General features: G+C 31.8%; 1 protein-coding gene across 1 annotated transcript; it reads right to left on the reverse strand.

Annotated features, from left to right (window-relative positions):
- Window positions 1-3,322: 3,322 nt before the first annotated feature.
- LOC124373969 (kinesin-like protein Klp98A) lies at window positions 3,323-117,595 on the reverse strand. The gene is made up of 26 exons (XM_046832280.1): window positions 116,826-117,595; window positions 112,247-112,316; window positions 87,706-87,792; window positions 83,938-84,054; window positions 55,527-55,757; window positions 52,620-52,789; window positions 50,661-50,881; window positions 48,396-48,568; window positions 43,659-43,892; window positions 41,879-42,068; window positions 39,665-39,836; window positions 38,126-38,198; window positions 37,113-37,202; window positions 34,430-34,603; window positions 32,279-32,431; window positions 29,323-29,499; window positions 28,499-28,618; window positions 27,442-27,533; window positions 23,606-23,807; window positions 18,824-18,970; window positions 17,242-17,360; window positions 16,140-16,280; window positions 11,945-11,993; window positions 10,478-10,553; window positions 7,520-7,707; window positions 3,323-6,025 (listed from the first exon to the last, which is right to left on the reverse strand). Exons 1-26 carry the CDS (start codon window positions 116,870-116,872, stop codon window positions 5,798-5,800), a joined length of 3,741 nt encoding a protein of 1,246 aa, XP_046688236.1. The 5' UTR covers window positions 116,873-117,595; the 3' UTR covers window positions 3,323-5,797.
- Window positions 117,596-129,400: the final 11,805 nt, after the last annotated feature.

The following is a 129,400-nucleotide window of genomic DNA, read 5'->3' on the forward strand; positions in this document are numbered from 1 at the left end:
CCACGGCTTGCAGACGCGCAGTTGCACGCACTAGTCTCCCACAACTCTTGCGTTATTTTGGTGTATCTATTTGTTTACATTTTCCTGTGTTGTCCTCAGTTGAGCTAATAGGTTTAACCTGTAAACAGTTCGTTGATTATTTCCAGTGCGGTTAGTACAGTACAATTGTTTTGTTTCGTCAAGTGCTGTGTACTGTAGGTTGGTTTATCCGGCCGAATCGTTATCCGGCCAGGGGCTCGGTCCCGTGGTGGCCGGATATGAGGGGTTCTACTGTACTCAATGAGTCATACTTCCTGTCGCCAAATCGCCTCCAAATAGGCCTAAATGAGCGACCCTTCAAATACGCCTAGACTCACAAATCACCTGTCACTTTTGAATAATTAACTGTTGTTCTTTCAGTTTTATTTTCACAGATTGCATACATTTCTAAATAGGTTATGTAAATTTCCAAATAGGTTAAATAACGAATGTTCTTTTTAATACTGTAATTTATTTTGGTCCCCGATAAGGAAAACTTGTCCAAAAATAGTGGCCTCCTGATAATACCAATGTACCTAAACAACATATGTTTCACAGATCAAAAAGTAAGAAAATCAATGTAAAACTCCTCGTATTTATCAATAGTTTGGAATCTATTGAATACAGCTCTGATTATTTGGCCAAAATAACCCTGTGCTATATGAAATATTATCAAAATTCAAAACATCAAAATTAGTGACAACAGCTCTTTATGCACTTTTTGTACCGTCAAAATTAGCAACTCTGCCACACTCAAAGGGTTAAGTATCTAATATTATTATGTTACATAAATATTTTTTATCAATCAAAGGCTTTTTTTACACTACATAGTTAAAAAACTATAGAATTGAAATACCCTATAAGAGCTCTGCCACACGGGCTTTCAAAATTCCAATGCTAATCTTAATATTTGTACAAAAAATTTTAATATGCATCTTAGAGTAACAAAAGATTAATAATAATTATCAATGTAGCATATATATTTTTTTTATGTGTAGATTTTTATTAAACAGCTGATTACTAAAAAATACATGTGTTGCTCAGACAGTTACTCTAAATACACTAACCAACGTAGTAACAGTTTACTTATTTCATAAAAGAAACTGAAACATGAGAACTAACCTCTGTTGTCTTGATATGCTCCAAGTCCAAAATTAATGTTAAATGTTCAGAAGAATCAGCCAACCGGTGAGTGTGTGTGTGTTGTTTTTTTTTTTTTTTTTTTTTTTTTTTTTTTGTTTTGTGCTGTGGTGGCTTTGGTTATCATTTTGTATTTATTCTCATCTTTGTGGTTAATTGAAAGGTCATAAGCATGCACAACATATTTCCTACTGTAAGTTTTGCAATACTAAATGACAATATATTTTAGAGAAGTCTGAGAATTTAGTCTGAAACTGACAATGTTAACTAACGTGTTTTAACATTCAATGTTTTACTTTTTAAATTTGACATATTGAAACTTCGCTTTTAAGATTTTATGTAAAAGATTTTGAGTATTCATTCTTAAGGGATTATATTCAATTTTCTAAACTTGGCAAATATTCATAACAATTCTGTTATCATCTCAATCCATTTCATTCAAATAATAGTTTTTAAAACGTATAAACACTCAAGTCGATATTGAAAAGTATATTAAGTATATTACCAATATGTAATTGTATTTTAATTGGCATTGTAAATAATAAAATATGTATTAAAAATATAGTAAAAGGTTAATACCAAGTCTGTTTAGTTGTATCCAAGCACTGTTTGACTTTTACCTTCTAGGTACACTTCTCACAAATAAACAGGAAGTTAAGGAAATCAATATTATCAAACTTTTATATTGAAACAGAGTTATATTTTTATTAACAGGAAAGTTTTAATATAAAACAACATTTAAATAAAAAAAAAACTCATAAACATTATGTGTTTTTGAAAATAAATAAATAATACTTGCAGTACACTAAACCTAATTTACTACTTCTACAAGATTTACTTAAAATGTTACTGTAATTGTTTCCTTACATTTTATTTTATAATACTGTTGCCGAATCATAAATTTATTTAAAACCAGGTTTTGAAAAAAATTTATAAAAATTCATCTTAGGGTAACAAAAGATTAAATAATTATCAATGTGGCATGTATATTTTATGTGATATGTGAAGATTTTTATAAACTATTCAGATTCAATAAAATTGTACTAAACATTTTGTAAATAAAAATATATACTAATGAGATTCTAAAAATGTTTTAAGTGATAGTACATATGACTATACCAAACAGTTAAAAATATATAAAATTATTATTTTATTTTATTTTATAAATACATATAAATAGTGATGGGCAAAAACCAAAATTATTCAATTCTGATTCCAGTAGCAAAATTGTGGTCTCGATTCTGAATTCAACATTTATTATGCAGATAAAGTAAATCTGGCCAGTAACAGGGTCCATCGAGAAATTTCAAATCATCTTTAGCCATTTTAAAACATACATATACTCACATAGAGGTAATCGTATCAATATGACATATAAAAGTGCACAAATTACGAAATCAACCAAAATTAGCGAACGTCTGTTTGTTTACCACTGAGCAGTCAAAATCCATGCATACACACAGCAGATACCCTGTGATGCATAAATTTAGAAATTTGAACTGTACAATAACACGCTTTAGTGATCAGCTCTTTTCACCCAATCGCTTTACTAATATTTTCAAGTACAAAATTAAATATTTTGCAGTTGAAAATATTAGTAAAGCGATTGGGTGAAAAGAGCCGTGGTATTGAGTATTGGAATTAACCCTTCACTACTTTAAAATGTTGAGTCAATTTATTTTGAGTAACATTTCATAATATCCTTCTCAAATATAATTTAGCGATTTAAAACCAAACATAAAACAATATTTCAACAATTCACAGTTTTAACTAATTCTGTATATATATGCCACAACAAATGATTTTTATTTCATGTATATTTCTGATATGTTTAGGTTTTCATGAAAATATTTAATTTCAATAAAATACTAGCCCAAATTTGTTAAGCTCAATTTAAGTCCCTTGACACCTTAGCAAGATTGAGCTGGTTGTTTTCAAAGTCATTTTGTACAATATCATTCACAAAATAATATATTGCAGTTATTTTATTCAAATTTAAACTATTTATAAATCCAACTCAATGGCAATGATAATTATTTATAATCTTTAATGCTCTTCCAGTTAAATATATGAGAAAAGTTAAAAAATTTCATTACAGGAAAATTAAATAAATTATTTTAAAGTTAATATTGGAAGTAAAAAGTTAAATAAGTAAATTATTACGTCATTGAAAAGCTGTTATATTCAGATTATGTATTAGCTAGTGAAGATATATTTATATTGTCTGTTGAGAAAGTAGGTAACTAAAAATATCATAGTAATAACTAAAACTGAGATTACATTTAACCTTATGACCCTACTTAATAAATAAAAGTCTTGATACATGAAAAGCACTATTATTATATATATATTACTAAGTCTGACAAATAATGTCATTAGTGTATATTTCCTTGTTACATACTTGACAATGAACTTAACTTTTAAGTAACAGAAAAATAGTAAAAAAATACGCAAATTACTCAACTTAAAAATAAACTCATACAAATTGTTATATGCTTTGTTGAATGGATATAAACCAAAAATATACAACAAAACATGACAAACTAGTAAAAATTGAAGCAAATAAGGAACATGTTCAGAAGACGTCAAATGTATGTCTTGGTTAATAGTTAAGGTAAATGGCATAAACTAACAAAGTTAACTATACAAGTTTACAAGATATATCACAGTTATAATTTTTAGGTTGTGCACATTATGGGGTGTGTAAAATCATTTTATCCCTCAAACTCTGTCATGATTGTTGTTTTGAACACAGCCACTATCTTTCTAACTAATAAAACAAAATTTTAAACTGCAACATCTTGAAAATACAACTGATATTTAATATACTTAAATATAAACCCTTACACGGTATAACACAAATAAAAAATTGCACAAAAGACACAAACAAATTTAAAAAAAAAACTAAACTTTGGTAAACACTTATATAAAAATATGACAGAATTATTTATTTTAGTGCATAATTAGACAAGTCCAACAAACACACCCCTTGAAGACAAAATACATATCTAAACAGTAGAACTTTCCAGTTCTAGGCACAGGTAGGTAACATTAAGAGGATTAAAAGCACTATTAAGGCAAAAAATATAATTCCTTTATAATATTATTGTCACAAAAGTATCAACTTGTACACCATTCTAAAATTATGTTCAGACCTTTTCAAAGCACCGCATTCCATAGTTAGTCAGGCACCACCCTACATTGCAAGTTGTTTTCTTAAAAATACTCTAAGCTACTTTTAAACCCTCGAACTGGCAGTGTTCGTTCCTATACTGGTAATCTTATTTTTCACAATTCTTCCGCTTTATATTAAACTTATACATATTACTGAAGATTAAAAATTATATTACTCATTGTATATTGGCTTTAGAAAACTTCAAGCAATAGTTAAAGTTTAGCTAAGCCTATTTGAATTTAAATAAAAATGTCTAACTAAATTTGTTGAACAATTTTTTATAAGATTGTACTATCAAAATGTATAGGTGCATTATACCTGTATCTTAAGATGAAAGACTATATGAGATTTTCATTTCAAGAAACAACTTTTACCCAAATTAACATATGAGTCATATATAAAGATATATATCAATATTAAGCATTATTATTATCAATATTAATTATTGGAATAATTAAAGGTACAATGAATCATTTTATGATTATTTATATTTACTTGTACAGATTGAGGTTATTTGTAAACAATTCATTAAGAACTATATCTGATCCCTCAAAGATATTCATTACATCTGTAGAAAGTGGTAAAATCCTTAAAAACTAAAATATGTTTAGAAAATTATTCTTTGGTTAAATGACTGTTTTTAAACCAAAATGTCTAGAGTAAATTTGACTTGCCAAATTTTGATTGGTGCTAGTGCATAATAAACGGCTTTATTGTCATATTGTGCATTTGCCAGGTCGAGGGTTAATACACATAGTAGTCAAACCTATAATATACCTTTCCTTTACTCCTAGCACTTAGATGAAAAAACCAAGTTCCGGTTTTAACTCATACAGTATATTATCCATTTTAATACATTTCCTATAATTTTGTAAAGAATAAAGAACAAAATTGTATTTTACTCATCTGATTAAAGGTTTATCTGTAAGCAGAACCCCACAATACAACAATATGTGTTTAGAGCAACATATTTTAAAATATTACCTTTAAACATTTTTATTACTTCAAATCCCTTCAAAGTAGTTTATATTATATTTACATATACTAAAATTTTATAAAATATCACTTACATATAAAATTAAACTTTATTATTTACAGATATTTAACTCAATTTGGTTTTTCAATTTTCATTTGGTATAACAAGCATGTAATAATAACTAAATTACCCACATCTACTGTATCATGTGAATATCCTGTAAAAGGTAGCAAGAAAATATTATTTTAAATGAAAACAAAATTATAATACTTTTGACACACAACAAGCGTAAAAACTATTCTGAAGAATTAAACAAAAATGTGTTCTGTATAATATAAAAATCAATGTGAACACATTACACAAATCCCATAGAAAACCAAATAAATAAAAACACGCTTAAAGAAATTAAGAAACAAAATTTTCTTTCAACAGATTCTGAACATTTGTAATAAAATAGAGAGGAAAATGAGAGACAAAGATTTAGATAGTTAACTAGTGCCGTACTTGCTAGACTCAAACACTCCTCGACGGAAGAATGGAGACAGCTGCAGCAAGGCACTCTTCGATGTCTCGCGGTGGAGGGGGGAGCCGGGTATGTCAGCCACCACTTGCAGCAAGGACTGTACATAGCGTTCCAGCTGGGGTCTGCGTTCTTGTGCAAGCCACTCTGCTTGTCGAGCAAACAGCCGACGTGGTGGGAAAGTTAGAGCTGCTACCTGTTACAGATGATGCGTTATAATATGAGCACCCTCAGATTAAAAAAATATAAATATTTAGAAGGCTTTCTGATCCCTCTGAGTAGGCAAACTGGCCATTAGTTTTAACAGAATCACTGAAACCATGTGCTACCCACAGGCTGGAGGGCTGCCACTTCGCCACAAGTGGTATGTCACTCGGGCGGGTGGTGATTTACTTTGTACCGAACTATGCCACTGTGTTTTGAATCAGAACAAAGTTTCAAACTGTAAGTCCGATTAAACCTCAGTCTTGTAATCAACATGAAATTCACTTGCCTGAAATAATTTTACCACCTGACAGTGACCATAATTCAAATATAGTATACAAGTAATAACTACATAAACCTTTTTGATGATTTGACTTCTTGATTTGACAGAAATTAGTGTATCTGGAAATCATAAAATAGGTCTTGTTTACACAAGTAAATAATTAGTGTTTTGTTTAAAAACAACTTAGGCTATATGTAAGGAATTTCCCACAATTGAAGATTTACGTGTGAAATCTACTGTTTTGCTGCAATGTAAAAACTGTTATTTTGATGTTATTGAAAGAGGCTTATTGAAGTATCCTTCAGATTGCCTAATGTTTTTAATTACAATAAACTGCATTTTAAGTAGTATTGTAAGGATAGTACAAAACTAAGTTTTTGTCCAATCAAAGTTTATTTCACAAAAATAAACAAACAAACTGGCTTAGCAGCTAAATGCTATACTAGTTTCCATTGACCCTAGGATCACGAGTTTTGCCCAGATCCCCACAGTCATGATGTCATCATAGCAGATTTTCAGCATATAATACATATATGCATAGTAGCGCCTTGTATCCAGAATATGTAGTACACATCCATACTTTTTCAAATCATTAATTTCTTAATTTTTTAAAATATTCTTTTGATCACTAAACACAATAATGTAATTGGAATTTTAAATTTACCAATGTTTTAAATAAATAAAGCTTCAATTAATAGTGAAAACATCAGTAATATTCTGAGTACTTGTTAAGATAAAAGTGATAAATGGATTTAACATGTAACATGTTAATTTGTAGAAAATACACAGTGTGTCTATAAGTCATATCACATTTTAAAATAACTTTATTTACAAAAGTATATACAGCAAAAAAATGAGATTAATATACGATTAAAGATTACCTTGAACAGTTTACGTCAGTTTATCTGAGCTGAACATGAGCACCATGAAATGTTCTGCAACGTTTAACACGTTTGCTGCAGGCGGATGTGTTAAATGTAACATTTAAACCCTTGATGCATTATTAAACAAATGTTTTTAACTAAATTTTTAAAAGTGAGTTTTAAGATGAAGAATTAATTTGAAAACTCAAGTAATCCTGTGTAAAAATAAATATGGTGAGAGGTACAAGTATATACCTATTTATATATTAAACAACTTCTGGAGGTAAGAAGAGTTTCTAATATTCATATATGCTAAACATGTTGTATAACCAATTCTTACCTTCGAGCCGTATTTCTGTTTCATGTGAACGTACAGCTCACGGAAGCGGCTATAGCGACGCAGAACTGCCCAGCACTCTCCATTCACTGCCAGTCTCACCTCGTAGGCATAATGTGTGGAACTGCCAGCCCCTCGCAACACATAGGTGGGCACCTTCACTGTTAGTCCTGCCTCTGCCTCATCCCAGCCTTGAACATCACTCACCCCATGTACCATGTACTACAACCTTCTAAATTTATACATATATAATTTATTACAAATTTTAAAATTTATGAAAAATATTTGACAGAAGAGTTAGCCGCTAAAGCCAGTTTAAAAATAACATATGACCAAAAAGTCTTCATGCCCCGTTAACTTTATAATTTTGGCTCTGAGAATATTAGAAATATTGACTTTTGAGTTCTGTAGGAATGGAAGAAACAAAGAGGTTTAAAACACTTGCTTTCTCGGCTTAGTGAATCAAAGGCAATTGTAGGCACAACAAGTTTCATTAATTTTTACCATTTTCAGAAAATCAAATTATTTCAGTCAGGATGAATCCCTTGAATGTATAATGCTAGTGTACTAAGTAACTCCAACTGGTTTGAGATATATCAATTCTGCTTTAGTGACAGTAGCATATGAAAATTCTTGGATGCTAGGATGCAGCCTATTGAGACAAAATATAACAACATGTATAGAACAAACATTTTACACTCAAAAGGTGTATATGAAGAGATGTTTTATAGGTGCCAGGAAACCACTCTTGTAATTAATGTATAGGGTTCAAAAAGTGCAACTGTATTGTTCACCATAAGACAAAAAGAGTATTGCAATAAAAGCTTTTGAAAGATTAAAGATTAGCATTTGATTAAAACATTTTATGTATTATTAATATACATACAAATGTTTTCCTACACCATTTATAAGTATTAACCAAATGATGTAAAACATTGATTAGCAAAGGGAGATAATTTCACACCTATTGATTGCAGAACACAGTACCTTACTTAATGTACATAGCAATACAAAAACGGTGTGTACTCCAGGAACAAAATATTTTTTTTTAATAAGAACACATTTACATCCCATTCTGAAATTTTGCATTTGTGTAGTCAGTTATAGCGTAAATAACACATTGTTTTGAACCGTTTTCGGGAGGTTTCTACAAAACATAATTATGTGATATATTAAAGTAAAGCGCATTCAAGTGGAAATGCAATGCCACAAATTTGAGCTCATAAACTTAACAATTTTTTAGCTACATTGTGTAGAAAATACTGAGACAACCAAAAACTGTCTTTTTGTAGGTATTTAAAAGCCTGTCATTCAAAAACCAAAAGACAGAAAAGTGTAAAATTTTGTAATTTAACTAGTCTGAGGAGTTACGACTTCCATACAACAAATCATCAAAATCTAAGAGGTCAAGTTCCAAAATTATTGGTTAATTTGAAATGGAATGACCCTGCTGGTTTGGACAGTGTTCAGTATAGTTTTCAAAAGTTCTTTCTCAGGTGTTGCTGTAGTTATCACTCATCTAGTAAATGCTTCTAAAACTTCTTGCACATTTCCTGTATCAATAAATGTGCTAAAATTGACCCTGTTTTTTTAATTCAGGGAGAAAATGAAGTAGGAAAGTATATACCAACTTCAGTGTTGTTTTTTCAAAGTTTCTTAAAACAATATTGTGCAAAAAACTGTAATTTTTTCCAAACTAATCATCAATTAAGCCTACAACAACATAAGTTAATCAAAAGAATATCTACTTCCCTAGCAATATTTTGTTTAATCAGTTCCATTTTGAAATCTCTGGATAACAAATGTAACTCTATAGGCATTTTGATTTTCCATAATCCATAATCTTCCATCACTTTATTCAGTCAGCCTTGAAATATAGCTACATAAAATGGAGTATGAGGAAATTCATGGTATTCTATTACACCTCTTTTAGTATTAATTGACAGGCAGTACCCTACTAGTTCAATTTTCAGCAGGTGATATTAAGCTGAAAAAACAGTAAGTTTAAAGGAGTATGATGCGTGATTTTTTTCCTACATCTTTTAACAATCAATATTAAAATTCTTTCCTAATACAATTTTTACTCAATAAAAGGAAAGACCATAAACGTTATAATGCTTTGACTCTAAAGTACTCATCGTTGCATGTTCTGTATACACTACATTACTTAGCCTTTACATAGACAGTAACCTTAGCTGGGATTTTCATGTTGACTTGGTTGCAGGAGTTTAACGTCAGTATGTTAAGCACATAACTGCAACATAACGTACTTAGGAATGTGTACTTTTCTTAAACAGAATTTATTCTTAGGTACGGTATAATCTTGTAGGGATTATCTTCCAAAGCCAGTTTTCAGGATACAAAAGTGGTGTCTTCAAGCTATTATACAACTCAAAGGCCATGATTGATGCAAAGCTATTTTTAATTCTCTCAATATAATGAATGACTTTTGCCAAGTTAGTGGAGTGAGTGCTGTATATTTGTGAGGAAGAACTTTTCAACTTTCGCAACACATCTACTTTTTTTCATTATATAGTATTTACTCTTTCATGCCCTACAAGAAATAATCAGAATTTAATATTATTAGAGCAAGTCACTGCAACATCTGCAAGAGACCCTATAATCTCACTTAAAGTATATAATCATTGTCATCGTCCATTAAAAATGAAGTGGAGTTTAATTCCTTTAGAATCAGGCTGAAAAATTCATTTATCAATCAATGTCCTAATTCTACACGTTTTGTGCTATATTGCCTGACGTGTGTATGTACAGTGTACTTGTATTAAATGAATAACAATTATTTGATTTGATTTGTGTCAGTGACAACAATTATAGTTTAAACATCCCACTATGTACCTTGTAAAATTGTGTTTTAATATGATTACTGTTTGCGTGAGTACAAAATTCATACAATTAATGAATTTAAAATGTTTTATAACAATAAAATGCATTATTCCTTACCATAAGATGGGTTTAGTGAAGGCATTGACCTCGCCATAGAGAAGTTGTAAGGAGGTAAATGGTCCATATATTGGCTCTGAAAAATAGTTTTAGGTCAAGATTCAATAATACTATGCATTTACCAAGTGAAGTGAGGCAAATAAAGTGTAATCCTTAACTTATAGATAATATAGTGCATTCGTTGTTTAATTTAAATTTTAGATTTACAAGTTAACATCTGTGATACATATTATTACTGAGAGTGGCTAGCTCCAACAAAAACTTTCTTCACTACTATTCTAAAATAAATTATATAGCAAGTATACCAGAAGCCCCACACACCAACCTAACTTCTGAGCACATGCAAATGAAAATTATTCCTTGAAAGTAAAAATTTTAAAATTATTTACTTGAGTATAATCCTTTTAAGCATTCAAAGTTAAGAAGAGAACTATTAATATACTTTATATAACAAGCCACAGTCCAGATTCGTAATTATCATTACTTGGCTACACCACATTCTAATTTAAATTGTAATACTTTCCAAAAAAAAACATTTAAAAATCAGTTGATTTGATTAATTAATGGTAAGCAAAAATAACACAGGATAACCCAGTTAACATCGGGTATTGAAAAACTAAGGTGGTATAAGTATAATTTTAAAAATATAATAAGTAAAATAAAACTAACTTAGCGTTATATAGACACTATCCAGTCAATACTGACAACCACCTGAAGAAAATGAAGTGACCTTGAGTGTTATCCTATAAGATCCGTGCTAAAATTCATAAACCTGACTTTGTGTCAGTGCTAATTCAGTGTCAGTGTAAGTAAGCTGATGAGGTTGTTACATTGCTTGGATTGGTATATAAGTTACAGTTAAGACCTAATTTGCCATCCATGTAAATAATATCTAATTAATCTCTGTTATAACACCAAATTTTCTACAAGGTCTGAACTACGAACTTTCTTTCAAAAAGGTATATATATATATATATATATATATAAAACAGCAGTCTTAGTTTACATTTGTACATTTAATCATTCAGTCACTCAAGCGAGCACAACCACACTAGCACAAGCCGGGAGCGCCATACATGTCACAGTTGAGAGGTTATCAATTGTTTTTTGCTCCTGACTAAACTGGTTTTTATTATTTGACAGACACCATCTTGTTAATATTAAAGAAAATAACACAATCTATATATACATAAAAGGGTGTTTGTGACACCCTTTTATGAATGCCCTGTATAACAATATATGTGTATTATATAAAACATTTCTAATGGGAGTGGTTTTGTGGTCTGTGGGTCACGTTCGGTGAAGCTATGCAAACCTTTTTTAGTAAGTACCATGAGGGTAATTGCAATAGGCTGATTTTGTAAACAAAATCTACTTAGAATACATAACTTCAAACAAAGATATTTATTACTAACATATACAACAAATTTCTAGAAAATTCCCTTACAGAAACATCAAAATACTCACAGAAACAGAAAGATTCATGATGGGACTCAGTGGAGACTGCATTCTACTCCTACAAAAATACACAAAACTGTTAAGAAACAATGTTTAACTACAAAATATTCAGGAGGAGGATGTGAGAAGGTCAGCCAAATACATAATTTTACAAATAATTTTAATATTAAATTAAATTACAAAGTTTTTACATGTAAAGTTAAAGATAAAATCAATAAATTGGTTAGATCTATTTATCATTCTACCCTAAGTCAGAAACAAAAACTAAATTTGTTACAGCAATTTTACCATGGCCCGTGCCTTATATTGTGGTATTTTGAGCTATACAAGTTTCATTTCAAACTAGTACAACTACCAATATCTGGAAAAAAAGTTAAGGTATAAATCTACCACTGCCATCTTATTTAAATTGTATAAATCTTATTTAGGAATTGTTATTACAGCTGGAATTGATTTGAAAGTATATTTTCCCTTAAGAAAATCAATATCAAATATAAAATATAACTATTATTTTTAGATTACAGATAATCCTATATGTAACAATTTATTAGCACTGGGACATTAAAACCTTGTCTATACATTTCCGGTTTTTAGACAATTACCTACTCATAACATAGTTTTAAACTTTAGCCTCATATTATAAGAATTTTAGATGCATAGCTAGCGCTAATATGTGTGGCCTCTGAACGATAGAATGCCTAAAATGTGACATCTAAGAAGCAGTCAATAAAGTGTGTTCCTACACAGTATCAAAATACTTTGCAATTGCATTCTTTACATGAAAATAAGAAAATGTTTCTCTGAAAATATGCTCAACCTAAAGTGTTAAAGGCAGTTGCTAGCCAAGACATAAGGACGTGCCACTCCTGCTCGTTTTGACAGGAGAGGCTGATTCAGAGCTGGCCTGCCCTTCTTCTAAGGAGACATGACTGAGATTAGTTCCCAAAACCCTTCCTCATACATCTTGGCAGGAGGTGGTCCCTAACCCAAACCTTACCCATTCTGAATATACTGTTACTCCGGAAGTAGCATAATGGTCCTTTTAAAACCAAGTACATTCAGAGGTTTCTTTTAAGAGAACAAAAGTTCATGCACTGCTATGGATAAGCTGCATCTAAGCACGGTCGTTAGCTGCTGAGAGGTAACAAACAGACGACTACTGATTTGTTTAGTCATAATTCATGTAGTTGTATGTAAATATTCTGTATATAAAAAAGTATGTAACTTTATACCTTAATACGTTTTATGATGGTTAGAGATGATCTGGAATTGTTTTCAACAACTTTAAGCTTACAATACATATTAGCAATATATACATATATATATATATATATATATATATATATATATACAGGGTGAGTCAGAAATATGGTAAAATATTTTAAGACGTGATTCCAGAGCTAAAAATAAGAAAAAAATGTTATATAAAGGTAGGTCCGGAAACGCTCCATTACTGAGTAATGGCTGGCGAAAGATTTTGCTTTGTTTTCAGTTCACCTGGTGAAATTAAGTGATTCTGAAAGGTTCTGTTCTTACTTTTTAACTCAAATAAGATGGATTTATAAGGAAAAGCACCTGAAAAATCAAATAAAACTACTCTAGAGGTTGTAGTGTGAACAGTTTTTGAGAAAAAGTATGAAATTTGCCAAAAATCTAATAACAAAAATACCGTCTTAAATGTTTGATGTCCAATAACATTGTTAAATGACCCATAAACAAATTGTTTTTCCTAATACAGATTGTAGAGAATTTAATTCTGAAAACAACCATAATAAGCAAAGTTAGCTAAATGTGTAAAAAAGTTATGAAATTGACTCCTCACGTATTACACTACACAGCAAACTTTCGCTGTTTTATAATAAGGAATGAGTATCTGATTGGTAACAGCTGGTTCAAAATTTTATTTTTAAATACAATAAACATCTACAATCGGTTTAAGTCTCTGCGGAAGATTAAAATGATGCTCTAAATGACCTCCATTGTTCAAAATGCACGCGTTCAGGCGTCTTCTCATCAAGTTTCGGACCCGTTCAAAAACTCCAGGTGTCTGCTTAATGGTTTCTATTCCATTAGAAATGTTTAATCGGAGTTCTTCAATTGTATCTATTGGGGAGGAGTAGACTAATGTTTTTAAATGTCCCCAAAGGTAAAAGTCCAAAGGATTTAAGTCAGGTGATCTTGCTGGCCATGAAACTGGTCCACCTAGGCCTATCGATTGATTTGTAAAACTCTCATTTAGGTGTCCACGAACAGCCAGAGAGTAGTGCGCAGGTGCCCCGTCATGCATAAACCACATGTTTTGGCGAAAATGCAGAGGTACATCATCAAGCAGGTTAGGTAGCTCGTCTCTTAAAAGGTTCAAGTACACCACGCCATTAAGCCTGGGAGGAAGCACGAATACGACTAAATGATCTGCTTAGATTCCAGGCCAAACATTTACTGAAAACTGATGTTGTGGGCGATTAGGTTTGATAGCATGAGGATTTTTGTCTGCCCAAATGTGGTTGTTATGTAAGTTAATGATAGCTGTTCTTGTAAAGTGAGCCTCATTGGTAAACAAAATTGTATTTAAAAAGTTTGGATCAGCACATTTTAACAGAAGAACAACAACAACAAATCGACAAAAACAACATGGGGAGCGTAGTCTCGTGGCAAAAGAGTTTGGACATGCTGGAAGTGGTATGGGTTTAACTGGTACTCGTGTAGTATTCTCCGAATACTAGATTGGCTGAAATTGAACTGTAGTAACAATTCTCTAGTGCTCTTTTCAGGATAATCAGAAATTTCATTAAGAACCAACTCTTCTAATTCAACAGTCCTACATGATCGGGCGATGCCTGCATTACTATGCTTCGAAGACTTCAAAGAACCTGTTTCAGATAGGCGTTGATGAATAGTGGCAAAAATCTTGCGCTTGGACACCTGCGGTTAGGAAAGTTCTCTTGATACAGACGTCTTGCTGAAGTACTATTGCAGCGTCCCAAACCATACATTAAAATACATGTCTGCTAATTCAGAGTTTGAATACACATGAATATTACCGTCCATTTTTAATAAATGGAACACAAAACACAAAATCACTAATAAGATAGATGGAAATAACTGGTTAAAATACTTAACACAAGCACATAGTATCTTTACAGTTTGTTGTTTTGTTCAACAATGAGGTGACATATGTCATCTAATAATAAATGCCTAGCTGATTATTTATTATTTAAAAATGTTTAAACAGTTGTTGCTTAAATGATTAATTATTGCCAGCTGTTACCAATCAGATACTCATTCCTTATTATAAAACAGCAAAAAATTGCTGTGTAGTGTAATACGTGGGGAGTCAATTTCATAACTTTTTTACACATTTGGTTAACTTTGCTTATTATGGTTGTTTTCAGAATTAAATTCTCTACAATCTGTATTAGGAAAAACAATTTGTTTATGGGTCATTTAACAATGTTATTGGACATCAAACATTTAAGACGGTATTTTTGTTATTAGATTTTTGGCAAATTTCATACTTTTTCTCAAAAACTGTTCACACTAAAACCTCTAGAGTAGTTTTATTTGATTTTTCAGGTGCTTTTCCTTATAAATCCATCTTATTTGAGTTAAAAAGTAAGAACAGAACCTTTCAGAATCACTTAATTTCACCAGGTGAACTGAAAACAAAGCAAAATCTTTCGCCAGCCATTACTCAGTAATGGAGCGTTTCCGGACCTACCTTTATATAACATTTTTTTCTTATTTTTAGCTCTGGAATCACGTCTTAAAATATTTTACCATATTTCTGACTCACCCTGTATATATATATTCCATATATTCTGTTCAAATAAAATACATATATTCTATACGCTCATTTTATAATCTACAAAAGAAAGCAAAATTTAAAGGATATGACTTGTGATTATTTATAGAAATTCGCTACTTCCTAAATATTATTTTATTTGGCGGTATTAAAAGATTTAAGAATAGCAGAAATTGTTTTGGTGATAGTTTTACTAAAATACAACTTATGGTAAGTAAGTTATTAGGATTCAAAAATCAGATTTGAAAAACATTCAGGATTTGATAATTGTTATCATTATATGCCAGTCTTCAGTTTAGAGACTGAGAATCATAGAACTAAGTAGATACATATTTTTTGTATATTGTGCTTAAAACTCAATGGAACCAATTCATCACAAAATAAGTTTCCTGAGTCAGCTACCTGAGAAGACGATGGTGAGGGATGTCTTGTGAGGAGCGGCAGATTGGGCTGAAGTCCTGTGTGGAGAGACACATGATGGGGTTGTGACTGTGAGATATGTGCTTGGTGCTGTCGTACTTCACAGTTCCACACAGAGAGTTCCTGACAACAACAGGAGAAATATACATAACTATTCTTGTTATTTACTATATTACTTTAGTCATTTAATACTGGGTTGCCAACAAAGCTTTAATATATCTAAAACATTATAATTGCCAATTTAATAAAACAAATATTCAAACTTTAAACACTTGTAAGACATTTTAGAATGAATGTTCATCTACCATATGACCTTCAGACAATGTACATTAGTTACTGTTCTGCATTGCAAACAGCACATACTGTGACTAGCATTGAATGGCATTTCTAGTGAGTATTACAAGAAACAACATTCTGAGAACAGTATAATGCTGGTGCCAAGCCGTTTTAAGAAACTGGTAATGTAAATGTGACAAATCCATTCAGCTAGTCAGTAATATAAATATTTATTATACATCTGGGTTGTTTGAGAAGTCCAAAATAAAATCAATTGTTTGGCATAGTTCACAGTTAAGAGTTTAAACTAGATTCAACACTTCTTTGTTTACATTATGCATATTAAATCCAGATGAATTTAAATTTAGCCTATAAATATGCAAAAATAAATTAAAATTTTCAGTTGAAATCCGCACTCACTTTGATGCTGATGATAGTTATTTGAAACATTTGTCTTATTTTCTAAAACATATTTCATATGAATGGTAATGGACATAATTAGAGAATTTAAAGATTTCAGCAACAAAATGTAATTTTGTACTATAATTGAGATTTCCCAGAAATGATCAAACATGTGGTTCATGACCCTCCCCCCACCCATAGCCTTTTATAATATAATAGTCTATGGGGTAGTAAGTTGTAAATCACTAAAATTTATAGCTATTGAAACATTCAATTATTGTACAATTTAACAATAACAAAATGGGAATGATAAATATAATAACAAAAAGTATCCTATGTTAATGTAATGACCTTTACTTATGTCCAACTATTAATAAGTTAAATTAATACATTATTAAACCCTTACGATTCTTCAGCAGATGTAGACGCATCATCTGATTCTTCTGAACTTCTAATGTTCTCCTTCCCTCGTCCTTCAAACGTTTTTTCCAGCTTGACATATTCCCGTTTGAGGTCTTGCAGAACCTTTGACAAAATAACATTTTTACTGTTTACCTAAAAAATTATAACAACCATTACAAATTCACAAGTTAAACTACAATTATGTACAGTGGAACCTTGACATATTGAACCTCAATAAATAGAATTCCCAGATAAATCAATGTTTTGTCATTTCCCTTGAATATTATATACTTCAATGTTAATTCTACCACTATACATAAAATGTTTTACCTTTAATTTTGTTTACTGTAAACCTCTATATATCGAAGTTTTAGTTTATCAGTGCAACGAAGCAAAGTACAGTACAGTATTTTTAATGTCCTTGAAACCTCTCCCACCGACACTCCTTTGTTTTCTGTTATCGCCAGTGATTAATCACCACTCCACAATCAGTTTGATTTGGACATTATCGTGATTCGAGCGAATGTAAGTTAACTATATACCCATGGTAACTACAACTGTGTGTGTTAGATTTTCAACTATGACAATATGTTGTATAAAAGTGAGATGTTAAAATGAAAAACTTTATTTTATTAAGATAAACTTTCACTTACAGAGACTTTAAACACCGAGAATAAGAACAAAAATTACATTGCAGAGGAGTGTGGTATACTAGCGAATGCACTCTCTCTCCCTCTCCCTCTCCCTATCTCTCCCTCTCTCCATGAAAGCACGAGTGTCTATGACATTGTGTGTATAAAGTGGTTGGAAAAACTGCCCATGATCTCGTCTAGGGATACAAACCTGACAATATTTAAGAATAGTAAAAATTTACTCTGCAGCCTGGAACAAAAAAAAAACTGGTACCCTGTTGCTTAGACTATTGATAATAGGAAAATGGATAGGATGAGGAATGAGTTGAAGAAGTCTGTTTAGTTATTGAAATGGATAACAATGAAATTGCTAGTCCTGAATATATATGGAGAGAAGTGACTCAGACCCTTAGTTTGAAAGGACAGCCTTTACAAGACTTTTTGCACTCTTCGTAATTTTTTCGTAAGCCTAAATTACAATAGCATATTACACATTAAATATATGTAGTATGATACTTTGTAAGCTTATATACATTGTATTTATATAAATTGTTAAATGAATATTTCATTTATACTGTAATACTGTACATTTCGTTAAAATTAATACATTTAAATTTATGTACAATATTTCTTATAATTTCATACTAGATTTTCCTCATTAAGTACTCATAATTATTATAGTTGTTGTGGACTTCTATCTATTGAAGTCTGCCAACTTTACCTTGATACAATGAATAATAGATCAATACTTTTAAACCAATATACATCAATGCCAGTCCCAAACCATCTTGATATATTGAACCTCATTATATCCAAATTCTCAATATATCGAAGTTTTGTATTTCCCTTGAGGTTCAATACATCCAGGTCTCACTGAGTTGTCGATTATTATTTTTACGATAAAAACTATAAAAGTTTAAATATCAGTGATAAACAATAAATTTCCACACTTACACTTATTTCCTGGTTGGTATCAATGTTGTCAAGGTCAGATTCTAAGGAGCGTATGATGTGCAGCCTTTGCTTTGTGATTTTCTGCATTAAATGTTTCATGTTTTTCGAAATGTTTTCATCATCTGATTTTACCTCATTGTGATTTACCTGTGAAACATCATGTTGTATTAATAACATTTTATTCATAACAATATTGCTTACAATACAGATCCGTGAAGATAACTCAACAATTTCAATTGCAGAATATCAGTAGTTAAATTATTTTGTCTGTAAAAAGATATCACTGGAACTTTAGAAAGTGAGCATAGCCTAAAAACTACTGGTAAGAAAACTTTTTTTATTTGTTTCAAGACTGAGTCCAGAAACTGAATGTGTTGATTTGAAGAACTTTTTAAATGACAAAAAGAAAGCGGATTATGTAGTTGAAAAACTAACCCCGAAATACCCTGACCAGTATTCGTCATTCAAGGTAGGCCTACCCTTAACTATACTAAATGATGTCTTCTCACCTAGTTTTTGGCCTAATGAAGTCTTTGTTTCAAGATTTAGGCTTAGGCCTAATTATTGAAACAAGCAGCATTCATCTTCAAACACTAAAGCTTTAACTTAGTGGCTACTTTATCTGACAAGCCTAATAGTTATTTTTTGGAGCAAAACAAAGATCCCCCCCAGAAAGATTAGAGATGGGTTTTCACTTAGTGCCTAAAACTAATGCAGGATCAACTTACAATACAAATAAACAACTTGACTCAACTAAAAGTAGGCCTACGCCTAACTTAAGTGATGTTTCTTTATATCATTTGAACATTCAGTCTGTTAAAAATAAATTGCTTGAATTGGAGCTCTTTCTGCAGAATATTCAATGTGACATTCTTTGCCTAAACGAACATTGGTGCTCACAGGAAGAGTTAAATTTTTATGTTCCTTCAGGATACAAGTTAATTACAAGTTTTACCAGATCTTTCATAAAACATGGTGGAGTATCCATTTATGTGGCAACTAACTTTACTTTTGATTTTCTTTGCATTAATGTCAAGGAGTTATGTGAGGAGCAACAATTTGAAGCTGCGGCGGTGGCATTCCCAGACCTTAATCTGATTGTGGTTGCAGTGTACCGTGCCCCAAACTCTGACATAAATATTTTTACTGACAAACTTGAAAAATGTATTTTATTTATTAATAAGTCTTATAAGTACAAAAACAGCAAAGTTGTAATTGCTGGAGACATTAATATTGACCCTAGGAACAGTGATCTTAAGATTAGAGGTTTCTTAGATAGGCTAAGGTCTTGTGATTTTTTTGTTTAAATTTTGAGCCTACCAGACATAGCTCTTGTTTGGACAATATAATTACTAATTTTCACTATGAAGATGTAGACTGTAAGGTAAAACAGCCTCATCTATCAGATCATTTGGGATTAATATTAAGTATTGAGCCTAATACTAGGCATCAAGGTGGTACCGGTACTGACAGTGCAAAGGGAATGAATAGTAAGAATAAATCTTTTAGGCTACTGAATGATTCCACTGTAAATAGTTTTAAGGTCATTCTCAATAATATTAATTGGTTAGATTTGCTATTGCCTTACAATTTGGTTGAAGATGCATTTGATTGTTTCATGGAAACTTTAAAATACTGTTTTGATATTTGCTGTCCAATTAAAACTAAGCCTACGCAGCCTAATGATGTACCGTTAACTGGAGTAATGTCTCATTGTATAGATAAGAAATGGTATACTGTTGAGTTGAAAAATATTAGATCAATAATGTTAATCTATTAAAATAAGTCCCTTGTTAATCCTAACTACAAAATCAGTTACTTGAGGTTAAAGCAAATTTACAGGTCTCAAGTTAAGATAGCAAAAAAAACAGGCAAATGAAAACTATATTATGAATGCTACAAATAAATGTAAAGCAGCTTGGCATATCATTAACTCTGAGTGTGGAAGGCTGTCTAATTCAACAAATAAGTATGATAGGCCTATACCTATTTCTGTCAATGCTTTGAATACTCATTTTATGAATGTAGGAAGTAGGCCTAATGTTAACAGTACTACAAGTCATGATAATGTCTCTGATCCTATTGATATATTATTGTCAACATGGAATGCACCTCCTCCAAATGTTTTTAAATGGAAAGAAGTTACTGTAGACCATGTAAATAAAATTGTAAATAGTTTAAGTAATTCTAGAGCTGAGGATGTCTATGGTATGTCTAATTTTGTTCTAAAAAGATTGTTTCTAGCATAGTAGATCCTCTAACTTTCCTGATTAATTGGGTTCTACATGAAGGTACCTACCCTAAGTGTTTAAAAATAACAGTTACAGTACCAGTTTATAAGAAGGGTGATAGGCAGGATGCTAATAGCTATCGACCTATTTCACTCATTCCTGTAATATCTAAGATGATTGAAAGTGCAATAAAAAGTCAACTAGAGTGTTATTTTGAAGCCAACAAAATGTTATCCCCATCTCAATATGGGTTTAGGAAAATCTTTTCTACTATTAAGGCTGTGGAAGATGTTGTATCACATGTAATGAGTGGTTTTGAGGCCAAAAAAGAAACATCTGCTGTGCTATTAGACCTAAGTAAAGCTTTTGATGTTGTTCCTCATAATGTTCTTATTAAAAAACTACAATCTTATAACATTAAGGGAAAAGAATTATTGTTAATGGAGACATATCTGACTGATAGATATCAATTTGTAAACATTTCTGAAGAAAAATCTGATGTTTTAAGAGTTTTAAGTGGGGTACCTCAGGGCTCTGTCCTAGGCCCTTTTCTGTTTGTGATATTTGTCAATGATCTACCTGCTTTTATCCCTGATAAATGTATTTTATATGCAGATGACACGACACTGTTAACTTCAAGCGCTAATTCTGAAACTAACTGTATTGTTAAAAACTATATGGTTGAGAGATCTAACCTATGGTTCTGTGCCAATCAATTGTCTGTAAATAATAGTAAAACAGAGGAAATTGTATTTAGTTTATGTACCGTAACTTAGATGATAAGACTGTGAAATTGTTAGGAATTACATTAGACTGTAAATTGGGCTGGCATCATCACACAAGTACCTTGTGTACTCGCTTATCTAGAGTAGTTTTCCTACTAAGTAAGCTAAAACAGTACACAAATGACAGTTTAGTCATAAATGCATACTATGCCTTTTTCCACTCGCACATATTGTATGGCCTAATCCTGTGGGGAAACACCCCTGGTGCAAAGGAGGTTTTTAAATGGCAAAAGCGAGCAATCAGATGTGTTTCAGGTATTGGCTTTCTGGATAGCTGTAGATCACATTTTACAGAGCTAGGCATACTTACTGTTCCCTCAATGTATATTCTTCAATGTCTGATCTATGTTAAAGAACATTTGGATGAATATAACCGAAGAGGTAGTTGCCATGACCATAACACTAGAAATAAGGGCCTAATTGATTGTAAATATGTTAGACTAAGTAAAACACAACACAGTTATGGTTACATTGGGGTCAAACTGTTTAACCCTTTGAACGCCGATATAAATTTAGTAATTTTTTAGATTACGCTCATTTAAGGTGAAAAAATAAAAATGAAAATTCCTTAAAGCTAATTTTTTTATTCATTCCTAATGACTAATAGTCACACAAAAAAATAAATTTTACAATAATGTAGTACTTGCATTAAAATAATCACATTTTTTCATAATAATGGAATATTTAAATCAAAATCAAATTTAAGTTACAGAGTAATCAAATGCATGTGATGAAAAATATGAAAACTATGTACAAGGATAAGAAAACAAATAAAGTCTAATATGCTGATCTTGATTAGTTTCATAAGTTCTGATAATAATAGATTTAGGCAGTTGTACAGTAAACTTCAAAACAAAAATCGGGATGAAGCCATGGGGTCTCAGGACATGACTTGCAGCCATAATTACACAACAGAAAAGAAACAATAAAATCTTTATTATAACACCTAAAACATGGTAACAATAACTTTTTACAACTGTTTGTATAAGGAATGACAACGCAAGAACACTTCCCAAAGGCACAATGCGTGCTCCACTGACAGTCGGTAATGGTGGATAGTATCGTCATCGGCGTACAGACGGGAGTGGGAGAACAGCTGCCAGCAACAAAACAATTTACTGTTTACCTACTGCGGCCAGCTGACAGCTGCAACTGGATTATTTGGTCAAGCCAGTAGATTACTTTGTATTGTGGCTTATGTATTGAACTTATAAACTTCAAAAACAGTAATAAAATATATTTTTATCGATCGGCGGATTATTTCGTCTTTGGCGTTATGAGACCAAACAACATCGCGGATTATTCCGTCTACGGCGTGCTAAGGGTTAATAAGTTACCATTAGCTGCTAGGAATGTTACTGTACATAATTTTAAAAAAGTTTTACAAAATTGGTTAAAAATTAAAGCCTTTTATTGTGTTGAGGACTGGGAAACTGCTGACATGAGTGACCTTAAGTTTTAACAATACATAGCCTACCATTCTAGTCTAATATTTTATATGTTTTATGTAGGCCTTTATATTTATATTTTTAGCATAGAGTATATTTTATGTACCTATTTGACAATGTCTATTACAATGTTGTATGTTGTTTAATGACAATAAAGAATTGATTGATTGATGTAAAATTGGATTGATATGTTGGATTTAAAATCAGTTTGGACCATGTGAAGAACCCCATTTTTGTAAAGGCAGGTATTCAAAACTTCAGGTATTTATAACATCACCAAAGATTAGCTTCTACAGAGAGAACTGATCTGAAGTTTACCTTGCTGTAGAGGTGCCGCAGTCTGTAGCTCTGGTGTTTGCAGGAACTATCGTTGCTGGAAACGTCATCACTATCATCCCAGCGCTGGTTGAGACCCACTCCACTGTCAGACATGGCGGGTGGAGAGGGGGAGGGGGCAGTGTGAAATGTTTCTGGAGAACTGTGGTGGTCTGTCATTACTGGCACTAGGTCCAAACTCAACCTGCAATAAACTTGTATGCATTTACCTTGTTACAGAATTATAAAGTGTTAATAATTTTGTCTTGTAAGTAGGATATGATTATAAATGAAACAATTCTGATTTGAATATAAAGCTCAAAAATCAGTTAGGGTCAAGTACCTAAAGTTTTCCATCACAAAAACATAAATCCAACTAATGCCTACACTAATAATTTGTTTTAGAAAACAGTGTTATGTCTCCAAACTGAATTCAGTATTTTTTTTATCACATCATTACTTTTTAGTATATTTAAAATTTGGTCTTGAAAAATTGTGTACAATTAATTAGTATTTAATTACTTTTACTTTTTCAAATTAAGTGTTTTTACTTTTAAACTCCTCGATTTTATTAATAAAATGTTTACAAGTTTTTGTAGTTGAATTATTTGTATTGACTGACATCCCAATCCCCCCACCAATTACCAACTTAATTGTTATCACTCAGGACGCTAACATGAACAGCATATAGATTGTTGGCAAATTTTACTCCATTTCATTGCTCCTTGTCGTGTTACAAATGCGCCCTAGAGTAATCCTGGTAAAGATAAAAAATGTGTGCTTCTAGCGCAACTACGCTGAATCTATTTGATCACAATCTGCCATGGGTGATCCACATGTTTCTAATTCCAACAATTATATTCAAACAGAACTATTGCATATTATACATATTGTAAAGTTTATTAAATTCTATAGGAGTGGGATGTATTATAAATATTAATAATCTAAACCAGCACTGAGTAAATTTAAAAAAATTAAACTTAATTAAATCTTGTTTCTGCCATCTTCATAGTAGCATAAAAAACTAATGGTTCAACCATAAAAATATTGTCTTTGGTAAACATTAGTTACAGCGTTAGTTAAATGATTCGAATAATTCCTTGAACACAATTCAAGTCAAAAGGAACTGGAATAACAAAAGACTGCCACACTGTTAATGGAATGATGTTATTACATTTTTATACATAAATCCAGGGCAAATGGCAGTACAACATTTTTTAACCCTTCGACGGACCGCGACGTACGCCGTACGTCTAGCGTTTACCGCTGAACTCGGCCCGCGACGTACGCTGTACGCATCGCGCAGTCCGATCTTATAACGAATATATTTCGGTTATTTTCGGTGTAATACATTAGAGTTATACATCGTTGGAAAGAACATGAAATGAACTATCGGTTTATCGATACCTATGTATCGAAAGCCGTTCAACATGTAGTTTATAGTAGACGAAAAACATCGATCAAGGTGTCGCGACTTTGTCTGCTGGCATGACGATGTTATTGTTTGTCTTTAGCTGTTTATTTGTTTGGTTATATTTACATACTATTTCATAATGTTACTTTTGAGTGTAATTTTAGCAATTATGTTGTTTGAAAGTGATTTTCACTGTGGTTTCAGGACAAATCTAATTGTGAGTTTATACTCGTATGTGCATAAGTGAAGTGAAACAGTTTTAGATTTAGTTTTTAAAATTGGTTTGGATTATTGTTTAGGACAAGGCCTGTTTTATTACTTTATTTCATAAGTTATGATGGGTATACTTATATTTTGGCAATACAATCACTTTTACAAGTATAGGCTTAACAGAAAATCATTTAATGTATGTATAGGTAATGTTTTCACAAAACTGTGAAAAACAAGAAATTAAGTGGACCACTTAGGGGGTGTTCAGTTCAAATTAAATAGTGCGTTGAAGGGTTAAACAAGAACATTACTGTAAATAAATTATTTCATTATAAGTTCAAAATACCACTATATAATGGCAGCACAAAGAAGAGAGAAATAAAGTAAGATCATGGCATTGAATTTTACCACCTGACTCTTTGGAATGGCAATTTCATGCCAGTTGCCTGAGAGAATTAAAAGTTTTAGTAGAAATCTACTTTTAACTGTACATTTTAGCAAATATTAAGTATGCAGTGCTTGGTCAGTACTGTAATGCAGATATCAAAGACAAGTTACTACGAGTATATAACTTTTACTATAAATTTAAAGACTGTTATAAAACCCATCTTTTAACAGAAATAGGTTTTTCAGAATGTATGTACGAGGTCTGTCCAAAAAGTATCTGACCGCCGACCAGTAGGCAGCCACAGCGTAACCGACCGGCTCTAAGCGGTTATTGGAGGGGAGGGGCGAGCCTAATCCTTCCCATATTAGGCATTGAATACGATCTGGTCACTCAGTGAGTCACAGCGCTCTGTTCAGTACAGTACTGCTGTGTGTGTGCGTCGCATTTCAATATGCCTGAACGTGTTGAGCAGCGCATTTGCATTAAATTTTGCCAAAAACTTCGCCATTCAGCATCAGAGACGATTACTATGATATGATAGTTTATGGTGACGTGTCTATTGGCGATACACAAATAAAAGAGAGGTTTAGGCGGTTTAAAAATGGCCACATATCAGTGGAGAGTGATGACCGATCTGGCAGGCCTTCAACGGCCAGAAACGCTGAAAATGTTGAACATGTTCGTGCAGCAATTCATGAAAACCATCGATTGACTGTCCAAGAGCTGGAAGAAGATTTAGGAATACCAAAACCGTCAGTTTGTAACATTTTACACCAAGATTTAAAAATGAACCGTGTTTTGGTAAAATTTGTTCCTCGGCTGCTGACAGAAGACTAAAAGAACTGTTGACTTGAAATCGCAAAGGACAATCTGGATTTGATAAAAAGTGACCCAGGGCTATTTAAAAAAGTTATTACTGGTGATAAGTCATGGGTTTATGGCTACGAGCCTGAAACAAAGGCTTAATCTTCAAAGTGGAAAACTCGCGAAAAGCGACGGCCGAAAAAAGCAAGGCAAAGTCGAAGCAATGTCAAAACAATGCTGACAGTTTTATTTGACCAGGACGGCGTTGTTCATCACGAATATGCTCCAAGAGGCCAGACAGTGAATAAGGAGTATTATCTTGAGGTCTTAAGGGGACTATGAGATGCAGTGCGAAGGAAACGACCTGAACTGTGGACAAGCCATGACTGGATCCTGCACCACAACACCGCACCAGCTCATTCCTCAAATCTTATTCAGCATTTTTTGGTCAAACAAGACATCAACCAACTACGACAGCCTCCCTACAGTCCTGACAAAGCTCCTTGTGACTTCTGGCTATTTCCGAAATTAAAAATTCCTTTGAAAGGAAAAAGATTTTACGATATTGAACAAATAAAACAAAATGCGATGAAGGACCTGTTAGCCATTCCGCAAAATGAATTTAAGGAGTGTTTCCGGAAGTGGGAGGAGCGTTGAAATAAGGTAGTGGCTTGTGGAGGGGAGTACTTTGAAGGGGACCAGATTGCCGTTGCCGCTGAGTAACATCAGTTCATGCCAGACGTCAAGGTCAGATACTTTTTGGACACACCTCGTATATATAATTTCTTGATCGGGAAAAAAGGCAAAATCAACTATAGAGCAAAAATTACTAAGACCAGAGTAAATTTAAATGGCCATAAATATACACTTTTTAACATATTTTCTTGATCATAGCAACAAGGCAAACTCAACATTGGCGTTGGAAATATAATTCACTCGAACCAGCAGTGTTTATATACGTGCAAAGCCGCAGGTAACTGCTAATAATATAATAAAATTAATTAACCTCATATCATTACCCACATTTGTTTCCGCCGTGACAGGTCTTCCTTGTCCTCCTCACTAGGCTGCAAAACTGGCTCTTCTGAGTTTGGCACGTCTGTTTCTCTGCTCTCCTGAGAAACAGAGAAAAGCAAAACACAAACTAATATGAAAGTCCAATAAAGAATTATAAAAATAATCTTGCAAAGAATAATAAAAAAGACACATTAATCAATTCTAAAACTGCCAATGTGTTTCTCTATATTTGTAGGTCTATTTTTACTTCTTGAAACTGTTACAAATCATTATTGTGTAACTAAGATTATGCTTATGCATTTTTCTAGTTTGGAATGAGTAACTTGATTACACTAGAAAAACCTTAAATTTACTTTAAAAAATTTGACAAAACCAGCTGTAAAACTTTTCCTTGAAATTGTAATTTTTGAACTTCCTAGCTCATTCATAAGATTTGTTTATATAAATCAGAATAGTCAAAAAAATGCCAAATTTATTGATAAATAAGTGAAAATAAATTATAATAAAAATTGAAGATGTTAGCAATTGCTAATAAAAACATAATCTTTACAAGCCAGTAAAATGTAGAAATTTTTATCTAACCGCAAATTGTCTTCTTTAACAGTTACTACCAAAGTAGGTGTTACTGAATAAGTAAAATTGTATAATTTAAACAGTACTTAAATAAAAATTAACATATAAACTAATATTGTACAATTTATAATTCATGCTGTCATAGAAAGGAAAATAAATTTACAACAAATTAATGTTACTAAGCAGTCAAGATGTGATTTTTTAATTTACACACAAAATTCTCTTTGGTAAGATAGAAGATGGCATATTTCAGTGTATAACTTTATTCACTTATATGGCAGCTGATATAATTATGTAATATATTCATACTCAGTTTACAAAAAAAATGTTTTAATATGAGATATTGATAGTTAGGTTCATTAGAAAAACAAAAATACCATATTTACTGCATTATATTAAATTTAATAGAAACCAGACTGCACTTTTGCTAGCTATGAATCTTTTGACTTGACTTTTAATTCGAGAATAACTGACTCAGTTTAAAACTTACAGAATCTTGTTGGGAAGTCTCCTCGAGTTTAAGGTTTAGCTCTTTAACCTTTTTCTCCCTCTTAATAACTGTCTGGGCTCTAGAGTGGAGTTCAGCTTCAAGTTTGGAAATAGCTTCTTTCTGGAAAAACACAATAATAAAGAAGCATAATACAGTGTTGTTGAAGGACCTAACTTTATCAGGAATATCATTGAGTATGATTTTATTGTAAGCTTTACTAAAATAAATCTTTAAATTTTAGTCTCCAATAAATTAAACTTCCTTAATATAAACATGGTACTTTTTAAGAGTTATAAATTTTTACTAACATGAAATATAACTAAATCAATTCAAATTTAATGCTTCTTTTCGAGAATATTTACTTTGAATTGGAGTATATAAAATTGTTACTCTGATGTGGAATAATAAAATTGTGTTTATTAAGCAATTGTATAAACAATTCAAATTATAATTTTTGATTGGCACAATCATACTAATGCATTCTGTGCATATAAGTAGATAGGCTACTTAATTAATTGATCATAACAATTCACATAAATGAGTTAATATTAATTATTTGTTATATTAAGTGTTTTGTTCTTTTCGTTACTAATATAATAAGTGTATACAAGTATTTTGTACAGTTATACACAATTTTTAACAATGTTGTAAATTTGTTATAAATATTGTATTATAAAAATTTGTATAAATAGTTTATATGTTTAATGTAGTTTACCACATATACAATATTTCTTAACTCAAAATAATGAAATTCAAGTACTGATAATGAAACAATGAGAAGGAAAATATTTTAAACATTCAGAACATTTAGAAAATATACATACATGATGACTGACGATTTCTCCTACGATGCCTTCCTTGAGAGCAGAAGTGAGAGAGGCCCATGAGGGTGGAGAATCAGGGGTGAAGAGGGGTGGTGAGTTGGTGGATAGTCTCCGATCTGAGGGTACATTCAAGTCTATCCAACATAGACCTTCACAGAATTTCTCTGCTGCTAGTACCTTAAATAAAACGTTGGTTTTACAATAAACTTATTTAATATCACATTATTCTTTTAAAAATTTGTCATTATTATTTGCTGTATAAATTTTAATCTAAAGTGACATTTTTATGCTTATATTATTAACAGTAAAAATGTAGACAACATCAGTGAAAAAAATCACTCAACGTACTTAAATTTAATAAGGTATGAAAGGATTTTTAACATTTACTATTGTGAAACATGACTATCGAAGATTTGGTATTTGTTCTATTCTTCTGGTGTAAAAACCTAAAATAACAGATTAAGCACGCACAAAAATTTAGAATAAAAGACATAAAAATTGAAATGTTAAAACCAACTTAATAACAGAACAGTTATACATAAAAACATATCTGGGTTCCCATATCAAAGCCAAAAGAATCACAAATAAAACATCACTATACAAGTGCAATGTTTGTTAAGTGATGCACGTGCCACAATATACATGCAGTTTTACAGTAGGCCTACGTATGAGTAAACTGCACTCATAGCAGTTTTTTAATGTAAATATTTCTGCTCTCAAGTATGATTCAGGTGTTTAAAACCTTATTTTATTGTTATTTAAATTTTCATGTGTGTTTAATCTCATGTTTTAGGTTTTCACTCCTAAAGGAAAAGAGAGATATTTTGTGTTTGAATTTTTATACTATTTACTGATAGAAAATGTCTAAAATCCTGTGATACAGTGAGCAACAAAACATGTCCTCAAATTTATACATATTATTATTATTATTATTATTATTATTATCATTAATCATGTAATACATTAGTAAACTCTTCATTATCATGGGCATTTCACCTCCTTAAGTATTATCACTTGTGTCTGCATTGAAAAATTTTACATTAAAAGAAGTTTTAACGCTTAAAAATACTTTGGAAATATATGAGGTATGGCTATTAAATAACGGGACTGACGCTGCAGTGGAACGAGTGCGCATGCGCCAACCAACAATGACCAACAGCTGTGTAGTTTGAGACTTCCTCTTCAGAATGCAGTTAGTCTCGTTTCTGTAAACAACATCGTTGTGTCATAACGTTCATTTATGTAAGTGTTGTTATTTTGTTTTGCCGGAAAAATGGTTAGCGAAATAATAGAGCAACGAATTGTTATTAAATTTCACGTTAAACTTGGAAAAACCGCTACCGAAACCTATAATTTACTAAAAGAAGTGTATGTCAGTGAATGTTTATCGCGGACTCATGTTTTTGAATGGTTTAAGCGTTTTCAAGATGATTCGCGGCCAGGTCGTCCTTCAACATCAAAAACGGAAGACAATGTCGAAAAAGTTGCTAATTTGATTCGGTCTGACCGACGATTAAGCAATCGGGCAGTTGCTGAATCTGTAGGCATTGATAAAGAATGTGTACGGCAAATTTTACATGACAATTTGAACATGCGAAAAGTGTGTGCAAAAATGGTACCAAAAATTCTTACGATTGATCAACAAGCAGCTCGTAAAAATGTTTGTACTGACACTTTGAATGCCATTGAAAATGACCCAAATTTATTGGAAAGAATAATAACATGTGATGAATCGTGGTTTTTTACTTATGATCCGGAAACGAAGCGCCAATCCATGCATTGGAAGACCTCAACTTCACCGAGAGCCAAAAAAGCAAGAATGAGCAAGTCAAAATTTAAAGCAATGATGATCGTTTTTTTCGATATTCGTGGGATTGTGTACCTTCACTGGGTTCCTGAAGGTCAAACAATTAATCAACATTACTATCTTGAGGTACTTAATAAACTACGTGAAACAGTAAGAAAAAAACGACCCGAAATGTGGAAGGACAAATCATGGATTTTGCACCAAGACAATGCGCCAGCTCATTCCGCGTTATCTGTCAAGCGGTTCATGACCAAGTACAGAATCCCAGTGTTAGAACATCCACCTTACTCGCCAGACCTAGCACCATGCGACTTTTATCTTTTCCCTAAGGTGAAATCTGCATTGAAAGGTACGAGATTTGAATCCGTAGAAGCTGTTCAAGATAAAGCAGCAAGACTCCTGAAAGAGTTGACAGAAGATGACTTTCAGCATTGTTTCCAACAATGGAAAATTCACATGGAGCGTTGCAGGGATAGAGAAGGGGTGTATATTGAAGGTGATAATAAGTAATTATGTTTAAAATGAAAACAAATTTTTTTACAATATCAGTCTCGTTATTTAATAGCCATACCTCGTAAAAGCAACGTTATATTTCCTAAAAATGTAACTTGTATTTTTCTTAAATAATAAAGAATAAACTGTTGGCCAATATAAATAGCCACTATTTGCTATTTTTTCAGAGTATCAGTGAAATTCACTTATCTCTATATTCTAAAGGATCAATTATGCAAATAATAGAGAGTTTACTTTATTTATTTTATTTTGAGATATTTATATAATTTAGTAGCATATTTACTTATTAGTAGTAAGTATGTAAACAATAACATATGGAATGTAACAATGATAAGTAAATAATAAATGGAACAATATAATAAAAAGTTATTCAAAAAGACTAAAAGTAACATAAAATTTCATAAAAGTATATTACACTATTACTTAGACAGTTAATAGAAAAGATTTTCTGTCTTCTTCAATTAACATGTTACATGACAATGTGGTCACCTGGCAAACACTATAAACTTACATAAATTAAACAATAATGAACTCCGTGGCATCCATACCCTGCTGTAAGACCTAATAAGTTTACTAAGTATTATACATAATATTAACTAAACATAACATTGCCTATAGAAAATGCAGCATACTTACAGACAGAGGTTTGATTTTGTCTTGAGGTATAACAAAATTATTGTTTGTGAATAACACTTCCTGTATTTTTCTTCCCACAAATTCTTTCAATTCTGTCTGTTTCAACTCAATGCACTTCTGTACTTCTGCCAAGGCTTTACGCTCTATAGAGATCTACAGGAAAAATGAAAAGGTGATGATGTGACAACATAAAAAATGAACTTCAAACTAAACAATAAAATAATAATAAACAAAAATTGTAAAACAATATTTAAAACTTCAGAATAGAATGGATCAGTTCTTAATTATATCTATAGATGCACAAATAACTGAAAACCATTACTTTCGTAATTTTTAGAACATATTACTACAGTGTAAAATATTGTCATCTTGGCATAGAGCTTGAAAATTACTAATTGCTATGAAATTTAAGGGCCTCTCTTATACAAAATCCAAAACTTGAAATATATCATATGTCTTGAATAAATTTTGAAGACATAAGTATAATAAAATAATAAATGACATGCAACTAAGAAGTCTTTAGTGTAATTTATAATATACAAAGATTTGTAACTGACCCATATAAGTAAATTTGTACATACTTAAAAATAACATAAATATTTTGTCAAGTGTTTTAGTTTAGGTTTGCTATTTATTTATTCTAAGTTTGGTATACAAATTTCATAATTGAATAAAAATAAGTCAATTTTAGAAAATCTTAACATTTATTACAAATTTTCCAATCCTACACTTTTTCGTTAGTTACTAATTACTAGTTTCAAGCTGTGTAGTTATTTAATCTATTAAAAAAGACTATTACATACTTAATTCACATCTGTATTACTACTTAAAATCTCAAATTTTGCTATTCACAAATTCCTAAGCAAAATTAATTACTGAACATTTGAAACTGACCCATCCTTTTCCCAAAAATGTAGGATGAAAAATTAAAAAGTGCAAAATTAAACAAAATTTCAAAGGATCTTATAAATTAGTACTGGATAGCTTGAATAATAAATCAGTGTAAATATAGTTACAACTTCATACAGTAATTACATCAAAAACAATTTTGAGCAAGTCCACTTCAAGTTACTAAACTGTAGCTTATTTATTTGTAAATTTGTTTTGAAGACAATAATATTAATTTACTTACTGTGTTACTACCAAAAACTGTTGTTCTGAAGTAAACCCTTATTTTTTAGTTAATAAACACTATTACAAGATAGCCAAGATATCACAATGTACTATTCTTGGTGCAAAACAATTGTGAGCATACAAGCTAAGAACATTTGAACATGCAAGGTCTTTTGTACAGTCTCTGAATCATAGGGAAAAATCAAAACATATTTCATCATCTACATAATGTCTTCCCATAATCATAAATAAAAAATAATAAAACCTGTAATAAATTGAATGAATTTTCCTTACCACACATGGTCAAAATGTGACTTACAAACAAAACAATTAAACAGTATATACTTAAAAAACAATTTCACCTTTAATTATGTTTGTCAGAGTAAGTATTAATTCACTTAGATGGTGTGATGAAAATTCCATAATAATGACAATTTACTAATTTTCTGTGTGTTTTTATGACTTCCATCAATGACATTTTTGGTAATAATTTTGTAGGTTTCTTTTTAATATGTAATTTCAAAAAACTTCTTATCAAATGGCTCATCTCCACTCAACTGTCTTGATAAAAAAATGTTAATTTAAATGTCTCCAAGTATCAGTCCTAAAATTTTCTTTTTACTATTTGTTTACCCAGCAGGCAAGAATTTCTTACATCACACACATGCAACACAATCTTTCCTGCAGCTGAATGAATAAAGACATTACATTTATCAGAAAGGAAGGGATAATAAGAGACTATAATGGTTTTAAGTCTCCCCCTTTAAAATACTCTGTATCTATCTGCATTAAAAAACAATATTACGAACCACAAACCTGATAAAACAGCAACAACACTCAATCTGAGAGAGGCAAGTAGAGGAGTTAATCAGCTAACGAGTTTTTGAGCAAGGGCAGTGCATAATCATACTTTACTTTATACTCGTATAAGAGTGTCAAGTGTAGACACCACAATTCTACACCTGATCAGGCACTATGCGCTCTTAACCATCACTTTTTTTCTCATTTGTGTAGGTGACAATAAACAAACAAACTCACAGCAGCAATCTCCTCGTCTCTCTCATACTGAAGCAGTTGCCTGTTCTTGTCGAGCTCAGCTTCGCGGTGGCGCAGGGTAGCCATGTTGTGCGCCTGGTGTTGCTCCAGGCGCTGCCAATCTTCTGCCAGTCGCTTGCACTGTGCAACGTATGCCTCCTCCATCTGCTGCCTTTCCTGTTGTCAACACAATAATACAGAAATCAATATGAAAGAATATGCAACAACTAATGTTTCATTTATTATTACATTTTAAAATATTATAACAATTTTAACATATGAATAAACAGAATTAAATATGGAACAAGAATATACATACACAAGATCCAAATACATCCAGAAATTTTCATAGACCCAAAGGGCTATAGTGAATAAATACTAAATTTAAATAAAGCAAACACAAATAAATACTTAAGAAAAAAATTATTGGGAGGAAACAAGATTCAGGTTGAACACCATATTTTTAATTAGCATCACAATACTGACATGTTTATATAATGCCAGTCTTATTTAGCACATAAATGGCACAAACATGGGCTGTGTATTTGAATTGCATAATGTCAAACTGTGTCAAACAACTAGTGTCAAGTTCGGTCACATTCAGGATTTAAAGTTCGAAAAGTTCAGATAATTGGCTTTACGATTGACATAGAGGTGTTAACTGTACATTATTTCCCAGTGTGATCTGAAATTCCAGTATTCAGCACTTGCACTTTTATAATACACATCTCTATATTGCTACAGACAGCATCTATCGAAGTGGCAGAGTCTCTTGAGACCCTGATCGGTTGGAGATCCATTCTTATAAAACTGTGATCGCATAGAACTTTGTCAAAAAGTTGTTTCTCTATAGGGTGAACCAGATTGTCAATATTCACATCTCCAATCGTAATGGTGTTATTTTTCATTGTTGGTAGTGTGTTGAGCACTTTCCTTAATATGTCAAGCCCGGGATGAACAATCTCTAAATATTTATCAGGAGGATGATTAACTCCAAAGATATTAAGTGATCTTTTATTATTTAGCTTCAAGTTTACTGCAGTAATTTCACACTCCAATGGAATACTTACATTTTCAATATTCAGACTGTTAATTACATTTCCAATCTTAACATGCTTAAATATGGCAACTCCTTCTTTCTTAATGTTTTCTCTTCTAAATGCTGAGATTAAGGAACAATCAACCAGTCGGATATCCTTTATTTTGTCCCCATCTTGGCCATGTTCAGTTAAAATCAAAATATTGGATGAGATTGAGCTTAGTAAGTCATTTAATATGTCAATTTTATTCTGTATACAGTATTGCCTAAACACAAACTGGAATTTGAAAAAGACCACATACTTAGGAGTAATATTTTTAAAGCATTAATGACATACAAGATAAAAACAGATTTAGAAAATTTTTGAAGGACTATATTGTTCGTAAGGCTTTGTATTCCTTACAGGAACTTTACTATCAGTAATATTTTATTATTTTATCTGAATTTATTTTTATAGAATATTCCAATTTTTATAGTTAATTATATATTTCAATCAATTGACACTACTGAATGTACAGAATGTGCAAATATAAATAAAAATTGTTTTCTATTGTCTATTGTCTATCCTCATGGACAGTTTGCGGATATATCTGTATATGTATTTTAAATGAATTTATAATGAGTCTGAGCTGTCCACCTTCAAACTTAATTTAGAACAGTAACTTAATTACGAAAGTCATTTAGAACAAACATAGAGTAAGCAAATTAAAATATAACTCAACAAATTTGAAATTGATGTGTAGATTAGTTCTTCTTCTTTTCCCACACAACTTTAAATGAGTTCTGGAGAATTTTTACATTTTCACAAACCAATATGTTTGCGCCGAATATACAGTGCGGGTTCCTTTTGAGGGTTAAATATTTTAAGTTGATTTAACACAGTTTACAACAATACTACATCACACTGTATTTAACATACATTTAAAATAGATTGAAAACTAAAACAAACTTTCATTTTTAAGGAAAAGAAGAACAAAAGTACTCACAACAAAACAAGAACAAAGTAAATATAACTGACAGTGACATGTTGAAGATAGAGCTTGTATTGGCTACTCGTTAACTTATTTACATTCAAACATATAAACCAATATTTAAAACTTTTATTTTTGTGAGACCTTTCAATAGCGAGGCTATCTTTGTCAGAAACATCACAAAAGTTGAAGGCTTCACAAAAATAAAAGTCTTAAGTATTGGTTTATTCGTTTGAATGTAAATAAGTTGACAGTGACATGCTCATAGTTTTACATTGGTAGATGACACACCCACCATCCTTAACCTTTTTTCATTCCTTGGCAACAAATCAATAAACTGATTGAAACAGCTACAATATTATCTCAAATTGTTCAGATTGTTTTTTGTCTGAGGCACTATTCAGAGTCAGTGGAATTTACTATAGTAACCCCTTACGTGAATGAAATATAACAAGTTAAGTCTGCAGGGCAGTTAAATATTATCAAAAGAGTTAATTCAACGTAAACCTAAGATTAACCAGATCACTAATTTAAGTTTATAGCTTTAAATCTGATTTTTCAAACGTACCTATTTTATTCTACAGAATAAGTGTGTATTACATAAATATTAAATTTATTAGATTAAACTAGTAATAGAACATTACAGTAATCTTCAATTACAGTAACCTAAACCTACCTGCTCCAGCTGTTTCTGAGCCTGTTCAAGAGCTTCCCTTTTCATTTGTTGCTCTTTCTCCCAATCTTGTTCTTTTTCAGCCTGTTCCAACTGAAAATAAAAAAATAATACTAACTACAAGGAAAAGTTATTCAGATGACACATGTCAACCCTTTCACTACAACTAGAACACAATGTCCCAAAGAAAGAGAAAAAATATACATTAATAATAATTTTGGAGGGATATTGTTTAAATCTTAAAAAAGGAGGGTATCTTTGATTTATTATATTTTCAGTTGGTATTTAACATTTTTGTAGTTTATCTGTTCCAGTAACAGCTGGATCATTTCGATCATATTCTTGAAAAGATCTGTCATATTTTATTATGTAATATTTGTAATTGTTTTCAAAATAATGTGATAATGATTTTATTTGTTAGTTAATAATAGTCATAGTTATTATGCAAGCAAAGATCATCTTAAATGTTGGCTTTCATTTACCAGTTGAAGGAGAAGTATACATAAGTAGTATGCTGAGAAAAATCTTTGTCTTGTAATGTTCCCCTATGTAACAAATGCTTCATTAATTACCACTAATATGTAAGAATAATAAATATTGTATTTTGGTTTGAAAAGTTTGTTTTGTATTATTTTATAAATCCAGTTAAGAAAGAAAGTGTTGTCTTATTTTTCTTTACAAACCAATTCAGACACATGTGTCCACTAGGAAAAATTTATTCCTACCATAGCTCAACACATTTTGTAAATAAATCAGTGTCAATTGCTCAAAACTCTTATTTTAGCAGTTGAACACATTTTCTTAAAAATTATTTTATATATTTTAAACAATGGGCTCATATTAATTAGGGTATTCAAAAGAGCTTCAGTTAGCCTTAAAAGAGAATCAAATTTTGAAACTCTTTGAATACAATGTAAAACAATTTAAGATAAGACCTTCTTTTTAATTTCATACTTAATTCTTGAGTTATTATGAGGTTTAAGACTTATTCCTTAGTAAATTTTTAAATTGCTTACCTTGAATGCTTCTTTTTCCTTTAATAGCTCTGCTCTCTGGATTTCAAGTTTTCCTTTGTTTTCTGAATCCTCTCTAAAACAGTAAAGAAACAAGAATAATTGGATGCATGAATAAATTTAATGAAAATAAACATATATAAAGAATTGAAAATTACTATATAATAACTCATCTTCAGTGGCGTAAGTAGGAATTGGCTTTAAGGGTGAATATCATTCTAATTAAAGAGCATACCACCAATGGAATAAATTTAATTTTGAATAAATTGGATGAGCTTAGTTAAAATTAAAATATTTTACTACTGTATCTCAAATAAGAAATATTGATTTCTACTTTTAGGGATATTATGAGGGTTCACGGTTTTTACTGAAACACAAGAATTTTACTGTACAATCCTAAACCAAAACCTAATCTTTCTTCATTCTTCAATTATATTACATAAGGCTCATGTGAATATTAAAATAAAATCTCTGTATACTTACAAAAATAACAGTTCTATTAATCCATCTCATATGAAATAATATGACCATGATTTTATATAAATCTCACAAATTCTAATGTTCTTTCTACTTTACGTTATAGACTGTTATTTTTATATCAGATTAATTTTTGTTCTGAATTCTTTAATTTTGTTCTTTTGAAAATAAGTTGTTATTTTCAAAACATTTATTGTGAATAACAATAATTAAAATCTTTTTGATAAAATGATTAATATATAATGATTTAACTGCCCTGAGGGTAGTTTTGTTACTATTGAGACAATGCTAATCCTTAGAAAAGGTTAATAGTTCAAACACGAATATCAATTATGATTATATTTTAAGTGTAGTAGAGTTTCACATATTTTGTAACATGTTACTTATATAGTCAGATCCTGTAGGTATTTTACTAACTCTAATGAGTCTAAGTTTATTTTTTCCTAAATTTAATGTTTATAAAAAAAGACAAAGGATTTTATCTAGGTGTTATAATATATATAAGAAGTAATATTTATTTTGACAAACAATGTTTTCAGCATTTTTCATCAAATTAAATAAATTTATACTTTTTCATACTTATTATATTTAAAAATTTAATTTAGAATATTCTCTAAATTAATAACAGGGTACTAACCCAAGAATATTTGGATAATTTTAACACACAATACTATCGTTAGACTATCATAAGTCAAGTTCAGTATATATACAGAAAACATATACTGTATTACTTCATCAGGCATTTGCAGCAGTTACATGAGTGAGTACATATGTAAAAATGTTCTCCTTACAAAAACTCATTTGTTGGTCTGAAAGGGTTTTTATCATGAACAAGAAGGTAGAAGATCTTTAGATTGTCATAGAAATAAATTAAATAGGATTAGGAAACAATTTTGACCAATGACACATCCAGAACCAAGCCAAAGGACGAAACCGACATTATTAGTTTTAAGTAGATGAAAATTGTGAGTATACAAGTGGCATTCGGTACAAGTATAGGTTTTTTGTAGATTCTGTACTAAAATATTTAGCTTAACCAATACTGAACAGCAAATGAAGACTTACAGGGAAGTCTGTAGGTTTTCGGAGGACTGTGTGAGGTCATTGGTGGACCAACTGATAAGAGACAAGCGAGACAGGTTGAGTGACGAGTGACAGCCCTCTTTACGCATCTTTTCAGCCTCCACCGGGTCATTGTAGCGAAACATATTATTCCTCCCCAGCAGGATTTGGCAGCCTGAACACAAAAAGTTCATCGATAACAGACAAGCAAGACAGATTGAGTGTTTTTCTATAATTACTTTGGATACAGAATTGTTGGGTAGATTTTAAGTCAAACATTTTGAATACGATGATGATGAATGGTGAACAATCTTCTTGCTTTCCTATATTTGACATATAAATGTAAGACCGCATGCTTTTTTAGGCGTGCATGTGCGTAGAAAATTATGTTATATGAACACACATTCAGTGTTTGATTTGTAGAACTAGATGTGGTGGAACACACCTGGAAGAGTGTGGAATATCTACAAAAACCGGAAGTCATATGGTACTTCTCCAGAACATTTTGATAATTTGAGGTACCAAAACAAGTGTTTTTATGCATTTCTTAAAACTGATGCAGTGGGAAAATTTCCTGTGCATATAAAAAGTGCTTATGTTTTTCAGAGAGATGTACTGGAACTCAAATTAGGCACCGTGCATGTATATGTTTATAGATATATTTCATTAAGCTTTCAAAGTGGTTTCAAAACACAGTTTCAACCGATGAACTGGTTTCACTTCGACATCACATTTTGATACAGACTGTCATGTGATCTACTGAAGGCAGTTGGATATATTTTATGTAATTTATGGTCTTATTGGACAAGAATCATTTTATTCTATATTTCTGACTTTATAAAACTTTTTATTGCTTAACTAGGCACATGGGTGGTATAGAAACAACTATATCAGCAATATTTTTGTTTGTGGAGCAGAAAATTCAAGTCTTTCCTTGGGGGTGAATGTGGAGAGGGTGTTGTGGCCACATAAAAGTACTTCAACTCTTGTACTGATATAGCGTCTCAGAGAGAATTTCATGATTTAGTCTAAAAGTACGGGGATTGCTATTGGCGATAGTTTGGAGGCCTATGGAGTTTTTTAAATTAATTTATTTGAGCCAAACATGAAAGCCATTCAGTTCAACTACTTTGTGTTCAGAAGTTAGTGTTTCTTCTTTTGTTGTAATTATTTACTATTCTGTTATATACCCAAATACATTTTGTGTTGTGATATTGTTGATTCTGATTTTGTTCTGTAAGTATTAAAATCATCTGTATATAATGTAGCAATGTGATCTTTATGCCATTGAATGATCGCTTACACATAAAATACTTGGTGCAAATGGCTAATAAATAATAAATAAAAATAAAACTATTATTTTCTACACGCAACATGGCTATGGTGGGAAGAGTTGACTTAATGTGAATTTTGAGTTATAGCTTCATTTCATCTTCTACTTAGTGCAGCATCTAAAATGAAGCTTAACTCATCATTACCACTGAATCAACCCTTCCAACTATAGCTACATTACGTGTAGAATACTCAGTTTCTCCGTTGTGCTTTGGGATTGTGTCTAAAACATTGTAGTACACCTGATGAGACAATGAGAACATATCTTCATCTAGACTACACTTGATATTGTAGTCTAGGTGTCTCTGATGTTGAAACAATGCAGAGTTCATTTAGAGCTTCTTTGTTGTGCACGTTTTTGGATCTCTTCAAATGGACGTGTACTGCAGATTCCAGTAGTCAAGTCTGTGACAGTACCAAATTTCAGATTCTGCACTAAGTGGAAGGTGAAATGGAGCTAAACTCAACATTCACATTGAATCAACTCTTCCTACCATAGCTATGTTATGAGTTGAATCTTACTTTGTCTTATAATTTCAAATACTCACAAATTCCTATAAATGATTTTACAGCTATGGAAAACTGATTATAGCCTATTCTTAAAAAGCACATATATTAGAGTAATTGAAAACATATTTTTTTGTGAAATAGAAGGATACTTCCCAAAGGATAGGATTAAACTAAATGCCCTGTGTATTCATTGCTAATATCTAGAAAATTTAATAATTCGTAAACTTAAAGGTGTAAGAACAGCTTTTCCAAAGTTTGATCAAAAGTACTTTATAAAAGACTACAGGATATATTAGACATTCATAATTTTAAATGTAAAAACGCTTCCTGCTTACATGTTCAGGACTAAACCAGAAACTAAGAAACGTGTACTACCTTGTGAGAGCCGTGTGGGCCTGTCGACCAGGCTGCCGTTGACCCAGCACTGAGCATGCTGTTGAGGAATCAGAGTCGCCACGCCCCCATTCAGCACAATGCTGCAATGCTGATTCTCCACATCCACCCCACTCAGCATAATGTCAGGCTTCACTTCTGCCTCATCTGTACCTATCATTGTCTCACCATCCTGGAATGACAATCACAAAATGTCAGGCTTCCGGTATGGACAAGGAAGAGAGAGTACTATTTATTGACTAAAAATACTAAATTACTAATGGCAAAAATTTTCAGTTCAGATTAAAATAACAATTATCAAGTTTGATTCATCCAATTTTTTAAATTAAAATTGAACCTAGCATATACCTCCTACTTTAATCTGGTACATTATAATGTGATAGATTATAATATGATAGAATATATTAAAGTAATTTGATACAATTATATAATACGTACATACGTACATAGATTATTGTGGGTTTGCACAATATATGCTTTTAATCTGTAAAAAATATGAGCATCATTTTTTATTATTCATTAAACTCATAATAAACTGAAAATGTTTTTAAATTTTAACTACTCCTAGTGATGATAACAAAATATTAAAATATAAACATAATATATTTTATAGAGAAAATATTTATATAAATTATCCAACTATATAAATTATCAAGTGAACAAAAATTAGCTGCTTATATTCATGCATACAAACAGCAAACATGTGGCAAGTGACAAACATAAACATATAAAATAAAAACTACAAGAAAAATATTATTTACAAAAGTATGAGAATTATTTTATTAGATTATGTATTTACAGCTTTTGAATTCAAACCAAGGAAAAAACATGTTTTAGTGATCGGTAATTTGTGTATTACAGATCAGACAATAATTAATGATGTGGTGAATCTCGTCAGTTTCAAAAGTCGAATCCCGTTGATCGATTCTTATATATAAATCAATGTTGAACATTCAGTGGATTCAAGATTCGGGATTTACCTTCGAAAGATCCCTAGTTCCCACAAAACATTATTATTTAGGAACAGCCGGTAAAACTAACATATTTTCAATTCAAAATACAAACAAAAAAAGCATTTCACATTTTATTTACAGTGTTGTTATGCAACAAAACATAATACTGTAGTGATAATATACTTTTTTTAATGATAGTTTGCATTAAAACAAGGAATTATTGGTACATAATTAACATCTATGTATGATGGACACTGCCAGAAGAATGCATTGTCATAACTCACAGAGAAATACAATACAAAAATTATATATCGATATTTTGGAACTCTATGACAATACTGTTACATCACGGGAATGACGCAGTACATTACGCGTAATACAGTACATGACGCAGTATATTACGTGTAATACACTACATGATGCAGTATATTATGTGTAATACACTACATGACACAGTATATCACATGTAATACACTACATGACGCAGTACATGTATTTCAATAATATCATTATCATTATTTAATGATAGATAGATAGATATCATTATTTAATATTATCGAAATACAACAATGTGCATCAATGTGTTCAACACTGCCACTTTATGCACTTTTTACACCCTCAACATCCATGATACCGCGCATTACAATTTTTTACTAAATACTCTTTTCAGAAATATTACTTTCTTAAAAACAATGTATATTATTAAGTGAAAATGCTTGTTTTAATAACAATATCATTAAGTTATTTAAATGCAATTCAAAATCATAATCATGATTTATGTTTTTAAAACATCAACTTCATCAACTGACCTTGAGATGGTAGAGGGTCACACCAGTGCTCAGCAAGTTGTCGTCTATGCCGACGAGATGTGGCATGTCCGAGTCAAGTACTACACCAGTCCCGGCCTTTCGTAGACCCAGTGCCTTCTGCTCCTGTAATATCTTTTGTGTCTCCCGCCACTTTTCAGCCCACCGCTCTGTCAACACTTTCTCCTGTGCCTCTTTCTTCTGTAGTGTGGCCAGCATCTGCGGTGTCTCTACTGTCTGTAACATGAAATGACATAAATATTCATAACTTTTTATCAAATTAGATTACGTTACACTCTGTAGCCACTAAGGGCTAGTGAGAGGTAACTGTAGCTCCTTGAAAATCCCACAAGTTGTGAAGTGCGGTCGGTAATACGGTTTTTGTTGGTTAAGCACAATAAACCAATTGAGATTTATCACCAACTGTGTGAAGCTTACAGGAACGAAATGATTATTGAAGGTGCAATGCATCATTGTGCACATCTGACATCATCAAGGCTTTGTCCATTATTCATGTACAATAATAGATTTAAGTACTGAAAGTCTTGTCACAATAAAAATAATTGCAGGAGCTGTTAAATTATTACAAATAAGTTACATCTAATTTTTATTTTTATCTACATAATCGACTATAATGTCAATTTCTTCTACTTTGAATGGCTACCTTCATGAGCCAAATAAGAATTTGTCTAAAATAATGCTTTTAAAAACGATATAAAATTCTTATGAGTATTCATTCTACAATACTTCAAAGTTTTGTTCCATTTAATTTGGGTAATCAATTAACCCTTTGGACGCCAACGCCCAAGGCTGCCGCCCTACCCATCACGCTAGTGCCCGAATCAACTGTACTAGCCGAAACCGCCAGCCCTGTTTTGACGTTTTTGTAACCTATTACGCTTTGCTCTGTATTATCCTTAGTTTTTATGTTAATTGAATGTTTTTTTTTTATTTTGTAGGAAATTATATGCGCTATCGAATAGTGTTATTATAAATAGCATTTAGAATGGAACTACATTGTTTATGATGTGGTAATGCCTAACCAAAACATTTGTTTACATAAAAATTTCACTTCAGGCCAAAATATTGGTACGAAAAAAAATATTTTTAGCTATGGGTGATATTTTTATTCGTTACAGATATTATATGTAAGACTGCTCACAAAAACTCAGAACTGAAAGTTGAAAAATAGTTTCATAACAAATATTTTTAATTAGTGTTAATATTAGAAAAAAATTTACTATAACTAGAATTAATTTTACAGTAGGAAATACGTTTGTACATACTTACATAGTATTAAAATGAGACCATCTTCTCACTACTATAAGTCTACATCATAGATTTTCTTCAAAAAAGTAAGAAAAATCTTTGTCAAAAAATAAAAATAATTATTTACAAATATATATACATTTGTCCCCATCACTTCTAACATGTGTGTTTAGGGAAACACAATGAGTAGACACTTTTTTTACATTTTGTGCAAAAATATCTTGTTTTTCTTCTTTTTCCACCTTCAACTGTACTTAGTCTACTGCACACAGAACAATTTAGTTCCTTGGAATTGGGCAATTTGTCAAGCGGTTCATCACCCGCGCGCTGCACTTGAACTGGCGCTTGGTCACCAAGCCACTCGGCTGCAAGTCCTTCAACCAGTGCAATTGTAAAATCGAGCCTTGATACAGGATTGTCTGTGTTGTTTTTATATAAGATATATAAGTTTAAAATCATCCGTCCAAAAATGTGAAATGTCACCTTTAGCCAATATTTGAGTGTACGACGTTCGTTCAAATAACAGTATAGCATCTGGTCTGAAGTGTCTACGCCGCCCATAAAGGAATTATATTCACGTATGATAGATAGCTTACTAGTAATAAACACTTTATTTCCTTTTCTCTTAGATTTTAATTCATTTTTGGCCTCAGCATTTGTTGACAAGAGCAGTACTTGTTTTTTTTTTTTGAGACTTGTTCAATCGGCTGGCAACTAAAAGCATATTTCTTTTGCGACAGTATTTGGTTTCTCCTACATCAAATTTTTGTTTGAGGACAGGGGGTATTCCTTTTCTGTTTATTCGTAAAGTACCTGTCAGATGAGTCAGTTTTGAATACAAATCCTTGGCCAGAGGAAATGAGGTAAAAAAATTGTCTATGAATACGTGAAACCCTTTGTTCAAATAGTTTCCCATTTCTAATAATCTCATCACAACAGTGTAACCAAGTCCCTTGTTTATTCCTTCATTATTTCTATCAGTGTCCCTTTTACCTTTGTAGCAGAAAAAAGACAAACAATAATGTGTTACACTGTCGCATAGCAACCACAACTTCACCCCCCATTTATGGTGGTACTTGTTGGGCATATACTGTAGCAGCTGCGTGTGATTTTTAGTACCCAGTAAACTTTCTTCAATAGACAATTGTTTATTTGGCCTATAGCACCGTTTGAAAACATTGTTTGCGTGGTCAATAAGAGGAGCAAATCTAGCATAAGGGTCATATCCGGGCTCTTTTGGTAAAGGTAATGACCAGGTATCTACCATGTGGAAAAATTGCAAAATAGATTCAAATCTATTTCTAGAAAACATTTTGGCGAACCAGGGAGAATGCTGGGAAGACTTTGTATTCCAATACAACTCAATCGTAGGCTTTTTATTCAAACCCATGTTTATGAAAGCTAGGAAAGCTTTTATCTCAACAAAGCTCACAGGCCTCCAAGATCGACTTCTACTGTGAGTTCCTAGTTTATGGATGTTTTGCTGAATAAAATTTCTAGCATACATATTTGTGTAGGTCATATGTTCAAAAAAGACATAGGGAAAAAAAGATCAAAATAAGAAATGGGAGGAGAATTTCGAGGAGGACAGTGTCTACAGCCGGGAATTTCATTGAAAACAAAAGAATGATTATGACCAGGGTCATTGATCTCTACTATATTTTCCAATTCACCATTACCACTATCAGACTCACTACTTGAAACATGTGCTGGGCGGCGGGCTCGGCCACGTTGCGGCGGCTTTGTCGTAGCTTGAGCTGGTGCAATTTGATCTTCATCCTCGGACGAAGAAATTACTGACCTATTTATAGACCTGTTTTTTAGCTAAATTCCATCGACAGCTGATGCTTGTGCTGGCAATAGGAATAAATGTGGGATCCAAATCAGTATCATCAGCTTCACTTTCACTTGCTTCAGATGACGAACTGTTACGCACATTATTTACCTCACTATCACTAAGAAACTCATCCTCTACAATAATGTTTTGGATTGTGTTGTCACTCAACGGTGAACGACTCATCTTGCACAACTAAAAAGTTTACGAATATCAGAGAACACCTAACCTCTCAAACAGAGGACAGAAGCGATCACAAAGAGACAGGCAGGTACACGTCAGAATGATAACGATAGACACTAGCGCATTTCTCGGACGAAACAGACTACTATAAACAAACAGCTGTGTCAAGGTCATTAGTACTACCAACATTAAAATTGATTACAGATAGTCTTATTTACTTCTAAAATAGTCCTAAACAGTTTAAACAGACTTTGCTAGTTAAAAAATAACTTTTAAAAGATGTTTTTCTCGAACGGCTGATCGATCGGACGTTGGCGCTTTTCGCCCGGACCTCGGCGGTCCAATCGATCGGACGTTGGCGCCGGACCTCGGCGGTCCGATCGATCGGACGTTGGCGCTTTTCGCCCGGACTTCGACGGTCCAATCAACCAGACGTTGGCGTCCAAAGGGTTAAGATAACATTTATTATAAATGCATAATGGTTTATACTTTTACAATTTTTATGGGATAGCAGGGTAAACTTAATACATGCATAAGAACAACTACAATATGCAACTTGATTAGAACTTTTTTTTAGAATTATTTTATAATTTATTTATGAAAAAGGCCATTAAACAAAATGATTATATGACAATGTATGTAGCTTTTGAGCAAAAAATTCTAGACTTTGAATGTCATCAATGGGAAAAGTGGCAAGAAATTTGAGAAAAACTACATGAGCGTAATAAAATAATTGCTGTTCAAATGCCTGTTATTAGACTCATATTTTGTGTGTACTATTTTATTAGGAAAATTGTAAAAGCTTGGACAATTTATTTTCTTTTTAATTTCAAATGATAGTTATATTGTCTACTGATTGTAAAATCTTTGTGGTCACACATGTATTTTAGATTAGTAAGACTTCAATCAAAATACATTACAACAGACATATTACTATAATCGAAAACCGTTGTGCTAAATTTTTATATTTATCGTTATTTGAAATATAACTTTTTGTTTTACAATTCTAAACAACAAGCCTAAGTTTTTGTAACTTGGAATTAATCTTATCTTTGGAAGAACTTTAAAAGTAAGCTACAAAATCTATAAAATTGAATTTGGTTTTTAATTTATGAATAATATTAATAAACGAGAACAAGATCACATACTAAACATTTGAAATGTTTTATTACAAAAACTGAGGTGGGCTATTGTTTTCACAGATATGTCCTCTCAACAATTCACTGCCCTGTAAGTAGATCTCGCAGATTGGTAGATCTAATTACACAGTTCCTCGGTCAGTTTGAATTTGAGGAATTTGGTTACTGTAATGTATATTAGAGGATGACCCATTCAACAGTTCACCGCCTAGTAGACCTCACAGTTTGGTGATCTCATCTTGCAGTTCTTTATCAGCTTGACATTAACGTATTTGTTGTACCACTGTTATATTTATAAAAGTTTGACAAACTCACCAGTTCACTGCCTAGTAGACCTCGCAGTTTGGTGATCTCATCTCGCAGTTCCTTGATGAGCTTGACATTGGGATCTTCATTAATAGTTGGTTTGTTGATGATGTTCTTAGCTCGGTTGGCATACCTCAGTGTGCTTAGGGTCTCACTATAGTTGCAGTCCGCTGGTGAGATGGCTGTCACGAACACATCATAATAAGATGACAATAATGAAATTTGAAGCTATAAACATTGGAGTTTTTTTCCATCTCTACACAATTGTACATGCCAACACAATCAAAAACATGAGTTACTTTGTTGCATATAACTTATTGGAATAGATACATAAACATAATTGAATTAGGCAATTCTTCTTACATTTAAATTTACTGTATGGTTTTTAAGAAATCCATATGGTAAAAAGATTTTAATATTTATAAGAACCAATAAATAGCAGTATATTTTGCAGGGGAGCTTTTAATAGTATTATTTAAGTAAGTTGAATTTTGTCTTAAAAACAAATTTGTCTTGTTAAATAATTTATTTTACTTAGTGTATGTCATTTTTAATATTAGGGCCCTCCAGAAAACTACTTTTGCCAGGTTATAAAAATCAAACAATGGAACCGATACAGAACATTAAATGCTTAAATCTAAAAACAAACTGCATCCATCTTGTTAACCTGGCTAGTTTAACCATTAATTGTGCAACTGAACTAGTTTGTAATTTCCTCAACAAACTATTTTATCTTGAGAAATCACAATTGTCCAAAGTTCCTCACTGGAGGAAATAGGGTGATTTTCTAACTCAATTTCGCAGAGATTACATTTAATACAATTTAACTATTTTTATTAAACCTTGATCGAATACCTCCATTTTAGCAAAAATACAACATCAATGATCAATACAATGTAGTGCTTATTTAAGAAAACTTATCTGAAGTAGAATGTTACAATCAACGTCTCATAATAGGATTCAGAACTGATAGTGAAGTAATTGTACATTGTAAAAACTTCACATGCAAATTTCATTTGACATCATAAAACTATGGATTAAGTTTGATTGGGCTTCTTTCAGTTTGTTTGGCTAGCAGTATGACCCAACATCACTGATTGCTCTTCTGACTGAGAGTTAAAACCTTACTTTACACCACATGATTCAGTGCATTTCTCATTCTCTACCACAATTAAAAAACATCAAGGGCATTGATTTATTGTTTCATTGTGAATTTCAGTACCCAAACACAAAACTTAACATAACCCAACTTGACAATCAGGGTTAATACCACACATTCCAAGCAATCAGTGAAAAACTTCCTTATAATTCATCTACCACAAGACACAGATATTCACAAATGCTTCCTTTGTCTTCTAAACCAGTTCATTTTATTTACAGAAATACAGTGTGTTATTATTATACATTATCTATCTGTTCACTCTGAAATGAAAGACACTACCAGCAATATACCTCTCTATTTTATCACATTTGATACATACACAATACAAACGTCCAGACAAATATCAGTATTTCAGCAATTTGTTCACCAAAAAACTTATTTTATTTTACTATTAACTGGTTATTGTAAAGGATGAGAAGCAGAATCACTTTCGAACTACGAGTATTGTAGCTTGAAGTGTACTAAGCTAATGTAGGTGTCATTTCAGCAACCATCAAATTCATACCCCTCTCTCCATCTCATGCTACATGAACAAAAGGTTAATATCCATATAACCCTTGTGCTATAAGGTTTAATCTGTGGTATTAGTTTAAGACCTACGTCAAACTAATCAAATTAGTATTTATTTAATTACTGTTGTCCCTTGAGTTTATTTTAAAAGTTCAGGAGTATTACCAGTTTTATTCCGTCACTGTACTGGCTACCAGCTTTATTCTGTCACAGTACTGGCACATGATTAAAGTATGTATCAATTATTAATAGGAACAACTTTTGAATACAAGAAAAATGCTGGATTAACTATGATAAATAATACAATGCCAATTCAAGCTAAAAAAATCAAATACTTGGATTTTTGTAATATGGAAATTGAGAATCTACAGTTTCTGGAGTGTGAACAATATAGATACCAGTAATAAATTATATAAACCGACTGCAGTGTTGTAGAAATGGCTATGTTAATTCTTACATTCAGTATAATCCAAAACACCTCTTTTGAGACACCAAAATCAATATCAAACTGGAACTTATAACTTAGTTATTCAAAATCCTGAGGACTCAAATAATTAGAATGAAAATAGGTTCTGTTTGTAAAAAAATGTAATTACAGTTACCTGCAATCATGATAGTCTTGGAATTACCGCCCAAGCTATCCTTGAGTAGCCAAGTGAGGACAGAGTCTCGGTATGGGATGAACACAGACTTGCGGCTACAATCTGGCGACGACAACTCCGCCAGGGCTGAAATCACAGAGCCCAATGTCACCAGTGACTTGTTGATGTGGGCTCCTTCCTTCAGCCGCTGACCTGTCGCACCCGTCGCATCAGCTCGCTCGCTGCACACAGTTCAAGTTAACATTACCAGATGTTATGCTATTATTACTTTCTTGGTAAATCTTGTATATGCTGTGTTCCATTATTGTTAAATAACGAAGAATAGAATTTACTTGTATCCTCTGTTTTAGTTTATAAATTAAATATAGCTTTAAGTTTTCACACAATTTTGACAGGAAGAGAGGTGTGGGGTAAAAATAAAGAAGGAGGGGGTCCTTTATATTTTGTAGAAAACCAGCCTGCCCTGGAAAGTTCAGAAACTGAAGACTCCTAATTTAATTAGGTTTTAATCAAGCTCTGTTCTGGAAATTTTAATATTAATTTTAGATCTAGAACCAGGGCAAAGTCCAATAGTTCAAAGAACTGATCCTAAAATTGGACATGAAAAACAGAATTACAGTGGAATGTCATTAATATGGACTTTTGGGAATAAATCCTTACCGGATTATTGAATTAACCAAATTTTTTAAATGAACAAATAAAAGGTAGGTAATCAAAGTCAAAATCTCTTTATTTACAATTTTTATAGAAAAATGTATTGGTGTCAAAAACTTAATGTTAAAGTTTCAAATTTACAAAATGTAAGTTAAATTGGCAATCTAGGATGATCACATATCCTACATAGAACGTTCTATACATTCCAGCGTGTAGAACGGTCTGGTCAACAGCCGTTTGTTCGGTGCCATCAATCGAGTTATTTTATGAAGAGCATGTCTATTGCTGTAAGTAAATACATCTGAGTGCATCAATAAAAATGCTATTAACAAAAACAATATAAAGTGCAACCACTTACTGAGATTTTTGAACGACAGTGGTTATTTGTATTTTGCAACTAAATGCAATTTGTTTAGAATAACGAGCTGGGTTAATTGTTTTCCTACTTTGCTTTCAACCTATCACATCAGTGTCTCTGCTGCCATAAATGCTTCAGAAATTTACAAGCCCTGCTTTGTGAATGTCACTTTCATTCCTTCACACATGATTCTAAAGTTGCTGTGCTATGTTTAACCTATACAGGGTATTCATTTGAAAACTTCAAACTCGTATTAAAAGACTTATAGCCCAAGTATCAAAATTATGTAAACGGGAGTGTATAGTACTAATTGGGGAACAAAAAAAATTATTTTCAAAATGGGGTGCTCACCCCCGTGCCCCCCTGAACCCAAAGCCAAAATTTTGAAATGACAACTAATACCTTGTGACACCTCAAATTGAAGCTCATAAAAAATGCTGTATTTTGGTAAAAAAAATTGAAATCAGCCAAGCCGTTTGTAATCAGCAGCCAATAATGTAATTTCTTACACAATTATTAGTTTACGAAATTGAATATCAAATAAACAAACAAACAATAAAGATTCCACCATCACTGCCCCTCCCATAACTAACCAACACACAATTCATTTGTAATTCATATCTATAGTGCTCGGAGAATATTTAGACTGAACTGATGAGGTCGTGTAATTACCTCATTAAGTTAATTTAAGTAATTTAATCTTTTAACTAGAATAAAATTTGGATTATAAATAGTCAACAGTTTTGAAGTCCGAATTACTGATCCTTTACTATATTTTCTTAATATAAGAGTTTAGTTTAAAAATTAAACTAAACTTAACTAAAACTCCTTCCATATTACAGTTATACAGTGTTAATTTAAATTTCTTTTATTATCGCTAAACGCCTCCACAACACTATCCAAAAAATAAATACATTGTAAACCAAATAAGAATAAAATGAACAAACCTGCCAGCCAAGTCCACCAGATGTACCTTAGACACGGTCTCACTAGGGATATCATTGGAAAAGCCAGCCTGTACAAACTGCAGAGTAAAGATGGCATGGCTGCGACTACTAGTGTCATTCATGTTGGTAGAGGCTGTGGTCCGCACACTGTTCCCTCTAGCCATCAGCTCCTGTACACACCCCATAGTTAAAAACACAGTCTCATAAGACATATCAATGGAGAAGCCAGCCTGTACAAACTGCAGAGTAATTATGGCATAGCTGCAGCTGCTTGTAAAGGCTGTGTTACGCACATTGTTCTCTTTGACCATCAACTCCTGTATATGACAAACATTCAGTAGACGTTATATGCTCTTGTACTTAGTACATTTCATCATTATTGTATACCTTGTACTATAACAACTCTTATAATCATTCTGTTTGAAAACATCTTCATACAGACCCATGGCCCATGAGGACAGGGGCAGAATAAGGCTGAAAAGATAATAATCAGCTTTTCTTAAAAAATTAAAAGTAAGCTTCTACTAATCAGTACGAGAATTTTTTTCATGTACTTACAACTTCTTTTCACTTTCTAATTTATAGACCTCATAAATGATCTTTTATAGCAATTGTAAGAAATATATCCAACATAAGAACAGGACATCAGTGTAAATTACAAAATTATCTCTTTGCCCTACCAAACAAGATAACTATAACATTACAACAATTTTGAAATATTAATATTATTATTGAAATAATTAAACCTGGTGACTAAAAACCTTGTTCTGGCATTATCCTCAGTCAATCTTCTACAGCCCATTCAAAACATTTCTTGATATGGGTAAGTAAATAAATTATTGTATGGATACATTTTTAATATTAAAAAAGCTTTCATGTGTTACTGTATTTTAAAAGTTTTGATTACAAGACGAGTTAAACTACTAATTAAAGGGAAATAGATCTAACCATTGTAAAATAACAGCCATTTAAAATGTTTTTAATGTGGGATGTAAAATAAGTTAGTCATTATGGACAAGTAATATGAGTATCTTTACAAATCTGCTTGTTTTATACACTAGTTTGCAAATGATAGTTTATGCTTCAGATTATGTTTCTGAGAAGCTAAATTCAAGCATATTCAATAATAAAAAATATTTTATAAGGTGGGATGGATATAATGTATAATACAAGCTTTTAAGACAACAATCTTGGTTGCTTGTACAGTGTTTAATTGATTATTTATTATTTATTTCTAGTATAATGAAAGTTCTCAGCATATTTTTGTTTCAAAATTTATTATACATGTGGGAAAACCTGAATAACTTCAACTAGTTTGAAGAAATCCATGAATATGATACTGTACGATATTATTGCACCTTCTTTTAAACGAAGAAAAAGATTAGTAAGCCATATTTATTTACAAATTAAGCGTTTCAATAAATTACCTCAAACGTTTAGAAGCTTAGAACAAAAACCATTTGCAGCTAAGTTGTCTAGCTGGCTATGGCTATGGCTAGCTGGTAAGGCATTTTATTCTCTTAATGAATTTTTTTTTTTTCCAAAAATTTTAACCTTGTTTATACCATTACCTAAGCAGTTGTTAACCCGGGATTACTCGCGCCCGTAAAACTCCCGCGATTGCTCGCGCCGTTAGGGCGCTCCTAACATTTGACATTCTTCTACAAATTGATGTATATGTTGTATATACACATAGTATAGGAAATAAATAAATTGTTAACACATCTCAAATCACACATTAACATGTTTTATTTTAATTTTTAACTTATTTGTTTATAAAAAATGCATTTATGAACAAAAATTTCCAAACTTTTACTTTTTCCAAATCACCTTATTTTAAACAATATAGAATATAAAAATTTAGTATAATATAGAAATAATGTAGAATTAATAATTGTTAACACATCTCAAATCACACATTAACATGTTTTATTTTTAATTTTTAACTTATTTGTTTATAAAAAATGCATTTATGAACAAAAATTTCCAAACTTTTACTTTTTCCAAATCACCTTATTTTAAACAATATAGAATATAACAATTTAGTATAATATAGAAATAATGTAGAATTAATAACTTGATCTACAACTGGAAGAACAGGCTGTGCATCCTCTTCATCCGATTGTTCTGTATCCGTATTATGAGCATTGTGCTCAGATTCACAATCAGTGTCCGATGAATTGTCTTGCAGGTCTACATTAATTATCATCAATATCATCCAACCAACAACGAATATCATCGTCATTACTCGTTACCTGAGCCATATTGAACAAAACACATCCACGCGTCAGAAACACAATCACCACACGGACAGTTCCGCGATCACTCGCGCCGTTAGATCTGGGCTAACACTAGCAGTCACATGAACGCTCGCGCAGTTAGGGGGACACTAACAAAGCGGAGCACGCTCCTTCCCCCCTCCACTGCTACCATCCCCAACACACTAAAATTCCCCAACTACTGTGGTGGTTGGTTAGGCTACTAACGAAACCATTATTCAACGCTCAGTCACATATATTCATAATTAAAAAAAATTTCTTCAGAGGAACTAAAAATGTTAGATTCAATCTAATAGCGCGAGTAATCCCGGGTTAATAGTTTTATAGTTTAATTCTTTGTTATTATTTATATGTTGTGTTTTATTTATTTACTCTATTGTGTTATTAATTTATACTGTTAGATTATTATTCATATTGTTACATTTTTAAACTCTTACTGGTTTATGGAAATAAAATTCTTGTGTATCAATAATAATAAATAAAACCGTACCAAATTTTTCAAATGATAAGTGTACTATCTGTAATGACTTGCTAAATGGTGCATGATCTTATGTAATATAAGTTTTATTGACGTTGTCTATAGCAATATACATTAATAAAAGACATTCTATTCTACCTAAAAACTGACCTGTATGTGTGAGTAATCAGACACAAGGTGGCGTGAGAGATCACTGACATATGGGCCACTACGGGGGTGTTCCCGCACACGTAGGTTGTGACCCGTTGAATTTTCCCGCAGTAAGTCCTTGACTCGTTCATTGTAGATTTCCAGGTAGCTAACCTCTGTGCGATAGCTTGCTCCTGATGCCATACGACCAAACAGTGACTCACATATTCTTGGGATTAATCCTTGGTTGTCCTGAAAACAACAGATATTTGTAATAAAATACTAACTAAGGTCAAAAACTAAAACTAAGAAGAATTTAACTTGAAAATATACCTCTGTATTATGCACTATTACAAATAAATACAGAGTGCTCCATAATAGGTGACCAATATTTCATAGCATCAAAATAAGAAAAGATATTACATGAAATGTATGTCCAAAAACGCACTGCGTTCCGTTTGTATATGTTTTAGAGAAACATTTTTACTTTAACCCTTTAAGTTCAATGGAACTCTGCTTGCCATTTTTTGGTATTGCTTTTATAAAACTCGTACTTTCTATCTACTCTTAAAATGCTCTCCTATAAACTGGGAACTTGAACCATAAGGCTATAATTTTCACAAGTTCACCAAATACATTCTGAGGCTGTAGATGGGTAAGAATGAAACAAACAAAAATCGATTTCAATATTAAATAAATAGAAATTTAGTTATAACAAGGATATAAATCGCCATAAATCATTGTCTAATTACACACTGCAAATTACTGAATATCTAAATAATACAAAAATAAACAAAGAAACTGTAACTTGGGGCTATCAAGTTCTATAAAAATTATTCTTTACAATAATGGATACAATTATACATGAATCAATTATAATGAAGTATATTGATGGAGAAATTAATTGAAGTAAGAACAATTACTGTTCCTCATGTTAATTTATTGTTTAGTATGAGACAATGTTTCAATGTGCAATTATGGCAATTACCACAATCTTATATAAAGTTAGCATGTTGGTGCACATTCCTCAATAATACTGCATTGTTCAAATAATGATTAGCTAGTATTGCTAACTTCAATATTACTGTTATCACTTAATGACTGATTTACTGCACATCTGCTGAAACGAGTGCTATGTTATAATCTAGGTGTGATATCTAACATAATCTACCATACTTATTCATTGCCAAACCAAGAGCAATAAGACCAACTATAACAATAGAATAACTACTGAACTTGTCTCCATTACATTTTATTTACAATATGAGTGTTCAGATTTATCCTTAAGATCACCTAATTAAATTATATCAATCTGAAGACATAAAACTATAAAAATTGCGCACAGTTTACAAATTTGTTCTGGTGTATTTGGGCTCTTCTTCTATAGCAATATTTAAAAGGCCTGATAACTTTAATGTATTTGTTACATATATTCTACCAGAATATACATATGAACTAGATAAACGTAAACTAATATTGACATTTAAATTAAACAGTTTTTAATTAATTTAATCAATTTTTATAATGTATATAAATTGTCTTTATTACTTAATCATGTGTTTTTATTATAAACGCGTTCAACTTATTCAACTACTGTAATAGAGTATCACATAATAGATAATTGTTTTTTTAAGTAAGAAAACATTAACTAGACTAGAGACCAGTTACTCCATGATATAACTACCAGTCACTCAGTGATAGTTGTTCCACTGACAACACCTAATAAAGATAATTAGTATAACTGGTTGACACTAAAGTGTAAATATTTGTTATAAATTATTAATGAACGACTTTATTAATTGGACACAGCACAAAATACACTCTATAATCATCAGATGACACAAAACAGCAACAATTCTTGTTGAAGACAAATTAACTTTGAACACTAAAACACTGAATGGATATGCAATAAATCATACATTTACATTAAATATAAAACAGTTTAAGTCATATGAAATAAGCGTAAAATATATTAGTATTTTGATTGGTTTCAATAGATATAGTTAGACTACAATTAGATTTTAAGCATAATTCAGAAATGAAAATATATATTTATAATATGTTCTTATATAGCTTCTTATACACAATTATATCTCATTAAATTTTTAAATCATATTAAATTAATATTTCTAAAATCAGTATAAAATTTAAAATGAAATATATAAACTACATATTTACACACAAGTTAGGTATAAATTGTGTAAATGGAATTTCACAATAAAATTATTTGTTTTAATACAGTAAAGCAGGAACAACTACTGTTTGTGATTTAATTTTTATTGAAAAGTTAAATTAGACTATTGCCATTTATACAAACTTAATTAATGTAAAAATGAATTAAGAAATAATTCTTTGTTCTATAATTATCTGATAAATAAACATTAGAATTTTTCACTACATCACCAAGTTAGCCAATTATTGAAAATCTGTATAATTCTTATTCTAATGTTCAACTAATGCACAATCTTTTGAGTTTAGAACAATAAAAAATAAGAGGCTGATTTACAGGACTATGAATGTATTTGCAGTGTCAGTATTAAAGCAACATTCAAATTAATTGTTACTCTAATAAATACTGTGTTTGTGTGAACTGTACAAAAACATATTGTTCCTAAATAGACAAAGCAAGTATTTTTTTAATGTAGATTATTTTCATTTACAGAATATGAAAAAAAAAAAAAAACAAATTACCAGCTATCCATGCTCATGAAATTACATACTTGGCATTTAGGTCAAATGAGAACAGGTGAAGGCTAAAGCCAGGATATTTTCAAGGTTGAGTTTAATAACAGTGATGAGAAACCAGTTTAGATTGTGACATCATAGTCTACAGACCCAGTTACAAAAATTTGATGTTAGCTGAATTCCCACTATGATACGACAAGCTCATGTTATCTTAACAGTGAAATTGAGCACTTGGCCTATCGGAAGAACATGTTTTTATATTACTATTTCATCTTTTGCCCAGACGTCTATACACATTAATTTCATGGACTGCTCTTCAACAACAAGGGAAAAGAAAAGATGAGCCTTATGATCATAGAAATAATTTAAAGTAATAAACATAAAATTCAGAGTGAACATTGTGATGTAATCAGGTCACATAGGTTGTCTATTCCAACACCGTCTCCATTCTTCCAAAGAGTCAACTGAAAAAAAAGTTCAAGAAGATTCAACTGATCTGAACTTGAAAAAGTTCACACCTACTAAGGAAGATGAAATCAGTATAGTGGGAACGTGAGTGATGTCATAAGACAGTCTTTAACCTCCAACCTACAAATCATTGAACAGATCAAATCTCAAACCAAAAAAATAAAACTTTTTAAAGTAATAAGTAATCCTGTGAAAACCATTAAAAAAATACTGCAACTTAATATTCATAGTATTAGAAATAAATTATCAGGATATAGAAATTTTGTAATGAAGAAAAATGTATATAATTTGGGTGTCCAAACACTGATTTAATGCAGACAAAGTAAACCTGTATGTTTCTCATGGTTATTTGCCCGCTAGTTTTTAATGTAGAATAATTAGAAAAAATGGTGTGAGAGAAATTTTTTTAAACAATATCTTAATTAAAAAGTAATAAATTTAAAACGTTTCGTCAAAGAAATATTTTGAAATATATTGTGAAAATTAGAGGAACAAATTATGTATATTATTCGTTTATAGATCTCCACCAGGGACCATTGATTCATTTTTCAACTTTGAACAAGCTATGAAAAATGTATGCGTAAAAATGTATTACATATAATATGGCATTAAATACAGTTCCTTACTTGAAATATTAGTTATCACTTGAATTATTACTGAAAACATAACTTCCTGATGATATTTATCAAATATATTACAATATTCATTACTGCATGTCATTTAATATTACAGTTCTTTTTTGTTAAATTTTAATACAATAATAATAATATCATAAGTGTACATAATATATCGGAAATAAGTTGTGGCACGTATCACATACTTGCAGTATATTATTAGGCCTCATTCAGTACAAATTCACTTATGAGTATCGAGTGTTGAAATAAATTTAACTGGATAATTGCTTAAAAAAAAGTATTTGTGGTACGTATGGAACTTCAATTTATGGTAAAGCTAACATCCCGCTAGACAGATAGGCATTTCATTTATCAAACAATATTCCTATGATATTGGACTTTTTGTGTGTTGTGGCCCATTATAACGTTTCTCCCGCAGTATAGGTAAATACAAGACCATCACCGGGTGAAAAGAAAAACAAACAAGTCAGTTTACTTAAGCTTACTTTCCTTCTAGATTGAATGGGATTGTGTTATTAAACTAGGTAAGGTAGATAGATCTATTCTGAGTCGATTTGATACCTCTCAAAGTGTGTTTAATAGTAATTGGACTGATTAATGATCTATAATAAAGTATTACATCATTTAATTCTGATTTTTATCTTTATTTGTAATATTGCAACAGCCACCTTAGTACATAATAGACAATAAAACAGTAACGCACAAACCTATAGAACATAAGCAATGGTAAAAAGCATTATAGCTAGAAATAATCGACATATTGATATTATTGGATTCTCCGATAATAACTAATCTACAATAACTACTGATAAGTTGTTATAATAAACACTGATAGTATTTTTATATGTTAATAACATAACTTTATGCAAAGGTAGTCACCTTGTACGACTATTTCAATAAGACTATTGTATCAATGACATTATGACTTAATATGCAACTCTAACTTCAAAATATTAAATTATATACTAATTATAATTGTTAAAGGTCTTCAATAGCACTGTTTACCATATCACTTACAGAACAATGACTTAATTGGTTTGAAAGATATTATTTAAAAAACATTAAATTAACGTGAAACATAAAATATTAAATTAACTAGTTGTAACAATCGCCTCTACAATTTAAACATGCTAATCACATGGCACCGATAAACATCTCCGGCACAATATTGAAATCATTGCATTTAAAAATTGGTCCTCAATCAGCGTGAGTTTTCAGCGAGTAAAGTATTGTCCATGTACGTGCGTATAGTGTTGAGTAGCCGAGAGTGAGTGTGTGATACTAGTGGCAGAGGCGATGATCGTGAGGGCCGTGCTGTAGTGTAGTGGCAGAGGAAGTGACCGTGAGGGCCGTGCTGTAGTGGTCAGTCGCTGTGTGCGGCACAGCTGACCGTACTTCACTCTGTCACAGTACCGTACAAATATATGATCGATGCAAGATAAACTATGCTCCATTTCTATTCAGAAACATTTTATTAGAATATCCCTATTAAAACACGTTATGTATTATAATACACGGTTAATTGTAAGAAAACATCTATACAGTTCAAATTAGATTTGACATATAAAAGAAAATGTTTTACCAACATTTGCGTAGGCGCTGCCTGGCGCATATCACAAATAAAGTTGTAACATAAAGTTAATTTATTGGGATGAAAACATTTTCTTCCTAAATCTTGTATCAAATTACTAACAATGATTTTAAATTATTTACGAACGTAATATAACAGCTGCAAATTGTTCCAGTAGATTTACAATACAATACCCTCTCATAAGAAACAAATAATTTAATTGCGAGTAATAATTGGACATAGCTACAAGAAATTATTAAACAGTTTACAAATAAAACTTGTAGGAGTGTAACTTACAGTCAATATTTAATTGTGTTTTCTGTGGGGTTTCTATTTCATTCTACTTAAACTTGATTGTAATTCCTCTACTTTTTGTCTCCAGCAATTAGAATACACGTAAATTATTACTAAACCCATTATTTTTTCAATATGTTCCACATAAGATTTCTCATTAATAATACCACACTACTAGTACATCTCTGTGATCAATTTCCTTAATACCAATTAATTGACATCAATACAAATCTTCTTCCGTTGCAATATGTATATAAAAAACGTAAAAGTAAAAGACAACCAACAATATTTTAACTCCCCCCCCCCCCCATTGATACAAACATTCTAGGTATATAGGCTATATACTTTATAAAAATTTATAATGGTATCATTTTGTTGACATACGTACAGTAAAACACAAGACTTATGCTTCGTATGTTTTGAGAATGAAGATTCCGCATTCGACCAGTGGGGGTTGACAAATATAATAACATACATCACTTCCTGCGCTTCGTGCGAGAGAGACAGCGAGCAGTAGCCACGAACGCCTACCAGTCATCTCTGAGCGGCTAATTTGTAATAGTCTTAACGTAGTTCTCATCGCTTTCGTTGTTGGCACTAGTCGTGTATTAGTGACTTGTGTTAATAATGGATACCGATAGTGGTGGTACTAACAACAATAAAATATAGATACAAAACCCCTCAAATTGCCGATTTTACCATTTAGAAATATTACAGTTCTTAAACGTGATTGAATATTAATTACTGTTACACTTCTCCCGTATTGTTTCAACCACAATTGTGTGACACGTATGCAAAATTATATGGTTATCAAAACGTGTTTTATAGTTGACCTATCTATAAAAATAAAATACTGAACGTTTAACAGTTTGGTTATGAAACTCTGATATATCTGAGGTTATGGAATAACCTATTTAACATATTTCCAAATCCAAATTTAACTAACACTACTCCAGATTGCACCAGTGACAAATTTTAAAACATCTACATCATTGTAATTACTATTTAAACAATGTTACAAACCAAAGCCAAAGTAAATTATTAAAGCTGTGAATGTTTTCACTTAAGGTACTCCAAACTGGTAGGCTTCCTTGACAAGTAACGTGGCACTTTAGCAGTAGATTATGGTATAACAGGGGAAACAACACTGACATGTCTCAACGATCCATTCTTTCCCAGACTACAGTCCGAAAAACAACAAGACTTCTATAATGCAAACCCTTATAAATAATTATTTTAGAATTTTGCATAAACTTAATAAAATGACTATACCCATTACACCGGATACGGTTAGGAAGTACGTAAGATTTCTCCCTAGGCCGTAAGAGGCTTCTCATTCTTGCGTATGTATGTATATTTTTGTTTCATCAGGACAACAAGGCAAACTTAACTATGACACTGGAAATATTTTAGACCATAAGTAGATGACGAGAGCAGTAGATGATTTTTGAACGAAGTAGATTTACGAGAGCTACACCCTAATAATATTATAAATGCGAAAGTGCCATTGTTTGTTTGTTTTGCTTTGACGCGTAGTCTACTCAACCGCTTGTACTGAAGTTTACATGGATAGTTTAGGTCCCTGGTAGGAATATACGTTTATTCTTATTTCAAAAATTCCTCCGCACTATGCCCCATTAGTCTCCAAGGTAACGAAGAGTCCCATCTTGGTCTCTAAAGTTGTGAAATATTAATTGAAAGAGCTAGTTAAATGTAATCAAATGTTTTGTGTAAACATTTTTTGATGACAACAACTATAAGTTTAATTAGTTTAATCAATAATTTCTATTTGTTTAAATTTATATTGTGAAAGCCTAGAATAAGCTTCATAGTAATGGTTCACCTCAATATTGTCTACAACTGTTGATGAGCAATAAACATTTAATATTTATTATATATATACTTGAGTTATACAAAAATACTTGTAAAACATGAAACTTGCATAATACACTTGATATGTGTAAATAATGAATGCATTAATTACGTATTAAATATATTAATTGTTCACTAATTAATGGTTTTACACTACTGCACAATATATGACTATAATACATGTTGTAGTTAATACCTTCATTTCGGCTCATTATAGTGAATGACTTGTGCTTCTGCAGCATGCAACGCGTAACTTCCATTACTTTTTGTCGTAACAATAAAAAAAATATTGTGTTTTCAATTATAAAGATACTAATTTAAACTTTCTCTTCAGGATAAAACATCTTTAACATTATCTCTAATAACATGACAATTACGAGTATTAGGAACCAACAAACAAGTAGCTTTTGAAAATATTATTTTTTCACAATAACAAAATGAAATTTATCTTAAAACATAATTTTTACCAAACCAACACTCTGTCTGTAATTACGTACTTAATACATTTGAAAACCGCGGTAAAATAAATGTATAATAAACAAGTAATTTTTAAAATATTATTTTTCTTATGATAAAAATTAAATTTATATTAACACATAATTTTTACCAAACCAACACTCTGTCTGTAATTACGTACTTAATACATTTGAAAACCGCGGTAAAATAAATGTATAATAAACAAGTAATTTTTTAAAATATTATTTTTCTTATGATAAAAATTAAATTTATCTTAAAACATAATTTTTACCAAACCAACACTCTGTCTGTAATTACGTACTTAATACATTTGAAAACCGCGGTAAAATAAATGTATAATAAACAAGTAATTTTTAAAATATATTTTTCTTATGATAAAAAATTAAAACATAATTTTTACCAAACCAACACTCTGTCTGTAATACGTACTTAATACATTTGAAAACCGCGGTAAAATAAATGTATAATAAACAAGTAATTTTTAAAATATTATTTTTCTTATGATAAAAATTAAATTTATATTAACACATAAGTTTTCACCAAACCAACACACTGTATAATTTTGTACATAATACAATTAGAGAAAAACGTTTAAAACAAGTTGTACATAACGGAGATGACTGGAGTGGGGGTGAGAGTTGAGTAACGTAAGTGTACCATCATCATTATCAGCTCCGTGGTATTACTAATCTTTAGTTAGGGAATAATAGTTGTTTTCGCACGGAAATGTACAGTTACACATTAGCAGTCAATACGTACTTGGTGCGAGTTTTATGTACTTTAATGAAGTGGTTTCCCCTAAACATACATTTTTAAGTCCGTTAGAGCGTATAGAATGCGTGGGTGGAAGTCACAACGCCAGCTGGCTCCAATTCCACGACATGGATGGGCAAGTCTGATAACGAAGCGCCGACTCTTACATCGCTAGACGATAAACTAAACTCCATTCTGCAAATTCTAGACTAGATTTCAACCGACATTAGTGACATATAACAAGAACAAAAAGACTTGGCTTCTTCGATAGAGTTTTGTCACGGTGGGATAAATGATATTACACAAATATCAGAAGTACAAGTCAAACAGTTATCAAACTGCGAAGAAGACATTGCGAATATTAAGGTAGAAAATAGTCTAGTATGGGTGAAATTAAATCAGTTTCCAGGTGAAATGTATATTCAGGAACAATATTCACACCGGATTAATTTTATAATTTGTGAAATTCCAGTGGACAAGACAGGAAACATACACTTTCCCCACCATAATTAAATTTGACAGCCGTTAACCGAAACGAGTTCTTAAATTTACGCCAGGTGAAGCGCAACCTGAGAACCTCGGTCTTGGGACATGGCAGCGAAAACTCTGTTTGCATATTAATGAATCGTTGACTCAGGCTAACAGAGAATTGCTGAGACTGGCACGGATTTTACGGTTTAAGTTTTAAGAGGTGATGATCCAATAGTTAAAGAGGATTCTTATCATCCAGCGATCGAAGTAGGCATCGTTGTTGACGCTCCGTTATCATGAGAGTCAAGACCGAATGAGGTGCCGAGCTACTGTTTTGAAAGTGCTACTTTGCTAGAACTTTATGGAGGCCTAGCAACAATTGACGGGGAACATCTTAACTATATCCAGTTTATAAATTATTAGGTTGTAGATTTATTTTATCAACATGTTTATAGAGTTTTTGAAACAAATTGTCCCAGAAACAAAAATAAACAATTACAATATGCGTTTTGGTTTACAAAATCTACTCGTATAATAAATAATATTAAACATAAGGATAAATTTCGTAGGAAGTTTAAAAATGTTTTGTAAGCAATCGGACTCTGAACATTTTAAACGTCTTAGAGCATTAGTAAAACGAGACATTAGGGAAGCTTACTGTAATTACATTCACAATTTAAAAATTATTATTGCATCACATTGTAATAAATTTTAGAACTTTGTAAAAATAATTGTTAGTCAGAAACACTTCATTAGTAACGGAATATGTTAATCGTCAGTTAAATAGCGGTAAGGAAATTACTAGTGCATTCGAACATAATTTTTGCTCAGTGTATACAAAGTATGATGTAGAATCAACGTTCGAGATGGTTTTATCCGAGCCGTCCTTGGCGAGCGGAGCGATGTTTTAGACTTAAAAATCTTAAGTCTAAAAGTACTCTGGGACCTGACCGTATTCCACAATATTTAGTTAAAGATTGTATAAATATTTTCACATAATCACTTACAGTTTTATTTTATTTAAACTTAAAAGTCAAAAATATTTCCTGAAAAGTGGAAACTAACTACAATGACTCAAAGTTTTGAGACCGGGAAAGAATTCCTGATTATCGACCGCAGGCCTGTCGCTGTACTTTCTATTATAGCGAAAGTTTTTGACGTTATTGTTCTAAACCATTATTACAATATTTTAAAATCATATTACACAAAATCAAAATGAGTTCGTTCCAGGTTCCTATCTTTAAATACGAATCTGTTCTCATTTGCAGAATATATCTCCCGTTTGGACTCGATGACTCAGACGGATGTTGTCTTTCTTGACGTGTCCAAAGATTTTGACAAGGTCGATCATTTAATTTTATTAAATAAATGCATTACTATGGAGTATACAATGGTTTGGAAACATTTTTAAAATCCTATCTATTAAATAGGAAACAAAACGTTTTTTATAAAGTTTTTGTATCAAATACTTTTTACTGTACAGTCTGGGGTACCTAATCAAACCAAGGACCATATCTATCTAAGATAATAATAAATCATATTTGTGACTAGACTGCATCAGCTAAACCTATTTTATTCGAAGACCTGAAATTCTTTAAGAATGTATCAAATCAACGAGATGCCAATAAGTTGCAACGAGATTTGGATAATGTTTTCTGGTGGGGTGAAAATAATTAAATAAAATATATTTCAAAATGTCATACTCGTATATGTAATTTTGTTTAGCAGGTAAAAAAATATCATTGAAAACAATTATTATTTGGATGGTAAATTAATCTCTAGAGTGGAATAAATTAAGGACTCGAGTGTTTATATCGATTGTAGCTTGTCACTCGATGACCCTGTAGGAAGTAGCCGAATGTTGGGTTTTATAATCAGATAAGTGGTGAATTTTAAAAACATAACGTCTGTTACATTGTATAAGACATTGGTAAGTTCGCGGTTGGAGACGGCGTGTATCGTGTGAATTCTAACTTATGAGACATTCATAAAGGCGCAATAGAAAAGTACAGAACAGATTTTAAATATAAATTAATTTAAGAGTTTTAATATTTATACGTACTCAATCCCCTACGAGGAGATTTTAAAGTCTTTTTGGAGTTCAGAGTCTAAGTCTGAGGAGGGCTGTAATGGAGCAGGTATTTTTGCAAGGTTTGGTGCGAGAGTGAGTGACTACGTCGCGTGAGTCTAGGAACGCTTTGTTTTCTAGTTCCGCGCGAAGAGAGCAGGTGCAGGTTACTGGTTGACCTGCCCTTTGTGCGTAAGGCAGCTCGCGTGTCCTCGCCTATTCTTCGGATGATGAGAATACACAATCTTATGCTTTCAGGTGGAAGTGATCTGGACGTGTTTGGTGTGTCTGATACGATATTTAGGAAGGAGTGCTCGAGGCTTCTAAAAGATCAAGGGTAGCATCATTTCTTTAGGTTTATTATTATTAGTATTTATTTATTTTTTAATTTCTATGTTGAATTTAATACTCTTAACTGTATTACCTAATTATTCATTTAATTACCTACTCATTCGTATTTATGATTTAGTTGTCTATTAATTTCATATATATATATATATATATATATATATATATATATATATATATATATATATATAGAGAGAGAGAGAGAGAGAGAGAGAGAGAGAGAGAGAGAGAGAGAGAGAGAGTACTATTTATTGTTGTTGCGTGATTTTAAATATGTATTTTTCTTGTCGGTATTCGATAAATATTTTATATAATGTTATTGTTTGCCTAGCTCTATATATTTTTCTTTTTTATTGTTATTAATGAGTGTGTCCTAAATTGAATAAGTCATGCAAGAAAATTGGAGTGAGTATGGGGGGACTGTATCTGCATAACTATGGAACCCCCTAAATATGTATTTATACTATTATTAATTGCCCCAATGTAATTGGGGGTTTTACCTGTATTGTGGCATATAAAAATTACACAAAAAAATAATGATTTTCTATAAAATTATATACTAAAATATAGAAAGTGTGTTCGAGTTTATCAATACTGTATGACAACATATTCTATATCTAGAAGTATTTTAGTTTCGTGGGGCTCCGAATTTTCATAAGGGTTCCTGAACTTATAATTAGACTACCAGATCTCAGGAGCATTAAAAGAAATTATCAGCTATAATATGACAGTTTTTTTTTAATTATAAAAGCTGCTGTTTGCTCATAGTATCTATCGCGTCATATAAGATCCTGAAGTAATGTATCTACTTTACAAGCAAGGTAAAAATAGTTCTGCAATTATTGCAATATTTCAACGGATACATTTTAAAACAAAATCTTAAGGGTGATAAAGTGTTGTTTTCAACCATGTAATAAAATTAGTTTCAGCTTAGATCATCTTCTCTTATCCCAATCAGACCTACTTTGACTGTTCATTTTATGTATGATTCTGCTATCATTAACGGGCATCACCAAATGGAACCCGTAACTTAAATCATTCGATACGTATCCATCATATCATGAGACTTTATATATTAATAATATTATAAATAAAAATGAATCGCTAATGTGTTTTTGTTTTTTTTTTTTGTATTGAGATTTTTTTAAATGTATGCTTTACAATTCAAATTTAACTTACACCTAACAGCTGTTAGGTAATGTTCGACAAATCGGTTGAAGTATCTTTAAAAATTTATATTTCATAAAGTGTTTGATCAGTAGTGTAATTTAAACAGAAAATAAAAACTTAATAATATTTAATGTTACTCCAGATTGTGCCGATGACGATTTGGGGGTGAGAGATGAGTAACGCACGTGTACCACCGGCTATGCGGTTTTACTAATCTTTAGTCGGGGAAAAATATGGTTTTCGCACGAAAAGATACAGTGTTACATATTAGCATTTCATAAGTACTTGGTGAGAATTTTATGTAGTTTAGTGAAGTGGTGTCACGTAAAAATACATTTTTAGTGCGTTGGAGCGTGTACAGTGCGCAGGGGAAAGTCACAATGCCAGCTGGTCCAAATGTCACGCGGCGCACATGAGCAAGTCTGATAACGACTCTTAGATCGCTAGACGACAAAATAACCTCAATTCTATAAAGTTTGGACTACAATTCAACTGAAATTAGTGACATAAAACAAGAACAAAAAGACTTTGCTTCTTCGATAGAATTTGCCACGGGTAGTAAAAATTATACTAAACAAACATTAGAAGTACAAGGCAAACAAATATCAACTGCGAAAGTAGACATTGCGAAGATTAATGTAGAAAATAGTCTAGTACATGTGCAATTAAAAAGTTGTACGGTGAAATCTATATTCAGGAACGATATTCATACTGGAATAATTTGATCATTTTTTGTATTCCAGAGAACAAGTCTGAAAACAAACACTTCTTATCAAGGGCATCGCTAACGCCATAGACTTACATACATACACATATGAACCTAACATTGTTGTGAGTTAATCATTTATTGTAATTTCAATAATTGTTCAAGTAGGACTTTATTTGATAAACCACGTTTCAGACTAAATTTTTATGAGGATTATAAAGATATCAATAACTAACTTTTTTGTTATCTGTTTTGGTGTGTGTGTGTGTGTGTGTGGTATATGAAAGGTCTATATATAATAATATATGCAGGAGATAGAATCTCTATTCATTTTTCACATCGACAGCTCATAATAGACCTAACAAGTCAAACCGTGAAATCGCGGCAAAAAAAAATCACATGTATTTCAAAGCAGCAGTAGGAGGGTAACGTGGGATCACTACAAAATGTTCGGCCGGCGGCGCACTGGTGGCGAGTGGCTTTGAACTGTCAACTCACCTCAACCCTTGATTATAGATCTTAAGAAGGATTTATAATAGAGGCCTCAACCCTCTACCCTCTCACTCTCACGAAGACGGTGCTGTCCAATATCCTTGAACTTGATCACAACAATATCAGCGGTAGACGTGCTTCGTTCATTTTTTACCTTTTACGCATTTTGCTTACATTTCGGGCGCACTTCCCTCACGCTGGGCACCCTCGGTGTTGTAGTCAACTATGTACTTAAATCGGTTTCGGCCTAAATAATCTAATTGGACCTACTATTCGTCTTGTGTATAAATCTGCTATCATAAATTGTCATTACCAGACGGAGCCGGTAACTTAAACCATGATAAACATATACTGTACATATACACCCATTACATACATCATTACATCATAAATGGGTATAAGTGAAAAATGAATAATGGCTGAATTTCTACTATATTGCACAAAATGACTCATTGCATGTGCAACATATCATGACACTTAATTACATATTAATAATGTTAAACAAAAATGAATCGAAAAATGTGTTGCTAATCTTGAGAAACTCGGAAACAATTCAGCTAATTTCCCTCTTTTACAATATTATTGAAATTCTAGAAAAGTATTGTGAAGAGAAATGTTAAAAAGTTAACAGGAATATTTTGAAAGTAAGAAAATCTTTTTAACTAATGCTTTATAATCAAACTGGTAACTAACAGCTGTGGACGCTTTTAGCTAAAGATCGACGAGTTGGCTGAGATATATTTAAACATTTAAATTTCATAAAATTTAAACTATACAGTGATTGATCAGTAGTGTAATTTAGATACCAAATAAAAAATGTATATTTAATTTTACTTAAGATTGCGCCAGTGACGAATTTAAAACATCTAATTCACTGTAATTACAATTTAAACACGGTTACAAACCATCCTAATGAATAGAGCTGTGAATTTTTTCGCTTAGCCACTCCAAACTGGTGGGCTTCTTTTACATTGTAACATGGCATTTTAAGAGTGGCTTATGGAAAAAGAGAGAAATCAAAACTAACATGCCGCAACGGTCCATTCTTTCCCAGACTACAGTCCGAAAAATAACAAGAATTATATAACGCAAAACTCAGGAACAATTATTTTATAATGCTGAATGGACATTAAAGGATTTCCACATTATAACAGATGTAGATAGGAAGTAGGTAAGATTTCTCCTTAGGCCGTAATAGGCTTCTCATTCCTACGAACGTAGTAGGCTATATTTTATTCATCGGGACAACAAGGCAAACAACTATGTCAGCCGAAATATTTTAGCCCTAAAGTAGATTACAAAAGCAGTAAGTAGACTTATTCTGTTAAGAAGTATATATATCTGAGTTCTACATCCTACTCTTAATAATGTTATAAAAGCAAATTGCCTTTGTTTGTTTGTATTGCTTTCAAGCGTAAACTATTCAACCGATTGTACTGAAAGTTGTACATTATCAAGGTGCCTGGTATGAGTATAGGTCTATTTTTATTTCGAAAATCCCTCCGAGCTACCCTCTACTGGTCTTTAAAGTAGCATACGTAGCAAGCGAGGCTGAGGAACTAGCGGTAGAAGTTAGCTGAAGGTATTGTCGGTAGCGATGAAAGCTGCTTGAGTCTTTTCTTCACAACAATCTACCCATTGTATGGATTTTATACCATGAACCCTTGCCCCAATTTAACACTACTACTGATGCCGCACAAGGTGTTCACTTTAGTGGCCTTTGAGCCTCTAGTAGTCGGCCCTTATGTATATAGCTGTCAGATCCCGAGTTAATACCTGTAATATTTCATTTTAAACTTTACCTAAACAGAATATCTAACATAGCATTAGAGTGTTTGTTTATGAGTAGTAGGACGATATTGAAGTCGCCAACAAACAAATGAGATGTATTTTTCGTCGGTTTATATTCGTGTACATTAATTACTTTTACTATAGTTATTCACTACTCGCTTTAACACTGTTCTGTCACACTTTGTGTATGAAAACAAACATTCAGGTAATCAAAGTAACAAATATCGTGCGTTGTAAATAATATTTAATTTAATAATATTTAATTTAATATATCTATTATGTCTTCATCGGTGAGCTTCTGCCGCTTCTATGCGCAAGCACGCGGTGGACGTCAACCGCTCAGCAGTGGTAAAAAGGAACTATTACTAATTTCGTATAGCAAAATGAGTGTAATTGTATACACAGCAAATATATTTTATCTATAAAAATACATGTCGATTTATATCCCCAAATTTTATCAGGGATAGCATGGTTTAAAATTAAAAAAAAAAATTAAATGTAAAATGCATGTTATTTAAGTACGACCAATACAAATAAACGCCCACATTTTCATATAAAAGTTAAGTATCCAACAAGACCATATTAGAATGTATGAATTTTAGGTAAAGGGTAGGGATGTGTCTTGTAGTTCTTAAGATACATATTCATTTTCCAAGCCTCTGTTGTTCTCTTTAATATGGCATAGTTTTTTTTTTTATTTCTTTTGTGTTACCAAGAGGTTCCCAAAAGTGTATATTTCGTTTAAGCTGTAGCCGTTTTTGCTGAGCATAAAATAAGAATAATATGCTCTCAGGCGGCTGTAAAACTTACAATTTTTAATATTATTGTCATTGAATATATTCTAGGAGAGTGTTTCTATTACTTCGGCTTCACAAGGAGGTACAGAAAATTTGTATTGGTAATCCCCTTTTTTGGTCATCCAAGACACGCCTATGGTCACCTAAATTTTTAAACTAAACCATGTGAGCGACGTATATTTACTGAAACAGTTATACTTGTTTGACATTATTTACCAATTGAGTGTTCATATTAAACAATCAATATAGGGTATTCCCAAATTCAAAGATGTTTTTATTTGTCCAAAATTCCTAACAGAGATCATTTTGATGAAATTCCTACCATTAATAAAGTGATATGGTTACAGTTTATTGGCGTAGATGTGGCGTTTGAAAACTAGTAAACTGTGATAATTGTCACCATTGTAATTGATTTTTAAACGTGAGATAGCCAAAATGGGTTTATTTCAGCGAGTAGTTTATCAATAATTTATAATTATTAAGTAGTAACTCAGTATATTTCATTATTATACGAGTAGCTTGTTATTTGTCCGATTCATTTATATTTTAATAAGACGTTTAAATAACGTCTTTATATTATAAAATATTCTTCACTATAATGAATTAAAATATCACAATTTTTTTGTAATAATAATTTATTGACTTGACAATGAAAGTATTACGGATCTCAGTTTAAACGCGCATCAGTAATAAGTGTATGTATGACAGAACCAGCGATCACATAAGACCAATTAAGATGGAGCAGTGGGGTTGCCCGTTGAAGTCGACTCTGGCGCGCGATGCTACAACAATGGCGGCGACCTTGGGATGATTCACCCTAGTGGCGAGCGCTCAGACTGTGTTCGCTGCTGTCTGGCAGGTTTTAGAACATGAGAAGGAAGATGAAGATCTCGACTATTTCTATGATATTGTAGGAAACACTTCAAATGTAACGACGCATATTGTGGAGTACCTTTCTGGTTTTATAGTAAGAACGTTAAGAAATAAAATAGCCTGTAGCGGGTGCCTACGGCTGTTACAGGCTAATGAGGAAACGGAATACCGGAACAGTTTGATAAGTTGTAAAAACCGAGGAGGACTTTTACAACCTTCTGAAGGTGTTGTGAAACTTTGTTTGTTATGTGAAACAGAAGTAAAGTTGCGTATTAATAAAGGCGACGTGACAACTGTGAAAAAACTAGAGGACAGAATGGTACATTCAGTGTTACGAAAGTGTATCGGTGTAAATCTGTTCCCAGGAGGGCATTGTTTTGAACAAGATCCTGGGGTAAATCACCTTATATTAGTTAAAAAAGCTATTTGTAAATAATACTTCAAAGTGCGACTACATCACCACTGCAAAAATGTCAGTGCCCTATTACACAAAAGCAGAATACGCAGTCATTTATTAAAAACTGTAACATTTTTAGGACAGTAGAGAGGTACGTTTTATTGTAAGCTTTGGATATTTATGTTTCTAATTTTCATATTGTAATTTCCATGATATTAAATACATTATTTATAAACATAATAAGTCTATGTCTAGTGGTTTACTTTATTGTACCTTATATTGCCTCAAGTTTAGTTAATATTTAATTGCACAAAATGACAGTTTCTATTTAAATGAAATGATAAGCGAATGGCTTATAAATGGGGTTTAAAAATGTTTAACATATTAAAAATAATTAATTACATTTAAATGAATTTTAAATTAACGATATGTTGAGTTTTAATTTAAGAGCCGAGAGTGGCCTGGAGTGTAGGCGATCTGTTTTAGGTCGGGCGATGCGGTCAGGGTTTCGCCTATATTCTGCCGATAATATCAGGAAAACGACTGGTCTTAGAAAAAAAAGTTTCGAATGAAAAAAATAATTCAACTCTTTATCTCAAACTTTCCCGCTTACAAAACTTTCCTGTCCTAAAAACAAAAAAAATTCCTCACAGACCGACTTTTTCATGTTACGATTTCAAATGTGTATAAAACTTTTAAAGTTTTTTGCTCATTAAAATTATATAGAGATCAAAACTGGTAATTTGAGTTGCGCCATTGGAATCGGTGTTTTATGAGATATACGTACACCAAATTTGAACATTTTGGCTTAATCCTAAGTGGGCTAGGTGGCGATTTATTTATGCGCGCGCACTGCAATTTTTAAGCTTCTCTGGACGGCGTTTGGCGTTTCTAGATGCTCTCAAGATGGCCGCCACTGGCTTCAACACCAGTAATGTTGTAGGAATAGGAGTGCTCCATCTATTGGTCTTATGTGATCGCTGGACAGAACAGATGCATCGCCTGGAAGATATTTCACGGCCTCGGTTAGACAAGGAGTCTGCCAAACCTCGCACCAGATCGCACCGCCATATCTATTGTATGATTGTAGCCAAGCAGGTGTGAACCCAAACTACCCCCACACTCCCCACCGCTACTACAGTTCGAGGACTGTAAAACAAAACCCTAGAAATCCGAGAGAAAAGGATAACATATTTCAGAGCATTAAGACACTACAGGGAGCAAGGACGGCCAATAATTTATTTAGATGAGTCCTATACACCATCGTCCCACGTATCTAACCAAACTTGGTCTAATGGCTCAAATAGAGGGTTACTCGTTCAGATTTACAAGGACGAGAAACTGATAACTATTTATGCGGGTGGGGAGTTCGTGTCTAATACTTTTAGCTGTTGGAAGTAATCAACCAAAGTGGGGACTACCGCGACAACGTGAATGGGGTAATATTTGTGAATTTGGTGAAGGAAAAAGTGTTGCCGAATTTAGAACAAAATTTACTACGAATCGTCGATTACGCGCCCTACCACAAGAAACAAATTGATAAGGCTCCTATTAAGTTAATTTGTGTCGAAATCAAAGGTTATGTAGCTAAAAGGAATACATCATATATATGTCTCAAGCTAAAGCCAAGTACCAAGTATAGGCGCAGAAGAGTGGTCAGTAAACTGCATGCAAGTGGAGAAAATCGAAAAGGACTTTGAAGCCGCAGAACCCCAGATTGACAATATTATAGAATCTTATCTATTATTGTAATATTACTATAAATAAGTTCGTTTGGAGTGGAAAAATGTTAGTTTTTAGAATTTATGTTGCCGAGTTATGAAGGTTTGAGTAAACATTATAAATTTACATTCTTTTGTAGCATTTGTAACATAATCCTATTGAACTTTTATTTGAAGTAATTATATAAATATGTACATTAAATAATGTTAATCACAGCATTAATCTTTTTCAGTACTAAAAAAAGTATCTCCTCAACCTCTTTTATGAGCACTAAGCTGGGGGGAGTAGGCGGTTTCAGTAGCAACAGTACGAATTTTTTAATGTAAAGCCTCTATTACATGATACCATATATGATTTTATAACTCAGAAACATATCCAAATGTATGTAAATCTGTGTAGTATTTTTGTAGTAAAGCTATACGGAATATTACAAAAATATATAATGAATCTTAGTTCAAGCAATACATTTTTTTAACTAGGTTAACATTTTTGTTCTTTTTTCTATGTTTATGTAGAAACGATTTATTTTTAGCTGAGCATTTGTGAAGCCTATGACTCTAGGAGCTAGACATCACTTCTGTCTGTCTCCATGATATCTCGAGAACAAAGTGACGTACAGTCTTAAAATTTTGCATGAAGCTTCTTCATTGCTATATAGAGACATCGAGTATAATAATGGTGAATGTCACTCCATGGGATTTGGCATTAGCATACATTGATCTTAATGTTAACCATGATGAGAAAATAACAGAATAACTCAATTTAAAATCATTTACATTTTAAGATTGGCACTTTAAAGTAATATTTTACTTTTGGCTGCATTATTATAATACACCATGTTTAAGCGTGAATAAATGAATGTATGATAAATCAAATTTGCTTCATTTTGTACATGTTATAATTTAAAAAGTGTTCATATTCCTACATTTATTGCTGAAAAACAAATAATTATAAATATCTCCTAAATTGTAGAATAATTTATCACCAAACACTTGTAAAGATGCAGAATATGGCCTTACACTTTATGAATATGGAAAATGGCCATGGCACGAAAACAGTTAAAATTATTTCTACTTGTTACAGACCAACATTCAAGAGTCAACTTACGTTGCACAAAACACACTCTTTGTTTTTTGTGAAAATGGCAGAGAATGTTTATTATGAAAGTAAAATAAGTCACCCATACTAGTTTTGGTAGAGGTTGAAACAGGAGGGTGCAAAAAGTGTCAAAGTACCAAATAATAAATTTTTCCTTCGGTGTTATTTTTTATTTTATGCAATTATACAAGTGATGAACAGAAATTGTTGGTGGAAAACTACCATTTACAGTCAAATAGTCAATATTTGTCTCGTTGGGTGATGCTGATTTAATTTTCATTTATTTTTATGTTAGATATAATCAGGAAACACGGAAGAAAATATACATATTATAACGAACAATACTATTAAACTTTGAATTATAATTACTGATGGGAGATATACCCAACTAATTTAAAACTCCAAACTGGGCCACTAGTTAACACTATCTTGCAGACATTAACAATAAATTACTATTAGGTCGACAATGGCGTCACTGCATTGTGAATCATTGAAATCATGAGATCATTCTCTGTTCCTTATATTACAATGACAATTTCATCACATTGTGCTAATAAACAGATTTGAAATTTGTGTTTGATTTTAAACTTTTTTACATGTGTCTTAAGAATTATAAGTATTACATTGTGACATTGACATATCTTAACTTATGATTGGGCTTGATTGAAACTTGGACAAATTTTGGATTACTAGTTACATTATATTATTATTCTTATACGTTTTATAAAAGTACCTCATCTAAACATGTTTTAATTTTTTGTCCAATCTATAAGTTTTTCTTAACTTTAGGAAACATTTTTGAGATTATAACACTTAGATAAATATAAATTAATTTGTGGTAACATTTAATATAACCTGTTATTTAATATACCTTGTCCCATACCATTTTTATACTGTGTGGTCTATAGATGTATTTTAAATTTTAGGAGATGATTTTGGAACCATGATCACACTATTGCTTAGACAAGTTAAATTAGATTAATAGGCAATACACGGTACCACCTATAGTTCAAGTATTTCAGGATGGCCACTCAAAACCTCTTTTCAAATTCCCGGTTTTCCCGGTAAAAAATTTCCAATCGTCTAATCTATTTCAAACCGTATTTAACCCTTACGCCAAGTGCAACGATGACGTTTTATCAGCACTACCAGTATTTGCAATAAATGCCACAAAGCTGTGGTGCTCTCGCATTTCGTCGCTAGCAATATGCGAGAAATTCTGTGACGATTTATCTCTATCGCCTATTTTAAGCTCCTTAGTTTTTATCTCTGTGTCTTTCGATGTGTCGACATAACATTGTGAATACCTAATAACTTTCCTTTCTGTGATGTTTAGAAAATACATGTATTCAATTCGTAAATACAAAGATAAAAAATAAATACCAACAAAGCGCTAACAAGGGGCAGACTGCAGCCCAGTATTACGGGTCAGAGGTCTAGTGGTGGACGAACTTTCGGTACGAGACAATGATTTCGCCGGTACACAAGGTCGGTTCAGTACAACCAACAAATAAAGAAACAGTGCAGACTCAGTCACTTAGTTACCTGTAGTTAGATTACAGACAAGAACTACGAAACAACAAGACATAAAGATCCTCATGCACGTTGGACTATTTCGTTTGAACAGTTAGAATCGTCTGAACGATCGTCACGTGTGCGTAAAAATCGTTCCTGTAAATAGTTGACCGGAGAACTGACGGGATTTCCAGCCGTCGTCCAACAAATGCCGCTCTGACGACGAAAACTGATGAGCTTGGCTGATTCGATCGGCTGGCCGTCTGCTGTTTGTAGACTGGCAACAACATTAAGTTGTGTTTACACTGGCAAGTAAAGTTTCGAGAGAATTTGCATAACTACTGTAGCATAATGTGAACAATATAATCAATTTTACTCACTAGCACTGTCGCAAGTGTACAGTTGTATCGTTGTTTGTTCCGGGAGTTAAGACGAAGTCTGTTCACACACGATAGTGATGTGTCGGCAATTTTTATAATTTTAATTTTAATAGCCGACACTGTTCTTCAGTTCTTGTAACCAACTGTCCGGCACTGGTTGTGGCAGCGCTCGCGAGAGCTCTTGTGCCCGTTTAGACTAGCGATGTTTAGTTGGACACAAAACTGTACCGTTAGTTAGTTAGATTTTATATAATGTAACATTTCACAACCTAGTCAGCCAGTACAATTTAATATTTTTTTTTATCCAATGTTCCGGAACTAAATTATCGGCGGAGTACTGTAACTACCTAATTGGCACGCGTATGAATATTTTATTCTAACCCTTTGTAGCAGCCCAACTACGTGACCGATTTGACCTCGCGCGCCATGTCCGTAAGTAAAATTTATCTTTCCGTATTATTAAATTAGCCCTTTGATGACAAACATATAAAAATGAATGTAACGTAAAGTTGTAAATAGTAAAGTAACTTACCCTTGAAGATCTTTTATTTGCTTGATTGAAATAGATACAAGTTGTGGCGTCGTCCTTCTGACGAGCACATGGTAGTCATAAGTTTTTGTCTCATTAAATGGTTAATACCGTCGCGAATTTGTTTTAGGCGAGCTCACGTATTATTTGAGTAGATGGCTACCACTTTCATAACTTCTACTCCTCTTCTAGTAATTACCGACTAGAAATAACCCTTCTTAGACTACAGCTTCAATGTCTCGTGCCAAGACGCCGACGCCCGGGTTGTGAGTCTACATATTGCGAAGGGAAGTAAAATCTTAAAGTTTTATAAAGTAAAATATCGTAGGCATAATTCCATAGAACATTGGATATTTTAGGCCCACCTATCAGATATACATTTTTAGTTCTTGTACTCTAATTGGCAGCAACGTGGCAAGGCATACATTTAATTTACCAACTAAAAGTGGTGCTTGTAAGTTTCACTAATTAAATTGAACTTATAAGTAAACTTTGCAATTCGAGTATTTATTACTACGACCTCAGAAGTCACCACCCCCATGTGTTATCGTCATTCGGTACAAAACTTGCGCTATTTTTTGCAGGTGTAAACGTAGTTAAGTCGAGATTTGGATGTGACCGTGATATCAAAACATAACATCACTTCCATTATTTTAACCTTTGTAATTTTATGACAATCGGAGCGTGTGTGAGGAGCAATCGTTCATAGACCAACCGAGGCCTCGGCCGCGATACGAGCGGTTAGCGGTGAGCGGTGAGCGCTAGATTGGAACTTAAAGTTTAATGTTTGTGTTGTACATATGGGGAACACCCGACACTAGCTATCGCATACGTTAGCAGCAGGGCAATACCACACGATGGCGCTTATCCGCCGCCAATTCTAAACATTAAATGTTTCTCCTGCCGCTCAACCCTCAGCTCAGTCGTCAATGCTGTGCAACAGGACGCAAACCCGTTAGTTCTCGACGTTACTTGTTGCAACTAATCACTACTTTCTTCCCCAAAAGGTATCTTATTAAGCTTTGTATAAATCCAACTGACATTCTGGTGTACTCAAAAACCCGGGTGCACCTCTTATTAAACCGTCAAACATTATATTATTCAACGAACCGAACTCTGAAGCCTGTTTATAACACTGTACATTTTAGGCCTGTGCTATCTATCTAACACACGTCTTACCAAAACACTATTTTCCCTAAAGAATAAGAATTGGACAACTTCGTCTGGAGACCCCACTTCGGCGACTGAATAATACTTAAGTACAAAAACCCCGTTTGTATCGCGGTTAGGCCCCTACGTACCGCTCTGCCGCGTTGCCGCTTAAAAGAGTACCACTCGTTTAGTCCCGAAGTCAGAAACAAACGGTCGGCCGATTTTAAATTTTCCAATGTATTGTTACGTTTTTTTGGGGGGGGGAGGGGGGGATAAAGGAGACTTGCCACGGCACAGGAGTAGAACTAACTACTCACTACACTAGTGGAGGTAACCTTAGATCAACCGGCGTCAGATGTAGCTCACGAACATATGTCGATCTTTATTCACAATTTCACGAGCCACGTCGCGTAAAATACGATGTTTCGTGATTAATCGGTTCTTGATTCAAGAAGCTGTCAAATTAGGTCTTGATTTTTATAAGTTCTTGGAGACGGAAAACTTATTTTTGAAATTTTCCCGGTTCTAAGAAAAATTCCCGGAGTTTTCCCGGTCCATTAAATTCCCGGTTTTTAAGGTCGAGTGGCCACCCTGTATTTATTACCTGTACAATACCCTACAGCTTAAATTTCTCTTACTCTAAATGCCTACATTTTTTATAGGACAAATACTAATCTAATTTTACTAAATTTATGTTAAATAAGGGCAATTCCAAAATAAAATCCATCTCAATTAGACTAAAGGCCAAACCGTAAACAACTTAGTTTTCAACTCTTTATCAAATAAGTCCTTGTATTTGAGATTTGGCTTTATTCTGAGCTACTTGGGCACTTTTTGTTATTCTTCCTTGGATGTTTTCATTCAATGGTTGTACTTATCTGAATTTAATAAAAATTTGTTACAAGCTACTACTGGACTTCTTGTCCTATCATTTCAAATGTTCATCCTCTATGGGTTCACTGACATTTTTTTAATTTGTAATGGACATTTCTAGATGTTTCTTTAAATTATTATGCTGAACCAAATAAAATCACAGTTTTGGAAATATATGGTACTCTTTAAATTCAAGTAGCTAGAGTTCAATAATTTGAAATGAACCCTATATTCCTTCAAAGGTTATTTATTTTGAAGGTTTTTTATTATTTATTGCATAGTTATACATGTACTCCGAAAAAAATTAAGCCAATCAACATTACTTAAGTGCCTTGAAATGTCACACAATTAAAACTTTTTCTTAAGTAGATCCATGAGTTTTTAAATTTTGTAGGATATTTTTGGCAAATGTATTCCACAACTATATCAATATGAATGAAATTCAAATTTTTGAAAAATCTTCTTTTTCATCTACCACATGTCCACATAATGAATGATATTTTGTGTTATATAATGTCTGTAAACATGTTTGCAATTTTATAGAATCTTTATTCATATTTTTATTTTAGTATTTAAAAATATATTATAAAGTCATGTTTTGTTAAACCCATTGATCTAGTTGATTTTTCCAAGGAGTGTGGACCAAAACTAGCAATTAATTTGACAGAAAATATAGCCAGTGGCCAAGTGGTCTAAGGCATCTTTGGGTCTGAATTAGAGATTCAATTCCTGTTCAAGACAGTTGCATATCAGTACTGGACTGTACCAACTCTCCCTCTTGCTCTGTTTGATAATATCTTCACTTGCTTAGTGGGTCATAAGGATGTACAGAATATGGCTAAAAAAAGGATCAGCATCTCCTTTTTACAGAAAATGTGCTTAAAGTTTACAACTTATCAGTTATAAGTTATTATAACTAAGCTCTTTTTTAGTTTATTATATATTTTTATTTTATTTGTATACCAAAATTATTACTAAATCAACAATTGTGTATACATTCCTAGTCCACAAATATGATTTTAAATAGTTATTAAAAATAGAAGATATAATTAAAATGTTTAGAGGAATCTACCAAGTGTAACTTTTTACTCATTTCGCATAGGACATAGATTTTGTAGCATTCACTACCACTTTTGGTAAAAATAAAAAAAATAAATAAAAATTTCACCCCACTATTAAAGATCCGACAAGGACTTATTGAAATTCTGTCACTGTCCACCAGTCTGTACATTAACTCTTGATAGAAAAGTCCAACAAACTTGAAACTTGAAAGAGAGGTTCCTCTTGGCACTAGGAAGAATCCTCTTAATTAAAGGGTCAAAAAGTAAAAGGGCAGCCCGTCTCTCTGTCTCTCCCTATGTGCACTACCTCTTTTGTTATGGTCTGTCAGGTCCTTTGATACTCCATTGTATCCTATATTTTTATTACTTACAAAACTTGCCTTGACATTTCACAATATAACAAATTAACTTTGCTTACGTTCTACAGCAAAACAAATAGCAGTCACAAATATTTTACAACTGTCGTTAACAACTTGCAGTAATATTGTAGGCAGAGAAGACTGGAATTTTAGGCGTAACACAACGTAAGTAGCACAAAAATAGCACTAGAAATCAAAAATTGCACTGAGGTTTATCCTGTTCCGGTCTAAACTATCAGTGCAAAGGTAACGGTTGTTACACTAGACCAACAGAGTTAATGAAATTGAAATTTACTGAACTATCTACTATTCTTTGATAGTTTATTGCTTGGCATCTCTGAGATAGTGATGTATTATCACATGGAACAAGCACCGCCTGTAGTTCTGTAATTATTCTCATGTTTATGTTTATTACTTAGTTAGTTATTCTCACTTAAATAGATATAAAATGTTAACAAAATGTGCTGCTTTTCAAATTTGCTGAGTTTAAAAACCTTGAATTTTTGTTATTTGTAGATAATCTTGATTTTTGTGACTTTCAAAATTAATCATTACAAAATAAATTATGCTGTCTAATTTATAGTACAGTACAATGTTCCATTCTTTGATATTTAAACATTTCATGTTTCACAATTTTGAATTTTTTGCTATTGATTTTTTAAACTATATACTGTAGGCCTAGATTGATATTAAAGAAGGACATCTACGAGAATATTTGTCACACAAGTTTACCTGCTCACAATAATTGATACTGCATTTGTTTAGAAAATTTTAGCACTAGTATTCCCGTATAACTTTTTTAAGGATGTAAATCCATTTGACAAAATATAAATTTCAAAAAGCAAAGTAATTGATGGATAAAAGTAATAATAAGGTATAGATTTTTATTAATAAGAATAAAATTTATTCTTATTATAAAAATTATAAAAATCCCTATTTAATAGTCAAATTTAAAAATTTCAATATGCTGGAGTAAAACAAAAATTAGTGACTGTGTAACATTATACACTTAAAACTAGCAGTAATTATGTATTGCCACAAATTAAATGTTTATTTGAATAACCGAAACATAAAACATAGTACAATAATGTCTCATGAAAATCTAAAAACTACCCATAAACCTATATACATGGCTAGAAAACACAACAAACTATAAATCAAATCTAAATAAACAAGCTTCACCTGCACTAAGTAAAACTAGTAAACAAAACATGCATACAGAATACAACACAGACATCCACTCTCAACAAATACTGAGAGCAGATACACATGTGTGACTAATTGTCTTTTAACACAGACTAATGTTGCAAACACATGTGAACTTCTGTTACCAACATATTATAACCAACATGCACTGTTTTATCTCCTTTCAATATATTTTTATAGCTTTTAGAGTCATAGACATGAGTGTTTAGTAATCAAATCAAAACACATTTATTTACAGAATCATTATAAATAAAAAGAATAGCATGATATTCCATACAAATGAAATCTACAAATTTTTCTCTTAATGATTAGACATTTATATTTAAATCACAATTTAATGTCTCTCATGTGCCTTATGTACTGACTATTTTAGACTAATTTTAGATTTTCTCAGAGTAACATAAAAATCTACCAATCCCCAATTAAATTTCTACAATATTGCTAATCATTTGCAGCAACTTTAAAATTGTATTAACGAGTTGACTATAATTGACACCTTATGGCTCTAGAAGTTTCATTCATCATTAGCCGCCATGGATTATAATCCTACAATGAAAATGATGTCAGGTTCACATGAGTTTGATGATACCACATTACCAACACATAGTAAATATTAATTTTTAATTTTAAGTTTATACAACTAATCAATATAAAAGAAGTGACCACTTACAGGAGTCCCAGTCATGGTGAAAGTTTTACCACTGCCAGTTTGACCGTAGGCGAACACGCAAGCATTGTAACCCTCAAACGCTGCATCCACCACATCCTTGCCAAGGTCTCCAAACACCTTTATAACACAGTAATGTAAATAACTTACAATATATAGAGATTTCAGTCACTATCCTGGTTTGCCACTGCCTGTCTGGGTATAGGTGAAAATACAAGTATTGCATCCCATGACTGCTGCTTCCACCACCTTCATGTCAAGGTCTCCAAACACCTTTATAACACAGTAATATAAATGGTGTACGATATATAGAAATTTCAGTCACTATCCTAGTTTGCCATTGCCTGTCTGGGTATAGGTGAAAATACAAGTATTACATCCCATGAGTGCTGCTTCCACCACCTTCCTGCCAAGGTCTCCAAACACCTTTATAACACAGTAATGTAAATGATGTTCCAAATATAAAGATTTCAGTCACTATCCTGGTTTGCCACTGTTTGTCAGCGCATAGGTGAAAACACAAGCATTGCATCCACCACCTTCCTGCCAACGTCTCCAAACACCTTTATAACACAGTAATGTAAATGATGTACAATATATAAAGATTTCAGTCACTATCCTGGTTTGCCACTGTTTGTCAGCGCATAGGTGAAAACACAAGCATTGCATCCACCACCTTCCTGCCAACGTCTCCAAAGACCTTTATAACACAGTAATGTAAATGATGTACAATATATAAAGATTTCAGTCACTATCCTGGTTTGCCACTGTTTGTCAGCACATAGGTGAAAACACAAGCATTGCATCCACCACCTTCCTGCCAACGTCTCCAAAGACCTTTATAACACAGTAATGTAAATGATGTACAATATATAAAGATTTCAGTCACTATCCTGGTTTGCCACTGTTTGTCAGGGCATAGGTGAAAACACAAGCATTGCATCCACCACATTCCTGCCAAGGTCTTCATACACCTTTATAACAGTAATGTAAGAGGCTTACAATCTATAGAGATGTCAGTTACAACATGATATGTCCCTGGCACTGTACTCATAGACAAACACATAAGTATAGTAGTAACACTCAAGCACTGCATCCACCACATCCTTCCCAAAGTCTTCAAACACCTGTATAATAGACTAATGTAAAAGGTTTAGTATATATAAAGATGTCAGTCACTATCATGGTTTACCACTGCCGGTCTGACCATAGTCAAACACACAGGAATTGTAGCCCCGAGCTCTGCTTCATCTCATCCTTTACAAGGTCTCCTAACACCTTTATAACACAGTAATGTAAAAGGATTAAATTTTTAGAGGTGTCAGTCACTATCTTTTTGTCCAGGCACTCCTCTTATAAACAAACACTTAAGTATAGTAGCTCTTGTACATCACATCCACCATATACTTCTCAATGTTTCTATTTAAATAAACAATTGTCATCATAAAAATAAGCCACATTTCTTCAATTGTAATTGCTGGAAAACACTATGTGCTAGAAATTAGTTTAGTAGTAATGTATAAATTGTACTTTAATTTGGCCACAATCATTAATATGACATTTCTGAAATGCGTGAATTGTTGTGGTGGCTCAAGCTCTGATTCTTACTACAGTACCAAAAACTAAACAGTGTCATGACACCGATAACAGTGTAAATTTAGAATTAAACAAAGTTTTAATTGTACAACTACAACTGATATTAAAAGACAATTGGAACAAATTTGGTATTCTGATCAAATTTTATATTTGTTCACCTAAATATTTACACAAATTATATATCAAACCAAAATAAATAAAAAAAATTAAAATGTAAAGAAGAAAATAAAGTTTTGCAATGTGCACTATTTAAGGCTGGCAATTGTATTTGTTACAAAATCGAATTCTATACTCTACATCAATGTTTACAATATTTTAAGAAACCACTTTTAATAACAAAAATTACCTAAAATATTTCTATAGCCAATGGTTATAGTTCATTTAAAATTTAAAAATAATAAAATTATGTAAAGTAACTAATGTTATAGTTAATTATTGGTATTTGGTTACATACAAAAACAAGTCAATATTTAAAGATAAATTTGGAAAAATAAAGTATAATTTTTTCAATTTATATCCTGACAAAATATTACCAACAAATTAGAATATTGAGATATTCTGATTTGAATGTGAAGAGATTTCGTCATAAGAAGTTAAACTGAAACTGGCAGTGCCAGTTACATACATCTTACACAGTTGTATAAAGATTGGATTATAGTACAGCTGCGACTGACTGAAACTTAACCAATGAGCAATCAGTATGAATTCTTTATGATAGATTGCCAACTTTTTGTAGTATAACGTCTTCTTTATTAAAATTGTTTTTTTTTTCATGATTATTGCTAAAGTTTTTTCTTATTATGTACTATCAATGTTTCAATGTTTAGGATAACTTAAAATGTAGTCTGTCATGATAATGCAAAAACCTAAGGACCACGATTTATATCACACTTCCTGTAAAATAAAACTATTTACTTAAATAAGTAAGAGTACAATGCTTAAATTATTTATCCTCACAGTTTAACAAATAGCCGAACAAAAAAGGAATCTCACCAGACAATTTTATTTTATAGGCAAGAAGACCCTGACATCCACACAAGATCATATTACATATAGAAAAGAAGCATGCTGACCATAGTTCATTTTACTTAAATTACTGATTTTTCCCTCTGATTCCTTTATGAGGTACATATGTTACTGAACTCAAGCAAAATATTTTAAATTGAAATAACAGGGAATGGAGGAAAAAATACATAATGAATGCTAACAACAGTTAACATTTTATGACTATTACTATAAAATATCTATTTTAGATTAACTATTTGGCCTCTAATTGGTCCTACTATTTTTTAAATCTTGATCATTCAAAAATTAAATTAATGTAAACCCCTTAATCAAATAAAAGGATGTTTGGATAAAATTATCAGCAAGTAAACAAGTTACATATTACTGAGTTTTCAAAAGAAACCTATGTTCCAAATTTAAAGTTAATCAGTTTAAAAACTGTTGCACTAAAAATACCCATTGTATTACTTGAAAGCCATTGGACAAATCATTCATTGCAGAAACAACTCTCCACTGAGCCTTAGCAAAAACTGTTGACGTATACTTGATGTAGCATTTGGGAACATGAATGTTTTAAATGAAGACTTATGACACTTTCATCAATGTCTGAACTGTGTCACTACAAAAACAGTTACTTCCAGCCACTTGCATTTTATGTTTCTGTTCCCGCACCCATTACTTAGTATGAACATAACTCAAGAAACATCAGATTGCATTGCTCCAAACTGTACCACCAACAAATGTTAAAACTATGCCAGATTGTAATAGAAATGTTAAACTGATACTAATTTGTTGTATCAAATAATCAAGTAAAATTGCTTATGGCCACTGAGATGTAACTATAACATAACTATTTGTAACTATAAAATGTAATTATTTTGGATAATCCAGAATTCAGTAAAAAAAGGATTTTATCCCAATTACATCAAATTATTGGGCCTCAACTTTAGAAAGGGCAGGGTATAGCAATCCTGGCCTTGGTTGGCATTTTATTTAATCCTAACCTGAAGGTGGGGCTTCTCACGTGATAATGTTACAATCAAAAAAACCTTCACATGAGGGCAACACTCCCGTTACTGTATGTGAACTATGAACACCAGCTGGACCAGTTGGAAAGTTTTTCAGCTCAGAGAGCGTACAGAGCATTCTATTTCAACTGAGATGGATTACCTGCTCCTGAGAAGCGAAGTGGGGGTTCTGCTGATCATATGACCAGTACGAGTGGTCAAATGTGAAGTCTTTGAACTGATCTGTGCTCTGAAACACAATACATGCCTATATTAGAAACCATTTTACAAAAGGGTATAAAAGACTATTAGCTCACAGACTATTAATAATTGTAAAAAATATTCTTTTGGTAATAGGCCAGAATTTTACTGGCGACACTGTTAGTCTACTTTATTAGTACTGACAGAAAAATTAATAACAAAGATAAATTGTGCTGAAACAAAAAAACAGTTAAATAAAGAATAAAGAACAATAGGATTTTGTCTATTTACACGAAGCCGATGGCGTAGTGTAGCGGGTACGGCGGTTATCGCAAGATAACCAGATCAAGCAATATCGAGCGTGGTTGCTGCTTGGATGGGTGACCACTGAGCGATCCTGTCCTTGCAAGCAGCTCGCCTGCCCGGCCATAGGTGGTGGTTCGGAAGTCACCTTTAAGCCGTTGGTCCCCAGGTTAAGTATTAGAGAGGGCTTCTTAGCCCTAACTTCGCCTGGTAAAATTGGACATTCTATACTTTTTACTTTTTTTAAATTTTTAAACCAAATAAGTAACTGATTTAATTATTCGAGTGCCAAGATGAAAAATTCTGCCACCAGCCATAGATGCTAGAAATGCTACAGTGCTACAGTGACCAACATTTTGTCACAAGCAGTCACTACAAATGCAACGGTAATTCCTTGCCACCACTTATATTTTAAAACTTCTTTGAGTATATCTCTCCTCACTTAAATGTTTAGTCATACTATTGTGTAACTATAATATGCATACCCAAAGCGGTGTGGTATATTCACGTTCTAGTAAACAGGTAAGCACCAATACTTGCTATTACCTACCATAGTTGCCCTCAGAATACAACTGTAATTAATGTTGCAATAAATGGCACTTTAAAATATTTTGCGTTTACCTCCATATGATATGTTACATATAAAAATAGAAACATATCAAGAAACACAAGTATATGTTTAATTTGATAACTATTTTGTCATAACTAGAAAATAAGACCCTGTGGCTACAAATATGAAGTAAATAAACACTAATAAAATAGCAAAAGGCTGTGGTTAAGTCAAATCATGATATTGAATATTCATATACTCTGAAATGTGACAAAACCAAGTGACACAACGGAAGAGTAGTTAACTTAATTTAATCAGGGAAATCAACCTTAGATGTGTTGAGCAATCAGTTGTTTTTGTTGGATTAATTTGTTGTAATTTCAGTGACAGCTTTTTCAGACAAGTTTCTTGGAGACACATTTTTTTTAATAGTACATCAATTTACAGGAAATTACAGGCATTTAAAGGAGGCAATTGAGAAGTTTTGTAACCAGACCCAAATAAAATCAGCAGAAGATAAGAATGTTTTATTTTAACAATTTGTATATGAGTCACAGCTTCAGTGATTGACATATCATGGGAAGTATCTTATTTTAAAGTTAAAACTATCATGCTAAATGCACTTTTAGTTTTTGCAATTCTGTTACCACTTATTTAAAAAATCTCAAAATGTTTGACTTACTTTTAAGTACTAAAAAATAAGTTATCAAGAAGAACTCAAAAGCATTTTAATTAGTATTAATTATATAATTCAAATTATGCACCTTCAATAATATTATAACCCAAAATAAAGATGCAAAAGGTTTTGCCATTAGATATATAAGACGAAGTTGCTACCTCACTTTTACAATGAATTTGTTTACTGTTATAAAACCTGTTGGGCCTCTTGACCATGGTGCTGGGTAAGTCACAACACAACAAACCCATCTTAGTTGTCTTTTGACAGAAGTACTATATATATTCTTGATCAGGACAAAAGACAAAATCAACTATGGAACAAACATACTAGACCAGAATAAATTACAATGACCATAAATATATACTTGATTGTGGAAACAAGGTAAACTCAACATTGGCGTCAGAAATATAATTCACTTGAACCAGAAGTGCTCATACGCGTGCACAATTTAAGAAATTGCAGGCAAAGTCACAGATAACTGCTAGGCAGTTTTAATTTTTAGGACACTATTTATTTATAATTTACTTTAACTGCACACTAATACAATTTACATAAACTACAACAACTTACACATGTAAGCCAACATCAATAATAAAAACACTTATAAATGATTTATAATGATTGACGTCTTATTTTTGAGTGAATATCAATTAAGTGAAATCAAAAAAAATGTGTGGTGAAACATAAAATATAGAAATGGAGGTAGGGAGCAAGCCATGCGCTACAAAATAGTTGCAAATGAATTAATTACTGCTCCATCTAGTAGATCACTAACAGCAACAGACAGGTGAAACTTCCTGCCTGTGTTGATTCAGTAACTAGGTACTCCCAATTCGCTTTCTACTTTCATATCACCTTAAGTTACACATCCACCTTAGGTGGATGTTTCTGTTCAATTCAATCAATGTAAATCATTGAAAGTTGTTTTAATGTTACGTTTTTCCATTTCAAATCTATTCTAAAATACAGATCTAATAAGATTCCATAACGGTAAGTAAGCAAAAGAGACACATAGTAGTAGGGTTCACCATAAATCTTCACATGTTACTAGCTGAGGGGATGCTAACCTATTAAAATTTTTTTTAGTTTGAAAGTTTATCAATTCTGGCTGTATTATTTAACTTTCTACTATTGTTAATTACTAGCATGGGATTGATAAGGCTTTTTAAACTAACAAAACTACCAAATCTAGCAAATATTTTGAGTGTGCCTTCAGGTGCTGAAAATCCTACAAGACCTCACTTCAAATATCTGAACTAAACTTAACTTTGATAAGCTAACCTTACTAAATGAATATTCCATTATCATCTTTTCTACATCCAAACAAACTATATCAAAGTTAAAAAAGAGCCAAAATCAAAATGTGTCAGAATCTGAAAATTTAATAATTATCACAACGGAATAATACTAGTGTATTACAATTTGATACACACTTTGAATGTCTAGTTATTTAGTTTTAATTTTTCACATGAACAAGCCAAGGTTTTCATTTAATATGGATATTTTTAATTCAGCATCTGCATTAAAACTACAGATTTTCATTTAGTGTTTGTATTTTTTTACAGCAGCACCTGAAAATACAATACAGATGTTTTATTTCTGCCACAACAAATTCCTTGTCTGCAATGCAAACAACAAGATGGTAAAGAAGCAGACCGGCCAGCCAGCCTTGGGTAAGGCACGACACCCGATATTTATGAAATCAGAGCCATGGTCAGTCGTCTGTGCCCAGATCACTGAATATAGACTTCTACCGAAGTTACGCTTTTATGTTATTTCTTTCATCTTACTTTTGCTATGCGATCGATTACACCTTCTCATGTGCATACTTTTCATCTGCAAGTAAGACCCACTGGACGAGTTCTGCTGCACACACCCATTCACTGATACTGATACTCAGTTGAAGAGATATTCAACTCATTTGTCATCTCTTATGTAGTACAGTTGATATGCGATTGATTACACCTTCTCAAGTACAAATACTTCTTGTTGGAAGTGACACCCGTTCACCGGCAAGTCCAATTGCCTGTGTCCAGACAAATGAAACTGACACTCACTACAACGTTTCATGTATTCATTTTCTACCTGTTTGATAATGCAGTTCGGTATATGATTGGTTACATCTTTTCATATATAAATATATTTCACTAAATTTGAGACCAATTCACCAACAGGGACAGTTGTCTTTTACCTAATCCTTGAAACTGACATTCAGTGAAAAGTTACTCTTAGTGTTTATCTCTTTCATTAAGCAGTTTGCAATTCCTTAACCTTATATACAAATATTACTAGTTGAAAGTCAGATGCATTCACAAACAAGAACTGCCAAATCATTAACTGACACTAAATGAACAACTTGAAAAGTACTACAAGGAATACTACAAGAAAGCAGATCTTTTCCACTTTACAGATACGTTTTCAAATGTATTTTGTAGCTTATATTTCTTGTTAATCATATTGACTGATAATTTATTAATATTAAATCAACAATTTGTTATACATCCACAGTTTTACTTTTTGGATCAACATTCATCTGTGAACAATCTTTCCAAAAATGACTATAGTGAGATCCAATTATGGAGAAAATTTATCTGATAAACACCTAAAACCTACTTGGTGATGAGGATGTCAGAGTTCGAGTCAAGATGGAATGTCATTATTGGAATGAACAAACTCCATAAATCTCACATATACACAAGACAAAGTAATGTCTCAAAAGAAAACTGCAATTAATGTTAAGAATAGTAATTAGTAAACAAATTAATGTGTTTTGGTTGGAAATGTTTATTGTTTTCTTTTGAAACCTACAGCATAGGCTCAGTTACTACACACCATTTAATTCTTGCTAGTTAGTATACATATCTAGTCAATATGAATGAAAAAGTTTGGAGACCCACTCAATGAACATTCACACTCATTAGTATTCTCTTTCACTATGCAGTTTGCTATGTGATTGATTGCATCTTCTTACATGCAAATAATTCTAGCTGAACGTCAGATTAGCCACAATTTCAGTTGCCTGTGCATCTTGGCCTCTGAAATTAACACTCGGTTCAGCAATTTTGTGATGGACCAACCTTTTGAGGCTGGATTTTTCCAAAACATTCCAACCAAAAGGGTCTTTAATTTTATGTACAGCCCAACCTATGCTTATATTTAAGAATCTTCACTAAGCTCTAACAGGACAACCACCATAAGCAAAATATGATGAAAAAATACATAAAACTATTAGCTCAGGGTCGGCGAAGCCTATTACTTGAGATAATGGAAAAAGTTCACTTTTGTCTGTCTGTCTGCACAATATCTAAAAACAAAACTTGAAAGATTGCATGGAGTTAAATTTTTATATGAGCAACACCGAGTTTGGTGATGGTGCACGTCACTCTATGGGATTTGGATGAGCATTAGGGAATATTTTTACATTTTTCTTATGGACAACCACAATGTAATGAGAATATAGCAGAATAAATAAATTTGTAAACAATGCGATGACAATCACATGAAATTTTAACACGGGACACCTTAAAACATGTATCATATTCATACAGTAAAAAGAAAAAAAAATAATACAGTGGAAATTCCATGTTAAAAGTTGGTGAAAAGATTTCATTTCAGTGCATTCCTGCATTGTAGTACTCTCCCCAGCTCACCAAAACTTTTATCATTTGAACACTGCTATGAAACCTAACTTAATAAGCAAACATTTCAATGTATTATGTGGCAAGATATCTTGAGAAAGATTTCACCTGTAAACTTTAAATTATGCATTAACGTCATTTTTACATAGACAAGAAAGTGTACTCTGATGGTACATGTCCAACCATAGATTTTGGCTGAACGTAATTTTTATGTCACTTATTTTTTGTATGATTATCTGTCTTCGATCTGTCCGCAGGACATATCAAGACTGAAATGATCTGTAGATTTGAAATTTTGCAAGCAACCTCAGCGAAGCCTGTAACGCGACACACAATGATGCGTATTCCTACCTTTCAATTTTAATATGCCTAAAAGTTTTCAGCATACCTGTATTTTATAATAAACATTCGGGGCCTGATTAACCCTTTTGATACCATGTCCGTATGGGCAAACATTCACAAATTAAATGTTTTAAAATATGAAATGTAATGAAACTTACACTTCCGCTATGTAAAACTGACCACAAAGAATCATTCTAAAAAAGTTTTAAATTTAATTTGATACAACATTTTACAAATTAATGCTATAAAACATACAATCAGTGGTGTTGCAACTTGCTATACTTCTATACGTAAATCAGTCGTAAATGAAAACCTAACCACACAGTTTATTGTTTGACTAAACTACTTAATTATTTTTAGTATTATACTTTATACACTTATATTTCTTTTATATCAGTGTTTTTATTTAATGTTAGCCCTATTTAGAGTTTAACTTTACTGATGAAAGTAAATCAATTTTAAATTCTGAAAAAGTATAAATTAAAATTATATTTCATATTTTACTTATTTACACATAAATTAATAAATATGTGGTGGTTGCTCATTGTTGCTCATAACAAACCCATTTGTATAAAGCAAGCATATAAGTGATTACTATTTTTTATGTGCACCCATATAAATAAAAAGTAAAAAAATGTTTGATAAAAGGTTTATGGTATGCTATTTTAAGAACAAATATTTATTATTATTATTATTTTAAATATTTTAATATATTCCAGGCGAAATGAAAAGAAATTTAAATCTTTAAAATTGTTTATAACATTATTAAAACATAATTTTTTTGTAAATGTCTTTAAAATAATCAAAATAGTGCTGGATATGTAGCAGATAAATTGCTTGTTTTAGAGATATTTTAGAAAATTATTTATTACTTTATTTATTTTAAATTATTATTCATCTGGATTTTAATTTCTTAAAATAAATAATATTGCAATATAAGTTTTATTATTATTAATAATAATTTATACTCTGTTTGCAATAAAAAAAGGATAACATCTGAGCAATGTTGGGGGACACGCAAAGAACACATTGCTCTTATATGCAAATTTTAATCTGTTTTATTTGTATGAGAATCTTTCCTATCTCTAATTTTATATAATGTAATAGTTTCATTACAAAGATACTAATTAATTTTCAAATTTTGAACGCAAAGTTAAAAGTAACAACACTTCATATACATCTTTTAATATCTGAAGTTTTGTTAATATCTAACAATTTCAGTTGGAAACTATATGTAATATCTAAGAGAAGGCATTTAAAAATTCAATTCTTTAAGAGCTGACTGTATTAATGGCCATCTTGATTTTATCCTCATAAGAACTATAAAATTGATTTTGTGGTAAATAAATTATGACAGGATGTGTCTTGGAATCTCCATTCTTCCCTGTATGCTTCAAGAAATTCTTCAAGGGTGTAAAATGGCTGGGTTACAAGTAAGTTGTGGAGTTTCCTCTTCACAGCTACTCCCTTGTCTTTTGATAGTGTCTGGTAGAGTGTTCCACAGTTTTGGGCTGATGTATGATTGCTTTTCTTCAAAAAGTGCTGTTCGGTGTGGAGGCAGAATAAATTCAACTGTGTGGCGGAAGTTATGTGAGTGGAGGTCTTTCCCTGTTTGGAGATTCAGCTAATGAGCAAGCAAAATTTCTTCTTGAATGTACAGCCCAGTAATGGTAATTATTCCCATGAATTGGAAATCATATTTGCACCTTTGGAGGGGTTCAAGATCAGCAAGAGTTCCTTATGGCTTTTTTCTGTAGTATGAGCAACGAGTTGAGATTTCCAGTGGAGGATCCACCCCACACAATAAGCCTGTACCTCATATGGGATCCAACTAGTGAATGGCCAGTAATATTAGGGTTCAATATCAATTCATTTGCCTGTATATTTCAGAAATAACAAACCAAGCAGAGTGTAAAACATAGCTACACTACCTTTGACTAACAATTAACTTTATGGAAACAATACTCAATAGACAGAAGGAAGGCACAGGATCGAGTTACACAATTCATGGTCACCTTTAGAGCAGCTTAGAGGTGAATCATTCATGTGACAAGGAAGAATATATGGGTACGTATTGCTTACACACACGTGAATACCAAGCAGTGTAATTTAAAACTTTTCACTGACAGATACAAGCTATCAAAGTTATGCAAGGCATGTGTAAATATTATATATGTAAAATTAGTTTGAATTGGAATAAATTACGGCAGTTATCACATTTACTCTTTTTGGTAATATATCCATGTATACTTCAAAAACTTTCTACTGCCACTATATTGAAACCTACATGATATAAAAAAAAAATTGTAAGAACAAAATTTGTTGCAACTAATCTAAAAAATGTTCAGTTTCTTTCAATGTTTCATTTGTGTATAATAACCTGCTAACATTATTTTTCAACACTGAATAGTCACAGTTTTATAATTATCACGATGTATCATGTGTGATATTAAAAAGTCATTTATAATTACTTATAACTCCTAAAACCACAGTTCATTCTTGGTCTATACTTAAAAATTGATAATTTTGATAAATTCAAATCTGCTATCATGTTCTGAAGCATGAACACAAAAATGAAAACATACCACTCCAAGAAATGTTGTTATGAAAGTGATTTCAATAGGCATATTTCTATAAAATCTACCTAGTCAGAAACGACTTTCCTTATATCATAGGTGATAATTGTAATAGTGGAAGTGGGCAACTTATCATTCAATGGTTTGACTTTATAAATTTTGAGTACAAGTTTAAATAAGGTTTTTTACAAGTATTATGTTTGCCCATGTTTATGTTAAAGAGATATAAATAATAGGTTTACAATCATACATCTACAGAATTAGATTACATTCTATTTTTAGTAGTAAAGAGAAAATGATTAATAAGTTTCATCTTATCCTACCTGGCTTACAATTGTTTTTCAAGAAAACCCTTATCTAGTAATAACTGAACCTTCCTTTAAAATAATTTCTGCTGAAAACCCTGACAACTATCAAATATATATACAATATATACATATATATATATATATATATATATATATATATACATTGTATATATGTATATGTATAGTAATGGTTTCCAAATATTGTCAATAACAAAGTATATTTTGTTTTTTTATATTTTTTATTTTTTATTTTTTTATTATTTTTTTTTAAGTATATTTTTTGTAATTCAGATTCCATTTAGCATGTCATTTCCATGATTTCTACAAGATTTATATATATATATATATTGCAGCCCCATAATGAATGAGATTGAACAGATGTAATTAGTCTTATGTGCTGTAAGGCATGTGCTGCAGTCAATGTGTTAATAAGTTGTTTCACAATTGGCAAGCTGCTAAAAGAAATATTATTTTTTTTTCAATTATCTATTTCAGTGGTTTATTAATAAAATGGCACTCTATTAAAATAAAGAATTTCTTTAATTTGATTTTATACATTTTCTTATTAAACATTACCCTTTTTAGCACATTCTGTGACCTAAGCCAGGTCTTTGATCGTGTGGACCACAATCTTCTGCTTGAAAACCTACCTTTCTAAGGCATTGCTCAAAATGAACTAAAACTGTTTCAATCTTACTTATCTAACTACAAACAACAGGTTTCTGGTGGGTATGATTTGTTTCCAGAAGTTATACAGTAGTTGAATACTGTATGGGTTCCACCATTTTAGGTCCTTTTCTTTTTCTGATAGCTATTAATGACCTACCTAGTAATTTAGAACATGATTTACTTTTATATACTGATGATACAACTTTTCCGTGTTCTTAATATGTAGATCTTAATGTACTTGAAAATTTGGCTAGTTCTAATTTGGATATAGCAGAAGAATGGTTTAGTGATAATTGGTTTCTTATTGGATAAATAAAAAATTAAGAATACAATTTTTAGTCTAAGAGATATATGTGGTGTGGATGGCAAACTTATATTTTATAATTTAACATTTTTGGGACTAATGCTGGATCATAAACTTACTTATCATGGGAAGCTCATATTGACCTAATTGTTTCAAGAATTTCAAAATTTGTACTTCTAGTCTAAAGGTTTAGCACCATGTACCAGTGTTATATGTTAGAAATTCTTACTTTGCATTTTTCAATCTTTGATTAGATATGTATGGTCTTCTTTCCTTGGAGTTTGCTACTACAAAAAAAGTGTATAAAATAACAGTTATTCAAAAGAAATTTGTTTTTCTCAGAAATCAAATCACATTGTAATTTTGTTTTAATAGAAGTTTTAACAGATGTAATTTATATATTTATAATGTTGTCTTATAATAAATGCTTCGTTATATAGAAGTTTTTAACCAGACATGTGATGTGCATTCTTACAACATTAGGAATCACTTTGCTCTAAAAAATTTCCTTTAACTAGACTGGGCCGAGTCTCATATTCACATTGGAACTGAAGAAATAATTGAAAACGGTAACCAATTGACAGATTCATTGTAAATTATTTAAAAAAAATAGTATAATTGGCTTATTTAAAATCTTTTATATTTGTTGAATGACTGCATGGAAATACCAGTACAAGAAATTAGATTAATGCAATATTTGCCCCATCACTTTATTTTCACGGTAATAATTGATTTTTCAGTGTCTTGATTACTGTTACATTTAGTAATAATTGATTACTGTTGTTATCTCCATTATTTATTATATTTGTTATTTATTATTGTCAATATTAACTTGCTGTTTTTATCAAGTTACTATCCAATTTTGCTGACTACTTTAAATTATACTGTTTTAATTTTATCTAATTTTAATCATTCTTTTTTATTCACTAACTTATTACTGAAAATTGGATAAAATTTAATTATACTGTTTTAATTTTATATAATTTTAATCATTCTGCTATATTTACTAACTTATTACCGAAAATTGGGTGAAATGTTTGTATGAAGACTTTTGGCCTGCTTGGTAGTAACATAGCAATGTTAGAATTTGTATTTTGTCGATTGCATTGACTAGACATTCATTATTCATTATTGATTATTATTGAACATGAATATTGTTTTAGTTTACAAATTATTCACCTATTGTTGCTGTTTTTATTATTATTATTATTATTATTTCTTATGTTTAAGCATTAAGCACTGAACTCCACTGTGGTGAGGCCATATTTTTTGTATGGCATGCTTCTGTCTTGTTTTGTTAATTTTTATTTACTAAATGTATATTTTGCTTTTTCACTTATAAATGTTATATTTATTATTATTAAACTTTCAATAGTTGTTATTGAAACTTTAACTTGTTTTTTTTATAAATTTTTAAGTGTGGTGTAAGAATACTTATGGCATTAAAATACCTAATTAGTTATTTTCATAATGTTAATGCTACAATAGACTAAGGCTAACATGAATCCCAATAGCATGACTTTCCTCAATATGTGAAATTTGTATAACCTTGAAATTGCTATAACACTTGAGGTGTTACCTTTTACAGTACAGCTTTTATTTGATTTTAAATCTTTATAGCATGGATTTTTTATTTTGGATTTTGAGACTGAGTGATAGTGAGACCTTGATATCATAAAATTACTTAGGATAACCTTAAATTACTTTATGTACCTGAAGGTTTTGATGTGGCTGACATGTATTGTAGAGATGAACCTCATCTCTATGATAGGAAATGTTCTATATTTTTTAACCTTCCAACTGCCATTCAACGGATATCCCTTGTTTATTTTCATACCTTAAATGCCAATTACGGATATCTGTCGATTTGGCCCGCCCACTTAATCTCGTTTGTTATAATACGAAAACAATTAAGTATTGTTGTGAATTATATACCATTGGAAAGGTAAAGAGTTGCCAAACATAGAACTGGTTTGTGTTCTATGACAGGGATGTAATTTTAGAATAACATTGCTGTTTTTGTCTTAGCATAAAAAATCGTTTCACATCCTTTTCTTGTTTTTATGTTTTTTATAGTCCATAACAAAATATTACTATATATATATATATATATATATATATATATATATATATAGTATATATATATATATATATATTTATATTTATATTTTAATCCCCCGAAATATAGAAGTGAAAAATGGTTCTTTTGTTTTCTTCTATTCAACACAGTGATTAGTATATATATATATATATATATATATATATACTATATTTATGACCTTTATGTTCTTATAAAATCTTACAAAATCCCAAAACATTATTAAAATTACTCTTTTTATCAGGTTATTGTCCCTTTTATAGAAACGTATTATAACAATTTTGGTTCCTACTAACCAAATTAATAAACATTTTTACAAATTTGTTTGTTTTTGATCACGAAACCCAAACTTTTTATACTACTTCCAGTTGTTGCGCTAAAACTAATATATTTACCCAAATACTCATACAAAACTATACATTTTCTGAAACTAGACTAAATTTGAGACCTTTGGGTTATCTTGGAATTTGAAATTTAACTATATTTTTCAGGCACACATCTTCCCCTGTTTTACATGCAAAAGACAAAACTTCCTCAATCACCATAAAAAATTCAAGTGAAAATATTTACCATAATTACTTATTGTAATTGCATTAAACTGGTCATTGTAAACAAAATGATATGAAACACAGTAAGGTTTACAGTAAAAAACTAAACAGATAGAGTATTTTTTACAGATTTTAGAAAGAACGGTTGCACAACTGGAAAACACAGCTTGGTGTTTAAGGAAAATATTAAGGGCAGCCGGAGGGTTAAGGAAAGCCCAATTTTGAAATACTGTATGTTAATTGTTTTTATGTTGTAGTATTTTTGAAGAAGTTGCTATCATTTAAAAAAGTTAACATATAATTTTAGATAAAATATAAAGTACTCTCCAGTAACATAATAACTTATTTTTGACACAATTAGACAATTTTAAGGTTTTCTTACCAGAAGGTTTATGCCTGAATATGAGATGACTTCAATGTAAATATTACAGAAAACTTACAAGAGTCTCAAAGTTTTCATAACCTTCTAACATCTTATGACTTATTTTGTTTAAACAAAAATCCTACTGGAGAATTGGTTTGTATCGACAACATTACAACTAACATCGTTCATTAATGCACCAACAGCATTGAACATTAACAAACCTATTGATGTGATGGAAGCAATATTATTTGTAAATAAATACTTACTTATTAATGTTTGGGGGTAAAGAACATGGCTTAGTGACATCTTAATTGTACACATAACGTAGCTAATTGTGTATGTACACAGATTCAATCCTACGTTTCGAGATCTGCAATCTGATCTCTTCTTTAGGTAAATAACTAACAACATACCTTAGTGCATACTCAACTTGTAAAATATGTAGAAGGAAACTGTCTGTTATCTGCTAAACAGTTTGGCTTCAGAGCGAAACATAGTACCATTGATGCAGTTCAAACATTAATAAACGATTGTCTAAATGGAGTTGAAAATAGACTGCTCAATCTTTAGATCATTTGACATGTCTAAAGCTTTTGATACTGTTGTACATAACATTCTAGTTGATAAGTTAGTTTTTTATGGTTTTACTGATGTTACTATGAAGTTTTTTAGATCCTATTTAACAAATAGATATCAATCAGTGTTTCTAAATGGTTCATTTTCTCCGTCTTTAAATGTTAAACATGGCGTACAACAGGGCTCAATTCTGGGTCCGACACTGTTTATTTTGTACATAAATGACCTGTCTTTTAATTTAAGTTCTGTTGGTGCTAGTAGTTACCTGTTTGCTGATGATTTGGGTGTGTATGTTAAAAAAAAGAGCCTTGAAGTCATGAGATCAGTCTTAAGCCAGCAAACCAGAGTAATAAATGATTGGTGCGCTGCTAACAAGCTTTGTATTAACATGGAGAAGGTTGTTGATTTACCTGTTAGTTTAAGTCACTTTGATGTTACCAGTAGTTTAAAATTTCTTGGAATTAATATTCAATCTAATTTAAAATGGGAAAATTAAAAAAGGTCCATCAGATTAATATGTGGGGTATCAGCTAGAACACATTGTAAACCTCACTTCATAAAATCAAGAATTCTTTCCCTGCCATCTATTTATGTATTGTCTGTTTTAATGTATATAAGAAACAATTTGTCTACTCTTGAGGATTACACCTTAGTACATGAACACAACACAAGATACAGGCAACATTTGGTGACAAAGAGGTGTTGTTATACTCTCACTCAAAATAGTTTTGTCTACCAAGGTATTAAAATGTACAATAGTTTACCACAGCATCTTAAGGTGCTGCCTGTAAATAAATTTAAGAATTGTATTAAGCTTATTTTATTGGATGAATGTCTGTACAGTGTTCAAGAGTATTATGATATAAACTTTCTTAATTATTGACTGTTATTAATTGTTGTAACTTATTAATTTATTGTTGTTGTTGTTGTTGTTGACACCTGTCCTGCATTCTGTAATGTGTAATGACAAATAAAGGAATCTGAATCTGAATCAACACATAATTACCAACTAGGTGAAAATTAAAAAATCATACCAGAGCGTTGCAACACGCCTAAGTCAGAAATCACAACCACCATGTTGTGTGTCAACTTCATTAACTCTAAAACATGCACTTAATAAAAAACTAAACACGACACTAAATATTAAAACTGAACTACAGAATACGGGTCACAAGACGTCTGCATTCGTCGACCCACCATCTACGAGTGACCAGAGGCCAATAGCAAATGGCAATCGACACGGCAGAAACAAGATGGCAGCAATACAAAGGAAGGGGGACAGGAATGGGTCCAATAATAAAAAAAAGGGAAAAATCCTGTTTCCTTCACAATCCTTCCATTGTCAAAAACAAACTTCAAACAAAGAATGCAATCCTAATTGTGTAACAAGAAACAAAACAGAATAATGATAGATCTAATTTCCTATTAATTAAATCTGATGTATCCTAGGGATCTGTATTGGGACCTTCCTATTTTTAATTGAAATAAATGATCTCCCAAGAAATATACCATGCAAATCAGTATTATATGCATACGATACTACTTTAGTTTGGAATTGAAAAGAATTTGGAAAAATGAAAGTAGATCAAAATGTATCAATGAATATTGCCAAGAGCTGGTTCTAAACAAATCATTTAAATATCATTACAAAAAAAGTTTAGTAACTTCAAACAAAGAATTCAATCCTAATTGTGTAACAGGAAACAAAACAGAATAATGATGGACCTAATTTCCAATTAATTCAATCTTATGTATCCTAGGGATCTGTATTGGGACCTTCCTATTTTTAATTGGGATAAATGATCTCCGAAGTAATATACCACACCAATCATTATTATATGCAGACGATACTACTTTAGTTTGGAATTGAAAAGAATTTGGAAAATTGAAAGTAGATCAAAATGTATCAATGAATATTGGCAAGAGCTTGTTCAAAAAACAAATAATTTAAATATCATTAAAAAAATTTTAGTAACTAAATAAATCAAGGCAGAGTACATTAAACTACTTGGCCTTTACTTAGGCAGAAGATTGAAATGTGGTGTACATATAAAATATCTTTGTAAAAAATTATCTAGAATCACTTATTTGTTAAGAACACATATACTGGGTGTTAGCAGAGATATTTTAATTAATATTTATTATGCTTTTTTCACTCCCAGACTGAATACGGTGTTACTTTATGGGGAAATAGTAGTCTGTATGTGGAATAAATATATATATATATATATATATATATATATATATATATGTTTTATATATAATTACTTGTTTTATGATATACATCGTAAATCATAAAACAAGTAATTACAAGAATCAACAAACATCAACAATAAACAACCATGATTATCACAGCATTTATTAGGTTTTGTTTTGTCTAACCGAAGCCCATTAATAAGTCCTGGAATACCAATAGCTGGTTTTGCCATGTCATCTCTTATTGTTTACCAGTTAGTATGTGAGACACACTCAGTCCAGTTACTGTGTCAAAGTGGTTAACTTCGGTACAATTTTGTGTCCTAAGTTCTCTAAACAATTACTGATTGAATGTTTTATCTGCCTTACAATAACTTTAAATGTAATTTAAAACTGTCGGGCTTTTATAAAAAATTCAAAATTTAATTGGCCACTAAATGTGATACCTGAAACATTAGAAACGTGAAACATTAGAGACCTCTAGTTTGCGCCATTCTTCTTCTATTTATAATACCTTTAAAATGAGGTGTCACTTGCTAGGAGTTCCTATTTAAAAATGTTGACTTAAAAATGGAGTATTTTGGAGGAATCAAAAATTTTGTTACATCGAAATCTCCTCAGTTGGTCATATAAACATCCCTTAAAGTAAATCATTCAATCTCTATTCATAAGTTAATAGAGGGAAAGGGGGAGGGAACTTTTAAGACGCCCGGTATATTTCTGTCTAGTAGAAGTAAAAGAAAATTAGCATAAATACAAAATTAGATATGACAATACATAATTATAACACAAGAAATCATTAAGTCCTAGATTTACTACCTGCTAGACTTAACAGAAACAAATAACAGCGTATTTTGTATAAAAAAAGATTATTCAACAAATTGCCACAATCCGCACACACTCTCACTATTAATTAATTCAAAAATTACTTGAAAAATGGTTAAATGAACAAGTTTTATACAAGGTTGACGACTATCTAGCTACTGAATACAGTACATTTAAAACAATCATTCATTAATTTTGAATTCAGATCAGATAGATAATGTATATGTTTTTATGAATGTTGTACCCAATTTGTTAAATTGTCTTTAGTTTTGTTAGTTTATACATGGGACATGTTATTTTTTATATTGTTACCTGTTGTCTATCAATTATTTATTTGTAAATGTATTTTTAATCTGTTAGGAATTTATGTTTATTGCTATTATAAATGTTATAAAAAGTTATTCATAATTGTATTTATATAATATATTCATATCTGTTTATATGTGTATATATATACAGTTCACAAAAGAGTGTCACAAACGTCTTTGGCTGAAGTACTCATGATTTAAAATAAAAAGTATCATATAAAAATAGGTCGAAAAAGTTTGTGTTTGCAACTAGCTAAAAATACAAAAAGTTGTATTATTTTGTAAAAAAAATTGCAGCTAGTAGCTAAACAAGACATTTCTCTACTTATATTTATATGAAATTTTTTTATTTGAAACGACTACCACCACTCACAGAAGATTGTGACACTCTTTTATAAACACCCTGTATACATTATTGTACAATATTTATTTTAATTTTTACCTGCTTTCATTATTATTAATTGTGTTGATGTAAATGTTGTTAATTCTGTTTACCTTTTTATTTGAGAATGTAAGTCTTTTTAATCTGTTATGATCTTGCTGTCACAATAATTGTTACAGCATTTATTAGTATTTGTATACATTATTTATAGTATTATTCTATATTATTTATTTTTATTATTCTATATTTATTTTTATTATTCTATATTTATTTTTATTATTCTATATTTATTTTTATTATTTTATATTTACTTCTATTATTCTAAACTTATTTTAATTTTTACCTAAACATAGTTGTTAAAACAATATGCAATAATACATGATGAAAAGGTCAAATTGTTTTATATTAGTATTGGGGAAATCTATTGCATCACTGTATGTTTACTGATCAAAAAAATCTTGACTCTGGAAAACTCTGCATCTTTAATACAGGCATTTTTCATTAATTTATTTTTTTTTCCCCCAATTCTGGTCAAAACTCTAACCATTTATAGCAAGTTTGTTTCCAAAACCTAACCTTTATAGTACAAGCTTAACCTCAGCAGTATGTCGTTTTCTATATTAGAACATTTAAAGCTTAAGAGTTCACCCTTGTCAGTGCATATTTCCCATGGTCAGAGATATGTACTTTGAAGAAAACAAAATTTTGGGCTCTACTTGTATGAAACCCATATCCAACCTGACACTGTACACCTATGATGAGTTACTGTAGACTGTAGTTCCAATTGTCATGGTTACATTGCTGTTGTAGAATTTGTAAAGTTTTCATGTTTTTCAATAGAAAATTGAGTGAAAGTGTTGCCAAATGATTTAATATGCTTGATAGTGTCTTGGTTCCTATGCCACTTTTCCAATTAGATACACTGGGTACGTTCCTAGGGGCACAAAGGATTTGGAGCTCCAAAATCTGAATACAAAAAATATTTTTAAAAGGTGGAAAATGAGAGCGGAATATTGTTTAGATAAAAACTACAGTATTACATTTATTGCATGTCAACCATAAACTAACACCTAATGAGTGTGACCTGTGTGCAATATTTTTTTATTAAGTATGGTAAAATGCTATGCAGTGTAGTACTGTGCTCTGAGACACTGAACAACACATCATCAAAAGCCTTCATTGAAGCTACTGTTTATTTTTCTTTTTTACAAGAATTTTACATTTTATTACAGCACCTAATACTAGATGGGATATGTTGAGAGATCATGTGCAAAGGAGCAATGAATAAAAACTGAAAACTGAAGAAGAACATGATCTTCTTGGTGTTACTAAGGAATTACATATCTTATCTTTGTTTTTTTCTGGCAAAGAACCAACTTTGATTATCATGAAGCAAGAGCATTTCAACTAGCTAATGAAAGCTAATAAAGCCAGCTATGAAAATATTATAAAAAGGAATTTTTTCAGATGAAGTAAGAGATTTGGATTTTGATAAAATGACTCCTAGAGAGAGATTTTGTATTGAAATGTTCTTACCCATAATTGACAATCTTGTAACCTAGTTAGACAAAAGAAGGGATTGCTATGAAGCTCTCAACTCGAGATTTAAAATTATCAGAATCTCCAAGAAAAAGAACCACAAAATGTGACAGAAAAAATGAAAATTTGGCACCTCAAACCCACTCAAAAGACATTAATGAAGATCTTAGTGGAAGAATGTCAACATTTCAAAATGTATTAAGAAGTGGAAAAAAATAACAACAATGATAGGAACCTATACTTACATCAACAAAGACAAGTTGAAAAGTACCTTTCTAAATTTTTATAAGTTGCACTGAGAATTTACCTTACTCTTCATATGACAAATTGTACAGCAGAAAGGAGCTTTTCTACTCTTAAGAGGGTAAAGACTGATACAACATCTACAATGGAAAATGAAAAACTAAACAATTTAATGTTTAATGCTTTGCACTCAAAATAATATTACATTGGCACATTGGCACTTGATTATGACAATGTCATTAATGATTTTGCAAAGTTCAAAGCTCGAAGAAAACCTTTGTTGCTTAAGTGCACTGACAATGAATCAAAAGAGGAAGAGAACATCTAAAAGTAGAAGATGACAGATGGTAAAAGCTATTACAAAATGACTTAAGTAAAATAATATTCTGATTAATTAAAAAAAGGGTGATGGGTGGGTGGTCCGTGATGCTGTACAGTAACTGATAATATATGAAGAAGACCATGAAACTCCTTGCGACTGCCAGTTGTCAGTCCGAGATACAGCGGATCCATAGATGGTGGATAATGGAAAGACTCTCAAAACAACAAAAGAAGAGTAGAGACAAGATTCAATGAAAGAAGGACAGTTAAGTGGATTCCCTCCCGAACCAAAACTGGCTAATCAAGAACTCAAAATGAAATGCTCTGCTTGGTTTTTTAAATCACATATTATTTGCATTTACTATTTAGTATTCCATACCCCCCCCAGACCTGCAGGTATGAGGAGCGCAATTATTTGAAGTACCTAGGGCGCTAGTGAGATTAAAAATGCCCCTGCATCCATGTACTTAACTCAAAACTAAAAAAAAATATATAAATGTTTCAATAACATGCACAAGGATGTCTATAAGTTGTGAAATAAATCAAAATTAGCTCACAGCTCACAGTTTTTACAAAATTCAGTATAGTACATGTCTCAAAACAGTACTTTTTAATAATCTTATGTATTTTTTTTATTTTCATTGTTCCAGTCTTAATTTGCAACTACAATACTGTTGTGTAGAACAATATTAAACAATGTTTTCTATTAAAATATACATTTCCATTTATTACTAAGCTTGTTACAATAATCATGTACTGTACACTGATGTTGTAAATTTACTTTTGAAAACAAAACTTATTAGCAAGGTTTAATAAAAAAATGCACTAGGTATTGTTATACCTAGTGCATTTTTAGAACATACTTTAAGTTCACAAAGCCTTTTATATATATATATATATATATATATATATATATATATATATATATATATATATATATATACAATACAAGTATATAATACAATAATATAATATAAGTGAGAGATCCGGGTTCAAGTCCCAGTGGAGCTAGTACTTTTTGTGATTTAATGTTTATTGAAAAATTAAATAAGGATATTGCCATTTATACAAATTTGATTAATGTAAACAAAAGTCGTTTGACAGGTATTTGGTCTTACGATCAGTTTAGTTATTTAAACGCATATGTGACAGATACGGCCAAATACAATATAATTGAATCGTAAAAAATAAGGGCTCTGTGATGTAATGCTAGCACATTCACCCGGCAAGTGAGAGATCCGGGTTCAAGTCCCGGCAGAGCAAGTACTTTTTGTGATTCAATGTTTATATATATATATAAACAATTTTATATATATATATATATAGTATGTGATTCTTACATAATTGTAAACACTGTATTTTTACAGTTTCCTTCAAGTTCTCAAAAGAATTATTTAAAAAATTACAATATATATATTTTTAAATAATTTTTTTGAGAACTTGATGGAAACTGTAAAAATACAGTGTTTACAATTATGTAAGAATCACATACTACCAACAATACGCAACAGAGTAAAAGAGTCAACCTTCAATCCGTTGTGGTTAAAGACCACTCAAGCGTTTGATGAATACATACAACTGACTGTCAACTGCTCTGGTGGAATAAACCTATTACATGTTAGATCTAACCCCCCTGGCATGAAACCTCCTGATGCACAGAGACCTAATCCACAAATGAAATACAACTATAATTAATTATATATGAGTTTGATCAATTATTATATTAATAAAAAATATCATTCTCAAAGTTAATAGGACCCAATATGGAACAAAACAAACCAATTTTTCTGCATGACCTTATTTATAATATTATTGATTCAAAAGGAAATTAGATTATGTGAAAGGCCTAAATTGAAAAAAATGAAATGTGCTGAAGAAGCTAAAAGTAAAGAAGTTTTAAATATACCAAATAATTATTATGAGTTCTATCACAAAACATGCCTTCCCTCCTATGAGATTAAATTTCAATAGTTACAATATTTTTATTATTTACCATATATCGTTTTGAAAGGGTCAGTGTACTTCTTGTCTTGACTTTCTTAAATAATTTTAAATATAACTATCTAGATGGGTGTAAGAACAAATATTGTGTCCATTTCTCATACATGTATAATAAACCTTGATAAGATGTTTTAAAATTTACTTTTATTTTTTCAAGTTTTCAATCATTTTTACATTGCAATCATAAAAACAATATAGGTTTTAAAAACATTTTTGATAAATAATAGTACTATATCATCCATAAGTTAAACTGAAAAAAGCTACTTGGACTGGTATTTTGGCACTGACTTCTGGTACGGACTAAGTGTTGTTTAACCTTTTCAATTGTAACTGGTTTTATACTTAAACAGTAATCACATCTTTAGCCGTTTTTTATTTACGTATTAGCAATTGGTTTTCGGAGTTTTTCTTTATTAATAAGGCCTAAATCAATAATGGTATATTTATTATTACATGCTTTTTGGATTGGACACAAAACACTAATAGTTGTTTATATTTCGACTAGTCTGCTCAACAACACTTAAGCTCAATCGCTTTGAGCTCAATCTCATTACCAATTCAACAAAGTTAAATTTCATACAATTCTGTTTGTGAAACAAAAACTCAGGTAAAAGTTATGTTGGACGATTCTCAGATTGAAGAGGTCTAAACGAAAAAATTCCTTGGAATACACCTTGATCGAGGGTTCATTTTGGACTGTCACGTAGACCACTTATGCTCAAAACTATCCTTAGGAAAATGTTTTGAGAAAATTGTCCGAGAATTGCCCGACCCAGATACTGATACGGCATACTACAGAGTAACCTACCCACAACTATCCTACAGATTAACTTTGTGGGGGGTTACATAAACTCAAATTTCTCAAGAATCTTTATTCTTAAAAAAAAACTATTTGAATAATCACCAAACTGCGCAGTAGAGAGTCATGTAGGCAAGCTTTCAAAGACCTGAAACTGTTGACATTACCCTGCCTCTATATTTTAGAGGCCTGTCATTTTTTAATCTAAATTTAATGCCATAAGAAGTAGTGACATACACTCTTATGTAACTAGAGAGAGGAACAACTACTGAACTGGGGCATACAGGATGGTACTGTTTGCCTTCCCAGGCAGTAGTTATCTTTCTTAACAGATTACCAAATTCACTAAAAAATGCTCCAATGCCAAGAGCATTTAAAAAGCTCGTCTGAAATCAACTTTAGTTGCAAACGCTTCAATTGGGAGACCCTCGATTGGCAGACTGACTAGGAACTAGAGTGGTACAATTTGAATGAGTGGGAGAGAGTGACTGCAAACAAAGTATGTATGAAAGAGACTCTTGTGGTGGAATGAATGGAAAAATTTAGCTTTTTACATTTGACGATTCTGATACATTTCTTGTATTATTGTTTTACAGAATAAACAATTTATTATTTATTTTTATTATTATTATTATTATTAGAGTATAGTTTTCGATGGTTTGGTAATGAAATAAAAAAGTTGATACTCTAGATATATTTAATGTAAAGTTAGTTACTTCCCTATTGATGAAAAGTAGTTATCCATCCCCTATCCTGGAAGGGTCAAAGAACTCAGCAAACCAACTACCCACACCATGCTTTTTGTTCTAGTAAAATGTAAGAGAATTCAGTTGTATACACTGTAAGGTTCATTAACTCTGTTATCAGTCCTGCTGTGTGTTGTAATTGCACTTTAAATGTGTTATTGCCATAGCTGGCTAATGAAGAAGTACCAAGAAGCAGTAAGTTCTTCTTCAACCCTCAAAGCAGCTCAATCCCATATCACTGCAATCATACTTTGTATAGCCCACCACATTCTCACGGTTTTTTTGGGCTCTCTCCATTCTTAAAGATTTTTTAAACCCCCTTTTTGAGTAGTCATTGTAGTTAAAAAATCCCATTTTCGTCCCCCTAAAAAGTACGAGAGTCAAATGCGGTTCAACAACAGATCCAAGATTTGGTACTTGCATCCACGGCCGTACGGACAAACTCACGAATAGTGTAATACTGTGAAACTCAAGACATCTTTAACCAACCCTTTGGTCCTGTCTGCGTCTACTGTGAGTGATAAGACTACTGACTGATCGTTCAACAATAAAAGGTATTATCTTCGCACATTACCATAATGTTAAAAAACTCAATTTAACTGTAACCTATTATCAGTCATAAATATTACCAAATCCCCCACAAAATTAAATATTTTTTATAAATAATTTATTATAAGATAGTAAAGAAATAATAAAGCTCTCTATTTATTTCTTATATAACATGATAATCACTCTGGAACTAACAGGCATTCTGTTCTATTTAGTTTTACTTTGTTTTCGTTTTGTATTCATCAAAAATGGATTGCAGTAACATCCGTGATTTATTATTAAATGGTATTGATATTTCTGAAATGACGCGATGGAAAATACTTTAAGCTGATAAAGATAATAGGGATCATAGAGGCTTTTTCACCCATCTTGTAAATAGCCTTTTTTCTAAACATAAATGTTATAAGTTGACAATTTTCTTGATCAGCATGAAAACCCGGATATTTTGCAAATTTGGATTTTTAAATTGAAGGTGTATAGTGATTTCTGTAGGCTGCAGAAAATAAAAACTGTTATTAGAAAGTTTTAATTTCTGATCACCAAAATCCAATTTGTTTTTCTTTATACAACACAATAGCCTTATTTAAATTAAATAAGGCTATTGCCATTTATACAATTTAATGTAAATAAAAGTCGTTTGACAGGTATTTGGTTATATGCTATTATATATGCTTATTTAAACGCATATGTGACAAATACGGCCCAATACAAAATAATTGAATCGGAAAAGTAAGCGCTCTGTGGTGTAATGGTAGCACATTCACCCGGCAAGTGAGAGATCCGGGTTCGACTCCCGGCGGAGCAAGTACTTTTGCGATTCAATGTATTTAAATTAAATAAGGCTATTGCCATTTTTATATTAAAATTTAATGTAAATAAAAGAAGTTTGTCTATGTATATAATTTCTTCCGATTTATATATAGTAATGAATCCTTTTAATTAAAATTTGTAAAGAGCAATAATTAATTAATTAATTACATTTGTAATTTTAATCAACATGAATAACAAGACAACCAAATGTATATTCGTGTCCTTTTATATTTTCCGTAAGTTTTTGTGAAGGATATATAGTTCAAGTTGAATCATGATTGAATAGTGTTAACCCTTGAACTTACAAAATTCCAATTTAAGGCTAATTTTTTCCTGCCAATAGTGCGGGCTTTTGCATATTACAATTTGGTATAAATGCTTTTTAATTCTTAAAAGCTATTATTATGATCAACGATATATATATATATATATATATATATATATATATATAAAGTACATATCTATTTGGGAATTCTAGTGCACTTTTGGAACAGACCAAAAATCAATGTAAAATAATGTTCAAAGGATTATAAACGGATCTGTAAAATCAAACAGTAAATCTCGAATGTAAAAATAACTAAACCTATGGCTGTTTTATTAACTATTGTTTGCTTCTACATTTCTAAGCTGTTTTAATGAAAAGGCTAATTTCCATGTCCAATAGTAGTGCCTTAGGCCACTTAACCAACCTGACTTGATGTCTTGAATGTGCAAATAGCTCACTTAGCATACCTGCTGTTGCTGTTTGAGTCAACTAGATCTCATGCCAGTTCTAGGTTTAATGAAATATATTTTACTAATGTTTAATGTTAACATAAATAACACTAACCTTGTTGTTGATGATTCTTGTCTTTTTTCCATCCATCTGGATAATAAGTTTAGCACCCATGTCTTTCTCCCTGAAAGAACATATCTTTATCAGTACAAATCTTCATGATATAATTAAAATTATTTCAATGTAACTAACTCAATCAAAATGTTAAATCAAATTTGATTAGTACAGTCTAGGGGGCAAAGAGATGTCCTGTTTTCACTAGCACTCTAAATAAATTAAATTAGTTTTAATAAATGATGATTACAAAACTGGTAATATATTATGGAACTGTATTGATTGGTACAATAAGTATATTGTAATTCTGAATGTAAGGACTTGCACTTAGTTAAGGATCGGTAATTAATAGCTAACCTGCCATTGTCTAACAAAGGGTTTGTTTGCCATTCGTCAAGTTTGTCACTGTGGTCAGAAAATGTGACACTGCATAATATGAACATTAGGTGGGGGTGTGAATAAGTAAAAGGTACAGCACTGACTGCCCTTTTTAGCCAATTTTCAACAAATTCATATAGTTTGTTAGATAATATGCTGTGTGTTATTTTGTGACTTTTTAAAATTCAAATTTCGGATAAATTCAAATTTTGAAAACTTTAAAATGTTTATCCATAAGCAATTTAAGTATATAAGCAATGTATAACACTAAAGCAATTTTTGTAAACAGAACTCATGGTTTCATAGTTTTGTTTACTGTTATCTCATTAAAAAAATAGTAAATCAAAATTTGTATCCAAGGTTATTAAAGTACTCTTTTTACAAATATGTTATAGTTACTTTTCAGCATATTTCCCATTTTTTTAAACAATTCATGTTTAGGATATTTCAAACTCGTAAAACCAAAAAAATTCAAATAGCAAGGTCAGGACTTTCATTTCATATATCAATAGCTCTCTTAAAAATTAAAATATGTTGTATTTTAAGTTTGGCCTTTATATTGGATGGTTGGTAATGGCACCAATAATACTAATTTCCAAGACGTTTTGTTATATTTAACATGCCATTGTATTCTCATACCATTGCTTTAAGGTATTCAAATGACAGTTAACTCTAGAAAACTTAAAGAAATTCCTTTAAATAATAATAAAATGTCTTTTTCTTGGCTTCAAGATTTTGGACAGGGACCAAAAAACTTATTATGTGAAATATGGGCATGTTCAGATGTAAAAGACAAGGTAATGGTAAACATTTTTTTTTAGTAAAAATGCACTGTAGAACAGTTTCTTCGAAGGATCTAAGTTTGGACTACACAACACTGTGACAATAATGCAATATTTTCCAGAAACAAAACAAACTAGGAATTTTTATTTGTTGAGTGCAGTTTGGATTTACACAACCCTCAATTTAATAGTGAAGAAAAGCTTGGAGGTCTTGAAGTGTTGATGGACACAGACGAATATAAAATAGGAAAACAAAAATGAAACAAAGGGAAAAATGGATATTAGGTTTAATTGAAACCATATCATAAGGTTAAAAACGTAGTGGTAAATACAGGATTGAGGTGTATCCTGAAAACAAACAATATGTAAAAACCTTCAATTCTTAAAGCACATACCTTAAACTCTAGAACAACCATAGTCACAGACAGTAAAAACCTTTTAGACCCGTCAACTGGTGCTAACATTGAGACAGTCAAAAGCTTGTGGAGGGCCGTAAAACAAAGTTTGAAAAGTGGCATACCAGCCAACTTGCTTGCAGATCATCTCTGTCAATATTTACACAGAAGAGAAGTACGATATTCTAAAGAGAATGTTTTCAACCCGTTCTTGAAAGCAGTTAATCATTGCTACCCAGGAGAAAACATAAATAGATCTGCAAATTTCCCATTTCCTGTTCTACTTATTACTTATTATTACTTATACTTATTATTACTTATTACTTCCTTTTCCACTACAAATGTTTGTTATGTTGTTATAAATTCTTAATTATTTACATGTTTTGTTCCAATTATTTGTTTGATTGTTATGGTTCCTTTATTAGTTCTAATATTATTTATTATTATCACTCAATATGTTAAATTCACTATTTTTAATTCAAAAATATGATTGTTATTGAGGATTAAAAATATGCTGATATCGATTGATAGTGTAGGGCTGCAGTATAGTAAGTAGCCACCATTAAAATAGAATCAGGATATCAAGTTATCGATTGCACATACCTAAACTATTGAATAAAAGCATTATAGCTATAGTTATTTACAATGACTTATTGCCAACTCTTTTTAATGTATAAAATAACAATATTGTTCAAAATTAAATTCATTTGAGTAATAAATGCCCACAAATACAGTGGTGATGTACATGTGTTATTTTTGCGACAAGCTGTCAAGAGATTAAAAGATGATAAAGTGTTTTTCTTAGCTTCAAGATGTTTATAGTACCTTAAAACGCATTATGTGGACAACCAGTTACAATCATATTAAAGGTATATTTTTGGGTTGAGTGAATGTGGTTTTGTCCATTTTACCATTAACTGTAGTGACAACCTTTTAGACCTGGCAACTGGTGCAAATACTCAAAACAGTGGAAAGTGATTTGAAAAGTGACATACCCACCGACCTACAATCATATGTTTGAGAATTTGTATAGAGGACAGGTATGGTTTACTGGAGAGGATGCTGTCAACCACTTCTTTAAAGGCGTTAATCATTGCGGCTGCAGTATAATAAGTGGCCACCGCCACAATCAAATTATATTTATTGATTTTAAATATCAATACTATCTAATACAACATTTACCTATAGATATTCATAGTTAATCATTGCCAGCTGTTTTATTTCATTACGTACTGAGTAGGCTAGTGACATCATTTCCAGCTATTGATATTTCATTTATGTAGTGAGTAGGTTAGTGACAAAGAGAAGAACAATGGCGATGAATATGCAGATGTTGGCCCAAAATGTATTTGTAAATATTGAGGAATATTTTCAATGGTTGTAAAATAATGAGCTTGCTTCTGTAAAGTGTTCAGTTTGTACTGAATATGAAAACCAGAATTAAAGGTAGAAATCAGATTGTAAGAAACCCCAGAACAAACACAATGTATCCAAAAAACGCACTGGAGAAAACTTTTTTGAACATTCAAAATTTGGTATTATTAACATATTGAAAGACATCTACTATTTTAGTTGGGACAAAATTAACTATACCTTTTTAGTGAATGAATGTAGTTTAAATACTTGCAGAAATATGGTTTCAGATTGGCTATCTTTTTGTAGAGAGGTTTGTTTTGTTTGGTTGAACGACAAATATAGAAGAATTGTTAGGTGGCAAAGGAGTTGTAGTTGAAAGTGACGAAGCAAAAATCAGATAAAGAAAATATATCCAGGGAATACTAGTAGAGGGTATGTGGGTAATAGTTGTGATGGAAATAAACACTAATGTAGACATTTCCAAAAGGGAGAGAAGAAGTGGTAGATATCTTAGGAGATTTGCCCAGAAATAAATGCAATGATGTATCACTAAATCCTATTAATTTGTATCAATAGTTATAATTAAGTAATATTGTTTGTTAATATCGATCTAAAAAAACTGGGTCTGCTTATCGTAGTCTATCCAATTTTATATATATTAATTTGTAACATTTAAATCAGAAAAGTAAATTGATCTTTGAAATATTTATCACTTTATTTGGTACGTCATTTTGCTTTCAGTATTTTTCGATGGTTGGATGGTCATGAATATCGATGATTGGATATCATACGATAATCATGATTCAATTATGGCGGTGGCCACTTATTATACTGCAGCCATCATTGCTAATCATAAAAAAACATAATTGCTTTCATATTTTCTGTTCTAATTATTTGTTATGTTGTTATTAGGCCTATTTCCTTTTTATTCTTGAGTGTTTCCCATTTCCTTTTCTGTTTCTTTGATTGTTATGGTTGCTTTATTATTTATTAGATTTTCACTGTATACATTAAACTAATTCTTTTTAACTTCAAACATGATTGTTATTGTGACTATAGATACATTAAAATATAGATTGATAGTGTTTTATTTGATATACAAGTATAATGTATTGATAATTATAGATACTTATCAATATAAAAAAAACCCAGTCCACTTATTGGACTATGCCCAGTACAGACTTTTTAGTGATAGTCGCATATCCTACCTCAGTCTAGTATAGTATCCAATATATGAATAATATGTATCGATATAAAAACTATATCTGCTTATCGTACACTCCACAATTTTTAAGTGACTGAAGGATAAATACCCAAGCACATAGAAGTATTATGAAGAATTCTTCAATTTTATAGGGTGATTTCTATCAAGTGGTCGCAATACTTTTCAGTAATCTTTTTCAGTTCCATTATTGGCTAGTGAATTAACCATGTAAGGTTTTCATTTACTGTTTAGTGTTATTTACCACCAGCAAAAGAGCTCCACTACAAATGTTATCTTGTATCTATGGTGGCTAGGCTATTCAAAAATTTTGAAAACATATAGCTAGGTTAGTGTTCAACTGTTTATTTTTAACACCATATCACAGTATAACAAAGTTTCCACAACCACAATGTCATATTTTGATGGCTTATCAAAATGAGAAATAGGCTATTTAGTTTACTTACCTTTGATTAAATGGTCTGATCCTAACAGCAACTTTAACAGAAGCCATTTTAAAGGCTAATTGAGTTTATAAATTTACATTAATTTAGTTTAATTTGGTTTAAATTAAGATTCAATTTAACTTACAATCTCAGTAAATAAATATGTTTATAAGTTTTGAAACATCCCGCAATTACACACATATAGATAAGAGCACACATGACGTTCCTGGATTGTTTATTTCTAGATTACGTTTATTTAAAGAAAAATAATAAAACCCTAATCCAATTTTAATTATAATTTGAAAATATACTTTTGTAAACTATAGACCACTTCAACATTCAGCCACAGACGCTATGACTAAATAATAACAATTCGTTCCCATTCCCATTGACATACACGACTCCACTGAACTGAATCCTTCTGACAAGACGTTCGTACGTCATAGTTTCATACTACTCATATTACTAGTAGTGACTGTCACAGAGCCTAAGGTGACAATGACCAAAAAATGACGGCGTCTTTGTGGTCTTGTGCTGATTATTGTGGGCCTTGAAGCTGTGTGTGGGCAACGGAACACAGGTCAGTATGATTTGGGATGGGAATTGTAATCATAATGGAATCTACAATATCTGACAGTCAACAGACAATTATTGTAGATTGCATTAATACTGAACAGATGGTGGAAAAAGGGAAATCATGTGTTGGATTTATTTATGCATTCCGAGCTACCAACAACACAAAACAAGTACGTTTCATAAAATGGGTTCCATTCACTGCACCAACGTAAGTCCACCCTTTCAGTACTGTAGAGAACAAATTAAAGAAAGGGCCGCGGAGAAAAACGATCATAATTATATTCTGCTATAACATGTCAGAATTACATTTTTTAAGTTTCAAATCGATATGTTACTTTAAAAAAGGAGTAAAACATTAATTTACATAATTAAAATGTAGTATTTTATTTATAACAGTATTATGAAATAAAAAACTCTTCAAAAAAATTGTAATTTTTAATTGTAGCAAGTCAGAACCCTGATCATTGTTGCTGATTACGGAGCATCATCAATTTGTGGATCGTCTACATACTCCATGTCACTGCCATTTATTAAGTGCATTTCATCAGGAATTAATGTTTTGAACACAGTTTGAGCATCAGGATTTGGACAACTGTTACGGTGTAACAGGTCTTTCAGTTTTCAGGTTTGAGAATTATAAGTTTTGTTCACATAGGGTTTTCAGTTTCTTAGGTACGCTTTTATTATTATGACTATTTGTTTCGTTTACTTCCTTCACGTCTTGATTCTCAACCTCACTTAAGTAACTTCCAAAGTAATCAGCCTTATGTAAAATAAATCTTGGGTTCTTCTGGTAAATTTTTTAAATTCTAACAGGGCGAGTTGGCATTGACTACTTTTTACGTATAACCCTGATAAGAAATCTGATCAAATTTGAAATTTGACAGCAGTGTCACGGTTTATAACTGTAAAATGTGATGGTTTATGCTGCGTATTTCAAAGCGCATCTATCCAATCATCGGATATCTCAGCACAAGATTTTGCATTTATCAAAGCTTATATCTTCCACATATGGACGTCCCCTTAAAAGGAAAATAACCTTTACGCCGTCAAGATGTTTTATAATCTAAACCATGTAATGTAAAAAGCGCATTACCGTATAGTTCTTGTTTTGATCCATGCACGAGTCATAGAAAATAATAATCTTTTTTCTTTTAAGCTGAATGCTTTATTGAAAATCGTTCTAGCATAGAGTAAACGCACTCTGCTTATTTTTCGACGTATTTGTAAAATACTGGTGTCGAGTGAGATAATACATGAACATTAAAATAAATTAAATTCAATATGTGGTAAACATCAAATAATATGTTTGGTGTGGGCAGGTTTTATTTTAAATCCAATGTTATAGCCTAAATTTCTTCTTTTTCTTGATTCTTTCTGAGCTTTCTTTCTATTGAATAAAATTGAATGCTTCTTGCAAAGTGGGCGTTCATAAAGTTCTCTTTATCTAGTAGCATTTGTTTTGAGAGAGATAGATGGAGAGAGGGGGGAGAGTGAGAGAGAGAGGTAATGAGGGGGGAATGAGAGATGGTGAAGGGGAGGGTGAGAGGGGGCGAGAAAGAGAGAGAGTATGAGGGGGTAGCTGATTATAGGGGTAGGATACGATAAGCGGACCCGGTTTTTTATATCGAAGAATGTAATCATCGATACCTAATATTCGCATCTCAAATCCTAGACTTTTAATCGATATAAAGGTATCTATAGTCCTCAATAACAATCATAAGTTTTAAATTTAAAATATATGAATTTAATATTTACAGTGCTCAAACAAATTATTATAATCAAAATTATGAAAACTGAAGACGTCCATATTTGCTCCTCTCACAGTTACAGTTGTTTCTTTCCCACAAATTTCACATAATTGGGTATTCGGTACGATTCCAACATGTTGAAGCCACTAAAAACATGTCTTATTATCTTTCAAAGCAATTTCGTGTAGTTTTCTAAAATTAACTGCCATTTTTATTAATACATGTTGCTTATGTAAAATTGATATTACCGTACTTGTATTATGGTTTTTTCGGTACTAGTCCAACATGTTGAAGCCACGAAAAACGTGTCTTATCATCTTTCAAAAAACAATGTCATGTAGTTTTACTGCCATTTTTAATAATCAAATGTTACTTATGTAAAATTGGAATATTACCTTACGTGTACTATTTTAAAGTATTTACAGCTGTTAGCAGATTTTTTAAGTTCATTGTTTAAAATAATTAATCAGTATCGATTGATTATATCGATGGTATATATATATATATATATATATATATATATATATATATATATATATATATATATATATATATATATATCGTATGGGGGACAAAGGCAGCTATCCATAAATAAATAAATTAAAAATTACAATTATTAAAAAGTACGTAAGAACAAAGTTCTTGAGTCATAAATTAAAAATAATATTAAAATCTCCCGTCACAAAGCTAAATCCAAATTACTGAGCCAGTTTAGAGACCCATCCTCTAAACCACTCAGACCAGCCAGACCACCAGAAAACAATCGCAAAGGGCAGTCGTTTACAATGTGCTCAATTGTCTGAGAGTTTGCGCCACAATCACACGTCTGGTCGTCAGTAAGACCCCACTTGAATTTCCAGTGATTGCTTCTCCCAACCCCAGTTCGAAAACGATTCAATAAAACCCATTCCTTTCGAGGAATTTCCAAGCCACCCGCTGCTTTCGTAGGATCGGATATCAAGAACTTGTTCCGTCCATCGAATGATTCCCAGGATGACGCCCAGTTAGCATTAGGCGTAAAGTTCTCCTCTATCAACTGGGATGCTGTTCGTAGTGATGGCTTGCGTGATTTGAGCCGGCTATCTTGCTGAGGAAGGTCGCGCGTAACGGGCAATTCGGGATTGGACACGATCTTATTGAACTCTCTCAGAAGAGCCTCTTTGCGTCTAATCTCAGGTGGTGCTATATTGCTCAGCACTGGGAGCCAAGGTGTTGGTGTTGCCATGAGAGTTCCAGTAATTGTCCTCATGGCCCTATTAAGAACGACATCGACCTCTCGCACATGTGCACTATTAAGCCACACAGGAGCACAATATTCAGCAGCGGAGTACACAAGGGACAAAGAAGTGGTACGCAGTACTTTAGCGTTGGCTCCCCAAGTTGATCCAGCAAGATGCTGTACTATATTAGCCCTTGTTTTCAGCTTTGCTGCTGTCTTTTGAAGGTGACTTTTAAAAGTGAGAGATCGGTCTAAGGTAACTCCCAGATACTGCGGATGTTCATTATGTTTCAATTTGACACCATCAAGAGTTATATTTAACTTGTAGTTCGCCAGTCTGTTATTTAGGTGGAAACATGATACTTCAGTTTTATTAGGATTTGGATTTAGCTTCCAGGCTCTAAAATAATCTGCGAGGACTGAAAGATCATCAGTGAGTGCCTGTTCTGTTTTCTTTATGTCATTATGTTGGTAGGCTAAGGCAATATCATCCGCATAAATAAACTTTCTGGATAACGTTGTTGGGATGTCGGCAGAGTACACGTTGAACAACAAAGGAGCAAGTACTGAGCCCTGTGGAAGGCCGTTTTTAAGTTGCCTGAAAGAACTTTCCTCACGGCCAAGGCATACTTTTATAAGCCTGTCGCTAATCATTGAATTAAGAAGCCGCAGAAGGAAAGGGCAAGGAATTAGATTATAGAGCTTTACTAAAAGGCCTTTTCTCCAGACAGTGTCGTAAGCTGCAGTAAGGTCTATAAAGGCTGTAGAGGTTTTTGCTCTCCTTTCAAAACCATTCTCAATAAAAGTTGTTAGCGCAAGCACCTGGTCACAGCAGTTACGACCAGGTCTAAAGCCAGCTTGATCTATAGGAATGCTGGCATTGAGAATGGGAAATATTCTATTATAGATCAACCTCTCCAGCAGCTTATAACACACACTCAACAGGGCTATGGGCCTATAGCTCTCAATACGCTCTGGGTCTTTGTTGGGCTTCAAAACTGCGATTATTTTAGATCTTTTAAATGCTGCAGGCAGGTTACCTGTAGCCAGTATTTCGTTGAACACTGTAAGAAGCCAGTATTTAACTTTGATTCCTGAGTACTTTAGGAATTCTGGGAAGACATTATCGATACCGGCTGCCTTCCCAACTGACAGAGCGGAGATGGCCACTTCAATTTCATCAAGTTCAAATGCTCTCGATATTTCCAACGGAGCTTGCCGACTGCTTTTAAATTCGTTTAACTTGTAGTTAACCAGCTTGTCAGATGGGTGGCGAACTGACTTGGACAAAGCAACAATACGCTTTGCTATTGCACAGGGTTTCGGATGTGACAAAGAACTGTTCGTCGAAGGCTTGCCGGTGGAGAGCTTTCTCAAGAGGGACCAAGCTTTACGGCTACTATGGGTGAAGTTAAGATTTTCCATTGTGTGTACCCACTTTTCTCTTCTTGCTTTGTCAAGAGATTGTAGCAGCCGATCAGCTGTTTCTGTGTTCCCGGTGTCATTGAACTCACTGTAAAGGTCCTCACACTCTTGACTCCAACCTGGCACATAGCTCTTTCGAAATCCTCGTGGAATGCACAGTTTAGCAGTAGCCAGGACTAGCTTTGTGAACCGGTCATAGTTTCTTATCGTGGGAGGGATGAACCTGATGCCATCATCAAGTCTAGAAGTAAAGGCTTTCCAATCAGCTTTGTTAAAATTCCAGCGAGGCCGAGGGAAGGATCTTACAAGAGGAATCTTGATTCCGACTGAAATAAGCACAGGCCTATGCTGAGAATGAGGAAAGGCACCAAGAACTTTCCTCCCAACTGCTAAAGGCTTAAGAGAGCGGGCACAAGAGCAAAAACATAGGTCTGGAGTATAACCACGACGCCAGCGGGCTGAATAAAAAGTGTGGGCGTCTTTGGCATCATGTATTAATATTAAGTTGTTATTTTCAGCCCAACTAGTTAAACTCGTACCATTGTCGTCATTCGATGAGTATCCCCACGAGCTGTGATGACTGTTAAAGTCCCCAATGTAAAGGACGGGGTGTCCAAATATGGGAAGTACTGTGTCAGACCATTGTCTATTAGGTGGTTTGTAGACATTTACTATAGTTGTTTCTGACACTTTCACCACCAGTACAAAAATATCGTCATCACAGCTCTTGTAAATCGGGGACACATCATCGATGCCCTGCCTAACATAAGTTGCCACTCCGTATTTTCTGTGGCCAATGGCTTCTACAAGTGTATATCCAGGGATATTGCCTCTTGCACAGGTGTTAGAATTCTCAATGTGAGTCTCCTGGAGTGCTAGGACATCGACGTTGTTCTTTATCATAATTTTGCTTAGGCACTCACATTTAGATCTGCTCAGACCCTCGGCGTTAAAATAACATATATTTAAAAGAGAGCCAATATTTAAAAAATCAGTATTTGTTTGGCCCTGAGAAGGACCGTTTGTTTGGTCTTCGATAGCTGCCATAACTGGGAGATCACAAGAGTGACGGTCCAGCTACCAAAAATTGCTGTTCGTTTAGCGTTACCCAGGGAGCACGTGTAGCAAGCTACGGACGCGAACAACTTCACCCCCCATATCGATGGTTATGATGAAGTAATATCGTTTTCCAATTTCGATATAAAAAACCGGGTCCTCTTATCGTACCCTACCCGATTATAGTATTTTTTTACCAATAAAGATTGTTTTCATTTCATATAATTTCAGATTGTGCCTGTCAGTTGTGATTTTTTCACGTGAATTATTAATATGTGTAACATTTTAGAGATTCGTTGGATTTTTTTTTAACAAATTTTATAACTTATATAATAATAAACTATATATGGTAAGGATATTAAGTTCACAGAAAAAGTGTTTCACCGAGTCTAATCTATTCAAGTTTAGCATGATTCTTATTGCGTTTTTTGTTTTATAATTATTTTATCTAGATTTTGCTTGGATGTTCCAACACACACACATACATACATACATACATATATTCCGTATGCTAGGTGTGAATGAATCAACGCAAAGCAAACTTTTTCAAAGCATCCAAATCACACAATTCTGACATTCGCCACAATGCATAAATCCCTGACGAAATCTTATTTAATACATATCCCACGTGTTGGTTCCAAGTCAGGTTTTCATTTATGTTTAGTCACAAAAATTTTGAAACATTTTCCTGATATATGTAATTATCGCCAATTGGTATAGATATTTCTAAATTTTGCATGTATTGTTTTGACGAGATCTTATTAAATTTAATTTCTTTGAGTTCATTAACAAATTGTGTATTAAGAAATTGTTCGATATTAGCAAAACCTATAAAAGCTGATATTTTAATTTCGTTCTGTGATTTTCCTGTTACAACCAAATCTGTATCATCTGCATATAAGCACATTTTACTGAAATTGTTCCTTATAGCTATTCCTCCAAGATAACATATAAAAAGTAGAGGTCCCAATACTGACCCTTGAGGCACCCCGAGCTTTACTACTTGTGTGGAGGCAACTTACCGAATATTGTTATTGCACTGATTATACTCTGTAAAATGTATTTCTACGTACTGTTTTCTATTGCTCAAGTATGAAGTAAACCATTCAAGCTCTTTTTTTTGTACTCCCAGTTCTTTTAATTTCGTTATTAGAAAGTTGTGAGAAACGCTGTCAAATGCGCGTGACAGGTCTAAAAATGCCTATAACTTTTATCCAATATCAATTGAATTTATTATATTTTCTATAAATTCCATACCAGCAGTTATTATAGATCTCCCTGGTAAAACACTATGCTATTCTTTATTTAATAAATTATTTGTTTCTAAATATTTAAGAAGTTGGTTATATACAACTCGTTCAAATATTGGAAGGAAAATGAAGGAAGAATTTAAACCGGTCTATAGCATAAAACATCTTTAGCACAACCTTTCTTAAAAATAGGGATTTCTTTGGATATTTTTTAATTTTTCTAGGAAATTGCCCGATATTAAAGAGGAATTATTTAAGTGACTTAATGGTTTGATTATGAAGTTTTTTGAGTTTTTATCACTGTTACTGGTAGACTATGTCTTCGATTCCTGAAGAACATTTACTTTTAAGTGAGAGGATAATCCTCTCTACTTCTTTTTCAGTCACGGGTCTGAATGAGAATGTACTTAATATTGCTTTGAGTGTACTGTTGAGGCAAAAGGTGTGTTGATGTTTTGTGAATGTTTGGAGTTATCATATCAACAATCATGTTTACAAAAAAAGCTATTGAACAGTTCACAAACTTTTAACGGATCATTAATTTCTACTTTATTATGTTCTAAAGTTATATTAGTCATGGTCTTGGATGGTTTCCCTACTTTAGATCTAATTACGTTCCAAGTACTTTTTATTATATTTTACGAGCTTATAATCCTTTCCTTGATTTTATATTTTTGTGTTTCTATTTTTTTTCTAAACTCTTTCTTTTTTGTCAATTATTGGTTTTAATTTTATGATTTTTGGGTTCTTCATTAGCAACCATCGTAATTTTATCTTCTAAAACCAATATTTCTGCTTTCAAGAAGTCAGAATTGCTGTACTTGTCTTTTTGAGGATAGCCAAATGAAGACTTAAAATTTGTCGCCAAAATATCACGAAAAGTAGTCAAAAGCTAACAATGTTGTCTTTGATGGATTCACAATACATTCGGTGAAGTTTGTATTTGCGTAGCTCTTCAGGTAAATACGGTAAACCTTTATTGCTAAAAGTTTGTGATTTTGTTCTCAGTCGTTATATGAATTGTATACAAAATCATGTGGACACATTTCGAACAGTTGCTATAACATTGTATGCTAATATGTAAGTAATTTCATATAATGAATTTGTTTTCTTGCCTAAAGGGGTTTTATTCAATTAACCTATAACGCCTTTAAATTTCTATTCTGGGAAAACAGACGTATGCGCCACCATGTACTCTCCCAACAGGTTAAAATGTGTAATAATGCGTTGTCGTTCTCGGGCGAAACTGCTTCAAAACACCAAACCCATACTGAGTCACTTTGCTCACTTGACATTATGACGTTTTCAACGAAAATTGGTTGCGAAACAGTAAAATTATAGCTGTACGACAGTTGGAGTTATGTCTTTGATCAGTATAGCATCAAATCTGACACCAATATGATTTAATTAACAAGGCATTGTAGGAGGGGAGCAAACTTGGACATTGATCTCTCTTGCCTGTTGACGTTGGACTATGATCGCTATATCGCCAGATAAATTGTATCCTATAAATTGTAGGCCTATTCCTATTTTTTAAATCCCTCCTGGCTACGCCCCACTTGTCTTTATAGTAGCGAAAAGTTTCATCTTGGTCTGGAATATTAATTAAACGAGTCAAATGTTACAAACTGTTCTGTGTAGACATTGTTTATTATTTTGATTTTTTACAATTTATAATTAGTACATTCTCCGAAGAATAACAAATATTTTTAAGGCCGTTTTAGATTTCAGCTATTATCTAAGCACTCATATACCTTAAAAAATTTCCTAAAACGAGATGGTCAGAATTTGACATCGAAGATCCCTTTTGAGCAGTCGGCAAGAATTATGCTAGGTGGCAGTTTGCTGGACTGTGCTTTTGAATTAATGTACTTAGTCCAGCTTTAAATGTTCTGAAATATTGACAATACGTTCAGTATAAATAAACAAACGCATAGAGTCGTTATTAATGTATTTTTATTTGACTATTATCAAATATTAAGTCAGGTCTAAAAGACAATGCCACCGTTTAACTTTTACTATAAATTAAAAGACTGATAGAAAACATATCTTACTTTACTTTTGACAGAATTAGGCTTCTCTGAACTGTGATTAAAGACATTAACGTAATTATTTCAAGAACGTAAAAGGTAGTACCAGGATACAAAATTGGTGAAATCTGTATCGTATATCTGGAATTATCAAGTAAATTTACCGCAAGATGGTTGGATGAAAAATAATAGCAACTGAATTTTATAATTTCTTCTTTGATTGTTGGATTGTACAGATCTTGATGTAACGTTTGACTGGATACATACTAGAGCGCTTCTGCAATTTTTCTTAACAATTGATCACCATCATTGATACCGTTGAAATACCTGTATCTCCAGATTTGAGTTGATTGCTGTTCCCCATAACTGCATACCATATTCCGAAATAGGTTAGTTTTATATAATAGTATGTTCTTCAAATTGAGTTTTGATTTAGATTCGAGTAGCCAATTCATTTTATTTGTTTTTAAATTTAGCTGCTGTCTCTTTATCCAAATGTCGGATTTCCTTGTATGCCTAGATAATTTATTTCAGTTACTTGGGAGTAAATGAACGTAATTCAATGTAACTAGAGGATAAGAATTTTGATTTAATGTGAACTGATTTATTTTCGATAATTTCAGAACACCTTAAACCAATTAGTAATAATTGCAGGCCCCTGCGCATGGATAACAATATGAAAAACTCAATAGTGGCGTAGGAAATAATGTAATTCATTTGAACCAGCAGTGGTCATACACATGCAACGCCTACTAAATTGAGTGCAAAAAAGTGGGTAACTGATAGCAGTGCATATATAAAAGACAATAACTTTTACTTTACATTTAAAGTCTGTTATGAATCCTAAATTAGTTGTCTTTTGACAAAAGTAGACTTCTCAGAGCTGTGTATATGTAGATGTATTTTCTTGATCATAAGGCAGAATCAGCTATGGAACAAAAATACTGACATCGAAATAAATTACAATGACCATGAATATACACTTTTAATATATTTTCTTGATCGCGGGGAGAAGACAACTCAACATTGTTGTCGGAAATATAATTCACTCGAACCAGAAGTGCTCACACATTCAAATCATACGACCTTGCGCAAGAAACCACTGGGAAGTTCTAGTTGGAACTAAATTCTTTATTGTCCGAATAGTCATATGGACATTCTTATTTATGAGCTATCTGTTTACAATAAAAATTCGATTTTGCAAAAATGTAATAAGATCGTTCTTAGCAGCTGCTCTTCATATATATTATCATTAATTTATTACTTTTTTTAGATATAAAACAGCTGAACTATATTGAAGTTGGAAATACCTGTCACGTGTGTGTGTGTGTGTGTGTGTGTGTGTGTGTGTGTGTGTGTGTGTGTGTGTGTGTGTGTGTGTGTGTGTGTGTGTACATATTATTTAATTGCTTGTTCGCTACGGTACTGAATTGGTAAATGTTCGCCTAATTAATTTAGTGCTGTGAATTAAAACCAGTAACATCCTCAAGTATAATATTCTGCTATTAGAACATTAGTGTCCTATAAAAAATTCCACACTATGGTCATAAAAAAAAACAAAATTACCATGTGTTCCCCTTCAATCTGGAAAAGGGTAGTGAAAACTCTCTCACCGGTTCCTTAGGGAGCTGCAAGGCAGATTAAGATAGATGGTTTGAGTTTTACTATCAGCAGTAACAATACATCGGTGGTAAAATGTTCCTCTTAGCATACAGTCTTTTTCTTTACCAATTTCAAAAACTCACACATCTCACAGAATTTACAAATGGAATGTTATTTGCAACATCACGTACAACCCATGATTATATACGGCACAAGCAATTACAGAAAAACACATTATGCCTCCTTTTTTGTTAATTTCAAAATTACGGTAGCAACGTTTGAAAGTACGAATTGTATTTCAATAATTTGGCAATATTGTGTATAGAGAGAATTTTGAGGCGTCAGTTCCGCTAGTAGTCAGGCGTAACCTGATCACAGCAGCACAATTGTTATTAAAAATACTTTGCTTATTTCTCTTATCTTATGATATTTAATTATGAAACGTATATATTTTTATCTTGTCCAAACTCATATTTGCACTTACATAAAATTTGTTTTTTATGTGTGAAACTATTGGATATTTAAGTATTCGCTCTAGAACTTAAAAGGTAGCCATAAAAATGGAGCTAATATTATTTGTATCTATAATTTTATAATCTGGATGTAAATGTACGGATAACTTTGCCCATCTTGGAATCATCTGGAAGTATTCCATTAGTGAAACTAACATTACTTAAATTTATTAGTGGTTGAATGCTTAAATGCATTGTTTTAAGGTATTGCAGTCAAACTGTCATTAGCCACAAATTGTTCCTCCCTGCAGGATTGAATTAGTATTCTATGAGAATACATTACTTTAATTGAGTGCTAAAATCTGTTGTTCTGAAACTTTGTGGTTGAGTATTATTTAGTAGCAAATGAAACAGACTGTGCAGAAGTTCAGAAATTGACTGTGTCTTAAACGTCCAACCTCCCGAAACTCTAGACTCACTCACGGAGGTTATTTAAGTTTGTTAGGCTGAAAGTTATCAAACAAAACCTCAGCACTGCTTAATGAAGAGACTCTTCAAGGCCTGGTTCCGCGAGACAGGTGAAGAATGGGACTCAGTAAATTTGTGAAAAAGCCCAAAGAACGAGATAAAAAGGAAACAGGTAGTTCGGTGAGAACAGGATAATGCCAAATGTTCTAGAAACAAAGTAACCACACCACCCTCGAGTGATGCTCTAAAAAGAAGACTTGTGATGAGGCTCATCAATCTCTTACAAAATACAGCTTGGCTATTAGTAAATCAAAATAGACGTTCTTTATTCAAAGTGTGTTATTACAGGTAACAAGATTTCGGACATTAGCCGTTGTTTTAGGTTACAAAATAGGGCACTACGTTTCGAGGATTGACTATACCCTCTTCCTCAGGTGTTAAAAGCCCTGAAACATAAGGTTAAATATGCAAAATACTTAAACCTAAAACTTGTGGCGATAAACTTGCCACACACTACACTAAATTTGTACTACAACAAAATATAAACCTCACAAATTTACAATACAGGATATGTTCAATAATTATCGGAACCAGTTAAAAAAATTAAGCATTTTTGCAGGTATCATTATAATTACTAAATAATCTCTAATTCATTCCTCCTGCATCGATACACTTAGTTCTGTGTGTCTTCCACTTCTCAAAAAGCCTCTGAAAGTCGGTTTCTGGAATACCTGCAGAACCTTTGTCATCGCCTCCTGAACCGCCTC

This window comes from Homalodisca vitripennis, chromosome 1 (genome assembly GCF_021130785.1).
Source record: "Homalodisca vitripennis isolate AUS2020 chromosome 1, UT_GWSS_2.1, whole genome shotgun sequence".
NCBI classification, from domain to species: Eukaryota; Metazoa; Arthropoda; class Insecta; order Hemiptera; family Cicadellidae; genus Homalodisca; species Homalodisca vitripennis.

Bases quoted from the DNA above. Each gene is read 5' to 3' on its own strand.
- LOC124373969 (XM_046832280.1), bottom strand. From the start codon at position 116,872: ATGGCTTCTGTTAAAGTTGCTGTTAGGATCAGACCATTTAATCAAAG. The intron at 38,199-39,664 runs GTAAGTCTTCAT...TTACTGTTTTAG, and splicing joins GAAAACCTACAGACTTCCCT to AGAGGATTCAGAAAACAAAG. The intron at 37,203-38,125 runs GTAAGCAATTTA...TTTTATTTTCAG, and splicing joins AGGAAAAAGAAGCATTCAAG to TTGGAACAGGCTGAAAAAGA.